This window comes from Gobius niger (assembly GCF_951799975.1).
Source record: "Gobius niger genome assembly, chromosome: 2".
NCBI lineage: Eukaryota > Metazoa > Chordata > Actinopteri > Gobiiformes > Gobiidae > Gobius > Gobius niger.
In genome coordinates, this window is record NC_136853.1 from 3,384,779 (window position 1) to 3,528,957 (window position 144,179).

The following is a 144,179-nucleotide window of genomic DNA, read 5'->3' on the forward strand; positions in this document are numbered from 1 at the left end:
GTCATCACTATTTTCCTTAGAGTGGCGCATACTTTAACATGTTCTTTTTGTTGCTAACATCTGTTTTAGGGATCCGCTACTTCCGTGTAGCACACAAGTTTCCCCGGAGCAAAGGGCATCTGTGGGCCAGGGATGGTGTAAGTACAGTCTCTCTCTTTAAAGTTGACCATTTTAATGACTGTTGTTTTATTTAACGTGGGTGAATGATGTGTTTCAGACTCACCTGAGCGACGACTTTGGCATGCCCATCCTCGTCCAGCTGCTGTGGCAGGCGTGCTACATGCAGCTGGAGCTGGATGACGCTGCCGCTGTTGCGCCGGTGTCTCCTCCCCCGCCCCGCCCGGCCACCAGGAGGGTTTCCCCAAGAGTGGAGGTGCCCGAGCCGCCGCCCGTGCCACCTCCACCCCCTCCTGAGTGGACCGAGGTTCGACGGGGCAGCAAGGTGAGAAACTGTTCCTGTTTTGTTAAAGCATTGTTAACTGAAGTTGCATTATACTGACTGCTTTGTGTTTATCTCCGTCACTCAGCCTGGGGTCTCCCCCGTGAGCCCCAAGGGACTGCTGCAGGCGCAGGAGGTTAGTGTTCTACTCTATAAAGCTATGGTTACATTGTGAGTGCTGTGACTAAACTGTCTGTTTCCTTTGTTTTGAGGTGGAGACCGTGTTCTCCTTTCCCCTGTCGCCTTGCCTGTTCAGCCCTGCCATGCTGGTGGAGATGGAGCGGTTCTCTCCATCTCACGGCGGCTGTGGCCAGGGCATCGGCTCCTTTCCTTCGGGAAAGAAGGTAAGTATCAGATCTTGTGTGAAATGTTGTTGTTTAATCTTGATTTCTAAGCTGGTGAAGTAACACGTCTTTTTTTTTTGCAGACGTCTCGGGCGAGGCGTCGCAAGCGTGCTGCCCCAAAGAGACGCCGGCCCACGCGGCAGGTAGGTGTTTTTAAGGCTGTGCTCATTATACGTTCTAAAGAAACTAATGCATATTTGTTATTTTGTTTATTGTAGGCGCGGGCAGCACAAGAGGTTGTGGCGGTGAGACCCGGCTCATCTGCCTGCTCCGTGTCTACTATGGAGGAGGACCAGGTCAGTGTCGTTTAAAGAGGCTGAAAAAGTTTTTACATTGTAACTTCTTTGATTATTAACAAACGTTGTCCTCTAGGTGGCGGCAGCTGTCGTGGAGGTGACACCAGGAACGTCACCTACCAGCGTGGTCATCCTGGACGGCTTCCTGGAGGAGGAGGTGTGTGTACTTTTTATTAATTGACATTCTATGATCTGTCATGAAGTAGTATCTAACACGTTATTCTTTTTGCAGCTGGAGTTCGTGGATGTGGGGGTGATTCCAGGAGCATCACTCACCAGTTCCCCCGACGCCCCAGTGGTCTTCGTGGACCAGGTGAGATGATGATTTTTATGTATCATTTTCAAAAGCAGCTACACTGAACAGAGTGAGATCCGCTTTAGTTTGAGAGATGTCTAATGGTTATGTGTTTTCTTTGTGACTTGTAGATGAAGAGGACCAGCCCCCTTTCAGCCAGTCAGCCTTCTCCACGCCGCAGCATTCCACCAGCTGTCCACGGGGAGAGCGCTTCTGACGCCAGGGACCAAGATAAGTCTTGCATTTGTTGTGCACAGTCTGACATAGATGTTAGTGATAGTGAAAGCCTTATCACGTTTGGTAGTAGCGATGTAGAGATGGAGGTTGATAGTCCTGTAGCTTGTGCTGATATAGTTATGGAGGATAGCGTTCCTGTTGGTATTCCGAGTTGCGTTAGGGGTAGTTTTCATCAGGCTGATGACAGGTTCCCGTATGGAGGGGCTCAGTGTGCAGCCATAGCTCTGGTGGCATTAGCTAGGCACACTGTGTCCAGTGTGTTTACATGGCAGCAAAAGGATTTAGACAAGACTTTAGTGATTGGTGATGCTGTTTACACAGAGCTTAGGGATAACGACCTGACTCATGGGCACGAGCTCTTACTAGCTTCTGACTTGCCCAAAGAGTCAGTTATTGATGGTCAACCGTTTGAGTTTGAGTTCAGTCAGCCGGTCGCTGGGGCTGCAAATGTACTAGAGAGTGAGCTGATTGTTTCCGGTACCTGTGTGACCTTAGATGGTGGTTTAAGAGAGATGTTGGCACACTATGATGCATGTCTACTGACGATGTGTGGCAACACTTGTGCAGTCATTAAAGACAGCGGTAGATACGCGGTGGTGGACTCACACAGTCGTAGTGCGACTGGGATGGTTGACCCTGATGGTAAAAGCGTTGTACTGTACTTTAGCAGCCTGGATGATTTATATGCTCATTTTTGCGCGTTAGCTGACTGTTATGAAGTTGAATATAAGTTGTTTGAGATTACAGGTGTTGTTGTTGTGGTTGTTGGTTTGAAGTGTGAAGCGTCTGAGGTCATTTTGCCTCAGAAGCCTGACACTTCTGACCAAAGGCCAAAGCGTAAAAGGTCAGTTAAAGCTAAGTTGTCTGTTCCCAAACGCACACTCACAAGTAAGAGGGTGAAACGTGAACGTGATTGTGATGTTGATTTGGATGTTGTGTGTGCTGATGTAGTTATGGAGGATAGTGTTCTAGTTGATAGTCCTGTTGTAGTGTGTGCTGATATAGTTATGGAGGATAGTGTTCCAATTGATCTTCCGAGTTGTGTTAGGGGTAGTTTTCATCAGGCTGATAGCAGGTTCCCGTATGGAGGGGTGCAGTGTGCAGCCATAGCTCTGGTGGCATTAGCTACGCACACTGTGTCCAGTGTGTTTACATGGGAGCAAAAGGATTTAGATAGGACTTTAGAGATTGGTGATGCTATTTACACAGAGCTTAGGGGTAACGACCTGCCTAATGGGAATGAGCGCTTACTACCTTCTGACTTGCCCAAAGAGTCAGTTATTGATGGTCAACCGTTTGAGTTTGAGTTCAGTCGGCCGGTTGCTGGGGCTGCAAATGTAGTGGAGCATGAGTTTATAGTTTCTGGTTCTTGGGTCACCTTAGATGGTGGTTTAGGGGAGATGTTGGCACACTATGATGCATGTCTACTGACAATGTGTGGCAACACTTGTGCAGTCATTAAAGACGGCGGTAGATACGCGGTGGTGGACTCACACAGTCGTAGTGCGACTGGGATGGTTGACCCTGATGGTAAAAGTGTTGTTGTTTACTTTAGCAGCCTGGATGAGGTGTATGCTCATTTTTGCGCGTTAGCTGAGTGTTATGGACTTGAATATAAGTTCTTTGAGATTACAGGCGTTGTTGTCGTGGTGGTTGGTCTGAAGTGTTAAGCGTCTGAGGTCATTTCCCCTCCGAAGCTTGACACTTCTGACCAAAAGCCGAAGCGTAAAAGCTCAGTTAAGTCAAAGTCGTTTGTTCCCAAGTACACACACACACCTAAAAAGACAAAACACGATCGTGAATGTGATGTTGATTGGGATGTTGTTTGTACCGGTGCCACAGATGATGCTCTTGATTTTATTCCTCTTCAGGAGAATATTTGTAGGGCACTGTGTAAGAACCTTAACATTGATTATGAGAGACTCGCTGTAGCAGAACCAGAAACAACAGATCCTTTGAGATCGTTAAAGTTAGATGTGCCGTGTACAAATAATAAAATCGTGGCCGACGGTAACTGTTTCTTTCGCTCGATCTCGCAGGCTGTTAGTGGCACGCAGAAATATCATAGGAAACTTAGACTTGCGGTCGTTAAACATCTTAAAAGTAATGCATCAAAATACAATAGTCTTTTGCGCGATGGCTGCTCTTCTGTGGCCCAGTATATTAACGATAGTAATATGCATAGACTTAACACGTGGGCCACTGAGATAGAGATCCAAGCAACAGCAGATCTTTTATGTGTAGATATATATACGTTTTTGAGTGGACGTTGGCTTAAATATGGTTGTACTACCAGGCCTTTGTCAACCAGCGGCATCTACCTAGAAAATATTAACAATATTCATTATGAAAATGTAACTTGCGTTAAAAACCCTGTGACCCATAGTTGTTACGGAAGCTGCCAAATTAATAGTTCTATTCTTATGGGTTACAACACTAGGTCTAGACAGGTAGATGCTCAATCAGTGGTTAGTCCAAACACTGAAACGAATGTACAACACACTAAATTATCCAAGTACATTCAAAACAAAAAGCATAAACATTTAAAAAACAAATATGCCACAATTAAAGATAGACTGCGTGAAACATTGAGAAGTAGATATAGGGAAAATGTAGATTACAGACAGGGAAAGAAGGCTGCAAATAGAGCTGCAGTCAACCTCAAATATAAAGATGATGTAGATTACAGACAGGGAAAGAAGGCTGCAAATAGAGCTGCAGTCAACCTTAAATATAAAGATGATGTAGATTATAGAGAGGGAAAGAAGGCCGCAAATAGAGCTGCAGTCAACCTTAAATATAGAGATGATGTAGATTACAGACAGGGAAAGAAGGCTGCAGACAAACTTAAATATAGAGAACATTTAGATTATAGACAGGCAAAGAAGGCTGCAGTCAATCTTAAATATAGTGATGATGGAGATTACAGACAGGGAAAGAAGGCTGCAGTCAATCTTAAATATAGAGAGAATGTGTTTTATAAAGAGGAAAAGAAGGCTGCGGTCAATCTTAAATATAGCGACAATGTAGATTTTAGAGAACAAAAAAAGGCTGCGAGCAGTGCTGCTGTCAACCTTAAATACAGAGACAATGCAGCACATAGAGAGAAAAGGAAAGTGGCAATTAAGGCAGCAAATAAACATAAATATAGTGCTAATACAGAGTATAGACAAAAGAAAAAGGCAGCTAGCATTAAAAAGTATGAAGATAACTTAAAGCACAAACAAGATGTCAGGGCCGCCAGTAAACAGAAGTACAAAGATAGTCCCAAACATAGGCAGAAAGTAAAAACCTATAGTAAAGTTAAATACCACAAAGATGAGCAATACAAAGCTCAAACTCGTGTTGCTTACAGAAATCGTAAAAGGCAAATTAAGCAACAATTGGCCGATAATTTTGATTTGGTTAAGGAACGCTTTTGGCGGGAAGTTGAACACGGTCCTGAACACATTTGTTGCGTGTGCTTTAAATTATTATTTATCAACCAGGTCTTACCTTGTAGAAAGGATGATTTTATGGTTGATCCTAAATGTGCTGCTGTTGCTGAGGCCTGTATCTCAGATGCCTATTTACATACGTGCAGTAAGAGTTGTCCGTCACCGTGTCCGCTGTCTGATTGTAGAGGGAGTTTGTGGATCTGCTACACTTGTAACTCTAAACTCAAAAAGGGTCAAATGCCGGCTGAATGCTCAATAAACAATTTACAATTAGATGATATTCCTCCTGAACTCGCGTGTTTGAACACCGTCGAACAGCATTTAGTGGCGCTCAATATAGTGTTTATGCAGATGTATGCTCTGCCAAAGGGGGGTCAAGGGGGGACTCACGGTCCGGCCACCTGTGTGCCTTCCAATATTATTGATACCACTAAGCTGTTACCGCGTCGTAGCATGGACGGATGGTTATTACCTGTGAAATTAAAGCGTAAACTTACTTACAAAGGCCATTATGAATATCAATACGTCGACACGGGTCGGATAAAGAGCGCGATAGCATTTCTTAAAGCAAACAACCAGCATTATTTGGACATAGAGTTTGATGAAGAGTGGGTTAATGAGTTCATGAGGCAGGAAGAGGAAGCTATGGATACGGGAGCGACACCGATGGAACAGGCGGGTCAGGGACAGGCGGGTCAGGGACAGGCGGGTCAGGGACAGGCGGGTCAGGGACAGGCGGGTCAGGGACAGGCAACGCAGGGACAGGCAACGCAGGGACAGGCAACGCAGGGACAGGCAACGCAGGGGCAGATGGGGGCTGCGCAGGGACAGGAAGCGCAGGGACAGGCGGATCAGGGACAGGCGGTGCAGGGACAGGTAACGCAGGGGCAGATGGGGGCTGCACAGGGACAGGAAGCACAGGGACAGGCGGTGCAAGGACAGGCAACGCAGGGGCAGATGGGGGCTGCACAGGGGACGAAGGGGCGACCGACGAAGGGGCGACCGACGAAGGGGCGCGCAGCGAAGGGACGCACAGCAAAGGGACGCGCAGCAAAGGGACAGGCAGGAGAGGGACAGGCCGCACAGGGACAGGCAGCACAGGGACAGGAAGGAGAGGGACAAGCAGCACAGGGACAGGCAGCACAGGGAGAGGATGAAGATTTAGATGATGAGCATCTCCATGACCGTCAGCGTCATTGTATGTTCCAGGACACCTTCTTTATGCCTGCAGATATGGCTCAGGAGGCTCTTGACCACTACTTCCAGGGTGTACTGAATTTGGCTCCGGCAGAGGGGAACAGTCCAGTGAGTTTGCTCACCGATAAGGAAAATGAAGCAAAATGCTTCCCAAAAGAGTTCCCCTTTGGGCGTAATACGTTTCACACCCGTAGGCCTGTTCGTATTACTTTGTGCCGGTATTTCATTAACAGACTATTGCACGCGGACGGTCGTTTCGCGCGCAATCTTAAATTTCTATTCATGGCTCTGTACATGTTGGAAGTAGAGCAGGTTGTATCGAAGGTCTCCATAGCTTTGCGAAAGGGACATGCGTGTCAGGGTTCGGGTAATGCTGCTGCAGATGAAGAATCTTTGGAAAATTTATTACAGTTTGATAGTGGTTATCGTTTTTTAAAGCCTATTAGAGGCACGCCCCCATACTGGCAAGCCACACTCAAAGACTTAATCGCGATGGTGCGCCAGCTGGGTATTCCAACATGGTTTTGTTCATTTAGTTCGGCAGATATGCGTTGGCCAGAAGTCCTCGAGGCCCTGTTAAAAATAGAAGGTAGTACCAGGAGTGTAGAGGACTTAAATTGGGCAGACAGATGTGATCTTTTGCGTCGCCACCCCACAACTGTCGCCCGTATGTTTGATCAGCGGTGGCATAGATTTCAAAATACCGTCCTGAAGTCCCCGGCTCACCCGATAGGCGAAATTATAGATTCCTTTTATCGTGTAGAGTTTCAGCAGCGCGGAAGCCCTCACGTACATTGTTTATATTGGGTTAGGGATGCTCCCAAGCTTGGAGTTAATACAGACGAGGAGGTAATTGACTTTATTGATAAGTACATTAGTTGTGAATTACCCTCTGATCCAAAATTATTGGAAAAAGTTACTTCAGTGCAGCAGCATTCAAAGCGTCACTCAAAAACCTGTAAAAAGGGAAAAAAGAAGTGTCGCTTTAATTTCCCACGTCCTCCGTCCATGCGCACATTTATTAAAAAAGTAGAACCGGAACAGGAACCGATTATGCCTAAAGAGGAAGCTGTGGCGTTTATGACTGCACTTAAAGATGCTATTGTAGATGAGAATGTTCCCATTGATAGTGTGCAGTCATTGTTTGCAGCTGCCGGTTTAACACAGGACTCGTTTGAAATGGTGTACCAGGCTTTAGGCGGTCACACTCATGTAGTTTTAAAGCGGGGGATTAAGGAAGTCTGGATTAATAATTATAACGCGAAATTGTTGGATGCTTGGGATGCGAATATGGATATTCAGTTTGTTGTAGATGCGTGGGCGTGCATAGTTTATATAATTTCCTATATTTCTAAGGCAGAGAGGGAGATGGGTTTGCTCTTGGGCGCTGCCCAAAAAGAAGCTTCCAAAGATAATGTTAGTGCAAAAGAGGCATTGAAAAAGTTAGGACGCGTTTATTTGCATAATCGTGACGTCTCTGCGCAGGAAGCTGTTTATCGCGTTACAAACATGCACCTTAAGGAATTCTCACGTAAAGTAGAATTCATTCCGACGGGAAACAACATTGTTAGATTGAGCAAACCTATCAGTCAGTTAGATGGTGATTCGGCTTCGGATGATATTTGGATGACAAACATTATAGATCGCTTTAAGAGTAGGCCAAACGATAGCACTTTTAATGATATGTGCATTGCTTCTTTTGTATCTGAATACCGTGTACTTAGTCAAACAGATACATGTCAAAAGGCTATTCCTTTGCAAAATTCCTTAGGTGCTGTCGCTAAACGGCAGAACACCAAGCCTGCAATTGTTAGGTATGCACGGTTTTCAGAGACAAAAGATTCAGAGTTATTCCATCTAAGCATCCTTCAATTATTTTTACCGTATCGCGATGAAGCCGACCTTAAGCCGGCTCCATACGAAACATATAAGGACTTTTATGAAAATGGGGAAGTGCGCTATAGTGACGGGTCTGTGCATTCGGTGAAGGCAATCGTTGATGCAAATAGGTGTCGGTTTGAAGTGGAGGCTGAGGATCTGGATGAGATCCAAGAGGCAATGAACTCTGAAGAGCTTTTGGAAGAGGCATGGGCCGATCTCTGCCCAGAGCTGGAAGTTGAAAGGTTGGAGTCGAAGGAGGAGTTTAGGGAGATGTTGCAGGAGGTCCTCTCTGAGCATGAGCAAGAGCCCATCCCTGACTTGGCTGTAAGGAACGAGGACATTTGTCATTTGGAGAGGACATATGTTATGAGTCGTCCAGAGGGTCTCGCACTTGTGCGAAGCTTGAATGAGCAACAGCTGTCCATTTTTTACAAAATACGGCAATGGTGCTTAGACAAGGTTGCCGGTAACAACCCTGAGCCATTGCATGTATTTATATCAGGTGGAGCTGGCACCGGGAAGAGTCACCTGATTAGGGCTATTCAGTATGAAGCGTCGCGGTTATTGGCTCCTATTTGTCATAGTCCGGATAACATTAGCGTTTTATTAACGGCTCCGACCGGGATAGCAGCGAAAACGCTGACTCAGCATTCTCCGGGCTTCCTGTCAAAATGGCGGACTTCCGGTTTGTCAGGGGGCGTGGCCACAATATATATATTTTTTTGTCGTCACATGACGAATGTCTGTACCGAATCTCGGTGCTCTACGACAAAGTTTACTTCGGCCCCTCCCCCATTGGCGTAATGTATTTTCACTTTTGTAGGTGGCGCTGTCGCGCCATTTTTTTTTTCCCCAATATGAAACACACATTTTAATTAATTTTTCACCGGACCTGAATTTTGGGCAAATTTTGGTGAGTTTTCGACTATGTTCAGGGGGTCAAATTCCTGCTCAAAGAGCAGAAGAAAGAAAGAAAGAAGAAGAAGAAGAAAGAAAGAATAATAATATTTTCGGCAAAAACAATATAGTCGCTTTCGCGACGATATCATATTATACATTTTTGGAAAGCTTTCAACGATCCGCACGCATCCGTGGGGGTCCTGGGTGGATGACGAGCGCTTCGCGCTCGTCATCCACTATATACCCCCATTCACACTATATACCCCCATTCATTTTAATGCAATAATAAGTATAAAGGGCCCACACCTCCGGTGTGGGCTGTCACTGTTTTACACGGTGAGTTTACGGTTGACATGGGGACAGCGCTTCGCGCTGTTTTTGTGCGCTCCGCGCACTTAGGTTCAGTGCGCTGCGCGCACTGCGCTGTGATTGCGATTACAATAGGCCCTTGCGACGGCAGGCCGCTCGGGCCTAATGAAAGGGGTATGGGGAATACTAAATAATATAATCAAAGGTAATGCAAAAAATTATTCATATCCATGATATTTCAGTGATGGGACTAAGGATAATCACAATATGAATGAAATTGTAGAAAGTTTTAATAGCTTTTTTGTAAATGTTGGACCGGATCTGGCATCAAAAATCCCTGACTGTAGCAGTGAAATGGAGTCATTAATAAGCATTAAAGGGACTATAGTTTAAAAATGTTAAAATTAGTATTTTCATTACCCTACGTGTTCCGGCCATGTCCTAATGTGTAGAATGAGCCCAGCCCTGTTTACCACAACTGCCTCTAAAATCCTGCACTGTCAATAAGAAAAGTGTACTTCAGAGCGCGTGACGTCATGTGCGTGCCCGAGCAGCTGCCGCAGGTATCCATTTCTCCGCTCTAAGGAGGTAACTTTTGAACAGTGAGGATGGAGTCTGCGGAAAGCAAGAAGAGACCGGCCTCGAGCCCAGCTGAAACTCCATCACAGACCCCAAGAAAACACAAGAAAGTGAAGCAACAACTTTGGAGCGCAATTAAGCGAAGTAAACTGGAGTCAGACCGGCGCAGGTCAAAGACGAGAGTCAATATTGGAGCAGCTTTTCAGCGATGGCGAGCGCTAAGAGATGCTCTCGGTATGAAAAAAGACTCACCGTTAGCTTTATTTTTACTCGAAAGGTAAGACACAATTACAGGTTTACGTGAAAAATAATATCTAATGCTAATAAATGTACAAGCTATCAGCGTGTCATTGCCTTTAGCCAGTAGTACGTTTTCAAAGCAAGTTTTTTGCAACTTCAGTGAATGTTCGTTCTGTTGAGTCATTGTTATGCTAGTTTGTTAGCTATAATTATTAGAGAAATTTATAGTAGCTATGTGGGTCTGCATTGTTTATTTTGCTTAGCCTGTAGTGTATTGTGGCCTGGTGATTTATCAACTGGCTACATTATGCTCAAAATTTACGTGTTTAGTAACTGTAACTGTACTTTGTAGTTATGAGAAGCTGACATCCCATGGGCCATCTACATCAAAATCAAAGGTGTTAGAAATGCCACATCCTCCCAGTTCAGTGAGTGCAGGAGAATCCGAGGTAAGTTTATCTATTGAAATACTAGAACATTATTTTGGTTTGGTTTCTGTTGTCTGACTTGTAAAATGTGTCTACAGGGATGACTTTCAGATAGCAGGAGTAATGCCCTTTGCTGAAGGTCAAGACTTAGAGTTATTAGAGGAAAGGTAAACCGTCATTACTTTTTAAATTTAATTTACACTATACTTACAACACATACAATATATTTGAAATTGATGTGCTTTCTTTTTGTGTAGCATCAAATCATTGGAGCTGCAAGATGGCGCTTTAGACGAGGAGAAAGCCAACAGTCTGGAGAACAGTGTGTATGTCAATTATTCCTGCTTTGTCTCTGACTTTCTTGGTCAGAACATATAACCATAGTTTGCCATTCAATTTTTACTTACAGCATAGAGTTTGATGACGAATTGGCCGCAGACCCATACGATTCAGATTATGTTCCACCTATCTCTTTACGGTATGTTTTCAAATAGTAATTTATCTCTTCTCGTACTTTCACTTTTTATAATATGTACATTTTGTTTGTAATGCAGTGGTGCATCTCAGAGCAGAGTAAACAAACTTCCTTGCATTGGGCTGGAAGAAGCAGTCCTGGATATTGAAGATTGTGAAGAGGCAGCTCAGGACCCACACATTGAAGATTTGGATGAGGAGTCTCCAGTAGCATTTCCTATTTTCCCCAAACCTGACAGAGTGGTTGTAGAAAGTGACCTCATAAAACAGCAAGCATGCATAACTTACACCAAATGCTTGCTACAAATAGCCACTTTTCTACAACTACCGCTCAGCAAATGCCACTATAGTGACAATATCACAGGCGTTGAGTGTGACGGACGTCCACCTTTTTCTGTCAAGTCCCGTCCACGTGGTACAGCAGTGATATTGGAGTGGGTGAGTTTGTCTCTAATGTCAGGCAATTATTGCCCAAATAATGGGCCATTTATAAGTGTTTTTCTAATACTTTTTTCTTTGTCCATATAGTTTTGCCAGTACGGACATAGGTTGTGGAGTTGGAACAGCCAGCCGACACTCAAACATGGGATGCAGGGAGGAGACTTCATGTTATCGACACACATCCTACTGTCGGGGAATAACTTTACCAAGATAGCACTTCTCTTCAAATTTATGAATATAAGAATGGTGGCAGCCTCTTCATTCTATTCAGTCCAGGGCACCTACTGCCTAAAAACAATAAAGGAGTTTTGGATGGAGAAGAGGTCTGCTATTATCAACAGGTTGAAGTCAAAAGACAGTGTTGTGGCCCTTGTTAAGTAGTTTACTTCCTTACTATGCCTAATATACTATGATTTATGCGCTGACCTGCTTTTGTTACTTTGTTTCAGCTGATGGAAGAATGGACTCTCCTGGTAAGTCACAAAGCTTATGGAATACTAGATCTTTTCCAAAATATTAATAAAAATGTACTTATTTTCCTCAAAAGGTCACTCGGCTATGTGCTGCACTTACACAACAATGGAGCTCGACACCATGGACATCATCTCTGTTGTCAATGTGGACAAAAGATGGGTTGGACGTAAAAGTGTGGCAATGGAGAAGGAAGCTTTTATAAAAACTTTTGATACACTGACAAACAAGGTGAATATTACAGAGATTGTCACAGACGCACATGTGCAGATTTCTGCCCTCATGCGTAAGTATAAAACAAATATATGTATGACTTTGAATTTGAAGCAGATTGTATACACATACATTTCTTACTTTCTAAAAAGCTCCAGAAAAGGGAAGATATAAGGATAACAGTATTATCCATTCCCTTGATGTCTGGCACGTTTCCAAAAACCTAACAAAGAAGCTTCATGCGGTATGTCTCTTTTTTACACTGTATCTATTTGAAACCCAGGTATGAATTTATATATATATATATATATATATATATATATATATATATCTGGGTCACGGCACCACAAGCCACTTGCACAAGTCTCCATCAAATGTGGCATATTCCAAGGAGACGCCCTGTCCCCACTGCTGTTCTGCATAGGTCTGAACCCCCTCAGCCAAATAATCAACAAGACTGGCTATGGATACCGACTCAGGAACGGGGCCACCATCAGTCACCTCCTCTACATGGATGACATCAAGCTGTACGCTAAGAATGAGCGAGACATCGACTCACTGATCCAGACCACCCGGATATACAGTGCAGACATTGGGATGTCATTCGGACTAGAGAAGTGTGGTCGGATGGTGACTAAGAGAAGGAAGGTCGTCCACACAGAAGGAACAATAGCAGACATTGAGGACAGTTACAAGTACCTCGGAATCCCACAAGCAGAGGTGACAAGGAAAGCGGCTACGGCCAAATACCTCCAACGAGTAAGGCAGGTCCTAAGAAGCAGCTCAATGGCAAGAACAAGTCCCGGGCAATAAACAGCTACGCCCTGCCAGTAATCAGATACCCTGCAGGAATAATAAGCTGCCAAAGGATGAGATACAGACCACAGATGTTAAGACGCGAAAGCTCCTAACCATGCACGGAGGGTTCCACCCCAAATCCAGCACTCTGAGACTGTACGCTCGCCGTAAGGAAGGAGGACGAGGACTAGTGAGTGTGAGAGCCACTATCCAGGACGAAACATCCAAGATCCATAAGTACATCAAGGACAAGGCTCCGACAGATGACGTGCTCAGTGAATGTCTCAGACAATGGGGAACAGAAGATGAGGTGCTGGAGGTCCCGTCATGGGAGGACAAGCCCCTACACGGCATGTACCACCGAAACATAACTGAAGTGGCGGATATACAGAAATCCTACCAATGGCTAGACAGAGCAGGACTAAAGGGCAGCACAGAGGCTCATCATGGCTGCACAGGAGCAGGCCTTGAGCACCAGAGCAATAGAGGCCCAGATCTACCAGACAAGACCCCAGGTGTAGACTGTGCAAAGAGGCCAATGAGACAATCCAGCTTTACAGAACTGCAGGGTGTAAGAGGCTGCAGGGTGTAAGAACATAACTGCAGGGTGTAAGATGCTGGCAGGGAAAGCTTACATGGAGCGCCATAACCAAGTGGCTGGTATAGTGTACAGGAACATCTGTGCAGAATATGGGCTGGAAACCCCAAGGTCAAAGTGGGAAACACCTCCAAAGGTGGTGGAGAACGACCGAGCCAAGATCCTGTGGGACTTCCAGATACAGACGGACAAAATGGTAATGAACCAACCGGACATTGTGGTGGTGGACAAAGAGCAGAGGAGCCGCTGTGGTCGACATAGCAATACCAAGACTTCAACATCAGGAAAAGGAACACCAGAAACTAGAGAAACACCAGGGGCTCAGAGAAGAGCTGGAGAAAACCTGGAGGGTGAAGGTATCAGTGGTGCCCGTGGTCGTTGGGGCACTCGGGGCAGTGACCCCCAAACTGGAGGAGTGGCTCCAGCAGATCCCAGGAAATACATCAGACTTTTTTTTTTTTTATTATTATTATTTACAGAAAACTCTCGTTGGGAGATAAAAAATGCAGAACATATAAAATTAAAATAAAACATTTCTAAAAGAAAGTAGAAAACAAAAATTAAAATAGATCAAATAAATTAAGCGAAGGCACTTCAGTCCATTAGGCATGTCAAGGCAATTTACATACATACATTTTCCTCAATCTTGTAGGACAGAGTCACATGGAAGCGTCACAAATTAGAATGACAAATATTCTGAGACATCTTCACATAGAGAGTAAATGTTATCGCTTGAGTCTTTCAGAATATTCAAGGAAGCAAAGAACTCCCTCAATTCTATTTTAAAAACCAATAGGGATGGATTCTTGTTTTGCCATTTACTTTTATGTATGTGGTATTTACCCATAATTGTTATGATATTATAAATTCTAAAAAGTTCCTTCGGCAGGTTGTCATTTCCAAAAAGAATTTGTTCTAACTTTAATTGTGTAATTTTCTTCATTTTTGTTTTCAGCCAATAGAGCTCCGGGAGATGACGTAGTTACGGGACAGGAAACAGTGGGCATCTCCATTTTGGCAGCATTCGGCAGACTTGTGGTGAAAGGAGGCTAAATATGGTCGACAACTGTTGTGCACCAGGTTGCACAAATAAACGAGGGCATTCCTAAAGATGCGGAGAGACGAGCTAAGTGGATCAGCGCCATTAAAAGAGCCAGGAGCACGCAAAACAAGACTGAAAGATGGGACCCCCCAGCTGTTGGATTCCGCTTGTGCAGCGATCACTTCTTATCAGGTCAGTTACCGAATACAACGCTCACTAACATAAGTATCTTCATTATTTAATCGGCTATAATTGTGGTCTCTGGTCAGTTTAATACTGCATAGCTATTAGCTAGTTATAGCATGCAATTTGTGGGGCTAACAATGCCATGCTTTGTAAGCTAACAAGTGCTAACGTAGTAAACCAAACCTAGTTCGATGCTGAAATGTTTTCATTTATTTTGTAGGGAGAAAGAGTGATAATCCCTTGAGTCCGGACTTCGTTCCATCTATTTTCAACTACGTTCCATCTCCAGAGAAGAGGAAAAGAAAAATGAGACTGGAGGTTTTCAACAGACGACAGAAAGCAAAGCTACAGAAGATAGAGCAGACAAAGCTATCTGCGAAAGTCATCCCTCCCAGGTGCAAATATTAAAGTTCAATAACCTGTTCAACCCCACTTCCATGGACTTGTTAAAATTATAAACCTAAATTCATTGTAGGTTTAATAACACCCATTGAGTTAAAAACAATAACATCTGTGGCTGGTTTGAAATCATCACACACAACTCTACTGACTTGAATTTGGCAGCCACTGACTATGCATGTGATTGTCCCTGTCATTGTCTTTCTATTTTTTATTATTGTTTATTTTATGCATTTTTTTTTCTTTATCATATACTGACTATAAAGAACTTAGGATGTAAATGTGCTTTACAATTAAAATGTACTTACTAATGAAAGCTAGTATATACAGCGGAAAACAGAGAGTGATTGACAAAAAAATGACACACTGTCATCAGTAGTTTATACATGTACTTATAATATACAACTTTTGTGTTTTCATCAGAGCATCAACCGATTGTCCCCAAGACGGCACCAAGGATTCTACTGCAGACCAGACTCCCACCACAGAGCCTTTGAAGGAATCTACCCATGAAGAACCTGGAAATGATGTCCAGCCTGTTCTCCATGAGGATGATCCAGCAACTCCATCATGCAGCACTGAAACCTGTGGTAAAGGCGTCCAATCTCTTGAGCAAGAATGCCAAGCTCTGAGGACTGAAAATATGTTGCTGAAGGAGAAAATCAATAGGACTACACTGAATGAGATGAGCTTGCATAACGATGATAAAAGGGTTAATTCTCTTACTGGTTTATCAACATATTCAATTCTCATGACAATTTTTCATATTGTTGCTCCGTTTCTCAAACTTAAATCTGGTTTAACATGTTTTCAGCAGTACATGTTAACTTTAATGAAGCTTAGAATGAACTTGTCCTTTGAATTTTTGGCTTTTTATTTTAGCATTGACTCAACCACAGTTTCAAAGCTCTTCAAACACTGTATTAGTGTTATGCATTGTAGACTGGTGCCAAGTCTAGTGTTGTGGCCTGACAGAGAATACTTAAGAACATCTCTTCCATATGCATTTCGAAACAGTAGCTTTGAAAAGACAGTTTGCATTATAGACTGTTTTGAAATATTTCAAGAGAAACCCAGTCGATTGCTAGCCAGTGCTCAGTGTTACTCATCTTACAAATCACACCACACAATGAAATATTTAATTGCAATTTGCCCTCAAGGTTCCATTTGTTTCATTTCCACTGGATGGGGAGGTCGGACAAGTGATAAGTTTATCACAGAACAAAGTAACTTTTTATCTCATTTGCTCCCAGGAGATGTAGTTTTAGCGGACAGAGGTTTCTTGGTTAAAGAGTCCATTCAGAGATGCCAAGCTGAATTAAAGATTCCGGCATTTACCCGTGGAAAGAAGCAGTTAGATCCTGTTGACTTGGAGAACACCAGATGTCTAGCCTCTCTTAGGATACATATTGAAAGGGTAATAGGAGTTCTCCGTCAAAAGTACACAGTCTTGCAAAGCACTGTCCCCATAAGTTTCACGGACATTGACAGAAAATGATGTGACCTACCTTGACAAGATAGTGAGCGTATGTTGTGCCCTTACAAATGTGTCTGAATCTGTGGTGCCCTTCCAGTGATGAGGATGTACAGTTGAACTGATGTGTTTGGCTACAGATGTGCTCAACCAGCAAATAAACCTTTGTGACTCTCATTTCTTGCTTGCGTGTTGTAACATTACTTACTAATTTTGATGACTCACTATTCTGATGCGATGACACTGTCTTTTCAGATCAAGCAGCACATTCACCCATTCTTAGTTCCACTTAACAAAATATTTGTTCTCGTGTGTTTGATATGAATGACCTACCCATGTTTTATATTCCTGATTGCTACAGATACTTAATAGTAATGATGGGGAAGAGAACAATATTGATTTAACAACTGTTTATTCATAAATAAGATGGTACAGTATCAGCTACAACTGTTAACTAATTTCACAGTCTCCTCACTAAAGTTTTTTTGTGCATTTATTACTTTTCGGCAGCTGGGACATACCCACTGTTTTGGAACCCTTTTTATGCGAAGGCAGGTTTGGTGAAATTTTTTAACTGAACAAAAACCTGATGCACAGACCAACATGTTCCCTGCTTCTGGCTCACGGCAGTAGCACCACTGTTGTTGACTATTATCAGCAAATGCTGCTGCTGCTGGTGCTGGTTTTGGTGCAGAAAAATACTTGCCTTGCAGCTCTGGAATTATACATTTTTTAAAGAAGTCACGAGCACATTCCAATTCTTTGTCAAAGAATGCAACATCAGGTTTGACACGTTCAACAAAAGGTGAAGTACTTTCCCTTTCAGTCCACAGAATGAAATCACAATATGGTTTATCAGTAACAAATAGCTGCATCTGCACTTGATAGTAGTATACATGGTCCCGCTTCAGTCTAATTTTTCCTTGCGCATTTCTTTCAAGGCAAAAGTGTGCAACAGAATTTACTGCCTCATTAACAGAAAGGTCCTTTACAGAAAATGGGCACTTAATTTCTATCACACCGGAGCCACAGCAGCTGCAGGAAACATATCCATCAGGTGAGGCCCCAATAAATGGGTGCAGGGGTGAAATCCTGAATCCAGCTGATCCTACGATGACATCCGTGTGTGAGAGGCGATGCTGCATTTCATAGTATTTTCTCGCCAATTCCTCATGCTGACATCCCCATCTGAAGAAAAAACAACAACATTAGTTTTGGACAATAGTAATGTCACCCCACATTGGTACCTCCCTGCTCTTTCAAAAGGTACTACTACTTGGTTTAACACTCCTGCTTTTTTAGAATAGTGCTTCCTCGATTTACCCTCCCTGTTCTCTTACATCACATTCACTTGATTGTACACCAATGACAATTTTACATAACTGCATGCCCTATTTTACCCTAACCCTTCTATGCTCATGAATACCTGGTAGCCTCACTGGTGAAACTAGGGACTTTGGGTAGCATATTTGTCTTATCAGAGACACTGCAGGCTTCCTGATGTCTGTCTTTGTGGCTGCTCTGAAGGTAGATCCTGTTACCCTACCACTCCTTTGCTCAAACCAGATTTTGGATTTGGACTGAGCTCGGGTCTCCTCCTCTACTATATCACTCTGAAAACAAGACGATTCAAACTGTTACACATAACATTTTAAGTTTGCACAGACTGTACACATGCAGTACATGATAGATTTTAGATTTCAGTTATTAGCTCCTGTTATTTTAAAGAAAATACAATTTTCTATACCTGTTCTTTGGTCACAGTTATGTCTTCAAATAGTGCTTCTGCTCGATCTTGTAACTCTGCCAGGTTGAGGTCTCTTGCCTGCTTGTTATACAGGTTGGTGGAAGATCCAGCATGACAGCCTTTGGAACATAGGATGCTGCATACTCTTTGACAACAGACAGGACTGCTGGTTTGATGATCTGCCCCTCTTGTGTGCGGCATTGGGAGAGGTTGCAGTAGAGTTGGGCTTGCTCAGCAGCGGTCAGAGGTGGGAAAGCTGGGGGAGCAGAATGACCTTTCGAAGATTTTCCTTTCTTATTTTGTTGAAAGTTGTTAAATATGATGTCTTTGCCCTGCTGATACTCCACTTTCTTTAAAGAGTCCTCACTTGGGGTGGCCCACGTGCACTTCTTAGATGTTACAGCTATCTCTTCTTTTGTTCCATTGTTATGCTGCCATATGCTGAACAACACAGCTGACACATGGGAGCAGCTCTCACCAAGTCCAGCTGTGCAATTGCAATGGGCTCCCAAGACAACACCATCATTCCTCACCACCATCCATGGCTTTAACTGAGGGTTATTAAGCCTTTGGGAATGATTAACCTATAAATGAAATAAAAAATGTTAGCTAAGTTGGGTACATCAAGATAGAAACTTGCTACAGATAGCCAGACGCACCACGGTAGCTAGCCAAGCTAACATAAACAAACAACCCAGACTCCACATTTTTTTTCCTAGGATGGGAAAGGCCACATTTGAGAACAACCCTATTTTAAACTGATCCAAACTAGCCAACACCCTAACCATAAAAAGAGTAAAATTAAGGGAAAAAGCCTTTTCCCATTGTAGGAAAAAAAAATTAGCAACCCGGACAACTACCAACCATGCTAACGTTACAATAGCTTAGCTACCTATTAAACTGGGACACTTACCCTTCCAGTGATGATAAAGCAATTTTTTGCTTGAAGATTCCACAGCTGGATGTTCGTCACAAAGCCAGACTGAGTCCATTTGAAACCCTCCAGGCTTTTGTAGGCTTTTAGAGAGTCACCCGTGTAGGACGATGGGAAGTTTATCAGGTAGTTAAATATATCCGGATACTGCAGATCTGGGACGTCTTCTTCAGCGGAGATACTTTTGAAAAGCACCCCGGGGGCATTGTATGGGTCGGTAATATTTAACCGATTTAGCTTTTTTAAATAACGCTCAATGTCATGCGAATTAAAGTGAGATGAGTACTCCGATGGTTTGAAAGCTTCAATGCTGGCGCTGGTCATTTTACTGCCAAAATGGTAGCCCGAACACCGGAAGTCACGTGGGGTCCGGAGCTCTATTCATGACGTCTTGCCAGAAACTTTTTATCACTGGACAAAAGAAAAACAAATGTTCAATAGTTTCATCTTCCTGGGAACAGAACACACATGGCTCCACCTCAAAACCAAACCTCTTTTTCAGCATTGCAGCTGCTGGATAATATCCATTTATAATTTTGAATTGCATTTCTTTGGTTTTAGGAGGAATTGGCCATTTCATGAATTTGATGTATTTATTTGTTATTTTATCATCATAGTGTCTTATTTTTGCATTTTGGTCAAAATCATGAAATAGTTTATATTTGAGCATTTTACTAATATAATTATTGTTACACTTTTTACTATTTAAAGGAGTCTGGTTTATTTGCAATTTAGGCAAATTTATTTGACTTTTAGAATAATGTGAATAGTTTTGTATCATATTTAATAAGGCTCTTGGTGTTGCTTTACACACCTTATTATACTCTCTTATTGAACTTTGTGTAATGTTTATTACCAACCACCAAACTGTCCCTGAATGCATCATCCTGTGATATTGGTATTGTGCGCATGCGCATGGACAGGACATACGGCAATGCACGAGTATAGACAGAAACAGTCTGTCGGTCTGTACGATAACATGTACAAGTAAAGATACTGAACTCCAATCAACCTTTCTCTTCGTTTGTGTCAGTGCACACATCACACTTTGTATATTGAATTTTGTTTTAAAATCCTTGTATCTAAAAAAATTACCTTGTTCGTCTAATATATCTGTGATAAAAATTATTCCTTTTTCAAACCAACTTCTGAAAAAAAGCGTTTTTCTACTTATTGTTATCAATCTGTTGTTCCACAAGGTGGAGCCATGTGGTGTAAAATTATGAGCAAATACCATCTTCCAGTAATGCAGAACTTGCTTATGATAATCAGACAGTTTTACTGGCAATTTGGATACCTCGAAATCACACTTCAAAAGAAACTCTAAACCTCCCACTTTAGCAAAAATACTTTTAGGAATATGGAACCATATAGAATCAGGTTTGTCTAAAAAGGCTTTTATCCAGTTTACTCTAAAAACTCCAACCATTGATTCAAAATCAATTGTTTTTGAGCCCCCTTTGTTATAATCCTTTACAAGTTGTGATTTTTTTACGTAATACGTTTTATTACGCCATATGAATTGGTAAATTATAGTATTTTCTTTTCTTATGTTTTGTGGACTAATGTAAAGAGAGTAACTTGGATAAATCAATTTAGAAATCCCTTCTGATTTTGACAAGAGGTTACGTCCTAAAATAGTTAAGTCTCTTGTCAACCAATGATTTAGGTTTCTTTTTATTTCTTCAAATCTCTCTTTGATATTTTTGGACTCTCTTATTTCCAAGTTTTTAGATAGATGAATGCCCAAGTATTTCACATCATTTTTTACTGGAATCATCTCCAAGTCGGTCTCAGTGCAATTATACAACGGTAATATTTCACATTTTTTTAGATTTGGGCAAAGGCCTGATGCCCTGGAAAAAACAGAAATCACATTTAAAGCTTTCTGAAGAATTGATTTGTCTTTTAGAAATATCACTGTATCGTCAGCAAATTGGCTTATTTTCAATTCTTTGTCACAAACCTTTATTCCTTCAAGGTCTTTATTATTTACAACAAAATAAGCCAAAAGCTGCGTACAAAGAATGAATAATTTAGGTGAAATTGGGCACCCTTGTCTTATTCCACAAGAGACATTGATTCTTGGAGTGATGCCTGATTGAAGTGAAATATAACTGTATATTTGGTCATAAAACATTATAATTACTTACAAAAGTTGTTGCCAAACCCCAAAATTTGTAGTGATTTCAATAGAAAGTCATGTTCGACAGAGTCAAATGCCTTTAAAAAATCAATAAACAATATTAGGCTTTCTGTGTTAATAAGGCTCTGATAATCTAAGATGTCCATAATTAGTCTCACATTGTTATGAATATGTCTACCTTTAATAAAGGCTGACTGACATTCATCTATTAACTTAATCAAGACATTTTTTACTCTGTTAGCATATACCAAAGCCAGTACTTTATAATCATTACAAAGTAGAGTTATAGGTCTCCAATTATCTAATAGTAATAAGTCTTTATTGGGTTTGGGCAACAAGGTTATCAGACCAGTTTTCATTGTTGGGGATAATTGACCATTTTTTATGCAATCGAGATATGCGTTAAATAATAAATTATTTATATCTGTCCAAAAAGTCTTGAACAATTCTATCGATAAACCGTCAATGCCTGGTGATTTACCGTTTTTCATTTGTTTTAGAGCGGTTTCAATTTCTATTAAAGTTACATCTCTTTCTAGTAGTAATTTATCTTCATCTGAACGTTTTTTGTCTATATTTTTCATAAAAGCATCACAACTGTCACTCTGAAACTTTTTCTTGTATAGATTGCTGTAGAATTGACATACTTCTTCTGTTATTTGATTTGTATCCTGAATGATATTTCCATTTTGGTTCACTTTTGTTATACATTTTTTAGTCTGTCTCCGTTTCTCAAGGCTGTAGAAATATGATGAGTTTTTTCCCCCCTGCTCAATCCACTTCGCTTTTGATTTTACAAAGGCTCCTTTTGCCTTCTCCAGGTAAATATCATCTAATCGCTTCTGGAGCGTGTGTAACTCTTCTATCTCTTCTACCGTTGTATTAGGTTTACCACATAATAAACTTATATTTTCGACTATTTCCTTTTGTTTCAACTTACGATTGTTGGCTATTTTCTTACCAGTTTCAATGGCTTGTTGCTTTACTCGAAATTTAAACCACTCCCATTTACTTATATCTGCCAAATCCATGTCATGGGTTTCTAGACACATTGTTCTAATCTGTCTACAGAATTCTTCATTCAGCAATAAAGAATTATTAAATTTCCAGACACTGTATGATATCTGTTTTTGTTTGATTATTGAGAGTGACAGGCCAATAAGACAATGATCCGTGAGAGGAGATGATTGAATATCACATCTTGGAGTAAGATTAGTAATATTTGGAGACAATAGCCAATAATCTAACCTTGAGCATAGATTAGAATCTGCTGGGCTTATCCATGTAAATTGCATTGTGTTAGGGTTTGTCACTCTCCAATAATCTACCAAGTTATTGGATAAACAAAAATTGTTAAACATGTCATTATATTCTGGTTGTAAGCCCTTGGGAGGTTTTCTGTCGAGCCAGGAATTAGGTGCTATGTTAAAATCACCTCCTGTTATTATGTTATCCGTGCCATAAATTGCACTCCATTCCCTGATAGCTTGGGTTAATTTTGCCATCATATTTCTATTGAGAGACCTGTTGTTGTACCCGTAAACATTTATCAAAATCATTTTAAAATCTAATATCTCTACCACAACCATTAGCCAGTGACCCGCTTCATCACTTTTAAAATCAATAATTTTCCCTGTAAACCTGAAAAATAAAATCATCACTCCTGCAGAATGAGAAGTTCCATGCGAATACAAAATATTGTCTCCCCATTGTTGCTTCCAGAATTTTTCATCGTCCTTGTTTGAATGTGTCTCTTGTAACAAAATAAGGTTGGCTTTGACTTCCATACAAAATTAAAAATTGGCCTTACGCTTAATGTTATTTTTTAAACCTCGAACATTTAAAGAACTAAAAACAATAGACATGAAACAAAATACACGCTCTTAAATGAATGAACAATCTGTCGTGGATTGCAACTTTGACATTAACAAGATCTTGTCCAGATCTTGTCCCTCGTGGTCCGCATGCCAAACTGCATGATGATCGGTCGTGGTCTCATGTTGAAGGCGGGATCATCTTTCTTTCCCAAACGATGGACAGTATCAACCTTGTCTCGAATTTTTTCCACTGACATCGGAATCACTCTTGTGAGAATACCGATCACCGTTTCTCTTGTATCTTCGTCTTCCTTCTCCGGTAGTCCAATCAATTTAAGATTCCATCGTCTTCCGTAGCGCTCGATTTCCCGGCATCTTTCCTTCAGCTCCTTGTTCTCTTTTGCCAGCATATTCACTTGCGCTTTGAGTTGAATTATTTCATTTTTATTTTCTGTCACCTCTTTTTCGTTTTTCTGAATGCGTTGCTCAAAGTTTTCAAACTTTCTTTCGAGCCCATCCAGTCTTTCCTCAAATCTTTGGGACAGAGAGTGAATAGCGTCGTAGAAACTTTCATGCTCACTTCGCTTGAGTCATCTCCTCTTCAGTTTCTTTGGATTTGGACTCTGTAACGGAGTATGGTCGTTCAGAGGTTTTGCCATCCGCATCTCTTCTTCAACATAATCGTCAAAACATGCCTCACGTATTCCGTCCACGCTGTAGTCATGTTCATTTAGGCTAGCTTGATCCTGGGTGTTAGCCATTTTTTCCAAGTGTATCACTTTAGCGCTCCTTTCTCCAAAAAAAAATGTCTCACAATAGTCTCTTAAGAGTGTTATCAACTTCACCGTGTCTTTTGGGGCGACTGTTCTTCAAAATTAACTGTTTCGGATGTCAAAATAACTTTTTCTTTCGGACCTGCAACACTTGCGACTGTTCACTCCGCCATCTTGCTCCTCCCCTGGGAAATACATCAGACATCTCGGTCCAGAAAAGTGCAGTTCTAGGAACAGCAAAGATACTGCGCAGAACCCTCAAGCTCCCAGGCCTCTGGTAGAGGACCCGAGCTTGGAGGGAAAAAAAAGAGAGACCGCCCGCGGAGGGTGAGGAAGAGTTTTTTTTATTTTTTATATATATATATATATTTTTTTTTTTTAAAGGCTGGAGTGGTCTCTTGTCAAAAGCAATTACTTGGATGGATCAAGGACATTGTCAATCACTTTTGGTATTGTTGCCAGCATACAAACACAAGAGAAGAGTTTATGGTTTGTACTTACATTACATATGCAATATACAGTAATATGCTAATATAATTATTTATTATATTTATTATATCATTATAATTATTTTTATTTACTCTGTCACGTCCCTCCACTGATACTTCTTGCCCTTCGCCTGGAGTCTGGCTGCGTTCTTGTTCGTGTTACGACACAGCAGTCGCAACACCTCTGCATCCCAAAAACACTGGAAGATATCCAGGGGTGTGGGTCGCCCAGAATTCAAGGGAGGCTGAACTCCAGGCGTCCTCCTAGGGCAGAATGGCGGCTGGGCTGGCGCCACATCAGGCTCCTCCACACTCTTCCACGCCACTGGAGCGGGCCTGATGGGCGACCTGCTCCTGGCGTCTCCACCCTCCACAGAGCGGCCAAGCCTGACCCTGCTCCGGCCACGGACCAAAGCATGGCCATTGGCTTCCCTCTCACAAGGCCTCCTATAAAGAAATAAATACACATTATTTACTGTGAAGTACATTCACATTAGTATAATATGAAATTACTTCAATGATCAATACATTTTACTAACTATCATTATTCTTTCAGAAAATAGCCATAGTTTCTTTACTTGTTTCTACAGCATGCATGCATGTAAACTTTATTGTATTGCCTACCCCATGTACTATCTGAAAACATGCTCTTGAAGCTATGTACATTAGTAAACTCAATATAAAAGTGAGTATAGCATCACAGTACTGAGTATTTACAAAGAAAAACATATATATTGATCTGTTCAAATAATAAGTTTGGCACTTCAATTTCCCATTTGTACATTCAGACTAGCAGATTTCATAGAGAAAAGCTACACGGGTTCAATTTAGCAATAAACTTGCAATACATTTTGAGATCTAGGTCTTTCTGACATAAAAATCATAAGGAAAGAACGTAAGCTTGTCATAGTCTGCGGGTAGCTCATGAAAATCCTAGTTTTGCGAATCTACATTTCCCGCGAAGACAACCGCAGCAAACTTTACGCGCGCCCCGGTTACAAACAGAGAAAAGTGGCGTTACGCGCCTCTATGATCGTTTTACACAGATAACATACATGCTAACTCATACTACCACCATACATGTTAGTTTTTCCACATTTGCAAACTTACTCGAAGCTGGATGACAGCGGCGGACCGGCACCTTCTTCCTCCGCTTCCGCCCCGACGTCCCCCGCAGTGTCACCCTCTTCGATAAACCTCCAGGGGGGGTTTGGGCACACGACAGCTCCTCCTCGACATCGCTGCACCTCTCTCCTACTCGCTCCAACTCTCCAAACACTCCAAATACTCCAAAAACACTCGCTGACAACAAAACTCTTGCTCGAAATCTCCACTACTCTGCACAGAATGCTAGTCGCGCAGCGTATATCCGTCTGATTTCTTGCCTGTGATTGGACGACGTGTGTCACGCGAAGGAAGCTTCCTACCGTAATGGCAACAACACTGAGAAACAGCGCAAGGGTTTGGCTTTCCAACACAGTAAAAAAAAAATTGATGGTTTGTTTACTTTTGCAGTTATGGGGAAAAGAACAGCGCATGCGCAGCTGTGTCGGCGCCGACACACCGCCGTAGCAGTGTTAAAGGTGCTGCTGTTGTAGCGAGGGCGGACGCTCAGCCTCAGCCGCACTCTCGGCCTCCGCGGAGTTTTATGCACTCGGGTCCAAAGGTAAGTGTTGTTTTTGGCAGCCCTTTTAGTTTTAGTCTTTTGGACGAAAATACTTTTAGGTTTAGTCACATTTTATTCACGTTTTAGTTAAAAAGGTTTTTGTCACGTTTTTGTCTGTTTCATTAGAAGAAGTTATAATTAATTTCAATAAGTCTTGGAAATTGGGATAAATAATAGCTTCTATAAGCTTTCTATAGCTTTTGACAAACAGATAGATGACACCACGATAGGCACTGGCAGAAGTGGTCGGCCGACTGTGAACAGGACTTTTCCCAAAAGCGCCCGCTCTCCTCGTCCTCTGATCATCGCTTCGAGATTTTTTTTTTTTTACCAACAGCGCTGTCTGCACATACGTAGCCGACCTCCATGTGCTTCCTGCGTTCATACGCCACGGTATTGAAAACTGTCCTGAGAAACAATAAAGTCCCTGTGACCTGGATGTCAGACGCTCCGAGGAGGATGTACGCGAGCAGTGACCCACGCCACGGGGAGAGAGAGAGAAAGAGGCGCCGCTGCATCATGAGCAGCACGGCGCCGCTCCGGGTCACGTTTACCGTGTGTTCTCTCACTCCGCACACAAACTCTGTTTGTGAACGATCTGACGAAAAACGTCATGTTTTAGTCACCAAAGAGCTAATTTTAGCTCGTCATCGCTACGTTATCGTCATTAACAAAAGGGGCGTCAACGAAAAGATATCTTTATCGTCTTCGTTGACGAAAACAACACTGCTTGAGGTTCGGTTCTGGAGCGACACATTTAGGTCATACTTGCCAAACTCTCCCGATTCACGCGGGAGACTCACGATTTTTAGCCCAACCTCCCGCGCAGTCATTTCTCCCGCTAATCTACCGATTTTACAGTGAAGGAAACAATTAAGATTGTGGGGGATATATTTGCATGATCTGGCAACCCTATCCTTGAGAAGAGTCACTCCTTTGCCTCTCTGTCATCGCTCTATTCTACTCCGTGCTGATTGCGTAGCTATTCATTTAGACTCGCCACAGACGCTGTGGGAGATCCGTCTTTTGCTTCGCACATTGTGCTTGTACAGCGCACACAGTGCCTCCGCACTAGAGGTGCGCGGGTCGACCCGAAACCCGCGGTTGGGTCGGGTCGGGTACCTCAAAATTACAGCAAACTTCGGGTGCGGGTGGGTTGGGTTACAAAGCACACTTTTTTTGTTTTGTCCTTATATTGTTGGCTTACTACATACAGTGCATTCTTATCCATAAATGCCACAAAAGTCGACTGTGTTTAGTTGAATGTTTAGTTTTAAGGGGCAAACGTGCCATAGCATGTTATGTTTAGATGTCACCAGACCTATCGCTTCTGTAATAATAATAATAATGCCTTACACTTGTAATGCGCTTTACAAGCCTGTATTAACAAGTTTCTCAAAGCGCTACATTGTCGTCATTATTCATTCACTCCATACTCGGTGGTGATAAGCTACTGTTGTAGCCACAGCTGCCCTGGGGTAAACTGACGGAAGCGAGGCAACCAGTCTGCGCCATCGGCCCCTCCGACCACCACCAACCACTCACTCACACACCACATTCACCCCAGGCTTCCTGGTGTTACCAAACGGTCTCCCATCCAAGTACCGACCAGGCCCTTCCCTGCTTAGCTTCCAAGTTCTGACGGGATTGGGCATAGCAAAGGCGGTATGACTTTGATCACCTTTACAAATGCGTCACAATAGCCGTGCCCAAGCACATAATGACACGCGCATGTGATGAAAGTAAAGCATCAGTAAGAAGCAAGGTGAAACTAAAATCAAAGACACAGCATCTTACTGACCTGAGGAGGGAAACTTCATAGCGTCAGGTAAAGCTGCTCCACGTTAGTCCAAACTCCGTTTACTTTGACAGAAAGACTCTGATTTAGAGAGCGCAGTCTGTAATAAAGTCAGCTCTATGTGGATTATTGTGTTTACACTAAAGAATTCTCCAGTTTGTTGCTTCTTCTCTCCTAAGCTGAGAGCTGCGCCTCGTAGCTGCGACTCGTAGCTGCGCCTCGTAGCTGCGCTGGCCGCACGTCAAGTGGTATCGGTTTCTGGTATCGGGACCTCATGAATGAGTACGAGTATGAGTACAAGCCTGTGGTATCGGCCCGATATCGGTATCGGTGCATCCCTAGTAAATTCTTATTTAGGCATACAATATTTTCTGTTCCTATTTTGCAAAAGTAGTTTAATTTAATCAAAGATTGTTTTAAATATGGCCTATTTTCCATTGTTGTTTTTTTTACTCTTTGTCCTCACTTTTGAGCTCAAGTGTCTGATAGAACTGGTCTCCCTTTCTTTTCAACAATCAAAACTGCAAATTTTTTTCTTTGTCCTCAATGGTAAACAGAATAATATGGAATATCAAAGAAACAATATTTCCAGCAAAAGTTTCTTTCATCAGGTAAATACAGAGTAAGAAATTACACACGCCTGACACGATACACCGGTGAGACAAAATCTCCCTATTTTTCACAACGAAGTGTTGGCAAGTGTGATTTAGGTCCAGAACAAGCTCATCCACGTCTGAATTAGAGGCTCGTCCGCCTGTATAAGCGGTTTTCCTCTGCGCCGCTTTTAACGGGTCAATATCGATCAGAATGTCTGGAATCTCAGTCCCAGACCTGAATATTATTGAACCTTTGTGGTGTGATTTAAGGCGGCGTCGAAAACCATCAAACATGACGGACCTGGAGATGTTTTGTAAAGAAAAACTCCTTCCACCAGAATCCAGACTCTGATTGGAAGCTGTAGGAAGTATTTAGAGGCTGTTTCTGCAAAAGGAGGATGCACAAAATGTTGAGTTCATTTTTCTGTTGTGGTGCCTAAATTTATGCACATGCCTAATTTTGTAATAATAATTCTGGCACACTTTCCATAAATCATATTAACTTAATTAGGCCCGAGCGGCCTGCCGTCGCAAGGGCCTATTGTAATCGTAATCACAGCGCAGTGCGCGCAGCGCACTGAACCTAAGTGCGCGGAGCGCACAAAAACAGCGCGAAGCGCTGTCCCCATGTCAACCGTAAACTCACCATGTAAAACAGTGACAGCCCACACCGAAGGTGTTATTATTGCATTAAAATGAATGGGGGTATATAGTGTGAATGGGGGTATATAGTGGACCCACCCAGGAACCCCACGGATGCGTGCGGATCGTTGAAAGCTTTCCAAAAATGTATTATATGATATCGTCGCGAAAGCGACGATATTGTTTTTCTCGGAAATATTATTATTCTTTCTTTCTTTCTTCTTTCTTCTTCTTTCTTTCTTCTGCTCTTTGAGCAGGAATTTGACCCCCTGAACATTGTCGAAAACTCACCAAACTTTGCCCAAAATTCAGGTCCGGTGAAAAATTAATTAAAATGTGTGTTTCATATTGGGGAAAAAAAAAATGGCGCGACAGCGCCACCTACAAAAGTGAAAATACATTACGCCAATGGGGGAGGGGCCGAAGTAAACTTTGTCGTAGAGTGACGGGATTCGGTACAGATATTCGTCATGTGACGACTAACAAAAAATATTATTGTGGCCACGCCCCCTGACACCTCCCTCTTCACATGATGTCACTGTGTAAAGGCTTGTAGTCTTATAATGTAATTTTGTCAGACAAAATGGAAAACGTTAACTGCATGGTCACAGATAAGTTTTCCCAGTCTGACAAAATGACATTAGAAAACTACAAGACTGAGCACAGCTTCACCTAATAAAGAGCACGAGAGGAGGAAGACCAATATTGTAATGCATGATTCACAAAAAACCTGTCAGCAAAGAGAAAACCTCTGCAAATAAGTATCTCAAAATACTCCACTGAATTTCCATGATCCAACATCTAAAGCTATCATCAAAACGAACCAACACATAAATATATACAACACTCAAAATGTTTCCAAAGACAAACACACACAAAAGTCAAAATACATGATTACTGCCAATTATAAAAATGTTATGTACAATTTTGACAAAGAGTCAAACCCTGAATGCTCAATAATCAAGAGAGAGGAATGGACTGCTTAGAGCATGATGAAAAGGCATGGGAAGACAAAGGTGTAAGAGACACAAGACAAGTCATATGTAAGGAGCGATGTGATGAGCAGACACAATAAACAACAGCTGTCCATTTTAAGTAAATCTAATCCAAACGCGGCATTTCAACGCACTTCCCCCTAAAAGAACAGACGATCCCTTCATGGTCGCTAAAGTATGTTGGCACGACTGAACAGTCAATGTCGTAATCACTTGACTTTAGATAAAAATGATCAATTAATGTCCCTCTCTCAGTTGTGGGAGATGTGACGTATTGAACATATCCTCTTTCTACCATAAAATTGCAGAGACTTGTAGATTTCAATACGTCGTCATTAAAATCTCCCATCACAGCCACAGTGGCACAATGTGAGCTCAGCCAATTCAATAACCTGTCAAAGTTATATTTGAATAGAGACATGGGATAAGACGGTGGCCGGTAAACTACTGCTATGATGATTTGATGCTCTGCAAAATAATTAACTAAACACTCCAAATCGAAATCTCGTACTGTGATTTCATAGTTACGGTTCTCCTCACAGTACATGCCAACTCCACCGTACTGTTGGCCACGTAAAGTAACCAACGCTGTGTGGTTACTGCGCTGGTAAGAGATACTACGGGGACGACTATGGAAGGTATAACCTTCAATTTGACAACTATCAAAAGATGAGTCTACAGATAACCATGTCTCTACCACAGCGATACAGTTAGGCTGCAAAAGCTGTGTGCGTGAAGCTAAGTCAGACACATGTCGGGCTAATCCCTGTACATTCATAAAAAATACTGTCAAAACATGTGCCTCTTGTCTGTGCCAGGGCAAACTGTCGGCCACGAAGGGAGGCAGGTTCTCTAACGCCGCTCTAATGTTGTCCTTGCAGTAAATGGCCTTTTCCGAAAAGTCTTGAATTACAAGACCCTCTAAACTCCGGACGCGACTTAAGGCCACATACGCCTGACCCGCGGTAAATATTTTCTTCAGGGACACCACAGCTTCATCTACAGTTACCCCTTGTACTTTGTGTACTGTACAGGCCCACGCGAGTTTAAGCGGAAACTGTCTACGCCTCTCGGTGCGTTTATTCACCTGTTCTTCAGCTGGTCCTATGCGGGTAGAACCAGTCAGGTCTGCAGGGGTACGGGTCTGTTTCCTTGTCTTCGCACCTACTCTATCGTCATCGAATTTCACGTAAATAGCTAAAGGAAACCTCTTGTTCTGGGGATCTTCGACTATATAAGTTACAATGCCACATACCCCATTTACTAGACCGTCAGAAAGATCTATGTTTTTACAAAGCATAACGCGTGCATTGATGCCGATATGCAGTGCCTCCGCCAAACTAGGTTTCATTTTTTTGGACTTATGGAAACACAGATGACCATGGAGTTCCTTAATTTTACCAGAGCCCTTATCAATCCCAAAATCACGCGCCTCTATGGTCATCACCTCTGAACAAACGCTACTAAGCTTTCTTAAGTTATATTCCCCAACATGAACCCTCCTCGCGAAAATATGCAATACGTCGGGCTCTTCGCCTGTTTCACGATGCTTCAATATGTCTATGTCGCTTTGGAGCATGGGTGTCCCTCTCGTACGCACTCTTAGCCGGTTTAAGAGGTCCGCGAAAGTACTATCCTGTTGTCTAACAACAGTTTTTAATTCCGCTACTTTAAACAAATCGTTGAAAAAATCGACGCCTACATTTTCTTTATACAGAACCTCCCCCCAACAGGAGCTAATTGATAAAAATCCCCAACTGCAATAACGCAAACGTTTCCAAATTTAATCTCCTCATCCGTCTGTTTAATTTGACCCAAACGACCGTCAATCCACTCAAACACCCTTTTGTCAACCATCGATATTTCGTCGATTACAACAATTTCAACATCGATGTATCTAGCACGCAGTGTACTTAACTTTTCCTCTCCGAGCTTACCATACTTTGCTGGAGGATTCGCAGGGATAGAAAACGTTGTATGGATTGTCGCCGCCTCTGAGTTATACGCTGCTATCCCGGTCGGAGCTGTTAATAAAACGCTAATGTTATCGGGACTATGACAAATAGGAGCCAATAAACGCGACGCTTCGTACTGAATAGCCCTAATCAGGTGACTCTTCCCGGTGCCAGCTCCACCTGATATAAATACGTGCAATGGCTCAGGGTTGTTACCGGCAACCTTGTCTAAGCACCATTGCCGTATTTTGTAAAAAATGGACAGCTGTTGCTCATTCAGGCTTCGCAAAAGTGCAAGACCCTCTGGACGACTCATAACATTTGTCCTCTCCAAATGACAAATGTCCTCGTTCCTTACAGCTAAGTCAGGGATGGGCTCTTGCTCATGCTCAGAGAGGACCTCCTGCAAACTCCTAAACTCCTCCTTCGACTCCAACCTTTCAACTTCCAGCTCTGGGCAGAGATCGGCCCATGCCTCTTCCAAAAGCTCTTCAGAGTTCATTGCCTCTTGGATCTCATCCAGATCCTCAGCCTCCACTTCAAAACGACACCTATTCGCATCCACGATCGCCTTCACCGAATGCACCGACCCGTCACTATAGCGCACTTCCCCATTTTCATAAAAGTCCTTATATGTTTCGTATGGAGCCGGCTTAAGGTCGGCTTCATCGCGATACGGTAAAAACAATTGAAGGATGCTTAGATGGAATAACTCTGAATCTTTTGTCTCTGAAAACCGTGCATACCTAACAATTGCAGGCTTGGTGTTCTGCCGTTTAGCGACAGCACCTAAAGAATTTTGTAAAGGAATAGCCTTTTGACATGTGTCTGTTTGACTAAGTACACGGTATTCAGATACAAAAGAAGCAATACACATATCATTAAAAGTGCTATCGTTTGGCCTACTCTTAAAGCGATCTATAATGTTGGTCATCCAAATATCGTCCGCAGCCGAATCACCATCTAACTGACTGATAGGTTTGCTCAATCTAACAATGTTGTTTCCCGTCGGAAGGAATTCTACTTTACGTGAGAATTCCTTAAGGTGCATGTTTGTAACGCGATAAACAGCTTAATGCGCAGAGACATCACGATTATGCAAATAAACGCGTCCTAACTTTTTCAATGCCTCTTTTGCACTAACATTATCTTTGGAAGCTTCTTTTTGGGCAGCGCCCAAGAGCAAACCCATCTCCCTCTCTGCTTTAGAAATATATGAAATTATATAAACTATACACGCCCACGCATCTACAACAAACTGAATATCCATATTCGCATCCCAAGCATCCAACAATTTCGCGTTATAATTATTAATCCAGACTTCCTTAATCCCCCGCTTTAAAACTACATGAGTGTGACCGCCTAAAGCCTGGTACACCATTTCAAACGAGTCCTGTGTTAAACCGGCAGCTGCAAACAATGACTGCACACTATCAATGGGAACATTCTCATCTACAATAGCATCTTTAATTGCAGTCATAAACGCCACAGCTTCCTCTTTAGGCATAATCGGTTCGCTCTCCGGGTCTACTTTTTTAATAAACGTACGCATGGACGGAGGACGTGGGAAATTAAAGCGACACTTCTTTTTTCCCTTTTTACAAGTTTTGGAGTGACGCTTTGAATGCTGCTGCACTGAAGTAACTTTTTCCAATAATTTTGGATCAGAGGGTAATTCACAACTAATGTACTTATCAATAAAGTCAATTACCTCCTCGTCTGTATTAACTCCAAGCTTGGGAGCGTCTCTAACCCAATATAAACAATGGACGTGAGGGCTTCCGCGCTGCTGAAACTCTACACGATAAAAGGAATCTATAATTTCGCCTATCGGGTGAGCCGGGGACTTCAGGACGGTATTTTGAAATCTATGCCACCGCTGATCAAACATACGGGCGACAGTTGTGGGGTGGCGACGCAAAAGATCACATCTGTCTGCCCAATTTAAGTCCTCTACGCTCCTGGTAATACCTTCTATTTTTAACAGTGCCTCGAGGACTTCTGGCCAACGCATATCTGCCGAACTAAATGAACAAAACCATGTTGGAATACCCAGCTGGCGCACCATCGCGATTAAGTCTTTGAGTGTGGCTTGCCAGTATGGGGGCGTGCCTCTAATAGGCTTTAAAAAACGATAACCACTATCAAACTGTAATAAATTTTCCAAAGATTCTTCATCTGCAGCAGCATTACCCGAACCCTGACACGCATGTCCCTTTCGCAAAGCTATGGAGACCTTCGATACAACCTGCTCTACTTCCAACATGTACAGAGCCATGAATAGAAATTTAAGATTGCGCGCGAAACGACCGTCCGCGTGCAATAGTCTGTTAATAAAATACCGGCACAAAGTAATACGAACAGGCCTACGGGTGTGAAATGTATTACGCCCAAAGGGGAACTCTTTTGGGAAGCATTTAGCCTCATTTTCCTTATCGGTGAGCAAACTCACTGGACTGTTCCCCTCTGCCGGAGCCAAATTCAGTACACCCTGGAAGTAGTGGTCAAGAGCCTCCTGAGCCATATCTGCAGGCATAAAGAAGGTGTCCTGGAACATACAATGACGCTGACGGTCATGGAGATGCTCATCATCTAAATCTTCATCCTCTCCCTGTGCTGCCTGTCCCTGTGCTGCCTGCCCCTGTGCTGCCTGCCCCTGTGCTGCCTGCCCCTCTCCCCCCTGTCCCTGTCCCTGTGCTTCCTGTCCCAGCCCCTTCTGTCCCTTCGCTGCGCGCCCCTTCAACGGCCGCCCCTTCACCGGCCGCCCTTTCACCGGCCGCCCCTTCACCGGCCGCCCCTTCACCGGCCGCCGCTTCACCGGCCGCCCCTTCACCCCCTGTTCCTGTGCTTCCTGTACCTGTGCAGCCCCCATCTGCCCCTGCGTTGCCTGTCCCTGTGCCGTCTGTCCCTGTGCTTCCTGTCCCTGCGCCGCCTGTCCCTGTGCTTCCTGTCCCTGCGCCGCCTGTCCAGCCCCCATCTGCCCCTGCGCCGCGTGCCCCTGCGCCGCCTGTCCAGCCCCCATCTGCCCCTGCGCCGCCTGTCCAGCCCCCACCTGCCCCTGCGCCGCCTGTCCAGCCCCCATCTGCCCTGTGCCGCCTGTCCAGCCCCCACCTGCCCCTGAGCCGCCTGCCCCTGTGCTTCCTGTCCCTGTGCAGCCCCCATCTGTCCCTGAGCCGCCTGTCCATGCGCCGCCTGTCCCTGAGCCTGTGGTCCTTGTTCCATCGGTGTCGCTCCCGTATCTATAGCTTCCTCTTCCTGCCTCACGAACTCATTCACCCACTCTTCATCAAACTCTGTCTAAATAATGCTGGTTGTTAGCTTTAAGAAAGGCTATCGCGCTCTTTATCCGACCCGTGTCGACGTATTGATATTCATAATGGCCTTTGTAAGTAAGTTTACGCTTTAATTTCACAGGTAATAACCATCCGTCCATGCTACGACGCGGTAACAGCTTAGTGGTATCAATAATATTAGATGGCACACATGTGGCCGGACCATGAGTCCCCCCTTGACCCCCCTTTGGCAGAGCGTACATCTGCATAAACACTATATTGAGCGCCACTAAATGCTGTTCGACAGTGTTCAAACACGCGAGTTCAGGAGGAATATCATCTAATTGTAAATTGTTTATTGAGCATTCAGCCAGCATTTGACCCTTTTTGAGTTTAGAGTTACAAGTGTAGCAGATCCACAAACTCCCTCTACAATCAGACAGCGGACACGGTGACGGACAACTCTTACTGCACGTATGTAAATAGGCATCTGAGATACAGGCCTCAGCAACAGCAGCACATTTAGGATCAGCCATAAAATCATCCTTTCTACAAGGTAAGACCTGGTTGATAAATAATAATTTAAAGCACACGCAACAAATGTGTTCAGGACCGTGTTCAACTTCCCGCCAAAAGCGTTCCTTAGCCAAATCAAAATTATCAGCCAATTGTTGCTTAATTTGCCTTTTACGATTTCTGTAAGCAACACGAGTTTGAGCTTTGTATTGCTCATCTTTGTGGTATTTCACTTTACTATAGGTTTTTACTTTCTGCCTATGTTTGGGACTATCTTTGTACTTTACTGGCGGCCCTGACATCGTGTTTGTGCTTTAAGTTATCTTCATACTTTTTAATGCTAGCTGTCTTTTTCTTTTGTCTATACTCTGTATTATCACAATATTTATGTTTATTTGCTGCCTTGATTGCCACTTTCCTTTTCTCTCTATAATCTACATCGTCTCTATATTTAAGATTGACTGCAGCACTGCTTGCAGCCTTCTTTTCCTCTTTATAAAATACATTCTCTCTATATTTAAGATTGACTGCAGCACTGCTTGCAGACTTTTTTTGTTCTCTATAATCTACATTGTCTCTATATTTAAGATTGACTGCAGCCTTCTTTGCCTGTCTATAATCAACATCGTCTCTATATTTAAGGTTGACTGCAGCTCTATTTGCAGCTTTCTTTCCCTGTCTATAATCTACATCATCTCTATATTTAAGATTGACTGCAGCCTTCTTTCCCTGTCTATAATCTACATTTTCCCTATATCTACTTCTCAATGTTTCACGCAGTCTATCTTTAATTGTGGCATATTTGCTTTTTAAATGTCTATGCTTTTTGTTTTGAATGTACTTGGATGATTTAGTGTGTTGTACATTCGTTTCAGTGTTTGGACTAACCACTGATTGGGCATCTACCTGTCTGGACCTAGTGTTGTAACCCATAAGAATAGAACTATTAATTTGGCAGCTTCCGTAACAACTATGGGTCACAGGGTTTTTAACGCAAGTTACATTTTCATAATGAATATTGTTAATATTTTCGAGGTAGATGCCGCTGGTTGACAAAGGCCTGGTAGTACAACCATATTTAAGCCAACGTCCACTCAAAAACGTATATATATCTACACATAAAAGATCTGCTGTTGCTTGGATCTCTATCTCAGTGGCCCACGTGTTAACTCTATGCATATTACTATCGTTAATATACTGGGCCACAGAAGAGCAGCCATCGCGCAAAAGACTATTGTATTTTGATGCATTACTTTTAAGATGTTTAACGACCGCAAGTCTAAGTTTCCTATGATGTTTCTGCGTGCCACTAACAGCCTGCGAGATCGAGCGAAAGAAACAGTTACCGTCGGTGTTGTCAGCCCATTTTCGACAAAGTATTTAAGCGCTTTCTTATTGTTGGTAAATGGTTCACTGTAAATAACAGTATTTATTCATCTTTTCGCTAATTAAACACTGTCTTTTTATAATTGAAACCGGAAGCGCGTCCATCACGTGACCTGTTGATGCTAGTTTAAAAGAGCTAGGCCCACAGCCTCAGGGCAGAAGCTGTGGCGCAGTAGTCGGGCCGTGGCCTAAGCCTTGTCACATCTGGGACGTGTAAGTGTCGTTTTATCTGTATCTATTTTAACTTAATCCATAGTACGCTAAAAACTATTTTATTCTTTGTTCACAGGGGACCTATGTTCACCCTTTTCTTTTCTGTAATATTTGAGCTCGAAATAAACTTTGAAAAGCCAACTGATTCTCCCTGGTGATTTCGAGGGGGCAACAAAATCTTGGTGTTTCTGCCCGGTCGGATTAAGTTTGTGGATGACCTGGATCGCTACCGTGGATTGTGGCTATCGGAGCGCGTGTGTGGACTATATTCGTGAGTGGAATACGCTACGAGAGACGCCAACACGAAGCTATCACGGAGCTATTGCTAACGGAAGCTAGGTCAAGGAAGACGACACAACCTACCGCAAGTCACGATCAAAGCCAAGGTAAAAGACTTTCCAATCATGCTAGATTTTAACGAACAAGTGTCTGAATGGGAAAATATGCTGGAAGAAATCGAGGGAAAGCTAATTGCCTTACCTGCTTCGGAAGTTCTTAAAATATGCACTACACTTGAAATCAGTGTTGAAGATGAAGAAAAAAACTCCCCTCGCAAATTGAGAAGGCTAATTCTGCAGCATTTGGAGTGTGAGGATGTCACGTCGCTTGAAGATGGAGGAATGTCATTGTTATTGAAAATAAATGACAGAATTGATGAACTGAGAAAAACGCTGTCTACGTCTGGTCCCACGTCGCCACGCCGCCCTCTGGCGGACACAGCTGGTACTGCGCCCAGCAACACTGAACCTGTGGTAAGACCACGCACCTCTGCCACCACGCTTACTGCCGCTAATAATTTGTGTGAAAGAACTCAAACTGTTGTTCACCCAATGTATAGGAAAGACTTGAAAATTAATGGACAAATTGGTGAACATAATCAAACGGATAAGCTGGGATATGCAAGTTTAGAAAGACAAATTACAAAAGCATTAAAGAAAGGATATGATGAATGCGAAATTATTGACGCAGTCCTTCAAGCTATTATTCCAGGAACAAAACTGCGAAGTTATCTGGAAAGTAGAGATGATTTGTCATTGAAAGCTCTGAAACAAATATTGCGGACTCATTTTGTTGAAAAAGATGCTAATGAGCTGTACCACTCCTTAACTCGTGCTGCACAAGATCACGGAGAGACTCCAGTCCAGTTTTTAGTTCGAGCTATGGACTTGAGGCAACAGATACTCTTTGCTTCAGAGAGAGCAGACACTGGCTTGAAGTACAGCCCAGAGCTCATCCAAAATCAGTTTTTGCAAACCATACTTACCGGACTCCAAGATAACACCATCCGTATTGACTTAAAGCCATATTTGCAAAATCCAAGAATAACTGATGAAGTTCTGCTGGAGAAAATGACCGCCGCCTACAACCTGGAGATGGAGAGGAAGGGCAAGCTGTCAAGCAAATCCAGAGCCAAGGTGTTAGCGGTGAGTAATGATCCACATTTCACTGATTCAGAGAGCAGCAGTTATGACAGTAACTCTACCAGTTATAAAAAGCAAAAGTTTGAAAAACGTGACACATTGATGGAGAAAGTAGACCAGGGGAACAAAGCAATCTGTGAAGCCATTCAGAATCTCACCACTCAGCTGTCAAGCCTGCACCAGCCACCCGGACAACCACCACCATGGGGACAAGCCAGCCACAGCTACAACAGACCACCACCAAGGACACGCCCCAACCGGCAGTGTCACCAGTGCCAGCGGACCAATCCAGGGGGGAAATGCGACCACTGCTACAAGTGTGGGAGCATAGACCACTGGGCCATTGGTTGCCGCAGAGCGCCTAGGAACACCACAGCCTCCACCGACAAGATCGAAACCAGCGTACATCTTGGTAAGAACACAGACATATTCTGCACCACAGCGCCCCTCACTGACAAACAACATCAAACTGCTAAGCTGGTGGGGAGGAGGTGCCTTGTTCGAGCCACAATGAACAATGTTGACACCAAAGTGCTGTGGGACACTGGCTCACAAGTGTCCATTATTGGAGATGAGTGGAAGCAGAGACACTTACCCCATGTTGCTGTGAGGCCTGTGGAAGAGTTACTGGAAGAAGGAGGGCTGGATCTGTCCGCAGCAAATGGGACAAAGATTCCATACCAGGGCTGGATTGAAGTGAAGTTTGCACTGTCACAAGATGCTGTTGCTGGGATGAGTGATGAACCAGTAGTTGTTCCCATCTTAGTTGCCTCTACAGATCTGGAACGTCCTATTATTGGATTTAATGTAATTGAGGAGCTGGCTTTGGCAAATGAGGGTCTTGGAAGCTGTTTTCCTTCTGGTCACATGGTAAGGAGATTTTGTTCAGCACTTGATGTGGGTCAGGAAACTTCGAGGGCTGTTCTAACTGTTTTACAGAAGCCGTCACCTGAAAACAACCCCCACATTGCTCGTCTGGGAAGAATGCCAGTTACTGTCCCAAAGAGGAACGCCATCCAAGTGCAATGCAACTATCTACAGCAAGGGTTGCAATGTGGAACTCACGTCGTGTTGGAGCCTAACCCGGAGACACCGTGGCCCACAGGACTCAAAGTAAGAGAACAGCTCATTCAACATCAAGAGAATACAAGGATTAAGGTAACTGTTGAAAACACAACAGACTGTGATATTACTCTTTGTGGCCGCACAACGCTTGGCTGGTTACACAGTGTTGATGCTGTTTATCCACTAGAGCCCAAGTCACCAGAGGGCAGTGCCACATCCTCACCGGAGCAGCCCAGTCAAGCACCACAGAGGGAGCCCTGGGTCCCGCCTGTAGATCTGAGTCACCTCTCGGCAGAGCAGCAGCACAGAGTTCGTCAGATGCTGGTGGAGGAGGGTGACGTGTTTGCCAGAGATGAGTGGGATGCTGGTTGTGTCACTGGTTTGCAAATGGACATTAATTTGAAAGACTCTGTTCCTGTCCAGAGAACATACAATGCCATACCCCGACACCTGTATCAGGAAGTCAAGGCTCACATTCAGGATTTGTTGAGTAGAGGTTGGGTTCAAAAGTCCTATTCCTCTTACTCTTCACCGGTAGTCTGCGTCAGGAAAAAGGACGGCACTCTCCGGTTATGCATTGATTACAGGCTGCTGAATGAGAAGACCTGGCCAGACCGTCATCCCATCCCCAGGATCCAAGAAATCCTGGAAAACTTGGGTGGAAACTCCTGGTTCACCGTCCTGGACCAGGGCAAAGCATACCACCAAGGCTTCATGAGCGAGAAGAGCAGACCATACACAGCCTTTATTACACCATGGGGACTCTATGAGTGGACCAGGATCCCTTTTGGCCTCTCAAATGCCCCGGCTGCTTTTCAACGCCACATGGAGGGATGCCTGGGAGATCTGAGGGATGAAGTCTGTGTGCCCTATCTGGATGATGTCCTTGTTTTCAGCCGCACATTTGACCAACATGTGGAAAACGTCAGACAAGTCCTGCGGCGACAGAGAGCCTGTGGGATGAAGCTGAGAGCCAAAAAATGTGAGTTGTTTAAGCCACAAGTAACGTATGTTGGTCGTGTGATCTCTGCAGAAGGATACAGGATGAACCCAAGAGAGGTGGAGGCAGTAAAGGCGCTCACGTACCAGACCCCAGCTACAGTGAGAGAGGTGAGGAAGCTCCTGGGATTCTTGAGCTACTACAGAGCTTACATCCAGGACTTCTCCAGGACTGCAAAGCCACTGTATGAGCTGCTGGCAAAGCCCAAAGGTGAGCCAAAACACTGCCACAAAAAGGGGACAAAACATTCAGGTGCTCAGCTCCCACCCTCCTCTCCGGTTCAGTGGACAGAAATACACAGAGCAGTTTTAGAGACGCTTGTGAACCAACTTACAAATCCACCTGTTATGGCATATCCAGACCTCGAGCAGCCTTTCATTCTCCATGTTGACAGAGCTGGCAGACTATAGATTTACACTCAAGTACAGACCTGGAACAGCTAACACAGATGCTGACTTTCTCTCTCGCAGACCTAAGCCCATCAAAACCCTCATGCAGGAGTGCACGGAAGAGTGTGAGCCGGAGGTCATGGACAGCATCTGTAAAGCAGTCAAAAGCAGCCAAACAGGTGAGATCAACTGGATTTCTGCTGTCACCTGTAATGTGGATGTCCTACCACCAGATGGCAGTGCTGTACCACCCCTTCAGCCCTTCTCCATCCAAGACATCCAGGCCCAGCAGAATGCAGATCCAGCCATCCAGAGGGTCTCCAACCTAAAAAGAGAAAACACTTACCTGAAGTACAGAGACAAAGCTGCAGAGAGTGAGCAAGTCCGGGTTCTCCTGAGAGAATGGCCAAAGCTGCAGCTGGGTGAAGATGGACTCCTGTGGAGGAAGACCAACAACAGGCTGCAACTGGTGGTGCCAGAGCCCTTGAAGCCCCTGGTGTACAAGTACCTCCATGAGGAGATGGGACACTTGGGTGCTGACCAAATGGTGGCCCTGGCCCGAGAGCGCTTCTTTTGGCCAAAAATGAGGCAGGAGATGGAGCACTACGTTACACGTGTCTGCAGCTGCATCAAAAACAAAAGGCCCAACAGAGTCACAAGGACACCACTTCAAAGCATTGAAACCTCTGCACCATTCGAGATGGTCTCAATAGACTTTTTACATCTGGAGAAAAGCAACGGAGGGGAAGAGTATATCCTGGTTTTAGTGGACCATTTCACTAAATACGCTCAGGCCTACGCAACCAAAGACAAGGCCGGGAAAACTGCTGCCAGAAAGCTGTTTGACGAATTTATCCCACGCTTTGGGTTTCCATCCAGGATCCACCACGACCAAGGGAGAGAGTTTGAGAACCAGCTGTTTCGGAAACTCCAGGAATATGGTGGTATTCAACACTCTCGCACTACACCTTACCACCCCCAAGCTAACCCTGCCGAACGTTTTAACAGGACTCTGTTGAGTATGCTGCGGACACTGGAGGAGACACAAAAGGCCAGATGGAAGGAGCACCTCAACAAAGTAGTTCATGCCTACAACTCCACCATCCACGAGGCGACAGGGTACTCCCCTTTCTTCTTGCTTTTTGGACATGAGCCAACCCTCCCAGTTGACCTCTTGTTTCCCAAGAAGCTCGGTGACGCAGAGAAACAGACCCCTGCTGGCTATGCGGAGAAGTGGAGAGAGGCAATGCAGGAAGCCTATGCCATTGCCCTGACGAACATGAGGAAGTCTGCAAAAAAGGGCCAAGATTATTACAATCAGCGCGCCTGGAGCTCCACGCTGAACCCGGGTGACCATGTATTGGTGAGAAATCTCACGCCTCGAGGTGGTCCGGGGAAGCTCCGCAGTCACTGGGAGGACACTGTCCATGTGGTGAGGGAGAGCAAAGGCCCTGGAAGCCCTGTCTATGTGGTTGAGCCTCTGAATGCTGTAGGGAGAAGACGGGTGCTGCACAGAAACTTGCTCTTACCTTGTCCTTACCTGGTTGAACCAGCGCCTGTCGTCCCCAACCCTAAAAGGAGAAGCAGGAGAACCAGAACGTCGCCAGGAAGAGGGACAAGTGTTAAGTGCAACATCCAGCCTGCAGGTACAGAGAGCTCTAGTGAGGAAGACTACCATCTCGTCCTGCCACCCCAACCCGCTCTTCAGCCGCTCAATCCAACTGCCAGAGAGTTCCAACCTAGAGTCCCCACTCCAAGACAGCCGGAACCGGGAGCTGCACCTGCTGAGGAGAGAGCTGAAGTGGTGATCCTGATCCCAGAGGTTGACCCTGAGCCGGAGCCAGAGCCAGTACAGGAAGCGGATTCATCTGAGCGAGAGGCATCCTCCTCAGACTCCTCGGAGGGATCTGCAAGACCTGTCAGAACCAGACGGCCCAGGCGCTTGTACACCTACGACCAGCTTGGTGAGCCCACGGTCCGGGAAGTGCAGACCTGTCCTGTCGGTGTGTCCAAACCAGCGAGGGTCCGAGACGGCTTCTTCAGCACCTCGGCCAACCTATATCCTTTTTAATTCCCAGTCGTGATGCAGTAGTAACATGCACTTTATGTACCTGCTAATTGAGTTGCACTTTGCACTTGGCACTTTAAAGTATGGGGCTTGTGTGCAATAGAGATATGTGCAATAGTAGTAAATGTACTTTAATTATTGTTTAAGTAGTACATTTGTTTAGTTGGTTTGCTATGCTGCTACAAAATCTTGGGTAGAAGGTATTTTCCTTGAGTCAATTCTGAGGCCCACCAATGCTTCAACGGACTATCTACCCAAATACGGAAATGGACCTTTAAAACCTGCGCGTACCGCCGTGCCAAAGGACTCTTGGATAACGGACACTATTCATTTAGCCTAGACTCTTTTGTGAAGTATTGTTGTGGTTCAAATTGTTTATTTGCTACAATTTATGGTTTAAGTCAAGTAAGACCCCCCAGTAGGATTAAGGGAATGTTGGTTTAACATTATTTTTAGTGGGGGAGGGTGTTGTCAGCCCATTTTCGACAAAGTATGTAAGCGCTTTCTTATTGTTGGTAAATGGTTCACTGTAAATAACAGTATTTATTCATCTTTTCGCTAAATTAAACACTGTCTTTTTATAATTGAAACCGGAAGCGCGTCCATCACGTGACCTGTTGATGCTAGTTTAAAAGAGCTAGGCCCACAGCCTCAGGGCAGAAGCTGTGGCGCAGTAGTCGGGCCGTGGCCTAAGCCTTGTCACATCTGGGACGTGTAAGTGTCGTTTTATCTGTATCTATTTTAACTTAATCCATAGTACGCTAAAAACTATTTTATTCTTTGTTCACAGGGGACCTATGTTTACCCTTTTCTTTTCTGTAATATTTGAGCTCGAAATAAACTTTGAAAAGCCAACTGATTCTCCCTGGTGATTTCGAGGGGGCAACATCGGCAACAATTTTATCATTTGTACAAGGCACATCTAACTTTAATGATCTCAAAGGATCTGTTGTTTCTGGTTCTGCTACAGCGAGTCTCTCATAGTCAATGTTAAGGTTCTGACACAGTGCCCTACAAACGTTGTCCTGAAGAGGAATAAAATCAAGAGCATCATCTGTGGCACCGGTACAAACAACATCCCAATCAACGTCACATTCACGATCAAGCTTTGTCTTTTTAGGTGTGTGTGTGTGTGTTTTGGAACAGACGACTTTGCTTTAACTGACCGTTTATACTTTGGTTTTTGGTCAGAAGTGTCAAGCTTCGGAGGGGAAATGACCTCAGACGCTTCACACTTCAGACTAACCACCACGACAACAACGCCCGTGATCTCAAACAACTTATATTCAAGTCCATAACACTCCGCTAACGCGCAAAAATGAGCATACACTTCATCCAGGCTGCTAAAGTAAACAACAACACTTTTACCATCAGGGTCAACCATCCCAGTCGCACTACGACTGTGTGAGTCCACCACCGCGTATCTACCGCTGTCTTTAATGACTGCACAAGTGTTGCCACACATCGTCAGTAGACATGCATCATAGTGTGCCAACATCTCCCCTAAACCACCATCTAAGGTGACCCAAGAACCAGAAACAATAAACTCATGCTCCACTACATTTGCAGCCCCAGCGATCGGCCGACTGAACTCAAACTCAAACGGTTGACCATCAATAACTGACTCTTTGGGCAAGTCAGACGCTAGTAAGTTATCATTCCCATTAGTCAGGTCGTTACCCCTAAGCTCTGTGTAAATAGCATCACCAATCTCTAAAGTCCTGTCTAAATCCTTTTGCTGCCATGTAAACACACTGGACACAGTGTGCCTAGCTAATGCCACCAGAGCTATGGCTGCACACTGCACCCCTCCATACGGGAACCTGCTATCAGCCTGATGAAAACTACCCATAACGCAACTCGGAATGTCAACTGGAACACTATCCTCCATAACTACATCAACACGCTACAACAGGACTATCAACTAGAACACTATCCTCCATAACTACATCAGCACACACAACATCCAAATCAACATCACAATCACAATCCCGTTTCACCCTCTTACTTGTGAGTGTGCGTTTGGGAACAGACGACTTAGCTTTAACTGACCTTTTGCGCTTTGGCCTTTGGTCAGAAGTGTCAGGCTTCTGAGGCAAAATGACCTCAGACGCTTCACACTTCAAACCAACAACCACGACAACAACGCCTGTAATCTCAAACAACTTATATTCAACTCCATAACAGTCAGCTAACGCGCAAAAATGAGCATATAAATCATCCAGGCTGCTAAAGTAAAGTACAACGCTTTTACCATCAGGGTCAACCATCCCAGTCGCACTACGACTGTGTGAGTCCACCACCGCGTATCTACCGCTGTCTTTAATGACTGCACAAGTGTTGCCACACATCGTCAGTAGACATGCATCATAGTGTGCCAACATCTCTCTTAAACCACCATCTAAGGTCACACAGGTACCGGAAACAATCAGCTCACTCTCTAGTACATTTGCAGCCCCAGCGACCGGCTGACTGAACTCAAACTCAAACGGTTGACCATCAATAACTGACTCTTTGGGCAAGTCAGAAGCTAGTAAGAGCTCGGGCCCATGAGTCAGGTCGTTATCCCTAAGCTCTGTGTAAACAGCATCACCAATCACTAAAGTCTTGTCTAAATCCTTTTGCTGCCATGTAAACACACTGGACACAGTGTGCCTAGCTAATGCCACCAGAGCTATGGCTGCACACTGAGCCCCTCCATACGGGAACCTGTCATCAGCCTGATGAAAACTACCCCTAACGCAACTCGGAATACCAACAGGAACGCTATCCTCCATAACTATATCAGCACAAGCTACAGGACTATCAACCTCCATCTCTACATCGCTACTACCAAACGTGATAAGGCTTTCACTATCACTAACATCTATGTCAGACTGTGCACAACAAATGCAAGACTTATCTTGGTCCCTGGCGTCAGAAGCGCTCTCCCCGTGGACAGCTGGTGGAATGCTGTGGCGTGGAGAAGGCTGACTGGCTGAAAGGGGGCTGGTCCTCTTCATCTACAAGTCACAAAGAAAACACATAACCATTAGACATCTCTCAAACTAAAGCGGATCTCACTCTGTTCAGTGTAGCTGCTTTTGAAAATGATACATAAAAATCATCATCTCACCTGGTCCACGAAGACCACTGGGGCGTCGGGGGAACTGGTGAGTGATGCTCCTGGAATCACCCCCACATCCACGAACTCCAGCTGCAAAAAGAATAACGTGTTAGATACTACTTCATGACAGATCATAGAATGTCAATTAATAAAAAGTACACACACCTCCTCCTCCAGGAAGCCGTCCAGGATGACCACGCTGGTAGGTGACGTTCCTGGTGTCACCTCCACGACAGCTGCCGCCACCTAGAGGACAACATTTGTTAATAATCAAAGAAGTTACAATGTATAAACTTATTCAGCCACTTTAAACGACACTGACCTGGTCCTCCTCCATAGTAGACACGGAGCTGGCAGATGAGCCGGGTCTCACCGCCACAACCTCTTGTGCTGCCCGCGCCTACAATAAACAAAATAACAAATATGCATTAATTTCTTTAGAATGTATAAAGAGCACAGCCTTAAAAACACCTACCTGCCGCGTGGGCCGGCGTCTCTTTGGGGCAGCACGCTTGCGACGCCTCGCCCGAGACGTCTAAAAAAAAAAGACGTGTTATTTCACCAGCTCAGAAATCATGATTAAACAACAACATTTCACACAAGATCTGATACTTACCTTCTTTCCCGAAGGAAAGGAGCCGATGCCCTGGCCACAGCCGCCGTGAGATGGAGAGAAGCGCTCCATCTCCACCAGCATGGCAGGGCTGAAGAGGCAAGGCGACAGGGGAAAGGAGAACACGGTCTCCACCTCAAAACAAAGGAAACAGACAGTTTAGTTACAGCACTCACAATCTAACCATAGCTTTATAGAGTAGAACACTAACCTCCTGCGCCTGCAGCAATCCCTTGGGGCTCACGGGGGAGACCCCAGGCTGAGTGACAGAGATAAACACAAAGCGGTCAGTATAATGCAACTTCAGTTAACAATGCTTTAACAAAACAGGAACAGTTTCTCACCTTGCTGCCCCGTCGAACCTCGGTCCACTCAGGAGGGGGTGGAGGTGGCACGGGCGGCGGCTCGGGCACCTCCACTCTTGGGGAAACCCTCCTGGTGACCGGGCGGGGCGGGGGAGGAGACACCGGCGCAACAGCGGCAGCGTCATCCAGCTCCAGCTGCATGTAGCACGCCTGCCACAGCAGCTGGACGAGGATGGGCATGCCAAAGTCGTCGCTCAGGTGAGTCTGAAACACATCATTCACCCACGTTAAATAAAACAACAGTCATTAAAATGGTCAACTTTAAAAGAGAGAGACTGTACTTACACCATCCCTGGCCCACAGCTGCCCTTTGCTCCGGGGAAACTTGTGTGCTACACGGAAGTAGCGGATCCCTAAAACAGATGTTAGCAACAAAAAGAACATGTTAAAGTATGCGCCACTCTAAGGAAAATAGTGATGACAGTTGCATTTTTTATACATACCCATGCCAACAGCGATGCGGTGGTACGCCTGCCGAAGGAGGGTCTGAATCTCCACCCCAGCGCTAAGCCGAGGTGGAAAATCCACAACACACACCTACGAACACAAAATTACAATTTAGACATGTTAAATACAATAATGAAGTACTTTCAGACCTCATAGAAGTGAAGTACACACCTTGGGCCAGCGTCCAGAGACGTAGGCCAGGAGCTGGCCGAACTCCCTCGCAGCCTGGTCCAACGTCCGGCACGTCGTCAGTCCGTTGCAGGGTGCCATGAGAACCACAAGAGCTGGCTCTGACAACAAGAGAAGGGTCAGTGGTCAAACGTGCTGAACTATATGAGACAAAGTCAAAAAAAAATTTTTTAAAAGGCTAAAATGTTGCTAGTACAACTGTACCCACCTCGGGGCAGGGTGGTCCCAGCCAGCTCCCTGTGGATGTGCGAGGGTCCACCACCAGGCGTCGCGCTGAAGCCGAAGGAATAGTGCCCCTCCTGCATCGGCACGTGCTGGTCCACGATGGCTCGCAGATGGGAGTTCCCGACAAGCAGAATGAACTAAGACCAAAAAAGAAACAATCTGTATTTAGTGATTGTCAGCACATCAAAAGTCACACATTTATTTCCATCTCAAACTCATGAACTTGCCTTCTTGTCGGGAGACTCCTGCGGGAGCACCAGCCGGTGCTGCTTCCCGGACACTCCAGTGGGCCAAACCTGGGGACGGTGTCGGTAGCCGGGTCCACGGGCTTCAAAGACAAGAGAAATCATTGTAATATCAAACAGAATTAAAAAGGAGGTGGAAGTATTCTGAAATCCACTTACGTTCCTCGACGGGGGGCCAAAGAGGAGAGGGATCGAGCTCCTCCTCAGGAACACCCGACTGCCCCGGGAGCAGCTCGACGGGATCAGCGGACTGCTCCGCGAGCTCCTCCTCGTGAACAGCCGACTGCCCCGGGAGCAGCTCGACGGGACCAGACAACTCCCCCAGGAGCAGCTCGACGGGAACAGGAGACTGCCCCGCGAGCTTCTCCATGGGAAGAGCGGACTGCCCCGCGAGCTGCTTCTCCCTCCTCCTCTTGGCCGCAAGGGATCGCCTGGACCCCTTGCCGCGCAGCATCTGAAATACAAAAGTGGAATGAGTAAACACCACAATGGTCAAACAATCAAACCGAAGTGGCCATGTCTTAAACTAAAGTCAGACGCATAGAGAAACAACACTTGATATCATCCTAGCCTCAGTCTTGTGATGGTGCTGTAGAAGGTACTGACCTCATTCTGGCATCAATGGACTGAGGCAGAAACGACCACAGCATGGACTGGTATGACTCAGTCCACACTGTCAACAGCTAAAGATTTAATTCAGGTTTAATGTGAAACAACTTCTGTCCTCAGTGTCCTCACAGACAGTACCAGACATGGACCAAGCCATAACCAGCAAAACCAAAACCACATGATCCTAGATGTATCTAGTTTAACACCAAATATAGCCTAAAGTGAGATTTAGTCAACCTGCCAGACACAGACAATACATTTCCAAATCGGACAACAAAAAACGCTCCACTTCCCAAATTTTCACCAAAGAGTAACAAAAGAAAGACCTTGTCCCAAGCAGCACTAAGCCACTATCTCAGTTGTACCAAGAAGACAGTCATTTACGGCCCGTTTCATCAAAACATTCCACATAACATGAGCAACTAAAGACTATTAACTCAAAACAGTCAAATGATCTAAAATGTAGAATTCATCTGAACTGTAGAATTCATCATTAGTGGGACCCATCAGGTATAAGGCAATAAACAAATAAAAGACGTACACAAGACACAGAGCCACACCAAGTCTGCACCAACAGTGTTATCATATCTACATTAAAACATGACGCTGCTCCACAACAAGAAAGAACCAACAGGTCTAATATATTGCCTTTAAACTGACAAGTTTGGATGCTACAAATATGTTCCGAAAGTTAGGAATGAGTTTGGCCCACAAACAACATTTTAATTTAGTGACTTCCTTTTCTGTGTTTGCAATCAACAAAGTCACATAGGGCCTTTAAACACAGGGCAGCAGCATCCCTCCTCCTACCACAGACATGTCACAAATACAAACCCTGCATCAGGTCTGAAACAGTACCACTCTGAGGCTGAACCCTAAGCCAGACCAGAACACTACAGTAAAGTTCACATGAATCAAGAAAACAGCCGCTGTCAAATACAAGGTCAAATACCCACAAATATCAACTATTTTCTCCACATAAAAGTTGCATAATGCAGCTTTAAGTGAGACACAAGGACATTAACAAACAGAACGAGAAACAAACTGAAACATCCGCACCAAGCTTGGACCAGAATGCAAACTCTATACAAAACATGTAGACAGTTCCACCAGGAACAGAAATTAAGATTAAATCTTAGAGGAATCTATCAAGTTAGCTTAAAATGAAAAAAAAAAAAAATCAAATCAACAAGACACAGTACAAAACCAAGTCTGCACCAAAAACAAACATGAATGAAACTGTTCCACAACATGAAAGATGAGAAATCATGAACCAAAACATCTGAGACAAAATGGCCGCTCTCTATCACACAGATGTGCTGTCACAACGATAAACACTACATCAGGTCTGAACGAGCACCATACTGAGGCTGAACCTTCAGTCATGCCAACACTCCTGTTCTTAACACACGCTCTCACAGCATCTATCCAAACATCACACAATAAAACAGAATGACCTGCAATACACACAATGGCCACCCAGAGCACTGCACTTCAGAGAATATGTACTCCCGTTCATCACAAGCAATCTCACAACAGAGAACCAGAAAAAGCAAACAAATAGGTGCTAACTGTTCAAAACTGGACATTTCATCCAATGCGAACAGGCAAAACCAAGCACAAAGACTTCTTCACAACAGTTTTAAATGATGATTTACTTGTGAGGTGTCAGAGTAAAAACAGATCAAATGTGTGTATTTGACCTTGTAGTGACCCAGCGGCTGTATATGAGTGGTCAACATGGCACCTTTACTTTCCACCACAGTGGTCTTTAAAACACTCCTGGATCAATTGTTAAGTAGGTTCCCTCCTGACCGCCAGAGGCGGTGCTGTAAGCACTGACAGAGAAGCTCTGGCGGTCATCCGGGATTCATAGAACCGTAGTTACATACGTAACTTTCGTTCTATTTCATCCCTCCTGACCGCCAGAGCTTCTCGGTCAGTGCTTACAGCACCGCCTCTGGCGGTCATCCGGGATTCATAGAACCGTAGTTACATACGTAACTTTCGTTTTCTGATGAGGCTCAGTCAGCAGTGAAAACCTTTTAAACAATTGATCCTGGAGCATCCTAGAGACCACTGTGATGGAAAGTAAAGGCACCATGCTGACCACTCATACACCCACTGGGTTACTACAAGGTCAAATACCCACAAATATAAACTATTTTTCCACATAAAAGTTACATAATGCAGCTTTAAGACACAAGGACATTAACAAACCTTACACTGAAACAACATCCGCACTAAGCTTGGACCAGAACTCAACAAACTACAAACAAACCATGTAAACAGAGTCCTCCCAACAACAGAACTCATTTAGATTAAATCTAAAATATGAACAATGCACTTTTAAGACACAAGGACATAAACAAACAGAAAGAACCAAACCTTACATCCTCTTTCATGACACGCTTTCACAAGTACCAGAACACGACATCAGGTCTGAACCAGTACCTGTGTACCAGAACACTACAGTAAAGTTCACATGAATCAATATAACAGAACCACTGTCCTGTGAGTCACAACATGGCCACAGCACCACAGAAACAACAACAGTAAACATAATGCCTTTTTAAAATACAAAGCCTTTGAACTACTCCTGTTCATCACACACAATCTCACACAGAGAACCAGAGCAAAATACTATACTGAGGCTAACTGTCTAAAAGTGGTCATAGACAGATTATAATTAAATGCAGATAAGGTAAACAGGCAAAGATGGACAGACCATCACTTTAAAGCCACACAGTGGAAACATTTCAGATTATATGAGCAACTAAAAACTATTGTCACTTTAAAACATACACAAACAGATCAACTTAAAGGTCCTATATCATGCAAAATCGACTTTTTGGAGCTTTTAGCCATGTTGTTATGCTATTTCCTTGTCAAAAACACCCCAGAGTCGTTTGTGGCTTCATTCACGCAGCTCTCAGTAATCCTCCTGAATCCTGCTCTCTGAGCAGCTGCTCCTCCTCCCTCTCCTGGTGACTGAGTGTTCAGTTGTGTCGTAACAGCGACAGCAAAGATGTACAGACCATCACTTTAAAGCCACACAGTGGAAACATTCCAGATTATATGAGCAACTAAAACCTATTGTTACTTTAAAACATACACAAACAGATCAACTTAACTGTTGCACAAAACTGTACAGTAAAAACGTGACACTACAGGACTAAACAAGAACTAGAACTCTGCAAGGCCTACACAAACAATAAGACCCACGAGGGTCAGACTTTATTGTGAATAGAAGACCTGCCATATTAAAATGATCCCCAAAACACAGAACTAAACCAAGTCTTCAACAAGACTGTCATCATCACAGCATGGACATTCACATGACTTGATAAAACTGTCCACAACATTAAAGATGTTTAAATCATGAACTGAAACGTCTAATGCAAACACAGCTCAGCACAGACGTGTTCTTCAAACAAGGACAAACACGTGTGAAACATAACCTTAGTCAGAACATTACATTTATATCATCACACACGCTCTCATAGCATTTATCCTCATGTCACACAATAAAACAGAATGACCTGCAATACACACAATGACCACCCAGAGCACTGCGCTTCAGAGAATATGTACTCCTGTTCATCACATGCAATCTCACAACAGAGAACCAGAAAAAAGCAAACAAATAGATGCCAACTGTGTCAAAACTGGACATTTTCACACAACACTACAGGCTACACCAACAAAGACTTGTTCCCCACAAACAGCTAAGCTACTAGAACAAAATAGTTTTAAATGATGATTTATTTGTGAAGTGTCACAGTCGAGCCAACAAGTCTAATGCAAACACATTAGCAGTATTATATCTGACACAAAATGGCGGCTGTCCTTAAACACACAGAACATCGTCCCTCCTCTCACAAGTACAAACCCTACATCAGGTCTGAACCAGTACCAGAACACTACAGTAATGTTGACATGAATCACTATAACAGTACATTTATAGGTAACACTTTATTTTACACTACCACTGATACATTGTACCTGCCACATTTAGTACAGTGTAATCTGCTCTGTAACCATGTGTTATGGTTACATAGAACATTACCTTGTACTAAATGTGGCAGGTACAATGTATCAGTGGTAGTGTAAAATAAAGTGCTACCCATGTATATTCACATCATACAATAAAACCGCCTGAGCAACTGTCCTGCAGACACAAAATGGCTGCCTATTACAGGTTTGTTCTTTTAGTAACACAGAAGGTTTAGTTTACCTCCTTCACTAGTTTCGATCGCTTCCTGTGATCTTCTTCATCTTCCTCCTTCCAGAGGAAGATCACAGGAAGTGATTGAAACTAGTGAAGCTGGTAAACTAAACCTTCTGTATTACTAATATAACAAAACTGTAATAGACTTAACCTAACAAGACAGTATGAACCTTTTACAAGGAGGTTTTCTGGTGAGAGGCTCAGTCAGCAGTGAAAACCTTCCAAACAATTGATCCTGGAGCGTCCTAGAGACCACTGTAATGAAAAGTAAAGTCACCGTGCTGACCACTCATACACCCACTGGGTTTCTACAAGGTCAAATACCCACAAATATAAACTATTTTTCCACATGAAAGTTACATAATGCAGCTTTAAGACACAAGGACATTAACAAACCTTACACTGAAACAACATCCGCACTAAGCTTGGACCAGAACTCAACAAACTACAAACAAACCATGTAAACAGAGTCCTCCCAACAACATAACTCATTTAGATTAAATCTAAAATATGAACAATGCACTTTTAAGACACAAGGGCATAAACAAACAGAAAGAACCAAACCTTACATCCTCTTTCATGACACGCTTTCACAAGTACCAGAACACGACATCAGGTCTGAACCAGTACCTGTGTACCAGAACACTACAGGAAAGTTCACATGAATCAATATAACAGAACCACTGTCCTGTGAGTCACAACATGGCCACAGCACCACAGAAACAACAACAGTAAACATAATGCCTTTTTAAAATACAAAGCCTTAGAACTACTCCTGTTCATCACACACAATCTCACACAGAGAACCAGAGCAAAATACTATACTGAGGCTAACTGTCTAAAAGTGGTCATAGACAGATTATAATTAAATGCAGATAAGGTAAACAGGCAAAGATGGACAGACCATCACTTTAAAGCCACACAGTGGGAACATTTCAGATTATATAAGCAACTAAAAACTATTGTTAATTTAAAACATACACAAACAGATCAGGACTAAACAAGAACCAGAACTCTGCATGGCCTACACAAACAATAAGACCCACCAGGATCAGACTTCATTGTGAATAGAAGACCTGCCATATTAAAATGATCCACAAAACACAGAACTAAACCAAGTCTTCAACAAGACTGTCATCATCACTGCATGAATAGTCACATGACTTGGTAAAACAGCAGCTGCACAACATTTAAGATGTTTAAATCATGAACTAAAACATCTAATGCAAACACTGCTCAGCACAGACGTGTTCAAACATGAACACGTGTGAAACCTAACCTTAGTCAGAACATTACATTTATATCATCACACACGCTGTCACAGCATTTATCCTCACGTCACACAATAAAACAGAATGACCTGCAACACACACAATGACCACCCAGAGCACTGCGCTTCAGAGAATATGTACTCCTGTTCATCACATGCAATCTCACAACAGAGAACCAGAAAAAAGCAAACAAATAGATGCCAACTGTGTCAAAACTGGACATTTTCACACAACACTACAGGCTACACCAACAAAGACTTGTTCCCCACAAACAGTTAAGCTACTAGAACAAAATAGTTTTAAATGATGCTTTATTTGTGAAGTGTCACAGTCGAGCCAACAAGTCTAATGCAAACACATTAGCAGTATCATATCTGACACAAAATGGCGGCTTTCCTTAAACACACAGAACATCGTCCCTCCTCTCACAAGTACAAACCCTACATCAGGTCTGTACCAGTACCAGAACACTACAGTAATGTTGACATGAATCACTATAACAGTACATTTATAGGTAACACTTTATTTTACACTACCACTGATACATTGTACCTGCCACATTTAGTACAGTGTAATCTGCTCTGTAACCATGTGTTATGGTTACATAGAACATTACCTTGTACTAAATGTGGCAGGTACAATGTATCAGTGGTAGTGTAAAATAAAGTGCTACCCATGTATATTCACATCATACAATAAAACCGCCTGAGCAACTGTCCTGCAGACACAAAATGGCTGCCTATTACAGGTTTGTTCTTTTAGTAACACAGAAGGTTTAGTTTACCTCCTTCACTAGTTTCGATCGCTTCCTGTGATCTTCTTCATCTTCCTCCTTCCAGAGGAAGATCACAGGAAGTGATTGAAACTAGTGAAGCTGGTAAACTAAACCTTCTGTATTACTAATATAACAAAACTGTAATAGACTTAACCTAACAAGACAGTATGAACCTTTTACAAGGAGGTTTTCTGGTGAGAGGCTCAGTCAGCAGTGAAAACCTTCCAAACAATTGATCCTGGAGCGTCCTAGAGACCACTGTAATGGAAAGTAAAGTCACCGTGCTGACCACTCATACACCCACTGGGTTTCTACAAGGTCAAATACCCACAAATATAAACTATTTTTCCACATGAAAGTTACATAATGCAGCTTTAAGACACAAGGACAATAACAAACCTTACACTGAAACAACATCCGCACTAAGCTTGGACCAGAACTCAACAAACTACAAACAAACCATGTAAACAGAGTCCTCCCAACAACAGAACTCATTTAGATTAAATCTAAAATATGAACAATGCACTTTTAAGACACAAGGGCATAAACAAACAGAAAGAACCAAACCTTACATCCTCTTTCATGACACGCTTTCACAAGTACCAGAACACGACATCAGGTCTGAACCAGTACCTGTGTACCAGAACACTACAGGAAAGTTCACATGAATCAATATAACAGAACCACTGTCCTGTGAGTCACAACATGGCCACAGCACCACAGAAACAACAACAGTAAACATAATGCCTTTTTAAAATACAAAGCCTTAGAACTACTCCTGTTCATCACACACAATCTCACACAGAGAACCAGAGCAAAATACTATACTGAGGCTAACTGTCTAAAAGTGGTCATAGACAGATTATAATTAAATGCAGATAAGGTAAACAGGCAAAGATGGACAGACCATCACTTTAAAGCCACACAGTGGGAACATTTCAGATTATATAAGCAACTAAAAACTATTGTTTACTAATCTGCTCTGTAACCATGTGTTATGGTTACATAGAACATTACCTTGTACTAAATGTGGCAGGTACAAAGTAATCAAGGGTAATGTAAAATAAAGTGTTACCCATGTATATTCATACATCACACAAAATGGCTGCCTATTACAGTTTTGTTCCTTTAGTAAAACAGAAGGTTTAGTTTACCTCCTTCACTAGTTTCGATCGCTTCCTCTGATCTTCTTCATCTTCCTCCTTCCAGAGGAAGATCACAGGAAGTGATTGAAACTAGTGAAGCTGGTAAACTAAACCTTCTGTATTACTAAAGGAACAAAACTGTAATAGACTTAACCTAACAAGACAGTATGAACCTTTTACAAAGACGAAATGGCTGCCCACAGCACTGCACTTCAGATATTATAATATAAACACCTGTACATCACACACGCTACCACAGCAGAGAGTCAGCAAAAAACACCACCACACAGAGGCTAACTGTGCTCCAAATTTCACCCAATGCAAACAGGCAAAACCAAGAACAAAGACTTCTTCACAACAGTTTTAAATGATGATTTACTTGTGAGGTGTCAGAGTAAAAACAGATCAAATGTGTGTATTTGACCTTGTAGTGACCCAGCGGCTGTATATGAGTGGTCATCATGGCACCTTTACTTTCCATCACAGTGGTCTTTAAAACACTCCTAAAAGTTACACAATGCAGCTTTAAGTAAAACACAAGGACATTAACAGAACGAGAAACTAGCCTGAGATGTACAGACCATCACTTTAAAGCCACACAGTGGGAACATTCCAGATTATATGAGCAACTGAAAACTATTGCCAATTTCAAACATTCACAAACAGATCAGATAAGCAATTGCAAAAAGCGGACTAATCAGAAATACACGATGCAACTTAAAACACAAAACACCAACTCAGTCTTAACCTAGAACATCAGAACTAAAGCAGAAATCTTCATAGAGAACATGTGCAATAAATCTGAATGTTCCACATCATGAAAGACGACAAGTCATGAACCAACAGGTCGACAGCATTGGCTGCTATAACAAACAGAGGAGCAGCATCCTCCCCCTCACAGCAGGTCTGAACCATAACCTTAGTCAGAACATTACACAATTACATTACATTATCTTCACATCACACAATAAAACAGCCTCATCACACACGCTCTCACAGCAGAGAAACACAAAAAAACACATCACCACAGAGGATCTAACTGTTAATAACTGGACCATTTCACCTAATGCAAACAAGAAATAAGAGTGTTCCTCACTAACAAAACAATTCAACTTCAATAAGATAGTGATTTGAAAAGGATAGAAATAATAATCTCCATAAAATCAGTTTAAAAAAAAAACATGCTATTTTGTTTAAGAAACATTAGGTGTTAAGTGACACTATAAAACTGTTCCAAAACATATTTACAACATGACAAATGAAAAAAGATGAACCAGCAGGTCTAATGCAAACACAGTCCCTGAATCAAAATGGCGGCTCTCCATCACACAGACACCTCTCACAAGGAGGAACATTAGGTCTGAACCAGTACCACACTGAGACTGGACCATGAGCCAGGTCAGAACACGACAGTAAAGTTAACATGGATCAATAAAACAGAGCCCTGTTAGACATATGAGACACAAAATGGCCGCCCGTGTCCTATTATGCAGATAATAGCACATGGAAGAGACGTAATGGCCGCCGGAGCATGAGACGCAACTTCAAAGGCACAGTGACATAGAAAAAAGCCTACTAGCCGTATTAGCATATGAAGAAAACACGAGGCCTCCATCCACAACTAAACCTACAACAGCGTGATAGCACATTTAGCATCTTTATGTCATTATTTTAGCTCTATTATGTGATCACTGAACATGTTGCACAGGGCACAGTGACATAGAAAAAAAGCCTGCTAGCTGCATTAGCATATGAAGAAAACACGAGGCCTCCATCCACAACTAAACGAAAATCAAACTAAAGCCAACATTAATGAACTCTGTCAACCTACAACAGCGTGATAGCACATTTAGCATCTTTATGCCATTATTTTAGCTCTATTATGTGATCACTGAACATGTTGCACAGGGCACAGTGACATAGAAAAAAAGCCTGCTAGCTGCATTAGCATATGAAGAAAACGCGAGGCCTCCATCCACAACTAAACGAAAATCAAACTGAAGCCAACATTAATGAACTCTGTCGACCTACAAGAGCGTGATAGCACATTTAGCCAACAATAAGCATCCAGCAGAAGTAAATTAAATCACACAAAAGCCAGCCTTAATCCACGAGGTCTTCAAACACCACCTGCTAGCAACATTAGCATCTGAGAACAATAGGCTAACAAACTAAACTAAACTTAATCACAAAAAAGCTAGCACTTTACCCCACATTTGAAATAAACAGCAATAAAGAGAGCAAAATATTGTTTTTTCTTACCTTCTCCTGGGAAAGTGGCTCTTTGCTGAAGTCAAAGAGGATCAGATGGTCCTTTCTCCAGCCGAAGATGTCCTCAATCAAAAAAAAAAGTCCACATAAAAGACGATAAAACTCACAAAAGACTACAAAAGACTAACAACCAAAAAACAGTAATCCAATGATCCGATGATCGCAAAGGCAAGCCAAAGTTTGAGAAGACACTGCTGGTTCAACCACAAGTGACTGCACCAGAAGTCTGGAACGTTCTGTCCTCTCCCTCTTCTATTTATAGACTCCAGTGAGTCACAGATGCGCTGTCTCTCCACCAATCAGAGCGGAGGGAGGGGAGGGTGGGGCTCGTGGGGGAGGGGAGGGGCGCTGTTGCTGGGCAGAAAATACACAGGGATGGGAGGGGCTGAGGAGACATGCTCTGTGCGGAGCAGAAACAGACACAGAAACAGCCTCCGTTTGGACATGATTAGTTTAGTGAGTTTAAGGACTACAAATATAAACCAGGACAGGAGAGATTATTTGTTTCTGAGATACTTATAACTGCACAAGAGCTGTGTGATCAGGGGAGAGCAGAGAGACAAGTCATAGCTTATTTTATCACAATTCTTAGTAGATTTCTGTTTCTCTTTGGCTCAACGGTTAATCACTCAGACTGGAGTTTGAGAGATGTAGTTTCTAAACTGGGAGTTCTTTGTACTTTATATACAGATATTATACAGATATACTTTTACTCCTGGGACAATGTGATTTCCAATAATTAAATAAGACATGTATTATAATGATGGAAAATATTTGCTCTTAAAGAAAAGACAGAAAGTGGCCAGAGAATTGCATATTTGCATTTGCAACAATAGCATAACATTTATTGAACATTTAAGTCGTTTTTTTTTGGGGGGGGGGTTACTCAAATAAATCAACACAGAAGCTAAATCTGTGGAATAGTGGTTCATTGATGACTGGTGGAGATGCATAATGAGATCCTGTGTTTGCCTGATCGCTCACATGATTTAATCACACTTAATGTAAGTAAAGTCAGAAATGCCAGGCACGCTGGCGCCTTCTGTATGTGTAGTCACAAAGTTTTACCCAATGTTAAAATGATTTTTATTTTTTTGAAATATGTGTTCCATTTGTGGGAAATAAAAAAAAAAAAGTGAAAAACTCCCATGAAAAAAAGATAAACAGTATGTTGACCCTTCACCCCTGGACACAACAAATGTAAACCAATGACAGTGGGCGCGATAGCGCCCCCTCTAGTTTGAGAAGAAAAAATGCATCGGTAGTTAAACAATTAGTTTCTAGGAAATGTATGTAATTTGGCAGAATAATAGTTGATGGCATCCTGATAAAATAAGCTAACAGGAACCATACGGTGTTTTGTACGGTGTTGCCATGGAGACGACTGAGGCCCACCATGTTATTCTGACGGGACAGACACATAGATCTCACATTATACAACATTACAGCGCGTTAGCGCCCCCTGTCAGGAGCTTGTGGCCAGTGGTCATTGAAGTACGGCCCGTACCATGCTGCTTGTGAAACAAAAAAGATTTGGGGCGCGCTAGCGCCCACTACAGGTTGGAGCCATTATTCACATGGACAGGCTAAATATTTAGTTTTCACAAATATTAATGGCACATCCGGGCAATAAAAATGTAGTTGGCGCGTTAGCGCCCTCGGTAGGGTTACAGAGGCGCGGCAATGGAGATGCAACAATGGAGGCACAGACGGTGGTCAGTGAAATAGAGCCCGATGCTGCTTGTGAAATTAAATAGATTATATATATATAGATTAGATATTATCTTCAGGTGGGTGCCATTATTCACAAGGACAGGCTAAAATGCAACTTTTCGTCTGTGTTTACTGACGGATAAATGGTACATCAGGGCAATAAAATGTCGTGGTGTTACAGAGGTGCTAAAGGAGGCACGGCCCGCGAGGGCCGTTCGATGCCGCTTGCGGCTTTAATTTTACTTCTTTTCACTGTGTTCGTCTCCTTTGTTATATTTAACTGAAATTTAAATGTACAGTGCCTAAACTGACCCGTGTCTGATGTGACATGAACGAGAGAGTGGACGACCCTCGCTATTGACATGCAGGTCATATGATTTAATATTTCACAACATCATACCGCTGTGCTAAAGGGGGATGTTGCTGGTATTAGCATTAAGCCGCTGTTAGCATAACATTTGCATGTAGCTTGCCTTCATAGTTCTATTCAGTGGTTTCTTTCCCACAGTGGCCCTACAGTCGCGTCCCATGGCTATTCGACGAAGAACGAATCCATTTACGGTCAAAAACACTTCACTGTGCAGTCGTGCAGGGCAGGAGGGGAACATAATGACCTCAGTGCAGGCCCCGCCCCTCTGCGTGAGAACCACTAACCACTTAGCCACCATCATACAATTTTCAAATTAGATGCACCCAGAATAAGTTCAAACAGATCGTGAAAGCTCTCCCAATATCACTTGTAGCTATGATCAAGCAGGATATAATATATTCAAAAGTCACTCCTACCTTAAGACAACTTTACATTAAAGGGGGGGTATTATGCAAAATCGACTTTTTCAAGCTTTACATCATGTTATTAAGTCATTCCCTCATTAAAACCATGCCTGAAGTGTTGCCTTGGCACATTCACGTATTTTCGAGTAATCTGTAAAAACTCTGGTGGCGGCCATTTTAGGGATAAAACGCCTGATTCCTTCAGGGAACGCCTCGACCTCCAGGATACGCCTCCGACCTTTCTTCACCAGCCGAGTAACCAACCACTGCTCCTCAGCAGAACCCCCTCCCCGCAGTGTCTAGCCCTAAGATGTAAACAGAGTCATCATGGAGGATTAGCTTCATGTGTTGTGAACCGGAGCCACAGCAGACTTTTACAAAGACACACATCAGTGTTTCTGTTACCGAAACACCCAGGATTAAAACCGGTGACAAGAACACTTATTTCAGTGTCTGGTTCTGCGCTGGGCCTTGATGATGCACAGAGCCTCCGGAGAAAGCTAATGCTAAGCTAAACCTCGAGTCATCACGTGAAAACGAGAAATATGCACAAATAAAGTCAATAAAACCACCACACACATAAAGAACCGTTTAACAATGATCACACACGGAGCCTGGCTTGTTGATTTGGAAGTTTATTGCTCACATTTCATCTACAATGGGTCATAGCCGAGTGACTTTCTCCTGGAGCTAACAAGCTAGCCGCGACAAGCTAACAGGAAAATTCACTGAATACAAGCAGCATATTATGCATTGAAAACGTCACTAAAACAGGCAACTGCTTGAAGCAGCCTTTATGATGATCACACACTGAGCCTGGCTTGTTGATTTTGTAGTTTATTGCTCACATTTCATCTACAGTGAGTCGTAGCCGAGTGGTTTTCTCCCGGAGCTAAGGCACTATTAGCCGCGACAAGCTAACAACCTTCACCTTCACAACATTCATTGAAAACAGGCAGCATATTATGCACAAATAACGTCAATAAAGCAGCAACTACTCGAAGCAGCCTTTACGATGATCACACAATGAGCCTGGCTTTACACATTTGTGGTTTATTGCAGACTTTTCATCAACAATGAGCTGTAGTCGATTATGTAAGGGATAATGTATAGAACGCTGGTCATTATCGGGAAAATAAGTACCGACAGGGCGAACCCTCTTGTTTCGCCCTGAAGGTACTTATTTTCCCGATAATGACCAGCGTTCTATACATTATCCCGCTTATTATACGGCCATTTGCCAACTGAACACACACAACATAAACTTCGTACGCTTTTATGAAGGCCGAAAGGTTTATTTAATGACATCCGCGACAAATAGTTCCCAAAAGTTTGTGCGTTGCGCTGCAGCGTTTGGCTAGGCTAGAAGCAGCAAGGCTAGCAGCTAGCCTAGCTACTTAGTTGAAGGCGCAGTTGGAGGAATGGTGGTGAATCTTTGGGTAAATTGAAAGTCAGACTCACGCTAACTTCACGAGCAATTCCCCCAACTTCTCTCTCAGTGACGGGACAGAGATAGTGTCGCTACTACGTACGCACGGAGTGATATGAAAGCACGAACTCCGTTGCCATGGGCAGCGGTCATTATTTTTCTCAGAGGTCCTTTATCAGAAAATAATGACCGGTAGAACGTTGGGAAATCCCATTCAAATCAACGGAGCGTTCTACTTACGTTGTGAAGAGCCGTATAATAAAACAAGCTAACGGGTAAACTCGAAAAACCATTGTCCACCTGCACAGATAATGTCCGTCTTTTGAATCGTATGGGCTCCTGCAGATCCTGGTGTCGTCCATGGGGGTATAGTTAGAGATCCATAGGGCATGGCAGATGCAAAGAGATAGCCTCCAAACAGCAGTTATTTTCAGGCAAGAGCCTCTTCCAAGCGTCCGGTGTGGAAGGTTCGTCTCCAAATAATATCCTGTGTGGCCATTGTTCACAAAGTGATAAACAGTAGCTCCTTTCCAACAATAAAAATTAAAATGCACCGATCGTAGTTTCAATACTGTGGAGAAAGTGTTGTGATGCCACAGACAGCGTGTGGAGGGGGCGTGTCGGAAAGGGTCAGGGGTTCTTAAAGAGACAGAGGCCTATTTCAAGTCATTTGCTACGGCCATTTTGAAAGAGCAATGTTATACAAGGCAGTTATTCTAATTTACTGCATTGACAGACCAACAGAAGGTTTCGTCATCATTGTAGTGTGCTATAGACTGGTGCTATGTGGCTGAAAAAAGCATAATACCCCCTCTTTAATGGTATTGATTTTCAGAATTACAAATGTAACAACAAACATATAAGAAACTGTTTACTTAACTGTCAAACAAGCTCTCTCAAAAGAGATTATTTTCTTAAAGACTTTGGAAAGGAGATTGTAAAAAAGATTAGATGTACATACTTAAAATTCCCAGTCCCGCCAAAGATGAAAGAAATTCAGTTTAAAATAATCAATAGGATCCATCCAACTAGTAGTTTTTTAAAACAGAGATGTAAAATGGATGTAGGAAACTGTAGCTTTTGTGAAAGTGAACCAGAAGATTTAGATCATCTTTTTTGTTTGTGTGAAGTTGTCCAAAGGTTTTGGCTGGACCTTCAACAAAGGATTGTCTCCAAAGGAATTCAGATTATCAATCTAACAATTAAAACCCTAAACTGATGTGTGTGTCTGGCAGAAACTGTCCTCATTGTGCCTTTATCTGCACAAACCCGAGTGTGTCTGAATCAGCCACAAATCTCTTATCTGTATGATGATTACGCTTAATCTTTCATGAAATATCGAAGGTTTTCATACCTAGACCAAGACATTCAACTATTTCACGCTTTTCATCAGCAGAGAGATCCTTTTTCTTTCCCTTATTGCTTGAATATGATGATCTGCATAATAAAGTGGAACATCCTTTTTCAGTAGTTTTTCCCTTAAAGGTCCTATATCATGCAAAGTCGACTTTTTAGAGCTTTTAGCCATGTTGTTATGCTATTTCCTTATCAAAAACACCCCCAGAGTGGTTTGTGGCTTCATTCACGCAGCTCTCAGTAATCCTCCTGAATCCTGCTCTCTGAGGCTCCGCCCTCTCCTGGTGAACGACTGACCTGCTCAGTTGTGTCGTCACAGCGGAACGGAACTGCTCGACGTCTGTAATGTAATGTCTTAATTCTATGCTTACGGCCTGATTTTAATTTGTAAAACAGCTTTTTCATTATTTCTGTCGTAAGAGAGAAACAAAGAGAAAAAAAAAAGGAATAAAAATGTCATGTCACGTCATGTTTGCGCTGCAGCTGAAGATGGAGCTCGTTGCAACTTATTCTGGTTGTTTTTCTGTGACTGTCTCTGATGGATGTTTGGTGAACCTTCGCCTGAATCAAAGTGGATTAACTTTTATAACCAACGCGAGTCACATAATGTAAACAGCGATGGACCAGAGCGGTGAGTCAATCCAAACGTGGGTTAGCTTGTGTGTTAGCATATTAGCTTGTGTGTTAGCATATTAGCTTGTGTGTGTTAGCCATTTATGAAGCTGTGTTGCAGATGTCAACTCCGTATAACTGCATCGTGAAGTAACTTCACTTATTGCTGTTTATTTATATTACGGTAAAGTATGTGTGGAGAGAGGGGGCGGAGTTAACTGAATCGAAGCGTTGTGTCTTCCGGGTCTGAAAAATACCTCCAGAAAACACTTATGTTTATCACAAAAATGAGTGCTCAATAGCGGTAGAGGTACAATCATTCATATAAATGCCTATACTTAACTTTGGAATGGCTAAAATAGCATTATATAGATCCTTTAACTGGGCTTAACCTGAAAACTAATCATCCCAGGTCTCTGAGATTAATGTCAGTGATTCATAGAGCCCCGAGACACGACGCCATCCATGAGTTTCATTAATATTTTTTTTTTTTTTTTTTACCTTTTTGACACAAAAATGCAATTTCCATAATCATTTGGAACGCAGTGTATAGCCACGTCCTGCCTATACAGTTAAATAATGTCACACTTCTGGGGTTTGTGGCTTGTCATGGGTGGACAAGCTAACAGGGGGTATTGTAAGGGTCACCTTCACATAGTTTAAATGTCTACGAAAATGAAGCGCCTGGAATATTGTAATGTAACAGGCCGCTTCCAGAAAGCTCAGTGGCATTATTACGGTTGTATCTGAAAGGTGCTCTTATAAGAAGCACATCCCAACAACACTGTTCACACACTCTTTGAGACACATGATTCTGAGCAAATGATGAGCATTTTTCCCCATTGAGCCCATCCTACTTTGTATTGAGATAGCAAGTCACTGTAAGCTCTGAAAACACAACGCTTCAGAGGATCACAGGCTCGGAGCGCAGTATCTTCAGAGTGAGGATTACTCTGAAAGCCTTTCTGAATTGTGGGTAGATGAGGACATAAAGCAGTGGGTTTACGGCGCTGTTAAGAAAGCTCATTAGCGCAGCCACCATGAAGGCAACACTTGAGGCGTCTACCGTGTCCCCGGAGTACGCCATGACGTAGAACGGAGTGTAACAAACCATGTAACATACCACCACACTACCCAGGTTTCTGGCTGCTTTCAGTTCTGATCTCTGCTTCACTTGAGAGGTTAACGGATTGGAAGGTGTTTCTTTCATTTTTATAATGACCACTCTGAATATGTGGATGTAGAGAATCAAAATGATACCAAAGGGGATCACCCAAGACAAAAGGATGCCCACTGTGACAGAAGCTGAGACCTGGCACAGTCCCAGGCAGTCGGCTTGTCCCTCAAGGTTAAAAAGATCACAGGTCATAAACGGGTTGAAAAGAGTGTAAGTCCAGGCGAGGCAGATGCCGAGGTTGACTCTGCAGTGGGACATGTGACTTTGGTAGTGCATCGGGTTCACGACCGCGATGTAACGATCGACCGAGATGAGGACCATGAAGCTCACAGACGCCTGGACAATCGTGGTCCCGAAGTAGAAATACAGGCTACACGCAGCCCCGCCCCAAACCCAGCAGACTCCCGAGGTCTGGGCCGTGATCGGGATGAGGACCAGGCCCACCAGGAAGTCGGAGACGGCCAGAGACAGGAGGATGAGGTGAGTGGGGGACTGCAGCTGTCTGTGGAGAGTACGGACACGAGACGTCAGATACAATCAAGAGGTTAAATTCGCTTCAGCGTCTGCTACTTCAGTTACTAAGTACAAGTACTACAGTGCCTCTCGAAAGTATTCATACACCTTGGACTTTTGCACATTTTGTCATGTTTACAACCCTAAACATAAAGATTTTATTTTGATTATTTTACTGAACGTTCACACACAAGTAACAGACAACTGTGAAGTGAAAGCAAAATGATACCTGATTCTGTTATTTTTCAAAAAATAGAAAAGTGAAAAGTGGGGCGTGCATAAGTATTCATACAGCATTTTCTGAGTGCATTAAATTGCCTTTAAAACATTCCTCATGACTCCAGAATGTTCACACCTTGGCCTAACGGTTAAATAGAGGCACCTGTGTGTAATCTACTGTCAGTTTAATTTCAGCTGTTCTTTTAGGCCCTCAGAGCTGTGGTCGGAGTGTGTTGGTCACTAAACAACATCATGAAGGTCAAGGAGCACCAGAGAGGTCAGGGATAAAGCTGTAGAGAAGTTTAAAGCAGCCTTAAGTTATACAAAGATTTCCCAAGATTTAAACATCTCCCGAAGCAACTGTTCAATCCATCATTCAGAAATGGAAAGAGTAAAGCACCACTGCCAACTTACCAAGAAACGGTCGTTCACCTAAACTATCAGACCGAACAAGGAGGACACTGGTGAGAAAGGCAACCAAGTGCCCCAAGATAACTCTGGAGGAGCTGTGAAGTCCTGCCGCTGAGCTGGGGGAATCTGTACATGGGACAACTATAAGTCGTATCTACACAAATCTGGCCTTCATGGACGAGTGGAAGAAGAAAGACATTATTGAAAGGAGGCCTTAAGAAATCCTGTTTGAAGTTTGCTAGAAGTCATATGGAGGACACAGCTCCATGTGGAAGAAGGAGCTTTGGTCAGATGAGACAAAAATTGAACTTTTTGGCCCAAATGCAAAACTTTATGTATGGAGCAAACCTAACACTGCTCATCGTCCTGAGTGCACCATCCCCAGTGTCAAATATACGGGGGGGCTGCTTTTCCTCAGCGGGGACTGGAGTCAGCAAGAGAACTGAGGCTGGGGCGGAGATTCACCTTCAGCAGGACAATGACCCTAAACACAAAGATAAATCTTCAATGGAATGGTTCAATAAAAACATATTAATGTGTTAGAATGGCCCAGTCAAAGTCCTGACCTAAATCCTATTGAAAATCTGTGGAATAATCTGAAAACTGCTGTTCACAAACGCTCTCCTTCTAATGTGACAGAGCTTGAGTTGTTTTGTAAAGATGAATGGGCTAAAATGTCAGTCTCTACATGTGCAAATCTTGTAGAGTCAAACCCCAAAAGACTTTCTGCTGTTATTAGAGCAAAAGGGGGTTCCACAAAGTATTCACTCATGCTGTATGAATACTTATGCACGCCCCACTTTTCACTTTTCTATTTTTTGAAAAATAACAGAATCATGTATCATTTTGCTTTCACTTCACAGTTGTCTGTTACTTGTGTGTGAACGTTCAGTAAAAAAATAAAAATAAAATCTTTATGTTTAGGGTTGTAAACATGAAAAAATGTGCAAACGTTCAAGGTGTATGAATACTTTCGAGAGGCACTGTATTTAACAAAGCATTTGATCCATGAAAGTAGTGCAGAAAATATTTTAAGTAAGTCCATACCAGGGCTTGTTACGTTTTTACAATAAATCAATATAATCATTTTGGGGGAAATGGAGGTAAATTGTGGTAAAAATAAGGAAAAAAATACATCATATAAACTTTATTTCACTTCTCTAATATTTGTAATTAAAAGGCCAAAAATTGGACCCAAAGGTACAGTTTAAAGTTCCAGCCCTTGTCGATACCAAACGATGGATTATTGTAATTAAATAGCAACGCTTTATAATGAGGAGACATGAATTCGGTTGATCTTGCCGTGCCGGAAATATAACGGGTCTTGGTGAGTGTTTGTTATGCTATTAGCATTTAGCCTTTCCTCCGGTATAAACAATATTTTTTCTTTTTTTTTTTTTACCTTTTTGACACAAAAATGCAATTTCCATAATAATTTGGAACGCAGTGTATAGCCACGTCCTGCCTATACAGTTAAATAATGTCACACTTCTGGGGTTTGTGGCTTGACAAATGCCTTTAGCCAATGTTTACAGTGAGTAACATGGGGTTTTCCTATTTATTCTACCGCTTTAAATGGGATGATTTGGGAATTATTATGATTTTTGTGTACACATGAATGAGTTATGAAGTTATGATAGTAACTAGCTAGTGATTTTTGATTGATACTGACATGGTCCTGTTCACGTTGTGCAGGCCAGGTTTCATATTACTATTACTTCTTTTGTTATCTATGCTTTAAATCACCAATGCATATATGGTACCATCACCAAAAGAACCCTATGTCTCATGTTCATTATTGGGCCACTACCTCCGAGAGCTGGGCCTAGCCTTCCAATCTAGCCTAACATCAATCCGAACCACGATATCCGTAGTATTTAGCCTGGGTATATGCTACAAATTCATGAGAGTTCACGATGAAACACTCATAATGAACACAGTTAATTCAGACAGAATGAACTCATTAAGGATGTGATTCATCTATAATGATCATGATCAACTCTTGGACCACGTTTTGTGTAAACTTACAACTAGAATGTCATGATGAGTTCATTATGAACTGAAGCGCTGCGGCTTTGATAAAGTGTAGAAACATACGGACAAATAGGTTGGGGGTTAGAATCAAGGCTCCCACATGTGCTCACTGCCGTTGTGTCTCTGGGCAAGACACCTCGCCCACCTTGCCTGTGAGAATGTAGTGTAAGAGTGTGCTGGTCGGAAGGGAAATTCTGTCAGTCTACCCCAGGGCAGCTGTGGCCACAACAGTGGTTTACTACCACTGAGTGTGGAGTGAATGACGAATGTCTTTGAGTGTCCAGAAAACGATATGTAAAATCCTATTATTATTATTATTATTATTATTATGCTGATTGAGCATGCAGCTGTTAGCCTATGTTCAAAAGTATCTAAAAACGTAGTTTTCTTTTGTTTGATAAATGAATAAAGTTGTGAATGTTGATTTAAACTCTCCTTTGTGAATAATCTCTCTCCTAAAGCTGGTTCTGGATCTATTAAGTTCTCAAAGCTGCAACGCTTCATCTTCATTCATAATAAAGTCATGACAACAAAGAATCATGATCATGATTAACTTATCATGAATGAGTTGCTGAATGATCGTAGGGTCGCTGGGGGGCTGTTGGATGGGGCTCAGACCCCGACTCTTTAATAAACACACCAGAATCACGTTTAATGTAGTAAATGTCGACACAGCTGCTGTGGAGATAATAATGACAATAAGGGAGTAACAAGATCAAAAACATCTACATAATAATGTTAATAATGATGATTCTATTGAACCTATAATTACATTATAGATTAAAAATCTAATGAACATATGGTTAACCCACCATTACTAGAATACACTGTTTCTGGTCATATCAGTGATGTCAGGGATGATGGTTTTACTAACAGCTGTAAAAAGACTAAATAACCAACTTACCACTTACAAACTGACTTTGACGTTGTTTTACTTGGATCAATATATTCCTGCTCACCACGGTCTAGTCGTATGCAGGATGTTGTGATGACATTATCCTTCATGACATGATGCCTAATGGAGGAACTTCTTCATACAGACGTGGTCATGCTGCTTGTACTATAGATGTAGAACTCAATGTACTTTATCTTTATATTTGTGACAATATACGTTTGATGTGGACACGGCTACAAACTGTGACCAGGTCAAATGCTGCAAACTGTGAGGTCTATATCACTGACTGTGTTGTTGAAAATGTCATTATAAAAGGAAACTGTGATTCATCATCAGGTACACGCTGGTGTGTGCCTGGGTATGAAAAAGGTTTATATTCTTATGGTAACTTTATCAATGTAATGTAATGTAATGTAATGTAATGTAATGTAATCCAAATGTGAAGTGCACGAGTCCTGAGAGGACTGAATATGGGGAGGCCCACATGAGCTTCAGCTTCAGCTCCTTTAGAGCTTCCATTGACGTCTGTAACTGAATGAACGGCTCAAATAAACTAAACTAACGGTGTCATGTACCCGTATTATAAAGCGTTACCATCAATCCTACAATACCAGGATCGTAGCAAATACATATGAAGACAAAATAAAAGAGTGCATACCGGCTAACTAGTTTAAGCATGTATAATCTATACTGTGGAAAACAGCGTGTATATTATACAGTATTTAAAAACAAGGATATCATTCATTGTGTTAAAATGAGTAAATCTACAACATATTGAAATTGAAATCATTGTAATAAATGCTACATTAACTTTAACCTGAGATTTTAGCAGCAAATACAGTTTTAAAAGTTTGATCAAACCTGGACTGATTCAATAGTTTCATATGTTTCGCCTGAACATTGGCATAAGAAGATACATTTGTTAGTAAAGCATTTTCAAAACACGATCAAACCTAGGGCAGATTATGGATTATTATCCGAAAAAGGTTAGTTCAGATGTGTCATGTGGAATTAAAACATCAGCCATGATCTGCATTCAGTGAATCAGATTGAAAACAAACCTCTAGAATAAACATGTGACTCTTTATGTTGGTGAAGTGACAGTAAAAGCTGCAGCACAGTCACAGTTTGGTTCAGTTTTACAATTCACTGCACAAAGCTTTTACATTTATCATCAGAAAGGTTTGAAAAAAACAAGCTGTAAATGTTTGAAATCCAGGTTCAGCTCAAAGCAAACACGTCGAGGAAGAGCAACGTGTGAGAAAAGACGGAAACATGAGCTGCTAAACCCCCGAGCTTCAGAACGACAGCGGGAAATGACACAATAATCCACAAACTCTGATGTTCACGGTGTCGTTATGTCAGACAAATATACTCCCACAGCATTAAATAAGTCACAGTTATTATCAAAGTGTGAAATGACTCTGTAAAAGTTTTAAAATCAGGATTCAAAGGCAGACAGACACGTGAGAAAAAACTGAAACATGACCCGAGCGAGTGACAGAGAATCCCAGACCGAACCAAAGCCCTGAATCCCAGGGTTTTAGAAACAGCCCCACACACAGACAAAGGGCTTCGTTTGAACCTGTGGGCACAAGGCAAATAAAAGCAAGAAAAGTCAGCGTTAGAGAAACACAGATGAGGAAGAAGTGCAGATGAAACGACAGGCTGTTAAAGTGAGTACAGCAGGTTCATTCACAGACATTTAGACACATCCAGGAGCTTCAACATCGGACAGACTGAAATATGAGCTGCCCCGGGAACATGAGACGCCCAAACAACCGAGCGAACAAACCCCCGATCAAAGCCATCATTCAACCTGCACTTTCACCACACCCCCAAAGCCTTTCCCCCCGTATGGACCTAAAGCAGGCGATGGAGAGGATGACCAGCATGTTGAGGCCGGTGACCAGGGCAGAGAGGCCGCCCAGGACCAGGCTGTTGAGCAGCTGTTGGTCTGCGTCTGGTCTGGGCACACGACACGACCTGTTAGAGTCAGGAAAGCACCGGACAGTCTGGTCCATGCCCCCTCCAGGGCCGACTGAGGAGAGGGAGGAGCGGGACGGCGCTAATATCCAGCTTTACGACTCTCCAGATGCTCCTGAACTCCCCACGGAGGGAGAGAGAGGCGTCAGGATCAAAAACAAACTCTCCGTCATCTGTCAAAACAACCACGTCAATCACTTTTACATTAACTATTGTAATTTCATTGTTGTAAATATTCTAAAAACATGGTTAGATTAAAATACTTATAACCAATACTTACCTGTTTTACTTACCCCTGTGTCATGTGACCAGCTAAACTATTAACGCTCACCTGAGGCTAATCTAGTGCTTACCTAATTTATCGAGGATGATTTAGTGAATAGTTGGTGAAAAGCCTTTCCGAATACAGTGCAAGAATTTACAACATTTACCGTATGCACAATTTAACATGACTTTTTATATTTGGAGTGAACTACGCCAACAGGTCAGTAACAACTTAAAGGGATATTTCAGGATTTGTGACAAAAAAACCCAAGGACACAAATGGCAATGTTTGGAGGCAGGGGCGGATCTAGAGGGGTGGCACCTAGTAAAGGTCCTTCCACCCCTAGTAAAGGTCCTGCCACCCCTAGTAAAGGTCCTGCCACCCCTAGTAAAGGTCCTGCCACCCCTAGTAGAGGTCCTGCCACCCCTAGTAGAGGTCCTGCCACCCCTAGTAAAGGTCCTGCCACCCCTAGTAGAGGTCCTGCCACCCCTAGTAGAGGTCCTGCCACCCCTAGTAAAGGTCCTCCCACCCCTAGTAGAGGTCCTGCCACCCCTAGTAAAGGTCCTGCCACCCCTAGTAAAGGTCCTGCCACCCCTAGTAAAGGTCCTGCCACCCCTAGTAAAGGTCCTGCCACCCATTGTCCTGTGGTGTCTCACATCTGCTCTAGAAGCTACTTGGGTGCTCACAGAGGCCTCACTCTCAGTTCTTACTTTTTTGACAGGACAAAGAACAACTTTAGACTTTAAATTGGCTACTTTTGTTTGTAAAGCCTGGATGAGGCGGCAGACTTGTTTATTTAAATACGTTTTTTTTTTTTTTATCGTGTATCGTGCCTACTGTCTGGCAACTGGTCCTTTTGTTGGTGTTATTGGTGTCTTATAAGCCCATTAGGGCTGGGCATGCAGTAGTATACAAGACACAATAATAATAAAAACTATTCATTCATTAATTTAGAGCTAAATAAGGATCCAGGTGCAACTTCTGTGGCTCAAAAGATGATGATTTTATTTTTTTCTATAACAAGAGTTTCAATTTTACCTGAGTTAGAAACCCCCACTTATATTATGAACAGTGCTACTGTTTGTTTAATTTTGGGGGGGCTCAGTCTGCATCTAAACGGAAAAATTACCTTGCAATCAAGCAAAACTTGCTCCCCGCTATAAACATTTGATATTATAAAATGTGTTGCCACCCCAGAAATGATCCCTGACCCCGTGATTTTTTTTCTAGATCCGCCCCATCTTGGAGGACTAACCGATGTTTTTGAAGAGGTTTCTCATGCAGGCTACTAGTTACCATCAGTGGCGGCTCCAGACAATTTTGATTGGGGGGGCAATGGGGGGTCCTGGTCATTTCAAGGGGGGTCTCATGAAAACCAACAAAATATAGTGGACACGGCTAATAACTGCATATTACTTAGGGCCAGGAATCGATTTTTACAAAATGTTTACAAATGAATTGCAAATCTAACTAATCGCCATTGCGATTGACTGCGGAATTGCGGGAAGCGAATGCAGAAATTGTATAAACTGTTCAAATTGCATAAATTGCTTAATGTGCATAATCTAATTTGCATAAACTGGTAAAATGCATAAAATGTCATGCTGCATAAACTGTATTCACCTTATTCCTCCCCGCCCACTTTTGCCTCTTTTTGCTTTGTCTCAGCACTTCCGTTGTCCAGACACTTCTGGTCGAGCGCGAAGCCCGTTCATTTAAACAGAGAACGAGGGAAAATATTCTCCGCTCAAATCTGATGTTTAGTCTTTTAACACTGTGAAGCGCTTTGTGACTCTGTGTCTGTGAAAGGCGCTATACAAATAAAGTTTACTTACTTACTTACTTACTTAGTCGATTGATTTGTGTAAAATGTCCAATGTTTGCAGTCAACACTGCACCGTTTCTCAGCGCGGCCGAAAAACGGCTTTGTTTTCGTGTAGTGGCTGATTTTATGTGGACTTCTCCAGCCCCATGTTAACACATAGGAGAAAAGGGGCGGGCACAATTCGGCGGCCCCCATGCGAGGCTCCGGAATAAGGTGGATAAACTGCATAAAGTGGTAAAATGCATGAATGGGTTAATTTGCATAAATTATGTAAATTGCATAAGCTCTTTAAAATTCCTAAATCCTAAATGGCATAAACTCTTAAGTTGCACAAACGGTTTAAAATGCATAAACTGGTTAAATCCCATAAAGTGGTTAATTTGCATAAATTGTTAATATTGGTAAATGGTCTCAACTTATACAGCGCTTTTCCACCTACATTAGGCACTCAAAGCGCTTTACAGCAAGGATCCACTCACCCATTCATGCTCTCATTCATACACCAATGTACGCAGACACTGGGGCAATGTGTGTGAAGTGTCTTGCCCAAGGACACGACAATGTGCACTTTCAGGAGGTGGGATTCGAACACCTCACCTTCCGATCATGAGACGACCCTCTCTACCATCTGCCACTCTCGCCCCTTTACAGTTTATTGCATAAACTGTTCAAATTGCATAAATTGGTTATATGCGAAAATCCCTATTAAGTTGCATAATAGTGCTTTAAAATGCATTAACTGTTAAAATACCATAAAGTGGTTAATTTGCATGATCTAATTTGCATAAAGTGGTAAAATGCATAAAAAGTCATGTTGCATAAACTGTATAAACTGCATTAAGTGGTAAAATGCATGAATGGGTTAATTTGCATAAATTATGTAAATTGCATAAACTCATAAATAAATAAATAAATTCATAAATCCTAAATGGCATAAACTCTTAAGTTGCATAAACGCTTTAAAATGCATAAAGTGGTTACTTTGCATAAATTATTAATATTGCATACACTTTTATATTCCATAAACTGGTCAAATTGTTGAAATGGCCTCAGTGCTTGATTGGCAGAAGCTGCACAAATGGCTGAAAGGCCTGGAGTCTCCCCCATTGGCTGGATTCCCCCATACACACCAATGCAAAAATTTCAAACTCTCGTATAAAAAAACTGGAAAACTGCAGAAGGCCAGTTTTTCTCAAAACCCACAAGTTGCAGAAGCTGAACATGCACAAAGTGCAGAAATAGCAGAAAATGCAGAAAAAAGTGCAGAAAAGCATGGATTTGCGGCAGCCCTATTATAAGTCAACGGGAAAAATCTCCGACATTTTGGCCGATTGCGGAAAAAACGTAAATTGCAGAAGTCCCAAAAGTAATAGCACCCTTCTCCTCAACATGCGGAACGTTTTGATGCATAACTTGCATAAATTGCACAAAGCATGAAGGTGCTGAAAGCTCTAGAAAATCGGGAAAAAGAATAATAATAAAGAACATGAAAACCTGCGGAAGAATTCCGCAGTCAATCAATTATAAATGCCTTCATGAACTGCCTAAAACCTCCTGACTAGAATTTACTTTCTTTGAAAAAGGCCAAAACATTTCTCTTCAGTCTGTGGGCCTGCCCTGCTGTGTTGGTCTTCAGCGAGGGTCACCAGTTCTATCACACTGAAAAGCAGGACTGTAACTTTAAGCTCTTTAACATTATGTGGTCATAATGCATTTGGTGGGAACAGGTCTCTATGGTAACGCTGAGGGGAGGGGCTGACTCGCTCTCTCATTTGGTCCATGTTGTGAAGAACTCAAACCAACAGAGTGATGAATGCGTGGTACCTGTGGTACCTGTCTCTTCCCTTCTGGTCAGGGCGCTCGTTCTGTGCGTATGAGCAGTAGCTGTGCAGTCAGAGCGCTGAGCTGCCTCTGTAAGCAGCAGCTGACCCGGGGCAGGCGGGCCAGGGTACAGGCTCAGCCCGGTCAAAGCAAAAGGTGGACATTGTGTCGGTCAGCGATAGTAACGAGTCTAAATGAACACAGACTTCCATCTGCCTGGTGCACTTTCATTAATGTTGCTGCAACTGCTTTCTGCCTCTGTCAGCCCCGCGCTCAGCGCATGTTGTAAACAGCGAGACATGCGCCACTCGTGGCGTTCACCGCATGGAAAGAAACGTGACAGTCACTGCGCACGAGAGACAGACACAGCAGAGCACATAGAGCCGCCCGCAGCAGCAGAGATCATCAGGCCCGTCATTTTCACGGAGGAGGGATTTATATGCATTTAATCAAGAAGGGGTTGGGGGGTCTAATGGGGGGTCAAGGCGTTTTTTGGGAGGGTCTTGAGACCCTCCAAGACCCCCCCTGGCGCCGCCGGTGGTTACCATATACATGCACTAGCCTAGCACTAGCCTACTAAACTCTTCAAATATAAGGACTGCATGAATTAATAAATTAAACAATCTCCAGAAATCAACAACACTGAATAACCAGGAAATGAGGCCCTGTGTCGAAACTCCTGAAATATCCCTTTGAGGTCCTGTATAACCTGTATAGTTTTGTTTCACTGCTTTATAAAACCAGTAAATAAACACATGCACATTAAATAACAGAGAGGAGGCACATTTAGCATCTACAAACAAACAGATTCTCACCGGCGGTCAGTCCAGAGTCTTTTAGTGAGTGTCGGGTCCTGCACAGCGTGTTTGAAAGTGCTTTTTGGACGTAGCGCCCCCTCACTCTGGTGAATATGCAGTGGGTGTTTTTATCGATCTGAGCAAGGCCTTTGACACCATAGACCATACAAGGCTTCTAAAGAAGATTGAAAGGTTCGGTGTCAGGGGACCTGCTCATGCCTGGCTGGAAAGTTATCTCAGCAACAGATACCAATATGTACATATACACAATGTCAACTCTGGAAGAAAACAAATTACACATGGGGTCCCACAAGGCTCTATTTTGGGTCGAAAATTGTTTTTAATGTATATCAATGATGTTTGTGAAGCTTTGGAAAACGTAAAATGTCTATTATATGTGGATGATACCAGCCTGTACTGCTCTGGAAAGGACCTGAAACAGCTCCTTTCTACAGTAGAAGACGAGCTCACAGTCCTAAAACAATGGGTTGATCTAAACAAACTCTCAATGAATCTAAGTAAAACAACATATATTATCTTTGGAAATAGAAAAATTAGTGATCATACAACTCTAAAAATAAATGATACAGAAATTGAACGAGTTCATGCATGTTCATTTTTAGGAGTTACCATTGTTGGAAAACTTGAATGGAAATCGCATACAAGTATATTAAAAACAAAATTAGCAAAAACAATTGCTGTAATTGGCGAAATGAAAACTGTACTCGACAAAAAATCTCTCCTAATACTGTATAACTCCCTCATACTTCCTTACCTAAATTATGGCCTGGAAATATGGGGAAACAATAACAAATCCAATGCTCATCCTATTTTCCTACTCCAAAAAAAGGCAATAAGAATTATCAATTCTATGCACCAACGAACCCTATATACACATATATAACAAATGTATGTATACATATTTGTTGGAATATTGAAATGTATGTTACTAACTCCAGATACATGCTTATTTCTCTTCTGTTTGACACTTGATATTGTTCATTATTAATGTTTGTGTTTTGTTTTTTCTCTGGTGGAAGTCTGTAAACTGGGTTAGGCGTAATAAGTTTTCACTTCAGCCTAAACCCTTTCGATCATGTTGTACACAAAGAATTGGAAATGTTTGTATAACGTTTAAAGGAATGAACTGACCGAATAAACTACTACTACTACTACTACTACTACTACTACTACTACTACTACTACTACTACTACTACTACTACTACTACTACCATTTACCTCACCTTGCCTTACTTACTTATAAATAACCTATTAAAAAACTAAACAAGAACCGAAATCCTTCAAAAGGGTTCATTTGCTCTACTGCCCCCTCATGTGGACAAACACATGTATTACATGCAGTGCATACGCGTGTATCACAAAGCAAATATAAAGCAGTTTGCTTTGGTAATAAACTGAACACATCTTATAAAATATAAAGTATAAAAGAGTGAGTGACAGGAGTGTCAGAAAAATGAAAATGAACATTACAGTTGGAAGCTGTAAACTGCCCCCACACCTGAGCTCTACTCAAAGGGTTTGGTGGCATCATGTCGACTTAGATCAGTATCAAATGTAGACATGATAAATGTAAATAGGACAGGGGTAGGCAACGTCAGGCCCGGGGGCCAAAACCGGCCCTCCATCATCAAACTCTGGCCTCAAGATGATTCTGAGAAATATTATGACCCAAATCAGCGATCAAATGCCTGTTAAAATACTCCTGAACATACCCTGTCAGAACATTTAAATTCTGACATGTTGATCTTATGCTAGAAATGTTAAAAATACTGTCAATTCCTTAAAATGTCTTAGCAGAGCACCTTTTTAGGCCATAATCCTAAAAGAATACTCTAAGAATACTAAGAAATTACTTAAATCTACTTGAATGAAGAGATTAAATCTAAAGATTGAGTGGATTTAGTCTGGCCTTAAAGCAGTCTCTTGGTCTTTTGACAATGAAGAAAACTGGCTCCACCGAGCAAACTTGCCGACCCCTGAAATAGTATTTCCTTTATAACTTTATATTTTCCTTTTAGTAACTGTTACTGCACATTATAGTAACTTAGAGTGATTCATATTGTAGTAGTTCTACATTTCCAGTCTCTTACTGTAAGTCACATTACAGTATCTCCAAAGACTTTACTGCGTTACTGTAATATTAATATACAGTATTACTAGTGTCACTTACTGTGTTACTGTAATATTAATATACAGTATTACTAGTGTCACTTACTGCGTTACTGTAATATTAATATACAGTATTACTAGTGTCACTTACTGCGTTACTGTAATATTAATATACAGTATTACTAGTGTCACTTACTGCGTTACTGTAATATTAATATACAGTATTACTAGTGTCGCTTACTGCGTTACTGTAATATTAATATACAGTATTACTAGTGTCCCTTACTGCGTTACTGTAATATTAATATACAGTATTACTAGTGTCACTTACTGCGTTACCTCGGTTACGGTCAAACCTACTGTAAACCTTTTCCAGTGTAGTTAAATGTGCTGCAAAGGAACAGAGCTGTGTCACAGTGGTCCTGCAGACTGGACACAGACTGTGGACGTCCATCAGACCCGTCTCCCTCTCATCACAGTCACAGGTTTAGATCCAGCACAGGCTCCAGCGGTGCCCAGTCCAGAGGAGGACCAACAACTCACTGAAAACTGCCCAGTGGCTGAGAAATAATCTATGATGAAACAAACAGAGAAGTTTGAAAAGTCTGATGTTTGGAAAAGTTACGTCAGCCTCAGAGTCGCTGCCCCCGGTGGCGCCGCCGTGTCACTGCCGTCCCGCTGAGAGTTTCCTGTTTACATGTTTCTACAGCGGCTAAAACGCACAAGGCCTAATTTACACCTTTGAAAAGTGTGAACGACTAAAGCTCATGATGAACATGAGGGAACTGTAACTAAGCGCCGTCTCTGAAGCCACTGATGCAAGTCCGGTCACATGACACACTTTGATCAAGTTACAAGTTTCCTTCAGTTCAGGATCATTGACTTTATAGGTTTGAATGATTTATCACTTAAATGTCATATTTCATTCATAATTCTAAAGGTTGTTCATTTGAAAGGTTTTCTGTTTCCTCTCCCTCATCATTTTAGTTCAATAAACTGAAATAAAGGCAAGAAATGGAGCCAAATCCCACCACAGCACGAAGTACCAACAGCTACCTCATAATAAATACTTACTTACCCCTCTCTAACTGAATACGCCGCTGACCTTTGACCTCCGGGTCCGGACACTGAGCTGCTTCATTACAAAGGTGGACGACACTTTCAGCCTCTCGCCGCTTTGACCATTTGGCCGGCGTCGCCATTTTAGCCAGTGGTTCGACCAAAGCCTCTGAAGGTGCGGATCTGGACCCGGGTCGGCCCATCGGGAACCCCGGACCTAAACCGGCTCCAAACATAGACACTCAGTGATGAGGAACATGCTCCTCACGATCCTCCAGAGCCACAGTTCCACTTTACAGTCGCTTTTAAAGGCAGAGCTCTGAGTTTGGACGTGAGCCTCATGTTTGTCCCTGTCGTCAAGGCAACGCAGGGACGTCGAGCTAAGTCCACTTTGTTGTCCCTCTAGTGACCCTGTGACTGACCCTTCCTCCTGTGTCTCTGGGTGACCCCTGTGACTGACCCTTCCTCCTGTGTCTCTGAGTGACCCCTGTGACTGACCCTTCCTCCTGTGACTCTGAGTGACCCCTGTGACTGACCCTTCCTCCTGTGTCTCTGGGTGACCCCTGTGACTGACCCTATATAGTTGATGACGAGCACGAAGCTCGTGCGGATCGTTGAGAGCTTTCCAAAAATGTAGAATATAACATCGTTGTGAAAGCAACAATATTGTTTTTGAAAAAAATATATTATTAGGCCCGAGCGGCCTGGCGTCGCAAGGGCCTATTGTAATCGCAACGCAGTGCGCGAAGCGCTGTCCCCATGTCAACCGTAAACTCACCGTGTAAAAGAGTGACAGTCCACAACGAAGGTGCATTATTGCATTAAAATGAATGGGGGTATGTAAGGGATGACGAGCGCACTTTGTCCGCGTTGCTGCTACTGTTAAACTCTTGCCGCGTCGGCCCCTACTGCGATACTTTGTCCGTGTTGCAGCTACTGCTAAACTCTGGCCACTACCAAAGGTGAATATATTATAACTCGCCACCTGCTGGACAGCCAAAGGTGAGTATATTCAAACTCGCCACCTGCTGGATCGATGGAGTTGAATCTGTTTCAGACACACTGGTTGCTGGAACTTCGGGGCACTTGTGGGGGGCAGTCATTTTCAAGAGGGGGCACACAAGGCACAGTTTGAGTAGCACTGAGCAAGGTGCCCAGATGCTACTGCTCCATGTTTAATGTGTTTCCGTTTTTTTTGTTTCCCAGGACTTGCAGTGGGACAGATGTGGCCTGCTGTGGGACAGATGTGGCCCTCTCAGATGCTGCTGATGTCCTGGTCGTCGTGGTCGCCTTCATCATGTGACGCTCCTCCACTAAACAGAATGTGAGTAACTGGTCGGTTAACCCTCGTTCTAGTGTTGTCACAATACTAACATTTCCAAATCAAATTTCAATACCACAGCATTGTTTATTTTTTTAAATTCTTTTCTGAAATCTCTAGATTAGTTGTAGACCATTCATCCCTTAACATTAGCAGTTAAAAGTAAATATACAGTCAACATTGATAGGGTAATTCTCGGACCATTTTATCGAATGATCAAAAGTAGGTGCATTGTTCTTGCTAACATGACCCAATATTCAGTTTGAGCTGCTGGGTTCAATGTGTGTGAAAAAGTAGCACTTTATAGTTCGGAAATTACAGTACTTTCATGTTGTTGAGAATATTAAGGGAAACTGGCTTCATTTCTGATACTAACTGCTCCATATAAAATGAGGAAACAAAACAAAAGAATTCTGCAGTTTCTATCCAAGCGCACGTTCAGCTTCAGTATTGGAATCCTACATTTCGACCAATGAATGTTTTTGGTTTCAGATTTTTATATGGGCTTTTTGAGAGAGATTCAGAGACATTTTGATAGAGGTAAAGGTCAACTTCTAAACTACACTGCTCAAAAAAACTTAGGGCACACTCAAAAAACACAATGTAACTCCAAGTCAGTCACATTTCTGGGATATCAGACTGTCCAGTTAGGAAGCCACGCTTATTGTGAATCAATTCCACTTGGTGTTGTGGAAATTAAACAGACACAGGTGGAAATGAGCGGCAATTAGCAAGATCACTCCAAAAGAGGAATGGTTTTGCAGGTGGTGACCACAGACCATTTCCCTGTCTTCATCCTTTGGACCGTATTTTTGGAACACTTTTGCATTTGTCCAGTGTTCTCACCACTAGAGGCATCATGAGGAGCATCTACAACCCACAGAAGTCGCTCAGGGAGTGATGCTCATCCAAAATGGCACGTCCATTCGTGTTGTGGCAAGAAGGTTTGCTGTGTCTCCCAGCGCAGTGTCCAGAGCATGGAGGAGATACCAGGAGACAGGCCAGTACACCAGGAGACCTGGGGGGGGCGACCGAGGCCAACAACCCAGCAGCAGGACCGCTATCTGCTCATTTGTGCACGGAGAAACAGGAGAAGCACTGCCCGAGCCCTACAAAATGACCTCCAGAGGGCCACAAATGTGCATGTTGGTCCTCAAACGGTCATGAGGGTGGTATGAGGGGGGTATGAGGGCGTTGGGCCGGTGCTTACTGCCCAACACCGTGCAGCCCGATTGGCATTTGCCCGAGAACACAGCGATTGGCAGATTGGCCAATGGTGCCCTGTGCTCTTCACGGATGAGAGCAGGTTCACCCTGAGCACATGTGACAGACGTGACAGAGTCTGGAGACGCCCTGGAGAACGTTCTGCTGCTGCAACATCATCCAGCATGACCGGTTTGGTGGTGGGTCAGTGATGGTCTGGGGAGGCATTTCATTGGAGGGCCGCACAGCCCTCCATGTGCGAGCCAGAGGTTCCCTGACTGGCATTGGGGACCGGGATGAGATCCTCAGACCTATTGTAAGACCATATGCTGGTGCTGTGGGCCCTGGGTTCCTTCTGATGCCTGATAATGCCAGGCCACATGTGGCAAGAGTGTGTCAGCAGGTCCTGCATGATGAAGGTATTGATGTTCTGGACTGGCCTGCCCGTTCCCCAGACTTAAATCCAATAGAGCACATCTGGGACATCATGTCTCGGTCCATCCATCAACGCCACGTCGCACCACAGACTGTCCAGGAGCTGACTGATGCTCTGATCCAGGTCTGGGAGGAGATCCCTCAGGAGGACATCCGTGGTCTCATCAGGAGCATGCCCAGGCGTTGTAGGGAGTGCATTCAGGCACGTGGAGGCCACACACACGACTGAGGATGATACAGACTCGTTTGGAGGAATTTCTACAGAATTTGGATCAACCAGTGACCTGATTTGTCACTTTGATTTTGTCTATAATTTTGGATCCAGACCTCCAGGGGCTGAGAATTTGATTTCCATTTCTCATTCTTATGTTATTTTGTTCTCAACACATTGCCCTACACTAGGAATAAAGATTTTCATCCGAAAAATCGAATTGATTGACATTTAGGATGCGTTTTTTGAGTGTGCCCTAAGTTTTTGTGAGCAGTGTAGTTAAACGCCAAAAGAGAACATGGTGTCAGCCTGTCTATTGTAGACAGTCATGGAATTCTTACCTGCCTCCACCTCAGTTTTAAACTTTAGGTTATTTTCAAATGTCGTGATGTCACGTGAATGCAATGGGTGTCCTTAACACTGAAATGCCACAAAGGGATTGCAAACAGTCATCCCTTGTTTATAAAGTACATTAGTCACTTTTTCAGCCTGAAAATCTGGCATTTTTTATTATCCCCTAACTTTTACTATCGGTTGTTGTTTTTTGACAGGTATCTGGTTCTAACCTGTTTTTTGCCTGTAGGAATCGTGTCGGCGTAAAGGCTCACAGAAGCACCTGAGACCTCGTGACCTCTATGGATTAATCATGAAATGAACACAGAGAAACTGCATCGTCGTATCCATCCCCCACTTGTGTTTTGACCATTCAAACCCGCCCAGAGCTCACCTTCAGCCAATCGGAGAGCCGGCTAAACTGCAAAAGCAGCCACTCAGGTAGAAGACCAGGTGGAACCAATTTTCATTCAACTGGAAGCTTCACATGATACGGACTTCCACTTTGCAAACCAAACAAACTGCCAAGCAACCAATGAAACACTCATCGGGTTCATACTGAACAGTTGAACTTCAGGACAGTCACAGCCCCGTCGTCCTTGGCCTCACCCTGATGGACTCCCCCACCTTCATTGTGGGCTTCTTTTGTGCCCTGAGCGCCACCATAACCCTGGACCTCCTTTGTATTTGTATTTGTATTTTATTTATTTAAAAGGGACAATGCATTTACACAAAGTACAGTATACTTAAAATGCAGGATTATAGCTCAAGCTAATTTCCATCCTCTGTCCCCAACCGGACCAGGCCCGGCTACACCACACACCACTCACTCTGCAAAGCATCAGTCAGTCCTTAACACTTGTTCTGCACATTCACCCCTGCACTCACTCGCATAGTCCTATTCCTTCTAAAACCCACACACTTTACATCTACACACACCCACATTCCCATACCCACAGACTTTGCTCCCGCACCCACCCACCATTCCCATACCCACAGACTTTGCTCCCGCACCCACCCACCATTCCCATACCCACAGACTTTGCTCCCGCACCCACCCACCATTCCCATACCCACACACTTTCGACCCGCACCCCCCCCCGCCTTCCCATACCCACATTTTTCACCCACAACCACCCACCTTCCCATACCCATATACTTTCCACCCGCCTTCCCATACCCACACACTTTCCACCCGCCTTCCCATACCCACACACTTTCCACCCACCTTCCCATACCCACACACTTTCCACCCGCCTTCCCATACCCACACACTTTCCACCCGCCTTCCCATACCCACACACTTTCCACCCGCCTTCCCATACCCACACACTTTCCACCCGCCCCCCATGCCCACACACCTTTCACCCACCCCCACCCGCCCTCCCATACCCACACACTTTCCACCCGCATCCACCCTCATTCCCATACCCACACCGACCCCCACCCTGCAACCAGCCCAGTCTCCTAAAAATGATAATAAAAGGTCACTTCTACCTAACATACACTCTCATACTACATATCAAATACTGTACAATGTCCAATGTTAAAACACATAAACATTTCTTTGTCAGAGTTCAGGTTATGCCAGGTTGTGTGGGCAGTTTTGATTGTCCAATAGCCATGACTTGAGTTGTTTGGTGAACGAGCTAATTGTAGGCATCTCTTTTATGCTCGGTGGTATAGTGTTCCAAGTTTGAGAGGCTCGGAAGGAGAATACTGCTTGTCCAAAGGCACTTTTTCGGAAAGGAATTGTACAATCACCTCTGGAACTTGCTCTTGTTGATCTGTTGTGATTCTTTTGAATAAATTCTTGTAATGGGGGTGGGGCTAGTCCTTTGAAGATTTTATATACAAGAATGGAGTCCACATATTTGATGAGGTTTTCCCAGCTCAATATCTCATACTTTTTTAGGATTTTACAATGATGGTATGTCTTTGGTTTTCTATCCAAGACCTTGAGCGCTTGCTTGTATGTCGTCTCGATAGGTTTCAGAGTGGTCTCACCTGCAAGCACCCAACTCGTCATACAGTACATCATGTGTGAAACAATCATGGCATTGAAATAAAGTTTAGCTGATTCAAGTGTTTTCTCTAATAAATCTAAAATTTGACAAGTTAAATTTCATTTTGTTCACTGTTTTTTTCACTTGTTGTTTAAATGAAAGTTTTGCGTCTACAATTACACCTAAATATTTAAATTCATGGACCGATTCAATTTGGGATCCCTGTATCAATACAGGAGGATTTGTATCTTCAGCAGAAGCAGTTTTTGAAAAAAACATGCTGACTGTTTTTGAGACGTTGAGTACAAGTTGTGACTTTTGCAGCCACTCTGAAACCTTCTGCATTGCTGACGACAGTTCTTGAGCTGCTTGATGTTTTGTTTTTGAGTGGACATAGATGATTGCATCATCTGCATACATCTGGCACTGTACATTGGGAGGGCAACTTTCAGGGAAATCATTTATATAAAGGCTGAATAATAATGGTGATAAGGCTGAACCTTGAGGTAGCCCTAGTCCATTGTTACGAGTTGTTGAAATAGAATTTTGCACTTTAACATACTGTTTTCTTTGACTCAGATAGGATTCCACCCACTGTACAGTGCGCAGTGAGAAATTAAAATGGGACAATTTATTGAGCAAGATCTGGTGGTTGACTGTGTCGAATGCTTTCTTGAGGTCAAGGAACACGGCTCCGACCACGCCACCCTTGTCAAGGCTGTATTTCATTTTTTCCAGAAGAAAGCATACGGCTGTTTCGGTGGAATAATGCTTTCGGAAGCCAAACTGCATTTGATGAAGGTTGAATGAGCTTTGATTTAAATGATTGATAAGTTGTTCTGCAACACATTTTTCTATCAATTTAGATGCCACTGGTAAGATGCTTATGGGTCTATAATTACAAGGTTCTGTCAGATCTCCCGATTTAAAGATCGGTGTAATCACTGAGATCTTCCAGTGGTCTGGGAATGTGCTTGTGTTTATTGAATCATTTATAAGGCTTGTAATTGGAGCGATAAGAGATTTGTTGTATGTTTTTATGAACATTGTGTTCATCCCAAATGCATCTTTGGCTCCAGAGTTATTCAGTCCACCGATGATCTTCTCAATTTTCATAAAAGATACTGGACACAGATCAAAAGCTGGTGCCTCAGCAATAGAAGGCACCATTGAAAGGCTGGTGTCTGCCATTGTCGATGCACTTGATGTAAGATTCTTAACAGAATCCAGAAAGTAGGAGTTCAGAACTTCTGCTATTTGTGTTGGATTATTGATCAAGTCATTATTAAATTTTAATTCCTTAATGTTATTCACTGAACTGAAACTTCCAGTCAGTTTCTTTATGTGTGTCCAGACCTCTTTTATATTGCATTTTGCATTTTTAATGGCATTAATGAAGAAGTTTGCTTTAGCGAATCTGACATCTTTTGTCACCTTGTTTCTTAGTGAGGTGAAGATTTGCCTATCAGTAGTTGTTTTAGTTTTAAGAGCAGTCTTAAGTGCCCTATCACGTTGCTTCATTAAAGCCCAAATTTCTTCATTTAGCCAAGGCAAGTGTTGTTTCTGAGGCCTATGTTTTACTATTTTTTGAAAGTGACTTATGGTTTCTTGGATTTTTTTTGTGAACACGTAGCACTTTTCATCAAGGTCTAAATGTTCTTGTGCAAGATGCTCAGGCCAATTTATTTCACTCAAGGCGGTTTCTAAGTTATTGGGTGAGGACCACTTTAACTGGGTGCATGTTAGATGTTTCTTTATGTAGAACATTACACCTCCACCCCTCCCCTCTGGCCGATCTTTTCTAAAGATGTTATATCCTGGTACATTCAATCCCGCAGTTGCAGAGTTTGCGTGTAACCAAGACTCAGTGATACATAAAAAATCAATACTGGATTCATTTAACAAATGGTGGATTTGCTCACATTTAGGCACAATGCTTCGAATGTTAATGTGTCCACCGAGTAAGCCTTTGGGTTTAGCTTTAGGGTTCCATAGTACACGGGCGTGGTTTAAGGTCTGGAAAAACCTGAGTTTAGCAGATTTAAAAATAACTTTCTTTCTCGCCAGATGTGAACTTTTACTGACCGCAGTTGTTGAGTATGACGTTTGTTTCTTCGAGGCATTCTTATCCGGCTGCTCAACGCTATACAATAGGTGTGAACCTATCCTCGGGCATGCCATGAGTGTACTGGGCTCCCCCGTAGATGTTAGCGCTGCTGCTCCCGGATCAGATGTATCCATCCTCGCACAGAGCCCTGTTGGGGCTTTGCCGACCAGGTGAGTGAGCGGTCCCACTGTAGGTATTATAGCTGGTGTTCCAGGATCCAGTGATTCCAGCTTTGCGCATGGTCCCGTTGGGATATCATCGGCCACACGCCTTGCGTTGTGTCGTACACTTGGTTCCACTGTAGATGTAAGCAGGGCCGCTCCAGGGTCAGTTATCTCCGGCCTGGCGCATGGTCCTGCCGAGGTGTTACCAAACAGCTGCTTCGCTCTGGTCCGAGTACGCGGTCCCGCTGTAGATGGCAACGCTGCTGCTTCGGGATCCACATCCAGCCTGACGCAAGGTCCCGCCGAGGTGCCACCAAACAGACGCCCCGGTCCGGCCCGAGTACGCGGTCCCGCTGCAGATGGCAACGCTGCTGCTCCGGGATCCGCCGTCATAGTCCATCATCTCCATCACCTCCATCGCTTTGCGGTGCAGAACATTGTGCGTGCAGTCTGGTGATTGGCTGCAGGCTCCCATCTGTCTCGGACCCGGGAGCTTGCAGCTCGGATCACACCCTGGACACTGTTTGACCCTCTCCCTATGGTCCAGAAGAACCTCCCGCCACATAAACATCAGACTCATGAACACTAAAGAACCTCTTACTGCCCATTTGCGAGGTCATATTTGTACTACATGGTTATATACACGTTTATCTGCTTTTTGTACATGTGTAAAAGCAAAAAGGTTGTGTTTTTTGTACCAGTGAGGTTTAATGTTTTTTCTAAACATTTCCCAAGTCCAAAGTATCTAAGGGGATGAGCCACAGCGGGCAAGAAAGATCAGACTCTGAAAAGCAACACCTAAGGCACCTAATTGTTCACTTAAAATGATAAAAAAAATAGATGCGTGAAAGGTAATTTGTTTTCATTATTTTGTTGACAGTTAAAACCTTGTCTTTAACCTGCATAGAAATCCTGGTACGAGGTTTACTATTTTGGATTGACTAAGACCAGTGTCTTTGAACACACAGCCTGCCCTGTTACTGTTTTAGGCTGTTTCATGTTACACCATTGAAGCCAATTTTCTTTTTCTGATTCTGAACTTTGTGCCAATTATTGCTTCACGTGGACAGAATCAGGAATTATCTCACGGCTCCAAACAGCTGTCACACATTAAAGTGGCCTCTAAGGAGCGTTTTTTAATGAACTACTTTCATAAACAAAGTGATTTAAGGGCCAAAGGGAGCGGACTAAAATGCCCTGACTTTGCTTCTTGTGTGGATAAAGTCACATCCATCCAACTCCGGACACGGCTGCATCATCCCAGAGCGAACACCAGAGGGCAGCAGGTTTGCTACATGTGTATATTTATACTTTCTGCACCAGCTCAGGCCTAACATGAGCAGCTAAAGCTCATAAAATCATAGTGTAGATGTTTAAACTAAATTCAACAAGAATGAGTAAAATGACACACCAAGAATATTACAACACATGTTTTACTCTCACTTTGTATGAGCTGAACTTAGATTCAAACCTAAAGATTTTTAATAAAACTCTTGATCGAACGTGAGGCTCGTCGTGGCAAATGTGGTCATCTTGTAGCGAGCCTAACCCCTATGCCACCAATAAAATAAACAGTTTGAATTATTAGGTTTTATCACTGTCCCAGGTTAAATAAATATCGGTCATGTGTTAAGGACAGAAATACTGTTTTAAAGAGGGAAACTGTTTTATTTGATATACAGTAGTCCTGGTTTAGTCCTAGTCTCACTCAGTCCAGTCCTCTTTTCAAACTGTGACAAACATAATTGCATTTAAACAATCAGTTATGTCCAAACTCCTGCTCACATTTCAAACATCCCAAAACCAAGCGACGGCAGCATTTTGAGAAGACTGAAGGTTTCGTCATCGCTAACGTCCGTAAACGGAGAAATGGAGGAGGCCAAAGGAATGGCTTTGTGCTCTTTAGATGCAGCTAGAACGAGAGGGAGACTTTTGTAGCCGGTCTCTGCTCAATCTGGATGAGAATAATAAAGAATACGATCAACTTGTGCCGCTATGACAAGGTCCAGCCCAAACTAAAGGAGAGAAGACGATGACACATGAGTAAATGAAAACATCAGAGCGAGGTCCGAGCTCAACATGAACATAAATACTAAAGATGAAAATAAATGCACAATATTAACAAAAGGACTCTTAAAACATTTGATTACAATCGATGACTGACCTCTTCCCAATGTCCGATTTGCAAAGGGAAGAGGCAGGTCAAAGGTCACACAGCGCTATGTGTGGATGCGGGCTCAGGGTTAGCATTGTTAGCATGTTTGTTAGGGGCTTTTTTAGGTCTCATACCGGTCCGCTTCCTTGATCCTTCACCTCCACCATGATCCAACGTTCTTACTATGAGAAAACCTGTTAAAGTGCAAGCTGCCTGTATTTTTCCTTACGTTTGGCCATTCTAGGCTGTGTCCGAAACCATCAAATCATAACCTCTATGTCCTAACCCGAGCTCCTGATCCTTAACCTTTCATGGGGTCGACTGTTAGATCTCTATGCAGTTAGTGATCTTTTGCTTTAGCAGCATTTTCTCAATTTGACCGTCCTTACCCAGGAGAAGGGAAAGTGACATCACCAACATCTGCTGTTCTTCTTCTTTAAGGTGGTGCAGTGGCTTATGGGATGGCACATAGCTCCTAATCACGGTTACCGTAAATGCTCTAATAGAGGCCGGGGCCTTTATTTACTCGAGGGCATCTAGGACCAGGCCTTTATTGGAACCAGGCCACAATTAGAGACAGGCCTTTATTTCTATTTGAGCAAAACGGACGACCAGGAAAATGAAGAAAAACGAGATTTGTGTCCATTTGCACCTAAAATATTAGGTTCATTTACTAATTAACATTGCAAACCCTCTCCCAGCGGCTGGAACATTGACGCCTTTTATTTTGTCGGGACAACAGGAAGTGTTTCGTTGCTGTTAGCGGAGCTTTGACATCAATGTCACTGCAGGTTTCTGTTTCGTTTTTACCGCAGACCGGATTATTTGTTGTTATCTTGTGTAAAAGGCGAGTTTAGACGGAGCGTTTGTGTTTGTGATCGATCATGAGACTGACCCGAGAGAAGACGAGATGCTCGCGCTGATCGGAGGAGTTATTTTGAGGCGAGGGACTGACCTGCACACGGAGCAGCTGGACGTGCTTTGAAGACGCGATGGTGACTTTATTAAAACCCTGGAGGGTCACACAACATTCGTTTCTTGTCCTGTTTCCACAAATAGCCACAGGAGGTTTGAAAAGTGGCTAAATCTGTGTCAAAGTTACGCTCGGATCAGCTCCTCCGCAGACAAATTCCTAACATGGGGAATATTTCTACCGCTATAGTTTCTAATAAAAGCCCCGGCCTGTTTCAGAGACCGGCTTTAATTTGACTCCGCCACCCGCGAACCCGGCCTCTGTCAGAGACCCAGCCGCTAATGGAATACAGTTCAGTATTAGAGAGTTTACGGTAGTTAGCATCAGAGATCCCTATGCTAAAGTAGCTATGATAATTAGCATTGAGGCTCCTTTCCCTAACTCCTTCCTAACTGACAGACCAATTGGGAGGCTTCTTCTCATGGTGAACTCTGACGCACATCTGGTTTGGCATTAGACCTCTTACCGATCTGCTCGTTTTCGAGGGGGCCCTACTCTCGCTGCCATAGTCTTTCCCTCGTCTGAGATCACGGCATATCAAAACATGTAGCTACTACTTATTCCTGTGATCATATCCAAGGAGCACTGCTGCCACCTGCTGACTCAATGAAATAACTACAACTAAGATATTAACATGGGACCTGCATTACACTTTACTGCACCCGGCCCCACTGAAAAACCTTTAGATGTCCTTGGCATTCAATGAGTTAAATGACAAATCTGTGCAAAAATGTGGATTCAGTGTAATTTTCTGTCAGGTTTCTGTCATGACTTTGTCCTGATGCAAAGGCACGTGTTTGTTACTGTGAGAGGCTCTGCTTATGCAGCTCATCAACCCAGTCAGATCCTGAGGGTTATGACACAAAGAAGTCAAGGCCTGGACCCAAATGAAGCCGTTTCTGGAGCGACTGCAGCTGGAAGTTCATATACACTGCGTTCCAAATTATTATGCTGGTATACTGGTAGAGGATCATTTAAATGTGGTGGAAAAAATGTCCTAGTGATGACAGTATTTTTTTCAAAAATAAATATAGTAAAAACCTCAAAATCCACTGTTCCAAATTACTATGTAACTCATTGTTTCAATGCATTTTAAAGCTTGTAATTAACTGAAAATGGTCATTTGTTGAGTTTGTAGCAGTAGGAGGTCATACTTACTGAAATCAAAAGCTATTTCAATCAAACAAATATTAACAGGTCAAGTTATATTTTACCATAGGAGCCCTTGTGTGATAGCAGCTTAAAAATTCTTGAATCCATTAAACTTGTGAGTTTTTGGACAGTTTCTGCTTGGATTTCTTTGCAGGATGTTAGAATAACCTCCCAGAGCTGCTGTTTGGATGAAAACTGCCTCCCACACTCATAGAAGTTTTTTTTGTTGAGGCTCCAAAGGTTCTCAATAGGGTTGAGGTCAGGGGAGGAGGGGGTCCACATCATGAGTTTCTCTCCTTTTATGCCCATAGCAGTCAGTGATGCAGAGGTTTTCTTTACAGCAGGACATGGTGCGTTGTTGTGCATGAAGAGGATTTTGTTCAGGAAAACACGGCTCTTCTTTTTGTAGCATAGAAGAAACTCAGTCAGAAACTCCACATATATTTCAAAGGTCTTTTTCACTCCTTCAGGGAGCCTAAAAGGGCCTAAAGGGACCGACCAGCTCTCTCACCATGATTCTGGCCTAAAACATGACTCCGCCCCCTCCTTACTGACGTCACAGCCTTGTTGGGACATTGTGGCCGTTCACCAAACATTCACTACTCCATTGATCTGACCATCCAGGGTTACACGGCCTCATCAATGAACAAGACTCATGTATTTCTGAGCCACTGCAGCAGTTTCTGTTCATCAGCTTCAATTAACCATTTAGGGGAGGCCCGGATAGACGTTTTATGCACAACTGCAGCCTCTGGAGGGTCCTACACCTTGATGTTCGGGAGACTCCAGAGGCACCAGCAGCTTCAAATACCTGTATGCTGCTTTGTAGCATCTGTTCTCATAATCTGATGTGTTTGTCTGGCAGAAACCGTCCATATTGTGCCTTTATCTGCACAAACCGGAGTGTGTCTGAATCATCCACAAATCTCTTATCAGTTCGATGATTATGCTTAATCTTTCATGAAATATCGAAGGTTTTCATACCTAGACCAAGACATTCAACTATTTCACACTTTTCATCAGCAGAAAGACCCTTTTTCTTTCCCATATTGCTTGAAAATCATGATCTGCATAATAAAGTGGAACATCCTTTTTCAGTAGTTTTTCCCTTAACTGGGCTTAACCTGAAAACTAATTATCCCAGGTCTGTGAGATTAATGTCAGTGATTCATAGAGCCCCAAGACACGACACCATCCATGAGTTTCATTATTATTGTTTTGTTTTTTTTTACCTTTTTGACACAAAAATACAATTTGCATAATAATTTGGAAGGCAGTGTTTTTTTTTGTAACTAAGTCAGTGCGGCTCCTCCCCTCACCTGCTGTGCTCGCCTCTCGTCCCTCACTTGACTTCTCAATAAAACTAAGTAAATGGACCTCCGCTCCCCCCAAGTCGCTCCCGCGAGAGATTTTTTTTTTCTGTAATTTCAAAGTGCTTCATAACAGTGACATTTACTTGACTAATGATCACACTGTGGAGGCTGGTCTTAAAATGCATGACCCTCGACCTCTCGAACGATAAAGTGGTGATGCGGTTTGATAAGAGCTGTAACTCACTCTGACCTTTGCCGTGTCCTCAGCTGAACCATTTTTCTACAGTGCAGTGGCGCTGACGTGAACACCAGGGGGGGCTGTTGCATGTATATATTGTCAAGAGAAGCCCAGGAGGAATGTGTGCTTTAATTCAGACGATAAACATAAAGGCACAATATCAGGCACTTACTTTTGGACCTGTAGTCAGTGCCGTCTGGTGAGGTTCATGACCGGTGAGGCTCGGGCTGCATCTGAAAGGTGTAAATAAGCCCCTCCTCCTCATCCTGGGATAATCTTTACCAACATTACTGATGTGACCAGAGAACTCTCTAGAATCAAGCAATGGTTTGACCGAAATAAACTATCTTTTAATCTAAGTAAAACCAAATATTATTATTGTTTTTGTTTGAGTCTATTTTTATTTTATAATTTAAAAAAAGCCATAAGGAAAGTCAATCATTCAAAATGAACCGACAAACACAATTTTCTGCAAATTTAGAGCAATAAAATTCTGTGATCTAGTCAGTCTGAATACCGCTGTCTTTATGTACACAGTGAATAGGAAAATATACTATGTCTGTTTGAAAACAGGGAACATAAATATAACCTGAGAGGAGAGGAAAAACAAACTTTAAAATGAACAACACGAAGGGGTCGACTTGTGGAATGGTCTCGACGATGATCTTAAGAGAAGTAATTCCATTCATTATTTCAGAAAACTGTTTAAAATCTATGTTTGACAAACATCGGGATGCTTAAGAACATTGGTTAAGAAACAAAGCAACAAACATTTGTAATTACAAATTATTTTATTATATTTTGGAAAAGAAGAAAGAATTTGTGTACTGTATATATGTATGTATATGTGTGTATATATACTGTACGTATTTTGTTTTTGTTACATCTTTAATGGGTAGATGTTGTTCTGTAAATAGGGTCGGCCCTCAGCTGCAACTTTTCATTTATGCTCTAGTTTGTAATGTATTTGCTGTCCAAAAGCGAATAAACCTTTTTCTAAAAAGCACATTTAAAACAACCACCACTGCCCAAAGTGCGGCACACAGGAAATACAAAATTACACAAATTAAAAAATACACAATGAAGGCGAGACGCCGCAGGTGAAAGTAGATATTTCACTAGTTTTCTGCTTAACATCTTAGTTTTCATGTCAGAGTATAAAATGACTTATTGACTTTGACATGAACCAATAACAAGACCCAATAACTGTATCAGACTCGGAATGTAAAAACCTGTTCCATTTGCACTGCTCACTCAGATCTGCTGCAAATGCACATCTGTAAAAACATCCACGCCGTTGTTCTGTGTCAATTTTTTTTTTTTTATTATTATAATATTTTACTTTAATCTACTTTATGCATACCTTTATAATTTCCTAGTTTTAAAGTTTTTTATATTTTGTTTATTTATCTAAGTTTAGTGTTTCATGTTGCACGATTGTGCTGAATAGAATTCCTAGTTTGTGAATCTGTTCACTGACAAAGGCAATAAAACCAATTATGATCCTGATGAAAGAGAGTTTGTTGTTTTGTACTCGTTAAAACCAAGATGTTAAGAAGGAAACTATTATATTTTTTCACCTGTAGTGTCTCACCTTAAATTATACAAAACGATTCCAACTCATCTGTGTGAAAAATATGTCTGAAAGCACATGAGAAATCCAAATCACTCTGACCCTCAGGCCTCGGGGAAATGGCAGACGACAAAGTAAAATCGTCTGGGGCTCAACAAAGAGACACAGGTATACGTCAAAGAGGATCTGAAGGGGCAGCACTGATCCAGACCACGATGGGACAAAGTGAGTTCAGTCTTTTCTTATTGACCTTAAGCACCTTCAAAATATACAGTATATTTGCATCCAGCTGTGGATGAAGTCTCAAAAACAGATTGTTTTTCCTCCACTCACAGCAGTCCAGCTTCAGTGTCTATGGACCACCCTCCGACCTCCAGTCCTGAACCTGCTCCTCCAGGCTCAGGGTAAGAAACACACCTAAAGATGAGTTTATCCACTGCTAAAACTATATTTAAAGTAGTTAATGAGACTAAAGCTATGACTAACTCACTCCCAGTCGAGCTGCGAGTCATCACTGACCTGCCACTGTTCAAGTCCAGACTAAAGACTCACCTTTTTAGACAGGCCTTCCAGAACACCAAACACCAGAGGAAAGGTGGCTCACTCGCCACAACACTTTACCAGAAACCCACGGACAAGAACACCCTCTTACTGGCCACCAGCGCGCACCCCACACCGTTCAAGAGGGGTTTGCTCAAAACGACGGAGGACTTCATCGAAAAGTCAAAGGAAATGAAGAACAAATTCATACAGCGAGGATCTGCCTCTCAGTGGATTGCGGAAGCATAGGACGCAGCACTGTCCAAACCAAGGGGATCTTTACTCGACAAAACTGTCAGAAAAGAGAAACAATTTTCAACACGGTTTATTCCCCCCAGAGTCACAGAATAAAACCTATGTTTCAGAAATATTGGCACAAACTGACCCAGAGTTGGCCAAAGTGTTTGCGCACCCGCCATTGTTCACACACAGGAGGGGCCGTAACTTAAAAGACTCCCTGGTTCACTCAGATTTTTCCCGGGGCAGGAGCTCATCGAACGCACAAACCCTCCTTACGCCAACACCGAACGGGAAATATAGATGTGGCAGCTGCGCCCAGTGCCACAACACCACGAAAACCTCTGACTTTTTTCACCCTTCCACGGGAAAAAGGTCCCCCATCTGCAGCGCTTATGTGGGAAAAACAACACGAAAACTAAAAATATGCATAAGTGAGCACAAAAGCACCATTCGACGTCAAGACCGTGACTCTCCAGTCGCAACACATTTTAACGAACTCAAACATGTCGTGTCATCGCTCTGCTTCTGTGGGATAGAGCAGGTGCCGGTCCCACCCAGGGGAGGCGACCACCATCTTGTCCTGAAGAGACGCGAGGCCTTCTGGATCTTCACATTACAAACTCTGAGTCGACTTATTGACGAACTACTGTTGAATGTAATGTTGTGATGGTGCCGTGGTATCTTTGACCGCCCCATGAAACCTTTTTTAATTATTTCTGACGTCCACGGATGTCAGAATTTGAAATTCTTGATTGTGTAATTATCTCCATATTTTTGTAGTCATTATGGAAATGTATTGCCTTATGATATTTGCTATGAAGGCATGATTTTTTTTCATTTTGGTGATTATTGTGCGCTCCGATCGGGTATGCAATTGCTCCTGATTGGTGATTGTCTTTTTGGGGGCAGTCCCTCAGCTATAAAGCCCCGTCCCAGCGGAAGGGGCTGTCTTCAAGTTTGATGAAGGTCAGAGCGACCGAAACGTCACTGTAATAAAAGCCACGCAAAAGAGTGAGACAGTGTGCGGGAGCCTTTTTTTTCAAGTTAAGTAACCTATTCTTCTACGCACCTGTCGCTTCCTCGGGTGTGCAGAGCTTCTACTCATCAAGAACACCAAACACTGACATATTTATTTGTGTTGCCGGTGTTTTAATATGTTGTGTCATTTTATGCTTAATGTTTTTCCCCTGTGTTTTTATGTATATATGTATGTATGTATATGTATATACAGTATAGTAAAGCACTTTGGTCTGCCAAGTGTTGTTGTAAAGTGCTTTAGAAATAAACTTTGATTGATTGCCATATTGATTGATCGATTGATTGCCATATTGGTCAAAGTCGTCTGTGGCTCATGTTTCAGATTTAGTGTCAGACTTAAACAATTGTAACGTTACCTTGTCTCCACAGATGCAGATCCACAGCTTCAGTTCTCAGTCTCAAATATGAGATTCTAAACTTCAGTCCTGAACCTGCTCCTCCAGACTCAGGAGGTCAGTCTGTGCAGTGAAGGTCATGTATGAGGCACAAACATGTGTCACTGGTGTCTCCTTCTCTGTGTCCAGGTGAAGGTCTGCAGAAGGTCGAGGATCCTCAGCTCCTCCTGCAGAAGGTTCTGGAGGAGCATAAGCAGAGTCTGAGCAGTAGATGTACATCACACAGGGCCTCAGTGAAGAGGCCAGAGCCCAACCTGAGGAGTGGAGTCTGGAGACACAGTCCAAGAAGAAGCAGGTCCAGGAGATCACCATCAGGTACCAGGACATCTTTAAAGCTCTGCCCCCTGAGCAGCAGCAGGGGGCGCTGCATCAGGGCTCCATCAGAGCCGTGCTGACTGTGGGCGTGGCTGGAGTGGGGAAGACCTTCTCAGTCCTGAAGTTCTGTCTGGACTGGGCCCAGGGCTCAGAGAACCAGGAGCTGCAGCTGGTGGTGCCACTGTCCTTCAGAGAGATGAACCTGGTCAGAAGGGGCCGCTACAGTCTGATGGAGCTGATCCAAGTGTTCCATCCAGCGCTGGATCCACAGGTCAGTCTCATTTCTCTAAAGTTTTTACTTTCTGACAATTGACCTTTCGCCGAGCCCCGCCCCCCTTAGTTACTGTTGCTATGCCCGACAAACAAATGGTCAAACACGACCAGCGCAACAGATTGTCCTGACGGCACCCGTGCATGTCAGTGATCTTTTCTGGAGCAATACCTCCGTGATATCCTCCAGATCGAGGCAAAAGGGGTTACAGTATGTAGTGGAGGGATATATTCAAGTATCCAACGAAGGATTAAGAACAACCTTTGACTCTACAGCAAACAGACAGGTCTCCAGCAAAATCAAAGAAACCTCATGGTCTCTTCCGTCAATGCAACAGCAAAGACTTGTGGACCAGTCGTGCTCCTGCTCTGCCCGGTAAGCACTCTCTTACATTTCTTCTATTGCTAATAATAGAAACATTTCTCCAGTGCGCTAAAGTTAGCTAATGCTAGCTAAACCTACAGGTGCCACAATGACAATCAGCTACAGCCAGTTATCAGGACTGAGACAAAAAACACAGAACTTTAATCATAAAGGGAGACAGAAACACGTGAGACTGTCGGCTTGTAAAAGTCACCGCTGCAGTTAAAGTTACAGCTCCAGTACCAGTTTGTGTAACGTTATGTGACTGCCAGTAGCTAGATGTTAGCATGCTAAGGTGTTAGCCTAGCGGCTAGGCCCTAGTCTTACCTTAGGGCAGACGTATGCTTGTTTATTTGGAGACATTTATCTGGGCGTAGGCCGTCCACATTGTTTGATCCACTGTAGGCAGTGTCCTGGTTGTGTTTTCGGCTTTGGGAAGGAAAATAACTCCCCCAGACACACTCCTGTGGTCCCTAGTGTCTGATTTACATCCTCCACAGGCAGATGCTTCCCCATTTTGCTTCTTCTTCTTTGTCTGGTAGAGTTTTTGGTGGCTAGCAGTAAAAAAAAAGTGCATCTGCTCAGTGCTCATTGCTGGTGTGTCCCATCGTTTTGCATTAGAGGTCTGCGGCATGACGGACCTAGCTTCATAGTAACGGTTGCTAGGATGTCTGATTGGACAATTACAGTTTGGGGGCGGGGCTCGGCGAAAGGTCTATTCAGTCTCTGATTTAATCCAGAATTCCCGAAACTGCAGCGGCTTCATTTTTCATTATAGTTTAAAGAAGACTTTTCTTTTGTGGAAACGTGGACAGACGTTTCATAGATTTATTGACCTTTATTTAACCAGGATAGTCCCACTGAGATTACAAATCTCTTTTTCAGGGGAGTCCAGAGGGGAATCTACTGTACATGTTTTTAGTGGTAGGGGAAACCAGAGTACCCGGAGGAAACCTACGCAGGCACGGGGAGAACATGCAAACTCCACACAGAAAGGCCCCATCCAGGTGGGAATCGAACCCGGGACCTTCTTGCTGTAAGCGCTAACCGCTGCGCCACCGTGACGCCCTAAATAATCATGTCGTTGCTCTTTATTTATTTATTTATAATGGGCACAGAGACTTAAAGTATGTTCACATCTTCTGTTTCGCCGTTGAAATGCTTGCAATTAGTCTCGCATGTGTTCACTTCAGGCGGCGCCACTGCTGCGCAAAATCTGCCGCGGGATCCGTGTTCGTTGTGGAGGCACCTTGAGCTTGAAGACGAGAGAGAAGCCCAGTCTGAATTTACAGATAGATCATTTACGGAGGAGCTTTTGGCCTCGTTCATCAGGATCATGAGTAATGTTTGCTTCTGTTGACGTGTCTTCCATGTGTCTCTGCCCCACCGACGCTCACAGCCCACACTCTGTCCGTCTGTAAACTCCTGTTCATCTTTGACGGCCTCGACGAGAGCAGACTGTCTCTGGACTTCAGCTGTGAGCTCATCTCTGAGGTCACTCAGAGGTCGGCGTCCTGTTGGTGAACCTCATCAGAGGTTCACCAACAGGCTCTGCTTCCTGACGCCCTTATATGGATCACCTCCCGCCCAGCGGCGGCCCATCAGATCCCAGCGCGGTGCGTGCACAGAGTCACGGAGGTCAGGGGCTTCATCACTGACCCACAGAAGGAGCAGTACTTCAGGAAGAGGTTCTCAGATGAAGAGCAGCTTCAAACAGTCCTGTCCCACCTCAGAACCTCCCGCAGCCTCCACAACATGAGCCAGATCCCAGTCTTCTGCTGGATCACCTCCACAGTCCTGGACCATGTGTTGAGAACCCATCAGAGCGGACCACTGCCCCAGATCCTCACAGACATGTACGCTCACTTCCTGTTGGTGCACAGGAAGAGGAAGTACAAACCGCTGCAGAGGAAGAGGAGGTTAGAACCAGGACATGAGTACGGTCCAGAGAAGAAGAGCTTCAGGAAGTCTGGTGTCCAGGAGGTCAGGCCTGAGGAGGATCCAGAGGAGCAGGAGGAGAGTGGACAGACGCTGACAGAGGCCGACACAGAGCTGCTCCTGAAGCTGGGGAGACTGGCCTTTGAGCATCTGCAAACAGGAAACATCATGTTCTACCAGGAAGACCTGGAGCAGGTGGGTCTGGACCTGAGCGAGGCCTCGGTCTACTCCGGACTCTGCACTGAGATCTTCAAACGAGAGAGTGTCTTCAACCATTCGGTCTACTGCTTCATCCACAAGAGCGTGCAGGAGTTTCTGGCAGCCGTTTACCTGCACCACTGCTTCAGCCACAATGAGGAGGTGGTCAGGGAGTTTCTGGGAGTCAGAAAGGCAAGAGCAAGAGGAAACAAATGGACCATGACACAGTTTCTCAAACAAACTCTTGAAAAGTCCCTGCAGAGTCCAAACGGCCACCTGGACCTGTTGGTGCGGTTCCTTCATGGCCTCAGTCTGGAGTCCAACCACAGACTTTTAGGAGCTCTGCTGAGTCCAATGGACCAATCAGGAATCAAAGAAGTCATTAAAAACCTTAGAGAGATTAAAAGAGAGCAAGTCTCTCCCGACAGAAGCATCAACATCTTCCACTGTCTGATGGAGCTGAAGGACCAGTCTGTGCAGCAGCAGATCCAGGACTTCCTGAAGTCTGGAGGTGAATCTGGGGAGAAACTGTCTGAGATCCAGTGCTCGGCTCTGGCCTACATGCTGCAGATGTCAGAGCAGGTCCTGGAGGAGCTGGACCTAAACAAGTACAACACGTCTCCTCGGGGTAAACTGAGACTGGTCCCAGCGGTGAGGAACTGCAGGAAGGCTGTGTGAGTCCTCAGTCACAGACAGCAGCTTCACTCACACGTTATAATCACACATGTGACTCTAACATCTGTTACAGGTTTAATAACTGTAAACTCTCAGAGCTTCATGGTGAAGTGGTGGCCTCAGCGCTGAGCTGCAGCCCCTCCCATCTCAGAGAGTTAGACCTGAGTGATGATAAACTGAGTGACTCCTCAGTGTCTGCGCTGAGCTCTGGACTGAAGAGTCCTCACTGTCAACTCTCCGCTCTCAGGTCAGTGTGGGTCTAATCAGTTTAACTTTCTTTAATTGTTTTTAAAAGTACACTTTAAAAGCCACACTGCATTAAATTGTTGCCAGGAAATAAAACTGAAATACAAGCATTTATTTTATGACAATATTTTCATCATTTAAAATACCTCATTAATGTCCAAACAAACAAGTGCCTCAGACCTGACTGTGACTTTACTGGGAGCGGGACGTCTCCAGCTCGTCTCCATGGAGACGTGACTAAAGGCAGTGATATGAGCTTTAAACATGTCAGATCCTCATCCAGGTCCACTCTGTGATTACCCACTGCAGAAACAGACTCTACTGTCGAGCTGCTCATTACACCGTGTAGCGGCACGGTGGCACAGCGGTTAGTGATCTTGCCTCGGCACAAAAAGGTCCCGGGATTGACTCCCAGCCTAGCAGGGGCCTCTCTGTTAGGCTGGTGTTTGCACATTCTCTTGTGCCTGTGCATGTTTCATCCAGGTACTCTGGTTTCCCCTACCTCTAAAATATGTACAATAGGGTCCCCTCGTGAGACAGGACTCGCCTGTAAATAAGATTCTTAATCTCAGTGGGACTTTCTTGGTTAAATAAAGGTCAAATGAAATTAATAAATATCATGTGAAAGCATTAAATCTAACACCTGTGACTCCACATCAGCAGCTCATGATTCACACAACCTCATGAAGGCAAGGCAAGGCAACTTTATTCATACAGCGCATTTCGTACACAAGGCAACTCAATGCGCCTATGAATGAACCTGTTCTGTCAAAAACATCCATCCAACTACTGCTCTATGTCAGGTACAAATCATTTATTACTATGTGACAGTTGGTTTATGTAATAAGCTAAACTTTACTCGCACTGTACAAACTACAGGAAGCAGAATATTTGAATCAACTTTATTTTTCCACGATGTGTCTCTTAATGTTTCGCGAATATGAGTTTGATGAACCTCTAAACCTCATCTGAGTTTACACTGGACTTTAACCACTTCATGTTTTCTTTATTCAGACTGGGGAACTGTGGTTTGTCAGAGATCAGCTGCTCCTCTCTGGCCTCAGCTCTGAAGTCCAACCCCTCACATCTCACTAAACTGGATCTGAGTGAAAACAAAGACCTGTCAGACTCAGGAGTTTCTCATCTGTGCGGTTTTCTGCAATTGTTAGACTGTCGCCTGCAGACTCTCAGGTCAGTTCACTTTATAGTTTCTAGGACAGACTCATAATATTCAAATATAAACTTTTTCTCACAACTCAATTAGGATTCTTTTTATTATGTGTTTTGTCTTTATTCAGATTGTGGACCTGTGGTTTGACAGAGGTCAGCTGTTCCTCTCTGGCCTCAGCGCTGAAGTCCAACCCCTCACATCTCACTGTACTGGACCGACGCTGGAACAAAGGCCTGTCTGACTCTGGAGTTTCTCACCTGTGTGGTTTTCTGCAACGGATAGACTGTCGCCTGCAGACTCTCAGGTCAGTTCACTGTCTGTGTGTCAGGACAAACTCAGAATATTCAAATACTTACTTTTTACTCACAGCTCATTTAGGATAATTTTTATTATGTGTCTTTTTTCAAAATGTTTGTGTTTGATCTTCTCTGTTTCTGGACTTTACCCACTTCGTTTTTTCTTTATACAGATTGTGTAACTGTGGTTTGTCGAAGATCAGTTCCTCTCTGGCCGCAGCTCTGAAGTCCAACCCCTCACATCTCACTGAGCTGAGCCTGAGGTTCAACAGTCTGAGTGAGTCAGATGTGAAGGAGCTCCTGGAGCTTAAGCAGAGCCCTCACTGTCGGCTGAAGAAACTGACTTTATGAAACTGTTTTGACCTGGAGCAGTTCACACAGAAGGAGGTCTGTTTCCTTTTTATCTACTTGTTTTCCGAGATCTGATATTTCACTTTATTCAGGCTTTTTAAACTACTCTAGACCCTATGTGTTGTGGCTCATTTCAACAGCCACAGTGAGCCAGATGTGAAAGGTTTCTTACACTGAAGACCAGGGAGACGTAATCCAGTGAAGTCCATTTATTAGACAAAAATAAATAATGAACATTACATTCTCTTAGTAGCAACAGGTAGAAAATCTGTCTGCTCCCACACCTGAACTCAGCTCAACACTGACGACATCAGAGGTGTCCAAGTAATGGGAGTGACTTAGATTGAGGGCTTTTTTACCTCTTTTAACGCTTTTACCTTTTAGCATTAGTCTTTTAACTGTAGTTTTTAAGCTTAGCTTTTAGACTTTTTAACCTTTGCCACTTTTTAACCAAAAACTATTTAATATTTTTAACTTTAACTTAAAACGTTTTTTTGCCTTTCAACTGCATTGGCTCTCACATTCCCAGCCCCTAATGTTTAATTCTGTAGAGATTAAGCATTATCAAAAACAAATTGAGAGCTCTTTATCTTCATGGAAACATTGTACATTGTAAACATAACATTATTGTAATTAGTCTTGCAGTCTTTGTTTTGGCTCTGACCTGCTTCCTGTAGCAGGCAGAGCTTGTTCACAGGTCTCTCCAGAGTACTGGACTTTGTCTTCAGCACCACTCTGCGTACCAATCCTGTGGCATCAGGCAAAGTTTGGATGATTTTTCCCATAGTCCATGTGTTTCTGGGAGTTGTGTTGTCCATTATAAGCACCACGTCTCCTGTTTGTATGTTTCTTTTTTGTGCAGACCATTTCTGGCGTTCCTGGAGGAGAGGTATGTACTCACGAGTCCATCTGGTCCAAAAGAGGTTTGCAAGATATTGTACTTGCCTCCATCTTCGTCTTGAGTACAGATCGTTAGTGTTGAAAACTCCAGGAGGTAAATTAGGCTGCGTTTTCATCAGAAGCAAGTGGTTTGGTGTGAGTGGCTCAAGATCATGTGGACTGTCCGATAGTGTTGTTATTGGCCGGCCATTAATGATGCTCTCTACTTCACAGAGGAGTGTATGCAAACTGTCATCCGTGAGTGACTGTTCTTTCAGAAGGGCTGAAAGTATTTTGCGGACGGAGCGAATTTGCCTTTCCCATATCCCTCCTTGATGAGAGGCTGTTGGACTGTTGAAGATCCATGTTATGCCTTTTTGTTGCATGTTCTTTTCAATCTGTGACTGGTTCAGCTCTTTTAGCGCTGCTTTTAACTCTCTGTCAGCGCCAACAAGATTTGTGCCATTGTCCGAGCGTATGATTTCCACTTGTCCTCTTCTGCTGATGAATCTGCGAAGAGCATTAATGCAGGAGCTAGTGTCCAGACTGTCTGCAACCTCAATATGCACTGCTCTTGTAGTTAGACAGGTGAATAAGACGCCATACCTTTTGACTGTGACCCGGCCCTGTTTGACCTCAAAGGGTCCGAAGTAGTCCATACCCACATTTGTGAATGGTGGGTGATCTGGTATCAGGCGATCTTCTGGCAAACTAGCCATTTTCTGTCCAGGCTGGCCATATAACTTTCTGCATACTATGCACTTCGACAGAAGTTTTCTGATTTTTGAAGTGACTTGAGGGATCCAATATTTTTGGCGTGACTTTGAGAGGACATAATTGCGCCCACAATGCCCAATCTTTTCATGTATGTCTTGAAGGATGAGAGCGGCAACTCTGGAGTGTTTGGAGAGGATTGCAGGGTGCTTACTGTGCTCTGGCATTGCCGCTTTCTTCAGTCGCCCTCCCACTCTGAGAATGCCTTGCTGCAGGACTGGGTCAAGTTTGTACAATTGTTTCTTTTGACTTGCTGATTTCTTTGCAGAGCCTGTAGTTCTTCATCGTACCACCGATGTTGGCTGTAGCGTATAAGTTCATTTTCAGCTTATTGAAAGTCTTTTAAGGTGAGCCTTTCTTGGTGCAGTTTGTTCATGTACTGCTTCACTCGATGCTCCACCTGTTTCTTTAGTTTTGCTGGATCGTTTTCTGTTTTACTCAGTGCGCCCTGTAACTCTTTTCTTTTTTCTTTCTGTTGGGTCAGTGTTTCTTTTATTTTTGAAAGCCATGCAAGTGCTCTTCTTAACTTGTCCCAACTGGAGTAGAAATCAATCAGCGTGCTGAGAGGATGTTCCCTTTCTTGAACTCCCACATTGTTGACTGTGATAGCTTTGTTTTTGACCTCTGGGTCATCTGGGTGGAGTTCACTTTGAATGTTTGGTGCTTTTGGCCATTCACTTTGGTGCTGGAGCAGGAACTGTGGACCGCTGAGCCATACCTGTTCTCCTTTAAAGGTGTTGGCTTTGGTCCCCCTAGTGGCCAGGTCTGCAGGGTTTTCACTTGTTCTCACATAGTACCACTGCTGAGGTGTTGTAGCCTCACGGATGAGGTTTACTCTGTTTGCCACAAATGTTTTGAAGCGGGTGGAGTCATTGTTTATGTAGCAGAGCACAGTTGTACTGTCTGTCCAAAATGCTGACTGTTGCAATGAAACATGCATTTCTGTTTTCAACATTTTGTCCAGTTTCACTGCTAGGACTGCTGCAGTCAACTCCAGCCTAGGAATGGAGACTTGTTTCAGAGGTGCCACCCTAGACTTACTCATAACAAATGAGCAATGGGTTTTGCCATGTGTGTTTTGAAGGACGAGGTAGGATGCCGTGCTGTAGGCTTGCTCGCTTGCGTCTGAGAAATGGTGTAATTGAGCTTTGACTGTGTGCCCAAAGTCTTCAGGTTTTACACATCGTTTCACTTTGAAGTCTGCAAGCTCGGATAATTCCTTCAGCCATTGGTGCCACAGCTTACAATGTGGGCTGCTGATGTCTTCTTCCCATCCTTGTCTCTCTTTGCATAGGTCACGGAGAAGGAGCTTTGCTGGGAGGATGACAGGTGAGAGGCAACCTAGCGGGTCATACAGGGAGTTTACAACAGACAGAATGCCTCTTCTAGTCGCTGGTTTGTCCAGGGGCTTAATGCAGTATGTAAATGTATCATCATCTGTGCACCACTGGACACCAAGAGCACGTTCTGAAGGCAGGATGTCATGTGTGAGATCTAGATCTTTATACTCACTGGCCCGCTGCTCGGCTGGTATAGATGCTAGAACATTCCTGCTGTTGCTCACCCATTTGGTAAGGTTGAACCCTCCCTCCATGCATAGACTGTGCAGATTCTTTATCAGAGGGACTGCTTCTGTTTCTGTGGGCATTGATCTCAAGCAGTCATCCACATAGAAGTGGTTCAAAACAGTCTTTACTGCTTCTGGCTCCGCCATCTCTTTTCTGTCCTCAGCCGTTCTTCGCAATGCATATGAAGCAACACTAGGGGATGATGTTGCCCCAAAAATGTGTACTGTCATTCGGTAGTCTTTGAGGGGTGCATTCAGGTTTGCATCCGGCCACCACAGAAAACGTAACATGTCGGCGTCGATGTTCGGCACTTTAACCTGGTAAAACATTGATTCAATGTCTGCCATCATTGCTACCGGCTCCTCTCTGAATCTTTGTAAAACACCAACAAGTGTATTGGTGAGATCAGGCCCCTGTAGTAGCTCACCGTTCAAGGACACATTCTGATACGAGGCAGTACAGTCAAATACAACACGTATTTTCTTTTTCTTTGAGTGGTACACCCCATGATGAGGGATGTACCAAACCCTGTGATCCTCACGGTGTAACTGTTCTAGGGGTACCTCCTCCGCGTAGCCTTTTTCAAACAGTGAGTTCATGAAGGCTTTGTAGTCTTCTAAAAAGTCTGGGCTCTTTTTGAGCTTACTCTTCAGGCTTGCAGCTCTCTGTTCTGCAACACAGCGGTTGTTGGGCATTTTAACATCATCTTTTTTTAACGGTAGCCCAATGCAGTAATGCCCATCCACATGTTTTGTTGTACTTTGGACTGACTGCATAAACTGCTTATCCTCTTGTGACATTTCTATCTTGTCATCATAATGTCGTTCTGGGAAGTCTGTATTGTACTGTTGAACCAGGAGTTGCTCAATTTCAATAAGGGAGATGTGATTAATTTTGTAATGTAGTGAGTCGTCATCTGTTGCACCACACACCATCCAGCCTAGCATAGTTTTGACTGCAAAAGGTCCATTCTGCTGGCTGTTTATTATGTGCCATGGCTCCATTGCTTTGGGGTTATTGGCACCGATCAGGAGGTCAACATCTGCGTTGATTTCAGGTAAGAACACTTCCGCCAGGTAAGGCCAGTTTTTTATGTGCTGCGGCCTTGGAATGTTCTCTTGTTGTACAGGGATGGTGCTGTGAGTGAAGACCTTTGGTAACTGGATGTAAGCTGACTCGTCGAGGCCTGACACTTCTAAATCAGTAAGCATGACACTTTTAAACAGCTTCTGCTGATTTTCTTTGTCTTGGCCCATTGTGTTTAGCACAATCTGAGTTGGCTTCCCTTTGACATCCAGTTTCTTTCTGAGCTCCTCTGTACAGAACGTTCCTGTACTTCCTGGATCAATAAAAGCATATGTTTCAATACATTTTCCACTCTTTTGTGATCTCACTTTAACAGGGATGATCGACAGCAGACATTCTGAGGCACCAGCCGTAGTAAAACCAACAGTTTGTTGAGAAACAGACATTTGTGATGGGAGTTTTTAGGATTTACAAAACCCTCTTTTGTTTCATTATTGTCTTTCTCAATGTGTAGGATTTGTGGATGTTTTAGAGAGCATGTTTTGCACCGTATTCGTTTTTTGCATGTTTTTATCATGTGCCCTGGAGTTAAGCATCCAAAACACAGTCCTTTGTTTCGCAAAAAGTCCACTCTGTCTTTGTGAACCAGTAGCTGGATCTTCCTGCAGGACTCCAGTGCGTGGTTGTTTTGACAGTAGTGGCATGGCGGCTCATAGTAGGACTTTGCACAAGTTTAGATGCGATGATTTGTTTTGGTGGTACAAACTGATCTTTGTCCATAGTTACTTGTGTTGCAAAACTGCTTCCTTTTACTCCACTTTTTCCATATTTAAGTGTATCTTTAGGTTTCTCCACTTTTAGTGTCACACTTTTATCCTGTAGGTTACCAAAGAGAGGGTCTGTAGTGATTTGTTATGAACAAAGCATAAGCACTCATAGCTTTCCCATCCTCTACTCTTATGGGTGGCCATTGCAGGGCTTTTTCCATGTATGCGCTTGCAATAACCAGCTCATCTCCAAAATGCTTTTCCAAGAGCCTTTTAGCCTCTTTGTAGGCCTTTCTGTGGGGCATGTGCTCACAACTGCGCACAAGCTCTTGAGGTTCACCCGCTGTATACTGTAACAGATAATAAAGTTTATCGGATTCATCATCAGTCTTTATTTCAATTGTCTGTTCGAAAGCCCTAATAAAGCTTTTATAAGTCAGCGGATCACCTTTGAACACTGTTACTTCTTTTACAGGTAATTGTGACAGTAGGTTTTGTTTCACAAGCATTTCAGTTAGTTCATTTTGTTTATTCATCACTTGCAAAACATTGATTCCACTTGTTTCATTTGAAGACTGTGTTAGGGAAGTTCTTGTAATGTCTCTTAGTCTGGTGCTTGCAGGCTGTGGGCGTAGGCGTGGTTGTTGGGGTTGGGTAGGCCCAGGTAAAATCTGCGGCTGTTGAGTGTGTGCCTCTGCTTGTCCACTAGATGGCGCCATTGTGCTGGCATATTCTAATGCGGCCAGTTTTGCAGTTTCTGTAGCGCAAACAGATGACCGTCTGGATGTTACAGAAGAGCACCCAGACTCTGACGCCGCCCTTGATGCTCTTGGCCCGATATCATAATCACCATAACCGTCCCCATGAGCCTCATTTAGCTCACTTTCTTCAACTATTATGTCCTTTTTGTGAGTACCTATCCATTCATTGGTCTCATCCACAAAGTCATTAATGTAGCTCAGTTTTGGTTTGTACCAAGTTTCTGCATCCAAAAGTCTTTCCTCTGGACTTAGCACTTGTCCAATTTGAAAAGTTAGATCCATGAATTTGCATATCACATCGGTCAACTGCTGCATAATTTCTGTCACTTTGTCAACATTAGCAGAGTCTTTCCTTAGTTTTTCAACTTCATTTTTCTTTCTTGTGATATGTCCCAAAACTCCTCTTCTTGAATGCATTAATCTGTGTAGCTTTTCCTCCAATGCTTGTTCAGCTTGTTTACTCACTCGGTTTGTTGACTCCATGACTTTTGGGTCTGTGTCTTTTTCATCCATTTGTCCGTCTGTATTGGTTTCTCCTGTTGCTCCTTCTTTTCCTTTATCTTCAGCCATTGTGCCCACAAAACAATCTGTGCGTAGATTGTACCAATGTGGGCTACTTCTTTATCCAAAGTCCTGGCTTTGATCTCCACTGAGATCAAAGGCTTGAATCCTCCATAGAATGTTGTAGTCACTTGTCCTTAGCAGTCTGCGTGGCTACACAGGCTTCAGGCCTTGCATTGTCTTGAGGCTGGAGCAGATTTTCTACTAATGTTGTGGCTCATTTCAACAGCCACAGTGAGCCAGATGTGAAAGGTTTCTTACACTGAAGACCCGGGAGACGTAATCCAGTGAAGTCCATTTATTTTTGTCTAATAAATAATAATATTTGTTCTGTTTGTAATATTGAAACTACTAAATACAGTATTGCTGCAAAAAAGAGCTGTCAGATTAATTCATAAAGTTGGGTTTTTAGACCACACAAATCCACTATTTTTCAAATCAAAGATCATGAAGTTCTGCGACATTGTTGAGTTCCAAACGGTACAGATGTTATACAAAGCAAGATATAAACTGTTACCAAACCAAATACAAAGAAGGTTCCAAGAACGTACTGGTCGTTATGAATTACGGGATGAATTAAACTTTAGGACTCAGAGTCATAGCTCCACTTTGAAAAGTTTCAGCCTGACAGTTAATGGTGTACAATTGTGGAATAAATTGGAGATGGAGATGAAACGATGTCCAAACCTCGACCTGTTCAAATACAAATACAAACAAAAGATTTTTGAAAAGTACAGAGAAGAAGAAACACGTTGACACTAGGGGGAGCAGTAGGATCAATTTGCTGCTCTGAACGGTTGTCATTCTATTGTTTATAATTGCAAATAGAGAAGTAGGGCAGGCGAGCTACAAATCTGCTGAGAGGCCCCTCCCAACGGGCTCATGAACTTGTCTTTTAATGCACCTCACAGTACAGGAACATCTTCTTAAAAAAAAAAAAAAAAAAAAAAAAACAGATGTTAGGGCAGCTGGGTGGGGGTTTGTTGATGGGGAGCTAACGCCCTCTTCAACTAGCCCGCTCGACACCCTGGCTTTTTAACGCACTACACTATGCAGGGCTTAAATACTTACTACTTATTACATAATTCATTGGTATTGATTGATGACATTGATAACCATTCGACTGACAATCGTTCGCCGTTTGTAACTTGCTTTGTACCAAACATTGTATATGTAACGAGACTGTTGTTGTAGTTGTGCTGCGCTTCTCTTCTGCTAAATTCTGTTTATTACATGAACATTCCCTTAAAGTGCTTTGTAAGGGTGGTCCGCTTTGTAATGTAACAGGTTCCTTGCTAAGGAGGCAAGTCCAATTATGATGTTGCTTAATGTATCATTGTATTATAATGTGTTAAATCACAGACGGGTACATTGTGTTCACGTGTGTGCATGCTGTGTTCCAAGGCTCTAGTACCTTGTAATATGTTCTTTGGTACTATTGTTGTGATATACACTTTTATTGTAATGATTTCGGGGTGGGCGTCTATAAGCTTTTGCTTCGGCCCACTCCTTTTGAGCAGAATTTTAACTGCTCAAATGAACAAATAAACTAAACTAAATACCAAAGCTTTATGAACGCACTGGGCTTCTGTTTTGACTGTGTGACGTGCATCAGAGAGTGGGCTGGTGTTTTGAGCACGAAAGACGGAGATGGACTAAATATGCAGGATTTCAGAAATGTTTGAATGAAAAAAGACCAGGTCTGTTTTGGATGAAGATATAACGTGGAAGAGTCTATGCCCCGGGCTGGAGCTTCTGGAGCTCCTGGTTGTCTGATGTGCATGCCCAGCCTGTGGGACTCTTTTCTGGGTAGTTATTCCCGGTTTAAGCCCATGAGAAAATCATGTTGAAAAAGTAACCAGGGCTGGATCTTAAAACAAGACAACGACCCAAAACACTGCTCAAAATCTACTAAGGCAGTGGTTCCCAAACTTTTTAGAGCCATGTGCCCCATGAAACTTTGGTTGACGAGTCGTGTACCCCGTACTTTAACGCAACTGAAAACACTGGGAATATCACATGTAATATTGTGTTTACTTCCTCCATTATTGCAGTGAACTCGCGCAGGTTTTCCACATTCAATGTTTTTGTGCTCGTCTGGGTGTTTAAGGCTTAAAGGAACAGGCCACCGTTATTCCACACTGACATATGTTCTTGCCTGAGCTTAGACGAGTTGATCCGTACCTGTCTTTGTGCGTGCGCTCAGTCACACGCACAAAGACCAAAGATGTTGTTAGCATATGGCCTCTCCCAATGTATTCCTATAGCTCCTAACGGGTGAAGTTAGAAGCGACCAAGCTCTTCCACGGGCACAAAGACCAGAAAGGTACGAATCAACTCGTCTAAGCTCAGGTTAGAACATGTCTCAGTATGGAAGAACTGTGGCCTGTTCCTTTAAGAATATGTAAATACAATAAATGTAATGAAAATGCCAGTTTTTGATTATTTTGTAAACAAGGCTGTTAGTGTGAATGGGTAAAGCTGAGAGTTTTGCTTTGTCCCAGTGGACCGGGACTCGGCTGCTTTTGAACATCAGACTCTGGTTTGGACGCTCTGGCCCCGCCCCCTCTGTGTCTCTCTTGGTCGTACTGTCAAACCACCGGTACAGATTCAAATGCACTGGTTTAAGCTTTTGGTAAAGCATAGATAATGTATATTGTATAACCATTTATCAGCTCGTAAATGTAAATGTATGAATGTGTCAGATATAAAGCCTCGGGTTTAGAGGCAGAGGAGGCGATGCCACAGACGCTTCCTCTCGCTCCTCGGATCAGAATGAGAGGAAAGGTCCTGTTGTAAATCGCAGCCACCATCGGTCTGACGCCGCACAGGCTCCTCTTTCCTCTGGCAGATGTTACAGAAATTGATACTCAATCAAACTTTGGCGCTGTTCACGTTAAAGGCGCTGCTGTTGTAGCGAGGGCGGACGCTCAGCCTCAGCCGCACCCTCGGCCTTCGCGGAGTTTTATGCACTCGGGTCCAAAGCGGGTCTTGAGGTTTGGTTCTGGAGCGACACATTTAGGTCATACTTGCCAAACTCTCCCGATTAACGCGGGAGACTCACGATTTTTAGCCCTACCTCCCGCGCAGTCAATTCTCCCGCTAATCTACCGATTTTACAGTGAAGGAAACAATTAAGATTGTGGGGGATATATTTGCATGATCTGGCAACCCTATCCTTGAGAAGTATCACTCCTTTGCCTCTCTGTCATCGCTCTATTCTACTCCGTGCTGATTGCGTAGCTATTCATTTAGACTCGCCACAGACGCTGTGGGACCTACGTTGGAACAAAGGCCTGTCTCGGTTCACTGTCTGTGTGTCAGGACAAACTCATATTCAAATACCGTAAATGCTCTAATATAGGCCGGGGCCTTTATTTACTCAAGGGCATCTAGGACCAGGCCTTTATTGGAACCAGGCCACAATTAGAAACAGGCCTTTATTTCTATTTGAGCAAAACGGACGACCAGGAAAACGAAGAAAAACGAGATTTGTGTTCATTTGCGCCACATACACTGTGGGAGATCCGTCTTTTGCCTCGCACGTTGTGCCTTTACAGCGCACACAGCTGGGCCTCCGCACACTCGGGGGGAAGAGTATTGAGTATTGAGATGTTACTTAAATGGTCTCTTTTCGTCTTTACTTCAGCTCCTGTAGATTTTCTCGTGTGTTTGTAGTAACTTAGCGAGTAGCTACAGCGTTTTCATTGTTCTGCTGCAGCTCATTTTCCCTCAATATAAACATGCTGTATGTCTTTACGTTGGATTTTCTTAGGACGTTTTAGTCGCTGGGTTAGTTTTTTCAGATGAATAAACCCCTGGGCATAAAACGGCGTCAGAATGGCCAAAACTGTTAGCCGCGAGTTAGCAACGTTAGCCTGTATGTTGTAAACACTGCAGACGCTGCAGCACGAACAACATTAAGCTCTGGTTAAATCCAGCTCAGACTCTGATTTACAGAGCGCAGTCTGTAATAAAGTCAGCTCTATGTGGATTATTGTGTTTACACTAAACAATTCTCCAGTTTGTTGCTTCTTCTCTCCTCAGCTGAGAGCTGCGCCTCATAGCTGCGCCTCGTAGCTGCGCTGGCCGCACGTCAAGTGGTATCGGTTTCTGGTATCGGGACCTCATGAATGAGTACGAGTATGAGTACAAGCCATAGATTGTAAAAAAAATGGACGTCTTCTGCTCACTCCTCCCCGTTTACCTAAATGACCACGGTCGAGGGGGAATTCATGGTGGATTTACAGACTCCGTCTCCCCAGCTCTGACGAAGCATGTTCCTAAAAAGGACATAAGGGCGGGATTTTCACCGTAGACTCGGGCCTTGTGTGACGTGTAGCTCGCGCTGCTCCAATGCTAACAGTCCGAGCCTCATTAAGACGAGATTTCAAAAGTTCATATTACGAAAACCAGCCTGGTTTCATATATTGTTATTAACCCAGCGTTATCTCAGGAGGAAGATCGAGCCTCGTCTAGTGTTGAAAAAATAGAAACCAGGCGTTAAAGTTGTTTTTAAGGCGTCTAAACTCCAATGCTTTTCAATGGGGGCCTAGTGGCGATATGGAGGTACTACAGCAATGGCGGCCCCCACGTTCGTGGTCAAAAAGCAGAGCAGCCAGCGGCCATTGGTACAAGCATGTGGTATCGGCCCGATACCCGATACTGGTATCGGTATCGGTGCATCCCTATTAAATTCTTATTTAGGCATACAATATTTTCTGTTCCTATTTTGCAAAAGTAGTTTAATTTCATCAAAGATTGTTTTAAATATGGCCTATTTTCCTATTTTACCTTTTGTCCTCACTTTTGAGCTCAAGTGTCTGATAGAACTGGTCTCCCTACTTCTGGTTCTCTTTTCAACAATCAAAACTGCTATTTTTTTTCTTTGTCCTCAATGGTAAACAGAATAATATGGAATATCAAAGAAACAATATTTCCAGCAAAAGTTTCTTTCATTGGGTAAATACAGAGTAAGAAATTACACACACCTGACACGATACACCGGTGACACAAAATCTCCCTATATTAACGAAGTGTTGGCAAGTGTGATTTAGGTCCAGAACAAGCTCATCCACGTCTGAATTAGAGGCTCGTCCGCCTGTATAAGCGCTGTTCCTCTTCCTCTTCCTCTCTTCCTTTTTTAACGGGTTAATATCGATCAGAATGTCTTTGCGTACCACAGTTTGGGAACCCCTGTACTAAGGCTCATGCAGAGGAACAAGTACAACGTTCAGGAATCTCAGTCCCAGACCTGAATATTATTGAACCTTTGTGGTGTGATTTAAGGCGGGCTCGGAAACCATCAAACCTGACTGACCTGGAGATGTTTTGTAAAGAACGGTCCAAAACACCTTCCTGTCATGATTCGTCTTTTGTTCATATGTTTTCTTGTCTTTGGTCTTGTCCTGTGTTTTATTTTGACATGTGTTCTGTTCTTGTGATTTTGCTTTACTCCTCTCGTTATTGCCTGCCCCGCCCTGATGTGTTTCACCTGTGCCCCGTTTCCTCTTGTATTTATACCCCTGTGTTTCCCTTGTCCTTTGTCGCGTCATTGTGTATGTCAGCCCCGGTTTTTGGTTATGTCTGGATTTTGTTATTTTGGTTTTCATCCATTAAACGTCACCAGTTTTGTTGCAGTCCTGCATTTTGGGTTTTTATTTTCTTCGCACCACCTCACACCATGACACTTCCACCAGAATCCAGACTCTGATTGGAAGCTGTATGAAGTATTTAGAGGCTGTTATTTCTGCAAAAGGAGGATGCACAAAATGTTGAGTTAATTTTTCTGTTGTGGTGCCTAAATTTATGCACATGCCTAATTTTGTAATAATAATTCTGGCACACTTTCCATAAATCATATTAACTTAATTTTACTTCTTTTCACTGTGTTCGTCTCCTAAGCAAGGCAAGGGAAGTTTATTTGTAGAGCACAATTCATACACAAGGCAATTCAAAGTGCTTCACAGTTAAAGCAGCATAAAACATTAGAAAAACAAATACAATCAATGAAAACATCAACAAAAAATTAATCAATAACAGTAAGAGGCAAGAGTGTAGATAAAATACTTTCAGTTATATGCATTTTTAAGTCTTGTTTTGACTCACTCTGTCTTGAGCACTATTTTTAAGTCTTGTTTTGACTCGCTCTGTCTTGAGCACTATTTTAAGTCTTGTTTTGACTCGCTCTGTCTTGAGCACTATTTTAAGTCTTGTTTTGACTCGCTCTGTCTTGAGCACTATTTTTTCTTGCTTGTTCACACAGAGTTACCTAACCTCTGTTTTGTCGCTCCTTCTCCTCTGGACATCAACATAAAATTAATCAATTACAGTAAAAAGCAAGAGTGTAGATAAAATACTTTCAGTCATATTCACGGGCAAAAGAACTGTTTTCAGCCTGGATTTGAACATTCAGGTTAAGCCCAATTAAGGGAATAACTACTGAAAAAGGGTGTTCCACTTTATTATGCAGATCATCATTTTCAAGCAATATGGGAATGAAAAAGGGTCTTTCCGCTGATGAAAAGCGTGAAATAGTTGAATGTCTTGGTCTATATTTTGGTCTATGTCTTGGTTCGATATTTCATGAAAGATTAAGCGTAATCATCGTACTGATAAGAGATTTGTGGATGATTTAGAGCACACTCCGGTTTGTGCAGATAAAGGCACAATATGGACGGTTTCCGCCAGACAAACACATCAGATTAAGAGAACAGATGCTACAAAGCAGCATAGGTATTTGAAGCTGCTGGTGCCTCTGGAGTCTCCCAAACATCAAGGAGTAGGACCCTCCAGAGGCTGCAGTTGTGCATAAACCTTCTATCCGAGCCTCCCCTAAACGGTTAATTGAATGTTCATGAACAGAAACCGCTGTGACGGGCTCAGAAATACATGAGGACTCATTTTCAAACAGTCTTGTTCACTGATGAGGCCGTGTAACCCTGGATGGTCAAATCAATGGAGTAGTGGATGGTTGGTGAATGACCACAATGTCCCAACAAGGCTGTGACGTCAGTAAAGAGGTAGTGGAGTCATGTTTTTGGCCAGAATCATGGTGAGAGAGCTGGCCGGCCCCATTAGGCCCTTTTAGGCTCCCTGAAGGTGTGAAAATGACCTTTGAAATGTATGTGGAGTTTCTGACTGACCATCGTCTTCTATGCTACAAAAAGAAGAGCGGTATTTTCCCGAACAAAATCCTCTTCATCATGACAACGCACCATGTCCTGCTGTAAAGAAAACCTCTGCATCACTGGCTGCTATGGGCATAAAAGGAGAGAAACTCATGATGTGGACCCCCTCCTCCTCTGACCTCAGCCCTATTGAGAACCTTTGGAGCCTCAACCAAAAAAAACTTCTATGAGGGTGGGAGGCAGTTTTCATCCAAACAGCAGCTCTGGGAGGCTATTCTGACATCCTGCAAAGAAATCCAAGCAGAAACTGTCCAAAAACTCACAAGTTTAATGGATTTAAGAATTTTGAAGCTGCTATCACACAAAGGCTCCTTTGGTAAAATATAACTTGACCTGTTAATATTGTTTTGATTGAAATATCTTTTGATTTCAGTAAATATGACCTCCTAATGCTACAAATTCAACAAATGACCATTTTCAGTTAATTACAAGCTTTAAAATGTATTGAAACGATGAGTTGCATAATAACTTGGAACACTAGATTTTGAGGTTTTTACTATCTGTCTCTTACTGTTATCACTGGGAGATTTTTTCCACCACATTTAAATGATCCTCTACCAGTTAAAGACTTGAAAATTATGCTGACTCTCATTTGAGTTGACGATTTAGAAAATCTTAGAAAAATGTCATTTGCATAATAATAAGGAACGCAGTGTATATATATGTATCGAGATGTAAATTGTGTTTTTCTACTTATCATACTAGACCAAAATGTACAGTGCCTAAACTGACCCGTGTCTGATGTGACGTGATATTAGCGTTTAGCCGCTGTTAGCATAACATTTGCATGTAGCTTGCCTTCATAGTTCTATTCAGCGGTTTCTTTCCCACGGGGGCCCTACAGTTCACGTCCCATGGGTATTCGACGAAGAGCGAATCTATTTATGGTCAAAAACACTTCACTGTGCAGTCGTGCAGGGCAGGAGGGGAACATAATGACCTCAGTGCAGGCCCCGCCCCTCTGTGTGAGAACCACTAACCACTATGCCACCATCATACTGGGATATAGGACGACTGCTAGTCTATTTCCCCCACTTTTTAAAATGGCAAATGGTCAGATTCTCTCACCTCTGGTCCCTGACCCACAGTTTGGGAACCACTGACCACTAACAACGCTGTGATTAATCATTGAAACACCACCGTAGTTTGACTGAGATGCGGGGCCCTTCGGCTGCGGGGGCCCTACGTATCTTGTGTAGTTTGTGTATAGGAAAAACCGGCTCTGATTTTGAATACAGCCTGGCACCTCTGAATGATTCCACAAGTCCCACCCGGAGGCAGCCTTTGTCCTGGTTTGTCCTGGTTCTCATCGCGGCTCTAAAAACTTGAAACGATGATCGGTACAACATGCTCCTCTGTGGGGGCGCCTGCCACAACAAAAGCAGAAAGGTCTGCGGGGTAGAGTCCATACGTGCACGTAGGTCGGGTCGTGCTATGTGGAACGACGGCTAGAGTGGTCTGGTGTCTATCTCCATGGCGACCGGATATGTTTCTGATGGTTTAAATGGAGATCTGCATATACACCGCATTCCAAATTATTATGCAAATGACATTTTTCTAAGAATTTCTAAATTGTCAACTCAAATGAGAGTCAGCATAATTTTCAAGTCTTTAACTGGTAGAGGATCATTTAAATGTGGTTTAAAAAATCTCCAAGTGATAAGTGTTTTTTTCAAAAATAAATATAGGTCTAGTAAAAACCTCAAAATCCACTGTTCCAAATTATTATGTAACTCATCGTTTCAATGTATTTTAAAGCTTGTAATTAACTGAAAATGGTCATTTGTTGAATTTGTAGCATTAGGAGGTCATATTTACTGAAATCAAAAGCTATTTCAATCCAAAAAAAATATTAAAGGGGGGTATTATGCAAAATCAACTTTTTCAAGCTTTACATCATGTTATGATGTCATTCCCTCATTAAAAACATGCCTGAAGTGTTGTCTTGGCACATTCACGTATTTTTGAGTAATCTGTAGAAACTCTGATGGCGGCCATTTTAGGGATAAAACGCCTGATTCCTTCTGGGAACGCCTCGACCTCCAGGATTTGTCTCCGACCTTTCGTCACCAGCAGAGTAACCAACCACTGCCCCTCAGCAGAACCCCCTCCCCGCAGTGTCTAGCCCTAAGATGTAAACAGAGTCATCATGGAGGATTAGCTTCATGTGTTGTGAACCAGAGCCACAGCAGCTCTGAGACTTTTACAAAGACACACATCAGTGTTTCTGTTACCTAAACACCCAGGATTAAAACCGGTGACAATAACGCTTATTTCAGTGACTGGTTCTGCGCTGGGCCTTGATGATGCACAGAGCCTCCGGAGAAAGCTAATGCTAAGCTAAACCTCGAGTTATCACGTGAAAACAAGAAATATGCACAAATAAAGTCAATAAAACCACCACACACATAAAGAACAGTTTAACAATGATCACACACGGAGCCAGGCTTGTTGATTTGGAAGTTTATTGCTCACATTTCATCTACAATGGGTCACAGCCGAGTGGCTTTCTCCCGGAGCTAACAAGCTAGCCGCGACAAGCTAACGGGAAAATTCACTGAATACAAGCAGCATATTATGCATTGAAAATGTCACTAAAACAGGCAACTGCTTGAAGCAGCCTTTATGACGATCACACACGGAGCCGGGCTTGTTGATTGTGTAGTTTATTGCTCACATTTCATCTACAGTGAGTCGTAGCCGAGTGGTTTTCTCCCGGAGCTAAGGCACTATTAGCCGCGACAAGCTAACAACCTTCACCTTCACAACATTCATTGAAAACAGGCAGCATATTATGCACAAATAACGTCAATAAAGCAGCAACTACTCGAAGCAGCCTTTACGATGATCACACAATGAGCCTGGCTTTACACATTTGTGGTTTATTGCAGACTTTTCATCAACAATGAGCTGTAGTCGATTATAACAAGCTAACGGGTAACCTCGAAAAACCATTGTCCACTTGCACAGATAATGTCCGTCTTTTGAATGGTATGGGCTCCTGCAGATCCTGGTGTCGTCCATGGGGGTATAGTTAGAGATCCATAGGGCATGGCAGTTGCAAAGAGATAGCCTCCAAACAGCAGTTATTTTTCAGGCAAGAGCCCCTTCCAAGCGTACGGTGTGGAAGGTTCGTCTCCAAATCATATCCTGTGTGGCCATTGTTCACAAAGTGATAAACAGTAGCTCCTTTCCAACAATAAAAATTCAAATGCACCGATCGTAGTTTCAATACTGTGGAGACAACGAGCGGAGTGTTGTTGTGATGCCACAGACAGCGTGTGGAGGGAGCGTGTCGGAAAGGGTCAGAGGTTCTTAAAGAGACAGGGGCCTATTTCAAGCCATTTGCTACGGCCATTTTGAAAGAGCAATTTTATACAAGGCAGTTATTTTAATTTACTGCATTTACAGACCAATAGAAGGTTTCGTCATCATTGTAGTGTGCTATAGACTGGTGCTATGTGGCTGAAAAAAGCATAATACCCCCTCTTTAACAGGTCAAGTTATATTTTACCATAGGAGCCCTTGTGTGAGAGCAGCTTCAACATTCTTAAATCCATTAAACTTGTGAGTTTTTGGACAGTTTCTGCTTGGATTTGTTTACAGGATGTCAGAATAGCCTCCTAGAGCTGCTGTTTGGACGAAAACTGCCTCCCACCCTAATAGAAGTATTTTTTGTTGAGGCTCCAAAGGTTCTCAATAGGCTTGAGGTCAGGGGAGGAGGGGGTCCACATCATGATCTTGTTCGGGAAAACACGGCTCTTCTTTTTGTGCCATAGAAGAAAGTGGTCGGTCAGAAAGAGGTCATTTTCACACCTTCAGGGAGCCTAAAGGGGCCAACCAGCTCTCCCACTATGATTCTGGCCCAAAACATGACTCCGCCCCCTCCTTACTGACGTCACAGCCTTGTTGGACATGGTGGCCATTCACCAGCACGGTCTCACTCCAGCTCTCAACCGCTGTGTCAGCGGGAGGATGCAGCTGTCTGATTCAGGAAGGGCCGGTCGCCTTCTTCCTCTTTCGGTCCCCTCTCTGCGAGAAGCAGAGGAACTTCTGCAGCTTCAATGCGTCGAATTCTCTACTCGGCCTGTCTTGGCCTTTACAGCGTCGTAGTCTAGAAGGTCTGCGTCCTCTTCTGTTCTTTCTTCTGGAGATGCTCCGAAGCAAAAACCCCACCAGGCTGCTTGCGCTCCCCTCTTTTATACTTTCCAAAAGGCTTTTAAGGCCCTGCTTTGTCAAGATTTCCTTTCGAGCTAACTCCTCTTTCCGTGTACTGTCGGCTATGAATGAATTCCCCTTGTGACATCATGGCAGCATGCCCTACCTAGAGCATATAGTGCCATAAACGATTAAGTATTATGGCCTACTCTGGTCGCAACAGACATAAAATGCCTTGTTTAAACATTTCAAGTTTATAGGTAAATATGATTACTACTTCCTCCTGGCTATTCCAGAAAAGACTTTAAGGGATGCGAGGCAGAACAAAGGTTATATCATCAAGCACTAGTCTGAATGATCTCATTCTCTTTAACAAGTGCAACACCCTTTTTCAGTAGTTTTTCCCTTAACCGGGCTTAACCTGAAAACTAATCATCCCAGGTCTCTGAGATTAATGTCAGTGATTCATAGAGCCCCGAGACACGATACCATCCATGAGTTTCATTCATTTTTTTTTTTTACCTTTTTGACACAAAAATGCAATTTGCATAATAATTTGGAACGGAGTGTATAGCCACGTCCTGCATATACAGTTAAATGATGTTACACTTCCGGGGTTTGTGGCTTGTCATGGGTGGACAAGCTAACAGGGGGTATTGTAAGGGTCACCTTCACATAGATATCTACGAAAACGAAGCGCCTGGAATATTGTAACAAAACAGGCCGCCTCCAGAAAGCTCAGTGGCATTATTACGGTTGTATCTGAAAGGTGCTCTTATAAGAAGCACATCCCAACAACACTGTTCACACACTCTTTGAGACACATGGTTCTGAGCTAATGATGAGCATTTTTTCCCATTGAGCCCATCCTACTTTGTATTGAGATAGCAAGTCACTGTAAGCTCTGAAAACACAACGCTTCAGAGGATCACAGGCTCGGAGCGCAGGATCTTCAGAGTGAGGATTACTCTGAAAGCCTTTCTGAATTGTGGGTAGATGAGGACATAAAGCAGTGGGTTTACGGCGCTGTTAAGGAAGCTCATTAGCGCAGCCACCATGAAGGCAACACTTGAGGTGTCTAACGTGTCCCCGGAGTACGCCGTGACGTAGAACGGAGTGTAACAAACCACGTAACATACCACCACACTACCCAGGTTTCTGGCTGCTTTCAGTTCTGATCTCTGCTTCACTTGAGAGGTTAACGGATTGGAACGTGTTTCTTTCATTTTTATAATGACCACTCTGAATATGTGGATGTAGAGAATCAAAATGATACCAAAGGGGATCACCCAAGACAAAAGGATGTCCACTGGGACAGAAGCTGAGACCTGGCACAGTCCCAGGCAGTCGGCTGGTCTCTCAGGGTTAAAAACATCATAGGTCATAAATGGGTGGAAAAGAGTGTAAGTCCAGGCGAGGCAGATGCCGAGGTTGACTCTGCAGTGGGACATGTGACTTTGGTAGTGCATCGGGTTCACGACCGCGATGTAACGATCGACCGAGATGAGGACCATGAAGCTCACAGACGCCTGGACAATCGTTGCCGCCAAGTAGAAATACAGGCTACACGCAGCCCCGCCCCAAACCCAGCAGACTCCCGAGGTCTGGGCCGTGATCGGGATGAGGACCAGGCCCACCAGGAAGTCGGAGACGGCCAGAGACAGGAGGATGAGGTGAGTGGGGGACTGCAGCTGTCTGTGGAGAGGACGGACACGGGACATCAGATACAATCAAGAGGTTATATTCGCTTCAGCGTCTGCTACTTCAGTTACTAAGTACAAGGACTATTTAACAAAGCATTGGATCCATGAAAGTAGTGTAGAAAATATTTTATGTGAGTCCATGCTAGGGCTTGTTACGTCTTTGCAATAAATCAATACAATCATTTTGGGCAAAATGGAGGTAAATTGTGGTAAAAATAAGGAAAAAATAATAGGGAAAAATTGGGTGTGAAATAGGGAAAATATTAGTATAAAAAGGGCAAAAATTGGACCCAAAGGTACAGTTTAAAGTTCCAGCCCTTGTCGATACCGAACGATGGATTATTGTAATTAAATAGCAACGCTTTATAATGAGGGGACATGAATTCATCATGATTTCATGAATTTTTTCATTATGAATTTCTAACCCGGGTAAAAACCGCCCGGTTATTAAATAAAATAAATAATATCTAGTCTGTAGGAGCGTCTTTGCGTCACTCGGGTCATGACCTTACGCCTGTCACGTGACCGCAGCCAACCAATCGCGTAGCGTTAGCACTCCTTACAAGCTGTTGGGGCTGTTCCCATTCAGTAGGGTGTGGGACGCACAACGAGCAGCTGCCACAGGTCAGTCTCTTTAGCCGCGTACTTTCGTTCTTTAAATGCTTCTATGTTCGGGTGCTTACTCGGCTGTTGTATTCCTGTAGTCCTCGTCTACCCTGGGAGTAGGAGCCGGTTGATCGCGTTGTGCCGGAAATATAACGGGTCTTGGAGAGTGTTTGTTATGCTATTAGCATTTAGCCTTTGCTCCGGTATAAACAATACGGACTGGCTACGTAGCATCTAGCCTTCAAAATAAGTGAAGGCAGCGCTGGTATCTTTCATTTTGTGAAGTACATACCAGTGTGATACTCTCCGGTTGAATGGTTGAGTATCAATGTGAGAGTGTCAATCAAATCTGGTTGATCAAATGCCTTTAGCCAATGTTAACAGTGAGTAACATGGGGTTTTCCTATTTATTCTACCGCTTTAAATGGGATGATTTGGGAATTATTATGATTTTTGGGTACACATGAATGAGTTATGAAGTTATGATGGTAACTAGCTAGTGATTTTTGATTGATACTGACATGGTCCTGTTCACGTTGTGCAGGCCAGGTTTCATATTACTATTACTTCTTTTGTTATCTATGCTTTAAATCACCAATGCATATATGGTACCATCACCAAAAGAACCCTATGTCTCATGTTCATTATTGGGCCACTACCTCCGAGAGCTGGTCCTAGCCTTCCAATCTAGCCTAACATCAATCCGAACCACGATATCCGTAGTATTTAGCCTGTGTACATGATACAAATTCATGAGAGTTGATGATGAAACACTCATAATGAACACGGTTAATTCAGACAATGAACTCATTAAGGATGTGATTCATCTATAATGATCATGATCAACTCTTGGACCACGTTTTGTATAAACTTACAACTAAAATGTCATGATGAGTTCATTCTGAACTGAAGCGCTGCAGCTTTGATAAAGTGTAGAAACATACGGACAAATAGGTTGGGGGTTCGAATCAAGGCTCCCACATGTGCTCACTGCCGTTGTGTCTCTGGGCAAGACACCTCGCCCACCTTGCCTGTGAGAATGTAGTGTAAGAGTGTGCTGGTCGGAAGGGAATGGTGCAAATTGGCAGCCTCGCTTCTGTCAGTCTACCCCAGGGCAGCTGTGGCCACAACAGCGGTTTACTACCACTGAGTGTGGAGTGTCTTTGATTGTCCAGAAAACGATATGTAAAATCCTAGTAGTAGTAGTAGTAGTAGTAGTAGTAGTAGTAGTAGTAGTAGTAGTAGTAGTAGTAGTAGTAGTAGTAGTAGTTATTAGTTGTTGTTGTTATTATTACGATGTTGATTGAGCACGCAGCTGTTAGCCTATGTTGAAAAGTATCTAAAAACGTAGTTTTCTTTTGTTTAATAAATGAATAAAGTTGTGAATGTTGATTTAAACTCTCCTTTGTGAATAATGTCTCTCCTAAAGCTGGTTCTGGATCTATTAAGTTCTCAAAGCTGCAACGCTTCATCTTCATTCATAATAAAGTCATGACAACCAAGAATCATGATCATGATGAACTTATCATGAATGAGTTGATAAATGATCGTAGGGTCGCTGGGGGGCTGTTGGATGGGGCTCAGACCCCGACTCTTTAATAAACACATCAGAATCACGTTTAATGTAGTAAATGTCGACACAGCTGCTGTGGAGATAATAATGACAATAAGGGAGTAACAAGATCAAAAACATCTACATAATAATGTAATAATGATGATTCTATTGAACCTATAATTACATTATAGATTAAAACATCTAATGAACATATGGTTAACCCACCATTACTAGAATAAACTGTTTCTGGTCATATCAGTGATGTCAGGGATGATGGTTTTACTAACAGCTATAAAATGACTAAATAACCAACTTACCACTTACAAACTGACTTTGACGTTGTTTTACTTGGATCAGTATATTTCTGCTCACCACGGTCTATTCGTATGCAGGATGTTGTGATAACATTATCCTTCATGACATCATGCCTAATGGAGGAACTTCTTCATACAGACGCGGTCATGCTGCTTGTACTATAGATGTAGAACTCAATGTACTTTATCTTTATATGTGTGACAATATACGTTTGATGTGGACACGGCTACAAGCTGTGACCAGGTCAAATGCTGCAAACTGTGAGGTCGATATCACTGACTGTGTTGTTGAAAATGTCATTATAAAAGGAAACTGTAATTCATCATCAGGTACACGCTGGTGTGTGCCTTATGGTAACTTTATCAATGTAATGTAATGTAATCCAAATGTGAAGTGCACGAGTCCTGAGAGGACTGAATATGGGGAGGCCCACATGAGCTTCAGCTTCAGCTCCTTTAGAGCTTCCATTGACGTCTGTAACTGAATGAACGGCTCAAATAAACTAAACTAACAGTGTCATGTACCCGTATTATAAAGCGTTACCATCAATCCTACAATACCAGGATCGTAGCAAATACATATAAAGACACAATAAAAAAGTGCATACCGGCTAACTAGTTTAAGCATGTATAATCTATACTGTGGAAAACAGCGTGTATATAGACAGTATTTAAAAACAAGGATATCATTCAGCTTGTGTTAAAATGAGTAAATCTACAACATATTGAAATTGAAATCATTGTAATAAATGCTACATTAACTTTAACCTGAGATTTTAGCAGCAAATACAGTTTTAAAAGTTTGATCAAACCTGGACTGATTCAATAGTTTCATATGTTTCGCCTGAACATCGGCATAAGAAGATACATTTGTTAGTAAAGCATTTTCAAAACACGATTATGGATTATTATCAGAAAAAGGTTAGTTCAGATGTGTCATGTGGAATTAAAACATCAGCCATAATCTGCATTCAGTGAATCAGATTGAAAACAAACCTTTAGAATAAACATGTGATTCTTTATGTTGGTGAAGTGACAGTAAAAGCTGCAGCACAGTCACAGTTTGGTTCAGTTTTACAGTTCACTGCACGAAGCTTTTACATTTATCATCAGAAAGGTTTGAAAAAAACAAGCTGTAAATGTTTGAAATCCAGGTTCAGCTCAAAGCAAACACGTCGAGGAAGAGCAACGTGTGAGAAAAGACGGAAACATGAGCCGCTAAACCCCCGAGCTTCAGAACGACAGCGGGAAATGACACAATAATCCACAAACTCTGATGTTCACGGTGTCGTTATGTCAGACAAATATAATCCCACAGCATTAAATAAATCACAGTTATTATCAAAGTGTGAAATGACTCTGTAAAAGCTTTAGAATCAGGATTCAAAGGCAGACAGACACAGTGAGAAAAAGCTGAAACATGACCCGAGCGAGTGACAGAGAATCCCAGACCGAACCAAAGCCCTGAATCCCAGGGGTTTTAGAAACAACCCCACACACAGACAAAGGGCTTCGTTTGAACCTGTGGGCACAAGGCAAATAAAAGCAAGAAAAGTCAGCATTAAAGAAACACAGATGAGGAAGAAGTGCAGATGAAACGACAGGCTGTTAAAGTGAGTACAGCAGGTTCATTCACACACATTTAGACACATCCAGGAGCTTCAACATCAGACAGACTGAAATATGAGCTGCCCCGGGAACATGAGGCGCCCAAACAACCGAGCGAACAAACCCCCGATCAAAGCCATCATTCAACCTGCACTTTCACCACACCCCCAAAGCCTTTCCCCCCGTATGGACCTAAAGCAGGCGATGGAGAGGATGACCAGCAGGTTGAGGCCGGTGACCAGGGCAGAGAGGCCGCCCAGGACCAGGCTGTTGAGCAGCTGTTGGTCTGCGTCTGGTCTGGGCACACGACACGACCTGTTAGAGTCAGGAAAGCACCGGACAGTCTGGTCCATGCCCCCTCCAGGGCCGACTGAGGAGTGGGAGGAGCGGGACGGCGCTAATATCCAGCTTTACGACTCTCCAGACGCTCCTGAACTCCCCACGGAGGGAGAGAGAGGCGTCAGGATCAAAAACAAACTCTCCGTCATCTGTCAAAACAACCACGTCAATCACTTTTACATGAACTATTGTAATTTCATTGTTGTAAATATTCTAAAAACATGGTTAGATTAAAATACTTATAACCAATACTTACCTGTTTTACTTACCCCTGTGTCATGTGACCAGCTAAACTATTAACGCTCACCTGAGGATAATCTAGTGCTTACCTAATTTATCGAGGATGATTTAGTGAATAGTTGGTGAAAAGCCTTTCCGAATACAGTGCAAGAATTTACAACATTTACCGTATGCACAATTTAACATGACTTTTTATATTTGGAGTAAACTACGCCAACAGGTCAGTAACAATTTAAAAGGATATTTCAGAATTTGTGACCAAAAAATCCAGGGACACAAATGGCAATGTTTGGAGGCAGGGGCGGATCTAGAGGGGTGGCACCTAGTAAAGGTCCTGCCACCCCTAGTAAAGGTCCTGCCACCCCTTGTAAAGGTCCTGCCACCCTTAGTAAAGGTCCTGGCACCCCTAGTAAAGGTCCTGGCACCCCTAGTAAAGGTCCTGGCACCCCTAGTAAAGGTCCTGCCACCCCTAGTAAAGGTCCTGCCACCCCTAGTAAAAGTCCTGCCATCCTTAGTAAAGGTCCTAGCACCCCTAGTAAAGGTCCTGCCACCCCTAGTAAAGGTTCCTAGCACCCCTAGTAAAGGTCCTGCCATCCCTAGTAAAGGTCCTGGCACCCCTAGTAAAGGTCCTGGCACCCCTAGTAAAGGTCCTGCCACCCCTAGTAAAGGTCCTGCCACCCCTAGTAAAAGTCCTGCCACCCTTAGTAAAGGTCCTAGCACCCCTAGTAAAGGTCCTGCCACCCCTAGTAAAGGTTCCTAGCACCCCTAGTAAAGGTCCTGCCATCCCTAGTAAAGGTCCTGGCACCCCTAGTAAAGGTTCCTAGCACCCCTAGTAAAGGTCCTGCCACCCCTAGTAAAAGTTCCTAGCACCCCTAGTAAAGGTCCTGGCACCCCTAGTAAAGTTCCTGGCACCCCTAGTAAAGGTCCTGCCACCCCTAGTAAAGGTCCTGCCACCCCTAGTAAAGGTCTTGGCACCCCTAGTAAAGGTCCTGACACCCCTAGTAAAGGTCCTGCCACCCCTAGTAAAGGTCCTGCCACCCCTAGTAAAGGTCTTGGCACCACTAGTAAAGGTCCTGACACCCCTAGTAAAGGTCCTGCCACCCCTAGCAAAAGTCCTGCCACCCCTAGTAAAGGTCCTGCCACCCCCAGTAAAGGTCCTGCCACCCCTAGTAAAGGTCTTGGCACCCCTAGTAAAGGTCCTGCCACCCCTAGTAAAGGTCCTGCCACCCCTAGTAAAGGTCCTGCCACCCCTAGTAAAGGTTCCTAGCACCCCTAGTAAAAGTCCTAGCACCCCTAGTAAAGGTCTTGACACCCCTAGTAAAGGTCCTGGCACCCCTAGTAAAGGTCCTGCCACCCCTAGTAAAGGTTCCTAGCACCCCTAGTAAAAGTCCTAGCACCCCTAGTAAAGGTCTTGACACCCCTAGTAAAGGTTCCTAGCACCCCTAGTAAAGGTCCTGGCACCCCTAGTAAAGTTCCTGGCACCCCTAGTAAAGTTCCTGCCACCCCTAGTAAAGGTCATGCCACCCCTAGTAAAGGTCCTGCCACCCCTAGTAAAGGTCCTGCCACCCCTAGTAAAGGTCCTGCCACGCCTAGTAAAGGTCCTGCCACACCTAGTAAAGGTCCTGCCACCCCTAGTAAAGGTCCTGGCACCCCTAGTAAAGGTCCTGGCACCCCTAGTAAAGGTCCTGCCACCCTTAGTAAAGGTCCTGGCACCCCTAGTAAAGGTCCTGGCACCCCTAGTAAAGGTCCTGCCACACCTAGTAAAGGTCCTGCCACCCCTAGTAAAGGTCCTGACACCACTAGTAAAGGTCCTGCTACCCCTAGTAAAGGTCCTGGCACCCCTAGTAAAGGTCCTGGCACCCCTAATAAAGGTCCTGCCACCCCTAGTAAAGGTCCTGCCACCCCTAGTAAAGGTCCTGGCACCCCTAGTAAAAGTCCTAGCACCCCTAGTAAAGGTCCTGCCCCCCCCCTACTAAAGGTCCTTCCACCCCTAGTAAAAGTCCTGCCACCCCTAGTAAAGGTCCTGCCACCCCTAGTAAAGGTCCCGCCACCCCTAGTAAAGGTCCTGGCACCCCTAGTAAAGGTCCTGGCACCCCTAGTAAAGGTCCTGCCACCTCTAGTAAAGGTCCTGCCACCCCTAGTAAAGGTCCTGCCACCCCTAGTAAAGGTCCTGCCACCCCTAGTAAAGGTCCTGGCACCCCTAGTAAAAGTCCTAGCACCCCTAGTAAAGGTCTTGACACCCCTAGTAAAGGTCCTGGCACCCCTAGTAAAGGTCCTGCCACCCCTAGTAAAGGTTCCTAGCACCCCTAGTAAAGGTCCTGGCACCCCTAGTAAAGGTCCTGCCACCTCTAGTAAAGGTCCTGCCACCCCTAGTAAAGGTCCTGCCACCCCTAGTAAAGGTCCTGCCACCCCTAGTAAAGGTCCTGGCACCCCTAGTAAAAGTCCTAGCACCCCTAGTAAAGGTCTTGACACCCCTAGTAAAGGTCCTGGCACCCCTAGTAAAGGTCCTGCCACCCCTAGTAAAGGTTCCTAGCACCCCTAGTAAAAGTCCTAGCACCCCTAGTAAAGGTCTTGACACCCCTAGTAAAGGTCCTAGCACCCCTAGTAAAGGTCCTGCCACCCCTAGTAAAGGTCCCTAGCACCCCTAGTAAAGGTCCTGGCACCCCTAGTAAAGTTCCTGGCACCCCTTGTAAAGTTCCTGCCACCCCTAGTAAAGGTCATGCCACCCCTAGTAAAGGTCCTGCCACCCCTAGTAAAGGTCCTGCCACCCCTAGTAAAGGTCCTGCCACGCCTAGTAAAGGTCCTGCCACACCTAGTAAAGGTCCTGCCACCCCTAGTAAAGGTCCTGGCACCCCTAGTAAAGGTCCTGGCACCCCTAGTAAAGGTCCTGCCACCCTTAGTAAAGGTCCTGGCACCCCTAGTAAAGGTCCTGGCACCCCTAGTAAAGGTCCTGCCACCCCTAGTAAAGGTCCTGACACCACTAGTAAAGGTCCTGCCACCCCTAGTAAAGGTCCTGGCACCCCTAGTAAAGGTCCTGGCACCCCTAATAAAGGTCCTGCCACCCCTAGTAAAGGTCCTGCCACCCCTAGTAAAGGTCCTGGCACCCCTAGTAAAAGTCCTAGCACCCCTAGTAAAGGTCCTGCCCCCCCCCTACTAAAGGTCCTTCCACCCCTAGTAAAAGTCCTGCCACCCCTAGTAAAGGTCCTGCCACCCCTAGTAAAGGTCCTGCCACCCCTAGTAAAGGTCCTGGCACCCCTAGTAAAAGTCCTAGCACCCCTAGTAAAGGTCCTGCCCCCCCCCTACTAAAGGTCCTTCCACCCCTAGTAAAAGTCCTGCCACCCCTAGTAAAGGTCCTGCCACCCCTAGTAAAGGTCCCGCCACCCCTAGTAAAGGTCCTGGCACCCCTAGTAAAGGTCCTGGCACCCCTAGTAAAGGTCCTGCCACCTCTAGTAAAGGTCCTGCCACCCCTAGTAAAGGTCCTGCCACCCCTAGTAAAGGTCCTGCCACCCCTAGTAAAGGTCCTGGCACCCCTAGTAAAAGTCCTAGCACCCCTAGTAAAGGTCTTGACACCCCTAGTAAAGGTCCTGGCACCCCTAGTAAAGGTCCTGCCACCCCTAGTAAAGGTTCCTAGCACCCCTAGTAAAAGTCCTAGCACCCCTAGTAAAGGTCTTGACACCCCTAGTAAAGGTCCTAGCACCCCTAGTAAAGGTCCTGCCACCCCTAGTAAAGGTCCCTAGCACCCCTAGTAAAGGTCCTGGCACCCCTAGTAAAGTTCCTGGCACCCCTTGTAAAGTTCCTGCCACCCCTAGTAAAGGTCATGCCACCCCTAGTAAAGGTCCTGCCACCCCTAGTAAAGGTCCTGCCACCCCTAGTAAAGGTCCTGCCACGCCTAGTAAAGGTCCTGCCACACCTAGTAAAGGTCCTGCCACCCCTAGTAAAGGTCCTGGCACCCCTAGTAAAGGTCCTGGCACCCCTAGTAAAGGTCCTGCCACCCTTAGTAAAGGTCCTGGCACCCCTAGTAAAGGTCCTGGCACCCCTAGTAAAGGTCCTGCCACCCCTAGTAAAGGTCCTGACACCACTAGTAAAGGTCCTGCCACCCCTAGTAAAGGTCCTGCCACCCCTAGTAAAGGTCCTGGCACCACTAGTAAAGGTCCTGCCACCCCTAGTAAAGGTCCTGCCACCCCTAGTAAAGGTCCTGGCACCCCTAGTAAAGGTCCTGGCACCCCTAATAAAGGTCCTGCCACCCCTAGTAAAGGTCCTGCCACCCCTAGTAAAGGTCCTGGCACCCCTAGTAAAAGTCCTAGCACCCCTAGTAAAGGTCCTGCCCCCCCCCTACTAAAGGTCCTTCCACCCCTAGTAAAAGTCCTGCCACCCCTAGTAAAGGTCCTGCCACCCCTAGTAAAGGTCCCGCCACCCCTAGTAAAGGTCCTGGCACCCCTAGTAAAGGTCCTGGCACCCCTAGTAAAGGTCCTGCCACCTCTAGTAAAGGTCCTGCCACCCCTAGTAAAGGTCCTGCCACCCCTAGTAAAGGTCCTGCCACCCCTAGTAAAGGTCCTGGCACCCCTAGTAAAGGTCCTGCCACCCCTAGTAAAGGTCCTGCCACCCCTAGTAAAGGTCCTGGCACCCCTAGTAAAGGTCCTGCCACGCCTAGTAAAGGTCCTGCCACCCCTAGTAAAGGTCCTGCCACCCCTAGTAAAGGTTCCTAGCACCCCTAGTAAAAGTCCTAGCACCCCTATTAAAAGTCTTGCCACCCCTAGTAAAGGTTCTGGCACCCCTAGTAAAGGTCCTGCCACCCCTAGTAAAGGTTCCTAGCACCCCTAGTAAAAGTCCTAGCACCCCTAGTAAAGGTCTTGACACCCCTAGTAAAGGTCCTGGCACCCCTAGTAAAGGTCCTGCCACCCCTAGTAAAGGTTCCTAGCACCCCTAGTAAAAGTCCTAGCACCCCTAGTAAAGGTCTTGACACCCCTAGTAAAGGTCCTAGCACCCCTAGTAAAGGTCCTGCCACCCCTAGTAAAGGTTCCTAGCACCCCTAGTAAAGGTCCTGGCACCCCTAGTAAAGTTCCTGGCACCCCTAGTAAAGTTCCTGGCACCCCCAGTAAAGGTCTTGACACCCCTAGTAAAGGTCCTGCCACCCCTAGTAAAGGTCATGCCACCCCTAGTAAAGGTCCTGCCACCCCTAGTAAAGGTCCTGCCACCCCTAGTAAAGGTCCTGCCACGCCTAGTAAAGGTCCTGCCACACGTAGTAAAGGTCCTGCCACCCCTAGTAAAGGTCCTGGCACCCCTAGTAAAGGTCCTGGCACCCCTAGTAAAGGTCCTGCCACCCTTAGTAAAGGTCCTGGCACCCCTAGTAAAGGTCCTGGCACCCCTAGTAAAGGTCCTGCCACCCCTAGTAAAGGTCCTGCCACCCCTAGTAAAGGTCCTGACACCACTAGTAAAGGTCCTGCCACCCCTAGTAAAGGTCCTGGCACCCCTAGTAAAGGTCCTGGCACCCCTAATAAAGGTCCTGCCACCCCTAGTAAAGGTCCTGGCACCCCTAGTAAAAGTCCTAGCACCTCTAGTAAAGGTCCTGCCCCCCCTAGTAAAGGTCCCGCCACCCCTAGTAAAGGTCCTGGCACCCCTAGTAAAGGTCCTGCCACCTCTAGTAAAGGTCCTGCCACCCCTAGTAAAGGTCCTGCCACCCCTAGTAAAGGTCCTGCCACCCCTAGTAAAGGTCCTGGCACCCCTAGTAAAGGTCCTGGCACCCCTAGTAAAGGTCCTGCCACCCCTAGTAAAGGTCCTGCCACCCCTAGTAAAGGTCCTGGCACCCCTAGTAAAGGTCCTGGCACCCCTAGTAAAGGTCCTGCCACGCCTAGTAAAGGTCCTGCCACCCCTAGTAAAGGTCCTGCCACCCCTAGTAAAGGTTCCTAGCACCCCTAGTAAAAGTCCTAGCACCCCTATTAAAAGTCTTGACACCCCTAGTATAGGTCCTGCCACCCCTAGTAAAGGTCCTGCCATCCCTAGTAAAGGTCCTGGCACCCCTAGTAAAGGTTCCTAGCACCCCTAGTAAAGGTCCTGCCACCCCTAGTAAAAGTTCCTAGCACCCCTAGTAAAGGTCCTGGCACCCCTAGTAAAGTTCCTGGCACCCCTAGTAAAGGTCCTGGCACCCCTAGTAAAGGTCCTGCCACCCCTAGTAAAGGTCTTGGCACCCCTAGTAAAGTTCCTGACACCCCTAGTAAAGGTCCTGCCACCCCTAGTAAAGGTCCTGCCACCCCTAGTAAAGGTCCTGCCACCCCTAGCAAAAGTCCTGCCACCCCTAGTAAAGGTCCTGCCACCCCCAGTAAAGGTCCTGCCACCCCTAGTAAAGGTCTTGGCACCCCTAGTAAAGGTCCTGCCACCCCTAGTAAAGGTCCTGCCACCCCTAGTAAAGGTCCTGGCACCCCTAGTAAAGGTCCTGCCACCCCTAGTAAAGGTTCCTAGCACCCCTAGTAAAAGTCCTAGCACCCCTAGTAAAGGTCTTGACACCCCTAGTAAAGGTCCTGGCACCCCTAGTAAAGGTCCTGCCACCCCTAGTAAAGGTTCCTAGCACCCCTAGTAAAAGTCCTAGCACCCCTAGTAACGGTCTTGACACCCCTAGTAAAGGTCCTAGCACCCCTAGTAAAGGTCCTGCCACCCCTAGTAAAGGTTCCTAGCACCCCTAGTAAAGGTCCTGGCACCCCTAGTAAAGTTCCTGGCACCCCTAGTAAAGTTCCTGGCACCCCCAGTAAAGGTCTTGACACCCCTAGTAAAGGTCCTGCCACCCCTAGTAAAGGTCATGCCACCCCTAGTAAAGGTCCTGCCACCCCTAGTAAAGGTCCTGCCCCCCATTTTCATGTGATGTCTCACATCTGCTCTAGAAGCTACTTCGGTGCTCACAGTGGCCTCACTCTCAGTTCTTACTTTTTTGACAGGACAAAGAATTATAACAACTTTAGACTTTAAATTGGCTACTTTTGTTTGTATTGCCTGTATGAGGCGGCAGACTTGTTTATTTAAATATGTTTTTTTTATCGTGTATTGTGCCTACTGTCTGGCAACTGGTCCTTTTGTTGGTGTTATTGGTGTCTTATAAGCCCATTAGGGCTGGGCATGCAGTAGTATACAAGACACAATAATAAAAAAAAACATTCATTCATTTAGAGCTAAATAAGGATCCAGGTGCAACTTCTGTGGCTCCAAAGATGATGATTTTTTTTTTTCTATAACAAGAGTTTAAATTTTACCTGAGTTAGAAACCCCCACTTATATTATGAACAGTGCTACTGTTTGTTTAATTTTGGGGGGGCTCAGCCTGCATCTAAACGGAAAGATTACCTTGCAATCAAGCAAAACTTGCTCCCCGCTATAAACATTTGACATCTATTATAGAAAACGCTATCTCAATGGCCGCCGCCTGGGCGCCGCCATGTTTATTTCCCATACCGACTTTGAAGCTAAGCAGGGAAGTGCCTGGTTAGAACTGGGATGGGAGACCGTTCCTCGGATGCTAAGCAGGGAAGGGCCTGGTTAGGACTGGGATGGGAGACCGTTTGGGAACACCAGGAAGCCTGGCGACAGTACTGAGTGTGTGCGTGGACATCCGCGGCCGGCCCCCACGTGACGGTCCCACCGGCCGCGGGCATTGGCCACGGGTCCATATGGACCGCGGTGCTGCTGTCCGAGGACAACCCGCTGTCACACAAACGCGACTGCACGAGATCTGACTGCCGTGTGTGTGCGCGCATCCTAACAGGGCGCTGTGTGTATGTGCGCGTGTGTGTGTGTGTGTTCGTGCGTGTGTGTATGTATGTGAGCGCGCGCATCCAAACAGGGCGATGTGTGTGTGCGTGTGCGTGCTGCCCAAAACCTGCTCAAACACGAGCCTCTAATCAAACGCGCTGCTCCGACTGATTTATCCTCCGTGTGCGTCAAAGCGAAAATGAACCACTTAACGAGCGCATGGCCTGCACTGCGTAGTTTTTTTTCTTTTTTTTTTCCTTTGCTGCTGTACCATTTGTTTTCTATTTTGCTTTCACGTATTGTGAGCCCAGAGGTACATTTCATTCTAAAGCAGCTTTGAAAGCATTGCCAATTTTATTGTAACGTTATAAATACTGTCTAATAACGATCATTAGGCTATTTCAGTTCAAAACCTACTCATTATTTTTTTGATTGCACACTACCGTGATGCACCAAACCACCGGTCCTGCACCGTCACCCAAACCGTTAGAGCTGAACCCCTAATATTTATCCATAATTATTCCACTGTCTCTTGAATTCTATTCCCTGAGTTTAGCGCAAATATTGTCGTTGTAGTTTATAAGAAAGGAGTACGGGTGCATCAAACACTCCAATTGCTGTTTGTTTGAAATTTTTTTTAGCCTTCATTATTTTACACATTTGCAGTGGCCATAGTTTTTGGAATGGGTTGGGAACCACTGGTCTACAGCTGAACTGTGTGACGGGTTGGACATTTCTTTGTAATCACTCACAATCTCTGAATATCTAATGTGGAGACTAGTTATAAAATGTGTTGCCACCCCAGAAATGATCCCTGACCCCGTGATTTTTTTTTTCTAGATCCGCCCCATCTTGGAGGACTAACCCATGATTTTGAAGAGGTTTCTCATGCAGGCTGCTAGTTACCATAGACATGCACTAGCCTAGCACTAGCCTAGCATCACTAAACTCTTCAAATATGAGGACTGCATGAATTAATAAATTAAACAATCTCTAGAAATCAACAACACTGAATAACCAGGAAATGAGGCCCTGTGTCAAAACTCCTGAAATATCCCTTTAAGGTCCTTCAGAACTAGTTTTGTTTCACTGCTTTATAAAACCAGTAAATAAACACATGCACATTAAATAACAGAGAGGAGGCACATTTAGCATCTACAAACAAACAGATTCTCACCGGCGGTCAGTCCAGAGTCTTTTAGGGAGCGTCGGGTCCTGCACAGCGTGTTTGAAAGTGCTTTTTGGACGTAGCGCCCCCTCACTCTGGTGAATATGCAGTGGGTGTTTTTATCGATCTGAGCAAGGCCTTTGACACCATAGACCATACAAGGCTTCTAAAGAAGATTGAAAGGTTCGGTGTCAGGGGACCTGCTTATGCCTGGCTGGAAAGTTATCTCAGCAACAGATACCAATATGTACATATACACAATGTCAACTCTGGAAAAAAACAAATTACACATGGGGTCCCACAAGGCTCTATTTTGGGTCCAAAATTGTTTTTTATGTATATCAATGATATTTGTGAAGAAAAAAAACGTAAAATGTGTATTATATGCGGATGATACCAGCCTGTACTGCTCTGGAAAGGACCTGAAACAGCTCCTTTCTACAGGAGAAGACGAGCTCACAGTCCTAAAACAATGGTTTGATCTAAACAAACTCTCAATGAATCTAAGTAAAACAACATATATTATCTTTGGAAATAGAAAAATTAGTGATCATACAACTCTAAAAATAAATGATACAGAACTTGAACGAGTTCATGCATGTTAATTTTTAGGAGTTACCATTGTTGGAAAACTTGAATGGAAATCGCATACAAGTATATTAAAAACAAAATTAGCAAAAAACATTGCTGTAATTGGCGAAATGAAAACTGTACTCGACAAAAAATCTCTCCTAATACTGTATAACTCCCTCATACTTCCTTACCTAAATTATGGCCTGGAAATATGGGGAAACAATAACAAATCCAATGCTCATCCTATTTTCCTACTCCAAAAAAAGGCAATAAGAATTATCACTAAAGCAGATTTCTATGCACCAACAAACCCTATATACATATATATAACAAACGTATGTATACATGTTTGTTGGAATATTGAAATGTATGTTACTAACTCCAGATACATGCTTGTTTCTCTTCTGTTTGACACTTGATATTGTTCATTGTTAATGTTTGTGTTTTGTTTTTTCTCTCGTGGAAGTCTGTAAACTGGGTTAGGCGTAATAAGTTTTAAAGTTAACGTTTAAAGGAATGATCTGACCGAATAAACTACTACTACTACTACTACTACTACTACTACTACTACTACTACTACTACTACTACTACTACTACTACTACTACTACTACTACTACTACTACCATTTACCTCACCTTGCCTTACTTACTTATAAATAACCTATTAAAAAACTAAACAAGAACCGAAATCCTTCAAAAGGGATCATTTGCTCTACTGCCCCCTCATGTGGACAAACACATGTATTACATGCACTGCATACGCGTGTATCACAAAGCAAATATAAAGCAGTTTGCTTTAGTAATAAACTGAACACATCTTATACAATATAAAGTATAAAAGAGTGAGTGACAGGAGTGTCAGACCAGGGAGAAACATGAAAATGAACATTACAGTTGGAAGCTGTAAACTGCCCCCACACCTGAGCTCTACTCAAAGTGTTTGGTGACATCATGTCTACTTAGATCAGTATCAAATGTAGACATTATAAATGTAAATAGGACAGGGGTAGGCAACGTCAGGCCCGGGGGCCAAAACTGGCCCTCCATCATCAAACTCTGGCCTCAAGATGATTCTGAGAAATATTATGACCCAAATCAGAGATCAAATGCCTGTTAAAATACTCTAGAGATGTTAAAAATACTGTCAATTCCTTAAAATGTCTTAGCAGAGCACCCTTTTAGGCCATAATCCTACTCTAAGAATACCAAGAAATGACTTAAATCTACTTGAATGAAGAGATTAAATCTAAAGATTGAGTGGATTTGGTCTGGCCTTAAAGCAGATAAAACCTATTCTTGCCAACGGAACAAGCACAAGTTTTTACTTAATTCAGATTATTTTGTATAATTTCAAGTGAAAAATACATATTTTTTGCAGAAAAGTTAATTTAAAGTTAAAGCTTGATTTCCAGTGAGATTTCTATTTGTTCCATTGGCATTGGTGTTTTTATCTGATCTTAGATTCGTTCAAACCGACTCAAATCTAACATAAGGTGGCAAATTTAAGTAATTTATCTCATTTACGATGGACATGTTTCCAGTATATGATGCACAACACTGGCACATGTAGAAAGTGATGATTTACTTCAATTGGAGGGTCCGGCCCTTGGTCTTTTGACGATGAAGAAAACTGGCTCCACCGAGCAAACTTGCCGACCCCTGAAATAGTATTTCCTTTATAACTTTATATTTTCCTTTTAGTAACTGTTACTGCACATCATAGTAACTTAGAGTGATTCATATTGTAGTAGTTCTACATTTCCAGTCTCTTACTGTAAGTCACATTACAGTATCTCCAAAGACTTTACTGCATTACTGTAATATTAATATACAGTATTACTAGTGTCACTTACTGCGTTACTGTAATATTAATATACAGTATTACTAGTGTCACTTACTGCGTTACTGTAATATTAATATACAGTATTACTAGTGTCGCTTACTGCGTTACTGTAATATTAATATACAGTATTACTAGTGTCACTTACTGCGTTACTGTAATATTAATATACAGTATTACTAGTGTCGCTTACTGCGTTACTGTAATATTAATATACAGTATTACTAGTGTCACTTACTGCGTTACTGTAATATTAATATACAGTATTACTAGTGTCACTTACTGCGTTACTGTAATATTAATATACAGTATTACTAGTGTCGCTTACTGCGTTACTGTAATATTAATATGCAGCATTACTAGTGTCGCTTACTGCGTTACTGTAATATTAATATACAGTGTTACTAGTGTCGCTTACTGCGTTACTGTAATATTAATATACAGTATTACTAGTGTCGCTTACTGCGTTACTGTAATATTAATATACAGTATTACTAGTGTCACTTACTGCGTTACTGTAATATTAATATACAGTGTTACTAGTGTCACTTACTGCGTTAATGTAATATTAATATACAGTATTACTAGTGTCACTTACTGCGTTAATGTAATATTAATATACAGTATTACTAGTGTCGCTTACTGCGTTACTGTAATATTAATATACAGTATTACTAGTGTCACTTACTGCGTTACTGTAATATTAATATACAGTATTACTAGTGTCACTTACTGCGTTACTGTAATATTAATATACAGTATTACTAGTGTCGCTTACTGCGTTACTGTAATATTAATATACAGTATTACTAGTGTCACTTACTGCGTTACTGTAATATTAATATACAGTATTACTAGTGTCGCTTACTGTGTTACTGTAATATTAATATACAGTATTACTAGTGTCGCTTACTGCGTTACTGTAATATTAATATACAGTATTACTAGTGTCGCTTACTGCGTTACTGTAATATTAATATACAGTATTACTAGTGTCACTTACTGCGTTACTGTAATATTAATATACAGTATTACTAGTGTCGCTTACTGCGTTACTGTAATATTAATATACAGTATTACTAGTGTCACTTACTGCGTTACTGTAATATTAATATACAGTATTACTAGTGTCACTTACTGCGTTACTGTAATATTAATATACAGTATTACTAGTGTCGCTTACTGTGTTACTGTAATATTAATATACAGTATTACTAGTGTCGCTTACTGCGTTACTGTAATATTAATATACAGTATTACTAGTGTCGCTTACTGCGTTACTGTAATATTAATATACAGTATTACTAGTGTCGCTTACTGCGTTACTGTAATATTAATATACAGTATTACTAGTGTCGCTTACTGCGTTACTGTAATATTAATATACAGTATTACTAGTGTCACTTACTGCGTTACTGTAATATTAATATACAGTATTACTAGTGTCGCTTACTGCGTTACTGTAATATTAATATACAGTATTACTAGTGTCACTTACTGCGTTATTGTAATATTAATATACAGTACTACTAGTGTCACTTACTGCGTTACTGTAATATTAATATACAGTATTACTAGTGTCACTTACTGCGTTACCTCGGTTACGGTCAAACCTACTGTAAACCTTTTCCAGTGTAGTTAAATGTGCTGCAAAGGAACAGAGCTGTGTCACAGTGGTCCTGCAGACTGGACACAGACTGTGGACGTCCATCAGACCCGTCTCCCTCTCATCACAGTCACAGGTTTAGATCCAGCACAGGTTCCAGCGGTGCCCAGTCCAGAGGAGGACCAACAACTCACTGAAAACTGCCCAGTGGCTGAGAAATAATCTATGATGAAACAAACAGAGAAGTTTGAAAAGTCTGATGTTTAGAAAAGTTACGTCAGCCTCAGAGTCGCTGCCCCCGGTGGCGCCGCCGTGTCACTGCCGTCCCGCTGAGAGTTTCCTGTTTACATGTTTCTACAGCGGCTAAAACGCACAAGGCCTAATTTACACCTTTGAAAAGTGTGAACGACTAAAGCTCATGATGAACATGAGGGAACTGTAACTAAGCGCCGTCTCTGAAGCCACTGATGCAAGTCCGGTCACATGACACACTTTGATCAAGTTACAAGTTTCCTTCAGTTCAGGATCATTGACTTTATAGGTTTGAATGATTTATCACTTAAATGTCATATTTCATTCATAATTCTAAAGGTTTTTCATTTGAAAGGTTTTCTGTTTCCTCTCCCTCATCATTTTAGTTCAATAAACTGAAATAAAGGCAAGAAATGGAGCCAAATCCCACCACAGCACGAAGTACCAACAGCTACTTCATAATAAATACTTACTCACCCCTCTGTAACTGAATACGCCGCTGACCTTTGACCTCCGGGTCCGGACACTGAGCACGGCTGCTTCATTACAAAGGTGGACGACACTTTCAGCCTCTCGCCGCTTTGACCATTTGGCCGGCGTCGCCACTTCTGTGTCTCTGGGTGATCCCTGTGACTGACCCTTCCTCCTGCGTCTCTGAGTGACCCCTGTGACTGACCCTTCCTCCTGTGTCTCTGGGTGACCCCTGTGACTGACCCTTCCTCCTGTGTCTCTGGGTGACCCCTGTGACTGACCCTTCCTCCTGTGTCTCTGGGTGACCCCTGTGACTGACCCTTCCTCCTGTGTCTCTGGGTGACCCCTGTGACTGACCCTTCCCCCTGTGTCTCTGGATGACCCTGTGACTGACCCTTCCCCCTGTGTCTCTGGATGACCCCTGTAACTGACCCTTCCTCCTGTGTCTCTGGGTGACCCCTGTGACTGACCCTTCCCCCTGTGTCTCTGGATGACCCCTGTAACTGACCCTTCCTCCTGTGTCTCTGGGTGACCCTGTGACTGACCCTTCCTCCTGTGTCTCTGAGTGACCCCTGTGACTGACCCTCCTGCGTCTCTGAGTGACCCCTGTGACTGACCCTTCCTCCTGTGTCTCTGGGTGACCCCTGTGACTGACCCTTCCTCCTGTGTCTCTGGGTGACCCCTGTAACTGACCCTTCCTCCTGCGTCTCTGGGTGACCCCTGTGACTGACCCTTCCTCCTGTGTCTCTGGGTGATCCCTGTGACTGACCCTTCCTCCTGTGTGTTTGGATGACCCCTGTGACTGACCCTTCCTCCTGTGTCTCTGGGTGACCCCTGTGACTGACCCTTCCTCCTGTGTCTCTGGGTGACCCCTGTGACTGACCCTTCCCCCTGTGTCTCTGGATGACCCCTGTAACTGACCCTTCCTCCTGTGTCTCTGGGTGACCCCTGTGACTGACCCTTCCTCCTGCGTCTCTGAGTGACCCCTGTGACTGACCCTTCCTCCTGTGTCTCTGAGTGACCCCTGTGACTGACCCTTCCTCCTGTGTCTCTGAGTGACCCCTGTGACTGACCCTTCCTCCTGTGTCTCTGGGTGACCCCTGTAACTGACCCTTCCTCCTGTGTCTCTGAGTGACCCCTGTGACTGACCCTTCCTCCTGCGTCTCTGGGTGACCCCTGTGACTGACCCTTCCTCCTGTGTCTCTGGGTGAACCTGCCAGGAGGAGGTCCTGGGATCCAGCTCCACATGTTCACCTGGGTCTGTAGTCAGGCATGAGAGAAGATTACAATATGTTAATGTCTCTCTTTTATCCTGTTGTGCATGTTTTGGGTTGATAGGGGAAACATCTGGCACAAAGAGAACATGCAGACTCCACACAGAGCTGGTGTCCTGGTGCAACATCTGCAACCTGGAGCTGAAAGGCCAGAAGGCGAGCGGATCGTGGACTTCAGCAACTTTAGTCTCCTCCATCCTGTGGTCCATCCATCACCTCCTCCATCACCCTCTGGTCCATCCATCACCTCCTCCTCCATCCTGTGGTCCATCCATCACCTCCTCCATCACCCTGTGGTCCATCTATCACCTCCTCCATCACCCTGTGGTCCATCCATCACCTCCTCCATCCCCCTGTGGTCCACGGAGCTGCTGGGACCTCATATCGGCCCGTTTTCCATATGGAATCATAGCTCGATTGTTCAAACCCCACAATCAGCATCAGGTTCCAGTGGTGTTACAAGTGTCCCTTTGACATTATGCTATGGACCACACACATAAAGATATTCAATTGAAATTGTATGTGAAAGACACACACTAAGTGATACACAATCGGGAAGTGACATGAAATTTATCCATGATTTAGAAGTTTTGTTACAAATAAAAAACTGAAAAGTGTGATGTACAAAAGTACCAGCCCCTCTTTAATAATAATGTAATATTTAATAATCAGGTCAGTTTGGTAAAGCTCTGACCCACAGCCTGACGTAAAGCTGCCTCAGGAGAAACACTGCTGTGGGAAGTACGGTCCACTGAGCGCCATCGTCTTCTTCTTACTGCAGACTTTGTCTTATTGTGATACAATATTTCATTTATATGTAGTCTGTTCATCACTGTTCACCAGTGTTAATTTTGACAACATATTTTAATTTAGTTTTAGTCTTAGTCTTGTGACGAAAATGTTCGATTCAATTTTAGTCTAGTTTTAGTCGACTAAAATTGCAAGTAAATTTAGTCGACTAAACTTAAGACTAATTTAGTTGGCTTTGCTTTTATAATATGTATTATAATCATATTTAATACAGCTCTTCTGCTTCATGGAGCTGCTCCACATGAACAAAGCTCAGAGCTGATCCTTTGGCAGAGAATTTACATGATCTGAGGCTCTTTCAGACGCTCAATACAAGTTTGGATGATTTTAGTCTCTCCTTTTCATTTTTATTTAGTCCAATTTTAGTCGTCAAAAATATCACTTTGACTAAAATTAAGACTAAATTGTGGCCATACCGCCTATGCTATGTAACCAGGCTGCTGTGAGCGCTCGAATCATTTGGACCTGGGGACCATGGCCGAAATTTCGCATGGATTTGGGAACCACTCACAGAACGAGGAGGGACGGCAAGACGATGACGAGCTATTCGATATACGGAAGCTTGTAGTTTATTTACGGATTTAAAAAAAAAAAGTTTATTTACGGATCCAACATGACAGCAGCAGACGCGACGCTATTTTTCGATCGAGCTTTAGGCCGTGTTCTAAATAGTTTAGCTCGAATGTTTACAGCGGGAACGTCATACGTCATCTCATACGATGATACGATTGGCTGTGGCTCCGTGCAGACGCATGATAGACATTTGTAAACCACACCTCTCCTACGAGAAGATGAATTGTGGTCCTCAGACTAAATATCACTTGTGATTTTAGTCTGGCGTTAGCCAGGCTATATGCTCTGCCCAATCCCGTCAGACCTCGGAAGCTCAGCAGGGAAGGGCCTGGTCGATACTTGGATGGGAGACCGTTTGGTAACACCAGGAAGCCTGGCGAATGTAATGCGTGAGTGAGTGAGTGAGTGAGTGGTGGTGGTCGGAGGGGCCGATGGCGCAGACTGGTTGCCTCGCTTCCGTCAGTCTACCCCAGGGCAGCTGTGGCTACAATAGTAGCTTACCACCACCGAGTATGGAGTGAATGAATAGTGCA

The 144,179-nt window shown here is 43.6% G+C and overlaps 2 protein-coding genes and 1 pseudogene across 3 annotated transcripts; 1 reads left to right on the forward strand and 2 right to left on the reverse strand.

Moving 5' to 3' along the window:
• Positions 1–46,481: 46,481 nt before the first annotated feature.
• LOC306959903 (uncharacterized protein) lies at positions 46,482–51,769 on the reverse strand (the record flags this gene model as incomplete). Its single annotated transcript, XM_079552159.1, has 7 exons — positions 46,482–46,567; positions 47,147–47,206; positions 48,093–48,186; positions 48,268–48,386; positions 48,494–48,647; positions 48,738–48,806; positions 51,758–51,769. The coding sequence occupies 7 exons, from the start codon at positions 51,767–51,769 to the stop codon at positions 46,482–46,484; spliced, it is 594 nt and encodes a 197-aa protein (XP_079408285.1).
• A 14,076-nt stretch (positions 51,770–65,845) lies between these two features.
• Positions 65,846–88,329, reverse strand: LOC306959904 (trace amine-associated receptor 4-like; the record flags this gene model as incomplete). Its single annotated transcript, XM_079552160.1, has 3 exons — positions 65,846–66,620; positions 72,054–72,176; positions 88,061–88,329. 3 exons carry the CDS (start codon positions 88,327–88,329, stop codon positions 65,846–65,848), a joined length of 1,167 nt encoding a protein of 388 aa, XP_079408286.1.
• A 7,144-nt stretch (positions 88,330–95,473) lies between these two features.
• Positions 95,474–103,295, forward strand: LOC306959905 (protein NLRC3-like; annotated as a pseudogene). Its single transcript, XR_013794317.1, has 10 exons — positions 95,474–95,483; positions 95,594–95,662; positions 95,755–95,980; positions 97,446–97,528; positions 97,601–97,684; positions 99,820–101,230; positions 101,305–101,488; positions 102,505–102,668; positions 102,776–102,952; positions 103,118–103,295. The product of XR_013794317.1 is annotated as a protein NLRC3-like (transcript).
• The last annotated feature ends 40,884 nt before the right edge of the window (positions 103,296–144,179 follow it).